Here is a 144,179-nt window from a genome sequence, read left to right on the forward strand (position 1 = left end):
TATAAAGGTATTTAAGGTGGTCAATTACAAGTTGTGCTTCCCTTTGACTCTCCTCTGAAGAGTGACAGCATGGGATCCTCAAAGCAACTCTCCAAAGATCTGAAAACAAAGATTGTTGAGTCTCCTGGTTTAGGGGAAGGCTACACAAAGCTATCTCAGAGGTTTAAACCGTCAGTTTCAAGTGTAAGGAATGAAATCAAAAAATGGAAGGCCACAGGCACAGTTGCTGTTAAACCCAGCAGGTCTGGCAGGCAAAGAAAAATACAGGAGCGGCATATGAGCAGGATTGTGAGAATGGTGACAGACAACCCACAGATCACCTCCAAAGACCTGCAAGAACATCTCGCTGCAGATGGTGTATCTATACATTCTTCTACAATTCAGCGCAATTTGCACAAAGAACATCTGTATGGCAGGGTGATGAGAAAGAAGCCCTTTCTGCACTCACGCCACAAACAGAGTCACTTGTTGTATGCCAATGCTCATTTAGACAAGCCAGATTCATTTTGGAACAAAGTGCTTTGGACTGATGAGACACAAATTGAGTTATTTGGTCAAAACAAAAAGCGCTTTACATGGCGGAAGAACACCGCATTCCAAGAAAAACACCTGCTACCTACTGTCAAATTTGGTGGAGGTTCCATCATGCTGTGGGGCTGTGTGGCTAGTTCAGAGACTGGGGCCCTTGTTAAAGTCGAGGGTCAGATGAATTCAACCCAATATCAACAAATTCTTCAGGATAATGTTCAAGCATCAGTCCCAAAGTTGAAGTTACGCAGGGGTTGGATATTCCAACAAGACAATGACCCAAAACACAGTTGGAAATCTACAAAGGCATTCATGCAGAGGGAGAAGTACAATGTTCTGGAATGGCCGTCACAGTCCCCTGACTTGAATATCATCGAAAATTTGAAGCAGGCTGTCCATGTTCGGCAGCCATCAAATTGAACTGAACTGGAGAGATTTTGTATGAAGAATGGTCAACAATACCTCCATCCAGAATGCAGACACTCATCAAAGGCTATAGGAGGACAGCGTCTAGAGGCTCAACTAAGTATTGATGTCATATCTCTGTTGCGGTGCCCACATTTATGCACCTGTCTAATTTTGTTATGATGCATATTTTCTGTTAATCCAATAAACTTAATGTCACTGCTGAAATCCTACTGTTTCCATAAGGCATGTCAGATATTAAAAGGAAGTTGCTACTTTGAAAGCTCAGCCACTGATAAACAATAATCCAAAGAATTAAGAGGGGGTCCCAGACTTTTTCATATGACTGTATATCTAAATCATCAGAAAACTGAAAACAAAATGATGAACCTGCAAACCTAAAGCTTTAGTGTCTTCCTTTTTTTTTTTTACTTTAATCTCAGAGTTTCCTAACAATATTACCATCTAGTGGAGCATTAGTGAACTACACCAAGTCACAAGCACAAGCAGGATTACAATAAAAATGTTCTTGCTGTTAAGCACTAGAGCAACATTGAATAAATCCTTCATTTCTTTTGAATTATTTGTTTTTTCCCCTTTGCAAGGGCAGAAAGTAAAACATCCACTACAGCCCTGAACAGTTTAATAATCAGAAAGAACCTGACAGGGATTTTGAAGCCATCAGTAGTAAAGTAGAGTTGATTCCATGTTACTCCATTACTGTTTTTGCTATTGGCTATAATTTGTCTACTATAAAAGCCCTTAACAGTTCTTCCAGATTAACTGATATTTTGAAAATATCTAACATTTAGCAGGGCAGGCAGTTTACCAGATTAAAAACATCTACAGCAGCAGATTATCTTTAGATGACTTCACCCGAGTCGACATGCCAGATAATTTATATAATAATATATAAAATATATGTATATTTTATATATACTAAAATCGGTCAAACATTTTAGAACTTCCCCACTTCTGCAGTTTTTACTGAAATTTAAGTGTTCTCAATGTGTTATGAAATTAAAGCACAGAAACTGAGACTTCCTTACTTGGACTCCCGTGAAACTGTCCTTGAAGCTGCTGTCCTTTGAGGCACCAGGGTTGAATGGACACCGGTGGTGGACATCGCTCCAGAGATGTTCGATTGGATTCAAGTTCAGGCTCTGGCTGGGCCACTCAAGGACATTCCAAGAACTGTCCTTACGCCACTGCTGTGTTGTCTTTGCTTTGTGTCCTGTTGGACGGTGAACTTTCAGCCCAGTCTGAGGTACCAAGAGCTCAGTTTTTATTAAGAAGATCTCTGCAGTTTACACCATTCAGCGATCCCATTGACATAAGTTCTCACACTCTTTACTCAGTACTTTTTTGAAGCCCCTTTGACAATGATCCCAGCACTGGAGTCTTCTTGGGTCTGACACGACAAGCTCTGTAATGTTGGGTGGAGACCATCAGTGAACAGCTCCTTTCACGTTTGTCCAGAGGTGTGGCTGGTACCACTCAAGGACATTCCCAGAATCTTCCTTTAGCCACTTTTGTGTTATCTTTGCTTTGTGTTGTGTTGGACGGTGAACTTTTAGCCCAGTTTGAGGTACCATGAGCTCTTTAGTAGTTTTTATTAAGGTGATTTCTGTGGTTTATTGCATTCAGTGATCCCATTGACATAAATTTTTTTTTAGTATTTTGTTGAAGCCCCTTTGACAACGATTCCAGCACTGTAGTCTTCTTGGGTCATGAGCTTCACCCTCCCTGGATTTGGGGTTTTTCTGCTGTTCTTCTCTGCAGATCTTTTCATGCTTTGTCATGTTGGATGGAGACCATCAGTGGGCTGCTATTTCAGTTCTTTCCAGAGATGTTTGATTGGGTTCAATTTCAGCCTCTGGCTAGGCCACTCAAGGACATTCCCAGAGTTGTCCTTAAGCCACTGCTGTGTTGTCTTTGCTTTGTGTCCTGTTGGACGGTGAACTTTCAGCCCAGTCTGAGGTACCAAGAGCTCAGTTTTTATTAAGAAGATCTCTGCAGTTTACACCATTCAGCGATCCCATTGACATAAGTTCTCACACTCTTTACTCAGTACTTTTTTGAAGCCCCTTTGACAATGATCCCAGCACTGGAGTCTTCTTGGGTCTGACACGACAAGCTCTGTAATGTTGGGTGGAGACCATCAGTGAACAGCTCCTTTCACGTTTGTCCAGAGGTGTGGCTGGTACCACTCAAGGACATTCCCAGAATCTTCCTTTAGCCACTTTTGTGTTATCTTTGCTTTGTGTTGTGTTGGACGGTGAACTTTTAGCCCAGTTTGAGGTACCATGAGCTCTTTAGTAGTTTTTATTAAGGTGATTTCTGTGGTTTATTGCATTCAGTGATCCCATTGACATAAATTTTTTTTTAGTATTTTGTTGAAGCCCCTTTGACAACGATTCCAGCACTGTAGTCTTCTTGGGTCATGAGCTTCACCCTCCCTGGATTTGGGGTTTTTCTGCTGTTCTTCTCTGCAGATCTTTTCATGCTTTGTCATGTTGGATGGAGACCATCAGTGGGCTGCTATTTCAGTTCTTTCCAGAGATGTTTGATTGGGTTCAATTTCAGCCTCTGGCTAGGCCACTCAAGGACATTCCCAGAGTTGTCCTTAAGCCACTGCTGTGTTGTCTTTGCTTTGTGTCCTGTTGGACGGTGAACTTTCAGCCCAGTCTGAAGTACTAAGAGCTCTTTAGCAGTTTTTATGAAGGAGATCTCTGTAGTTTACTCCATTCAGTGATCCCATTGACATAAACCTTCAGACTCTTTACTCAGTACTTTGTTGAAGCCCCTTTGGCAGCAATTCTTGGGTTTGACACAACAAGCTGCACAGAACCACCCCAATTTGGGATTTTCTGCTTTTCTTCTCTACAGATCCTTTTATGCTTTGTCATGTTGGATGGAGACCATCTGTGGACTTCTATTTTCAGGTCTCTACAGAGATGTTCGATTGGGTTCAAGTTAAGGCTCTGGTTGAGCCACTGAAGGACATTCCCAGAGTTTTCCCTAAGCTACTGCTGTGGTGTCTTTTGCTTTCTGCTTAGGGTCATGGTCCTGTTGGAAATTGAAAGTTTGGCCAGGACTGAGGTCCTGAGTGCTCTAGTGCAGGTTTTTATTAAGGATATCTCAGTACTTTCTTCAATTGATCTTCACCACCCAACCCCAGGGCATGGTGCTGGCATTGCCCAGCTGATGAGTGCTGCTTAGTTTCCTATTACCAGAGGATCTTGTAACCTCACAGTCTTAAAAGAGTCCTTTAGATGTTTATTTTTTTTTTGCAAAATCCAAGTGGGCTTCCAAGTGTATTTTACTGAGGAGAGGCTTCTGTGTGTCCATTTTGCTATAAAGCCCAGATTGGTGGAATGTTGCGGTGATTGTGAGAAGATGGGAGAAACCTCCAGAAAGAGTGGCATCAGACTTGTATACCGATACCTAACATCAGATCGTTCTCCTCAATAACAACAACAGTATTTATTTCTATAACAAATTTTCATACAAACAATGGAGCTCAAAGTGCTTTACATGATGAAGAAAGAGAAAAAAGACTAAAAAATTAAAATTAGGGAACACTAATTAACATAAAATAAAAGTAAGGTCCGATGGCCAGGGAGGACAGAAAAAACAAAACAGACAGCTGGAGAAAAAAAAATCAAATGGGCAGGAGGTCTGAGGCCACAAGACCACCCAGCCCCCTCTAGGCATTCTACCTAACATCAATGATCTCAATCAGTCCTCATTGTATTCAAGGATCTCATGGAAGAACTTGATGATGATGGTCATGTGGACTTCTGGCCTTCAATCCATCAATGTAAGGACATCACGGTGCCCTGATCAGGTGGTGGGGGTGCAGATTGCAACCACAGAAAATCAGAAAAAGAACAGCAGAGAAAGTAGGGGTTAGTACGGGTTTTGGAGCCACCCTAAATAATAATGATAATTAATTGAATATACAGAGCATCAGGATTAAACTAAGATGAAGCTACGAGAAAGCCAAGTAATGTGTTTTCAGCAATTTTTTAATGTGCTCCACTGTATTAGCCTGTGAATTCCTATCGGTCAGCTATTGTAGATTTTAGATGCATAACAACAGTAGGCCACCTCACCACTTCTTTGAAGTTTAGCTCTTGGAATTCTAAGCAGACCCACATTTGAAGATCTAAGGTTACCATTTGAAGTGTAAGGTGTCAGACATTCTGAGATATAAGATGGAGAAGACTATTTAAGGCTTTATAAACCATAAGCAGGATTTTAAAGTCAACTCTAAATGGCACAGGTAACCAGTGTAACGACGCTAGGACTGGGGTGATGTGCTCGGATTTTCTTTTCCTAGTTGAGATTCTAGCAGCTTCCTGCACTCATTGTAACAGGATATGTTGTCTTTTTTGTGGTGGTGCGGAGAGGAGTGCGTTACAGTAATCTAGCCGACTGAAAACAAAAGCGTGAACTAATTTTTCAGCATCTTGCAATGTTATAAGAAGTCTAACTTTTGCTATATTTCTTAAAGGAGAAAACAGGGCCTTGAAATACCGGCTGTGAATGACTGCAGACTGGAAGACAAAGTCTTATGGAGCGATGAATCCACATTTGAAATCTTCAGGTTCATCAAGCAGGGTGTCGGTATGCCGTTGAGTTGGTGAAAGGTTAGTCCCTCAGTGTGCGACACCAACTGTCAAATATGGTGGAGGAAGTGTGATGGTCTGGGGTTCTTTTGCTGGTGGCACAGATGGTGACTGGAATTGCGAATCAAAAGTGTTACCAGTTTGGCTGTTATATCAGCAAATGGTGGCAACGTTAACAAATCAAATATTTGAATAAAGTTTGTTCATTGTCACACGTGCGCTTAGGAGGCAGTCAGTAAGCTCAAAGGTGAGCAAAATATTGTGAGACGAAGCGTTGATATTCAGTAACGGTGGCTCTCTCTCTCCCCGTCAGACATAAAGAAGAAAAATAAATATGCACTGACGGATTCCAAACATGGCTGCCGAAAGCGTCACATCTGTCAAACCCAGATGACGTCTCTTCCGGCCTCTTCACATGACATCAATTTCCGGCTCCTCCCGATGACGTCGCATCCGTCCCACAGCTTTCATGTCATCTCCTGCCAACTCACTTCCCGTCTCCATTTTGTTTTCTGTCTGTATAAAAACTCCATGTTTACATGTAACAATCGTCAAATACTATTATTGTTTTGATCAAATACCAACATGTACGTCTGTTTCTTTGTCCTACGGACATTAAACGGCGATGGTCTCCAAACCTTTATGCTTTGCAATAAGACTCTTATTTAAGAAGATTTACCACAACACTTAATGATTCCTTGACTTTTATTTGCCGTTGTTTATTTGTTCTATGCTTTGATTTCACGAAACATTAAGACATTAAACTGTGTGCACTTCCATAAAAACTGAAAAACATTGAGATGTTCTAAAACCTTTGACCAGCAATGTAGCAGTAGGTTGTTGTAACCTGATAGCCATTATGAATGCAATGAGAAGTCAAGAAAAATGACACCTTTTATTGACTGTATATATAGTAAGTGGGGAGCTATTTCAACCATAACTAACGTGTAGCATCCACCTTGTGCCACACACGAGCTGTAGGGTAGTGAAGGGGTGAGAGAGACATAGCCAAGTAGAGACAGGGGATGATTAGGGGACCAGAATGACCAGGCCATGGTGGACAATTTAGCCAGGACACTGAGATAACTAAGGAACAGACTGGTACCACAATGTAAGGAGCCATATACGTCTTTGAATACCTGCCAATATGTACGTACCCGCAACAACATGGCTTACAAACAGAGCCAGTGATACAATTGATAAAATTCATATTAACTCACAATGTGTTTTCTTTTGGTCAGGACATTTACTTACAACTAATGGGGAAATGCAATGGAATGTCGTTTTTCGCACCCCACTACGCAAACTTATTCATGGCAAGATTAGAACAGGACTTCTTGTCAACATGTGTGATAAAACCAATGCTTTACCTTCGCTACATAGATGACATTCTTATAATCGTAAGTGAAAAAGACCTTCTTTGCTTCCATGGGAATTACAATTCATTCCACCCCAACATAAATCTTAAATTATTCGCAAACAGAAATTAGCTTTCTTGGACACTACCATTCGCATAATGGACGGTACCCTTATGACTTCTAATTTTTCACAAACCAACAGACAGACGGACATATCTAAGAAATGACAGCTACCACCCAAAGCATTGCGGCGGACGGCCGGGACCCATGACCCTTTGTCACTAGATCCGGGGGAGCAGCCATGGGAGTCACGCTACGTCCCTCGGAACCTTTGTTGGCAGCCCCCCTGGGTTGCGTTGGGGCCACTTTCATGGAACACCGGAGCTCATCTTGGTTGGGCTCCATGGCCTCCGAGCTGCATTAACGAGCCCGTCTGGGTGGGAGTGCAGCTACACCTGGAAGTGCAGCCAGAAGTAGGTCAAAGAGCACCTGCAGCACTTCCGGGTGGGCTATAAGAGGAGCCTGCAGACACTACTCAGTTCACCAGAGTTGGGAGGAGGAGGAAGATGAAGCTGCCCAGGGAGGAGTGGAGGAGAAAGAGTGTGTTTTGGGGTGTTGGGTGATTTTCCTTTGTATTTTGGGACTGTGTTGTGCCTGTGGGGTTCACGGGGAAGACGTGCCCCACAGGTGAAGAAAAAAATACATCTTTTTGTTTGTTTTACACGTGCCTCTGTTGTCAGTCTGTGTCGGGTCGGCACCAACATCACAGCATATACGGAACTCCGTCATCTACAGCCAGGAAATACATTACAATCGTATTTGCTCAGACCCAATGGATCGGGACACACAACTGCAGAAACTCCGGATAGACTTCATCACACAAGGATACACTCCCAAATCAACAGACCTACAAATCAGGAGAGCTACGGCTATACCCAGAGAAAACCTTCTGGAATACAAAGGTGCAGAAACCAAGAACCGGGTCCCACTAATTGTAACTTATCATCCACATCTGGAAACACTTCACAAAATTATGAAAGAGCTTCAAGCCATGGTACAGAAAGACAAAGTGAAGGATATATTCCCAGAACCTCCCCTCCTTGCATACAGACAACCACCAAATCTCAAACAACTGATTGTCCGAAACTCTGTGTGTGGCTCAGCAGCGAGTGGCACATCTCCCTGCCTACAGAACAGGTGTGGCACCCAGGCACATATCTACATGACAGATCACATAGTTATTGTTACCACCTACTCTAGACTTTTGCTCTGTAACTCTAATTTGGTGTTTACCTTAACCCATTTATGCCTCGTGTTCCATTATTGGAACGACAGTCACGTTGGAGTAACATATGTTATGTATAATGTAACAAGTGGATTTGCCTAGTGTTCCAATTTTGGAACGCCACATAACTCAACAATGGAATGTAATAATTTTTTTTTTCTTCAAATTCTTGTTCCTTATACAGTCGACCCTTTATATACGACCGGCCTTTACGACCAAAATTTTTGTTTTGATTTACGACCAACATCTTGCGTTACGACCCGAATGCGGTCACGTGTACAGTGGTGTGAAAAACTATTTGCCCCCTTCCTGATTTCTTATTCTTTTGCATGTTTGTCACACAAAATGTTTCTGATCATCAAACACATTTAACCATTAGTCAAATATAACACAAGTAAACACAAAATGCAGTTTGTAAATGGTGGTTTTTATTATTTAGGGAGAAAAAAAAATCCAAACCTACATGGCCCTGTGTGAAAATGTAATTGCCCCCTGAACCTAATAACTGGTTGGGCCACCCTTAGCAGCAATAACTGCAATCAAGCGTTTGCGATAACTTGCAATGAGTCTTGTACAGCGCTCTGGAGGAATTTTGGCCCACTCATCTTTTGTTGTAATTCAGCTTTATTTGAGGGTTTTCTAGCATGAACCGCCTTTTTAAGGTCATGCCATAGCATCTCAATTGGATTCAGGTCAGGACTTTGACTAGGCCACTCCAAAGTCTTCATTGTGTTTTTCTTCAGCCATTCAGAGGTGGATTTGCTGGTGTGTTTTGGGTCATTGTCCTGTTGCAGCACCCAAGATCGCTTCAGCTTGAGTTGACGAACAGATGGCCGGACATTCTCCTTCAGGATTTTTTGGTAGACAGTAGAATTCATGGTTCCATCTATCACAGCAAGCCTTCCAGATCCTGAAGCAGCAAAACAACCCCAGACCATCACACTACCACCACATTTTACTGTTGGTATGATGTTCTTTTTCTGAAATGCTGTGTTCCTTTTACGCCAGATGTAACGGGACATTTGCCTTCCAAAAAGTTCAACTTTTGTCTCATCAGTCCACAAGGTATTTTCCCAAAAGTCTTGGCAATCATTGAGATGTTTCTTAGCAAAATTGAGACGAGCCCTAATGTTCTTTTTGCTTAACAGTGGTTTGCGTCTTGGAAATCTGCCATGCAGGCCGTTTTTGCCCAGTCTCTTTCTTATGGTGGAGTCGTGAACACTGACCTTAATTGAGGCAAGTGAGGCCGGCAGTTCTTTAGACGTTGTCCTGGGGTCTTTTGTGACCTCTCGGATGAGTCGTCTCTGCGCTCTTGGGGTAATTTTGGTCGGCCGGCCACTCCTGGGAAGGTTCACCACTGTTCCATGTTTTTGCCATTTGTGGATAATGGCTCTCACTGTGGTTCGCTGGAGTCCCAAAGCTTTAGAAATGGCTTTATAACCTTTACCAGACTGATAGATCTCAATTACTTCTGTTCTCATTTGTTCCTGAATTTCTTTGGATCTTGGCATGATGTCTAGCTTTTGAGGTGCTTTTGGTCTACTTCTCTGTGTCAGGCAGCTCCTATTTAAGTGATTTCTTGATTGAAACAGGTGTGGCAGTAATCAGGCCTGGGGGTGGCTACGGAAATTGAACTCAGGTGTGATACACCACAGTTAGGTTATTTTTTAACAAGGGGGCAATTACTTTTTCACACAGGGCCATGTAGGTTTGGATTTTTTTTCTGCCTAAATAATAAAAACCATCATTTAAAAACTGCATTTTGTGTTTACTTGTGTTATATTTGACTAATGGTTAAATGTGTTTGATGATCAGAAACATTTTGTGTGACAAACATGCAAAAGAATAAGAAATCAGGAAGGGGGCAAATAGTTTTTCACACCACTGTATCTGCTTGTGCGATTGTAATCAAACAGCCAAGAGCGTTTGTAAGCGTCAGTCGGAGCCCAGATACATGTGTTTGTGGACGTAATTTCGGTCAGTGCAGTGATTTATATAATTTATTTCGATAATTGCTAAGGAAGGAAGCAAAGGTAATGAAGGTAAAGAAAGCGATCACAATCGAAAGGAAGAAGGAAATTGTGTGGAAATATGAGAGTGGTGTTCGTGTGACCGATCTCGCTAATATGTACAGCATGTCGAAATCCACCATCTCGACAATTTTACAAAGAAAAGATTAGTATAAGGAAACTCCTTCCAAACAATAACCAACCTCCATTTCATTCTCCTCCTTCCTTCCTACAGGGTGCTAACAAAGTCCGTTTACCCCTATCTTTAGGAGCATTTACAGGAATAACCATGACAATTTGGTTCCTGTGGACATCAGCCCAAGTCTTCCTGGTATTTCGAGGTGCGTTTCCGACATCCCGTCTGGTGCGGCCAACTCCTGCCGCTCAAGAAATCACAACAATGTGGCGGTTGTTCCAAGACGAAGTGATGGGTGACACAAGTCAGGAAGCTTGTGATCTGATGTTGCACCAATTTCCAACAAATGCTGAGAAGGAAAAGATTATGTTCTCTGACGAGTGCATGATTTATTGCAGCTCCCGCAATTGAAACGTATTTTTTCTGGGGAAAAGAAAGTCCACATTTCTTTGAAGAAATTGAGCATAACCCACCACACGTGATGATCTGGGCCGAAAAGACAGCACAGCATTTGTTTGGCCCTTATTTTTTTGATGGTTCTGTTAACCAAATCAGTTATCTGAAAATACTGAATGGCTGGCTCATCCTGCAACTGAGAAACCAGGGCGTCCTTGACAGTGTTTGGTTTCAACAAGACGGGACACATGCCCATTTCGCAATCACCGTGCGTGATTGCCTCAACAATGTTTTTGGGAATCGTTAGATTGGACGAGGATCAAACAACAATCCTGCTCCTCTTCCGTGGCCTCCGAGAAGCCCTGATCTCACAACTCCAGATAATGCGCTCTGGGGGTTTATCAAAGAAGACGTGCGGAAGTGCCGTTATTCATCGAATGATGAACTGAAACATGTGGTTCGCGCAGTGTTCCAGAAAGTCACCCCGCAAATGTTGCAGAACATGAGCAGGAGAACCTGGCAGCGCATTCGGCTATGCAGAGATCATGGAGGGACCCATACAGATGTTTTGGATTCCTAAGAGGTAACCTTTAGCTTTCAAAATCCTCCCAAAGATAGGGGTATACGGACTTTGTGTGCACCCTGTACAAGCCAAAGATGTCAACTTAAATGGTGAGTACAGTATGAAATTGTTGTTTCTGGTAGGCTAGGCACTTTTTATAACTTTTTGGTTAGTACATTAGAAAAAGTATTGGCTTTTTGGTAAATTATGCACATTATACAACCCTTTTCTATTAAAAAAAGTTAAGTAAGTGTTGCCGTGGGTGGTTCGGAACACATTAAGGGCATTTCCATTATTTCTTATGGGAAAAGTAGTCTTGACTTACAACCAACTTGAGTTACAACCAGTCCTCGTGAACAAATTGAGTTCGTAAGTCAAGGGTCCACTGTATTTTTCTATGCAACATATGTGAATTTCATGCACAAACTCAAAAATTTCAACCTTCGGCATAAATGGGTTAATCGAGTCCTGCCCTAATTACCCATTTAAGTTGCTTATTAATTAATAATAATAATAATACATTTTATTTATTTGTAGGCGCCTTTCTAAACACTCAAGGACACCAAACAATGGACAAAACACAGATTATAAACAAAAGTAAAATAGAGAAGTTAAAATCAGAGAGAGCAATTGTAATCAAAGAGAAAAAGCAGTCTTAAACAAATGAGTTTTAAGTTTAGATTTGAAAAGTGAGAATGATTCAATGGTTGTGAGCTCCAAAGCTGTAAGACAGTGGTAAGTGGTAAGACGGACGAAGGGGACAGTCAAGTGGATGGAGGAAGAGGATCTAAGGGTACGGGAGGGAATGGCAACATGGAGGAGGTCAGACAGATATGGAGGGGCGAGGTTGTGGAGAGCCTTAAAAGTCAGTAGGAGAATTTTGAATTGAATTTCGGAACTGAACTGAAAGCCAATGAAGCTGCTGCTGCAAAACGGGAGTGATATGGTGAATAGAGGGGGTTCTAGTAATGATGTGGGCAGCTGAATTCTGGACCAGCTGAAGCTTATAACGAGATCTGCGAGAAAGACCAAAGAAAAGGGAATTGTAATAATCCAGACGAGAAGTGACAAGGCTATGAACAAGGGTAGCAGTGGTGTGGGCAGTGAGGGAGGAGCGAATATGATTAAAGTTCCGCAAGTGGAAATATGAAGTCCAGGAGATGTTATTGATGGGAGACTGAAAGGATAAAAAACTGTCAAGGATGACACCCATGGGAAAGGGGAGACAGAGGAATTATCAATTATCAATAACAAATGAAAAGTGATCAGTTTTGGATAATGTTGATTTTGTACCAATGAGGAGAACCTCAGTTTTGTTACTATTTAAGAAAATTTGAAGAAAACCAGGATTTGATTTCTGCTATGCAATAAATAAGTGAGGAGGGTGGAAAGGAAGCAGTAGGTTTGCTAGTGAGACAGAGCTGGGGGTCATCAGCATAACAGTGGAAGCTAACGTTATATTTACGAAAGAAATTACCAAAAGGGGAAGGAGGTAAATAATGAAAAGGAGGGTCCCCACGACAGAGCCCACCTGAAGTAAAAGCAGTGGGTTGGGTTGTGAAAGTTTTAAGCTGAACAAACTGAGTGCAGCCTGAGAGGTGGGATCTGAACCAATCTAGTGGAGTGTGGGTAATGCCAATCGAAGATCATTTATTGAGAAGAGTCGTGTGACAAATAGTGTCAAAGGCTGCACTCAGATCAAGGAGGATGAGAATGGCAACTAAACCAGAATCAGCTCTCATAAGGAGGTCATTAGTATTTTTAGAAGTGCCGTTTCTGTACTGTGGAGGGGACGAAAACCAGACTGGAACTGTTCATACAGATTATTTTGAGATGAGAATGAAGTTGAATAGCCACTATTTTTTTGAGAATTTTGGAAATGAAGGGTAGATTAGAAATAGGACGAAAATTACTGAAATTAGTCGGATCGGCAGTATTGGGGTTATTGCAGCAGTTTTAAAAGATGAAGGAACAGCACCAGTAGAGAGAGAAGAGTGCATTATAGCAGAAATAAGGGGGACCAGAGGAGGGGAGGAAGGCTTTGACCAGAACTATAGGGAGGGGGTCCAGCTGACAGACATACAGACAAGATCTGAGATTTCTGAGAAAGTAGGAAGCTGAAAAGAGGAAAATGAGTGAGTTGGTGGGTGAACTTCAAATGAAGTACTGGAGGAATCCGTACAGAGAGACTGGTGAATCTTCTGGATTTTCTCATTAAAAAAAGGACACAAGGGAATTGCAAAAATCTGTTGAGTAAAGGTGAGAAGGTAAAGAATCCGGGGGTCGTGTGATATTGTTAAGTAGTGAAAACAATGACTTGGTGTTTCTGTCATTGGAAGAAATAATGACAGTATAATAGTTAGATTTAGTTTGGGCAATACAGTCCTTGTAATAAAGTATAGTCGACCCTTGATATACGACCAGCCTGACATGCGAACAACTTGATTTACGACCAACATCTTGCGTTACGACCCAAATGCGGTCACGTGTATCCACTTGTGCGATTGTAAACAAACAGCCGAGAGTGTTTGTAAGCGTCAGTCGGAGCCCAGATACATGTGTTTATGGACGTAATTTTGGTCAGTGCAGTGATTTATATAATTTTTTTCGATAATTGCTAAGGAAGGAAGAGAAGGTAACGAAGGTAAAGAAAGCGATCACAATCAAAACGCAGAATTGTGCGGAAATAAGAGAGTGGTGTTCGTGTGACCGATCTCTCTAATATGTACAGCATGTCGAAATCCACCATCTCGACAATTTTACAAAGAAAAGATTTGTATAAGGAGGCTCCTTCCAAACAATAACCACCTTCCATTTCATTCTCCTCCTCCTCCCTTCCTGCAGCCCAAAGATGTCAAATTAAATGGGGAGTACAGTATGAAATTGTTGTTTCTGGTAGGCTAGGCACTTTTTATAACTTTTTGGTTAGTACATTAGAAAAATTATTGGTGTTTTGGTAAATTATGCACATTATACAACCCTTTTTTATTATGAAAAGGTTAAGTAAGTGTTGCAGTGGGAGGTTTGGAACGTATTATGGGTATTTCCATTATTTCATATGGGAAAAATAGTCTTGACTTACAACCAACTTGAGTTACAACCAGCCTTCGCGAACGAATTGAGTTTGTAAGTCAAGGGTCCACTTTATATGGTTTTTGTACATCTCTTTTTGAACAGAGTCTCCAGTTTTTTTATATAACCGTTCAAGTTGCCAGCCTTTGGCTTTCAAAAGCCGAAGTTCAGGCGTGAACCAGGGAGCAGAAAAAAACAGATCGAGTTTTTAATGGAACGACAGAGTTAAGAATACCATTAAGTCCAGTGTTATAGTGCGAGACCAGTTCTTCAGGACTGGAGAAATTATCAATGTCTATAAGGGAATCAATACTAGAGGAAAGAGAGTCTAAGTTAATATTCTTAATATTAATTAACTCACCTGGGCTATGGGTGGGGTGTAGGTTTATAAATGAAGCTTCTTTGGGTTTTAGATCAGAGAGAGAGTGTGAGAGGAGAAGGACAGAGCAAGGTATGGAGAGTTAGGGTTGGATGGTCTGACTTTTGTTGTTTATTAAAGAAATGTAATTGTAAGCGAGCCATCTAAGTGATAAATGCAGATAGTAACTTTGTGAAGTTAAGACAGCTACGTTAGTGTGGTTCTCCTGCCTTGTTTGTTTTGTGTAATTTTCTCCATATTTTGTGAGTTGTGTTTTTTTGTTTTTGACAATAAATGGAGCCTGTTTTTATTTAACTGGTTTAGTTTTTTTTTTTTTTTGTGTTGTGTCTCCCACTCTCTCATTTGTGTGCGGCCTATTTATTTATGCCTAGACTTTTTGGTAGGCCGTAACAGTTATACGACATTGTCAGCAGGAGCATAAAATAAAGGGTTTGTTCACATGCAAATCTGCTAATCATGTGCATAAGGTGCCCCAACACTGGACTGTATGTTGGGGAAACTGGTCAGACACTGCGCCAGCGAATGAACTCGCATTGATTTCATATCAATCTGAGCAGTGTTGGCAGCATACTTTAACAGTAATGGCCACAGCATAAAGGATCCGAGGGTCACTGTGCTTACAGGTAATTTAGATAGATACTTTATCAACCCCCAAGAGGAAATTCACATACTCCAACTGCAGCACACTGATAAAAAAAACTATTAATTAAAGAGTGATAAAAATGCAGTGCAAGTTAAAAAATACAAGGTGGCGAGTGCTAGGCAGGTATAACAGACAATAATCTGGTATTGTGTTAACATTTACTGGAATTGAAGAGTCGCATAGTGTGGGGGAGGAATGATCTCCTCAGTCTGTCAGTGGAGCAGGACGGTGACAGCAGTCTGTCGCTGAAGCTGCTCCTGTCTGGAGATGATCTGGTTTAGTGGATGCAGTGGATTCTCCATAATTGACAGCAGCCTGCTCAGCACCAGTTGCTCTGCCACAGATGTCAGACTGTCCAGCTCCATGCCTACAATAGAGCCTGCCTTCCTCACCAGTTTGTCCAGGTGTGAGGCGTCCTCCTTCTTTATGCTGCCTCCCCAGCACACCAGCACATAGAAGAGGGCGCTCGCCACAACCGTCTGATAGAACATCTGCAGCATCTTACTACAGATGTTGAAGGACGCCAGTCTTCTAAGGAAGTATAGTCGGTTCTGTCCTCTCTTGCACAGAGCATCAGTATTGGCAGTCCAGTCCAGTTTATCATCCAGCTGCACTCCCAGGTATTTATAGGTCTGCACCCTCTGCACACAGTCACCTCTGATGATCATGGGGTCCAGGAGGGGTCTGGGTCTCCTAAAATCCACCACCAGCTTTTTGGTTTTGCTGGTGTTCAGTTGTAGGTGGTTTGAGTGGCACCATTCAACAAAGTCCTTGATTAGGTTCCTATACTCCTCCTTCTGCCCACTCCTGATGCAGCCCACGATAGCAGTGTCGTCAGCGAACTTTTGCATGTGGCAGGACTCCGAGTTGTATTGGAAGTCCGATGTATATAGGCTGAACAGGACCGGAGGAAGTACAGTCCCCTGCGGCACTCCTGTGTTGCTGACCACTATGTCAGACCTGCAGTTCCTGAGACGCACATACTGAGGTCTGTCTGTAAGATAGTCCACGATCCATGCCACCAGGTATGAATCTACTCCCATCTCTGTCAGCTTGTCCCTAAGGAGCAGAGGTTGGATGGTGTTGAAGGCACTAGAGAAGTCCAGAAACATAATTCTTACAGCACCACTGCCTCTGTCCAAGTGGGAGAGGGATCGGTGTAGCATGTAGATGATGGCATCCTCCGCTCCCATCTTCTCCTGGTATACCAACTGCAGAGGGTCGAGGGCATGGCGGACCAGTGGCCTCAGGTGGTAAAGTAGACCCAACAGGAGCAGAGAGAATGGGAATACAAACTTATGCTTAAATTCAATACCCTACAAAATGATCTGAATAGAGACAAGAGTTTTAGGACCAGATATGTGGACTAACAGACTGATTGACCAGTTGACTTCATCAGAGGCCAATCTTACAGACAATGCACTTCAAAAAAAACATTACAGGACTTTCTCTAGTGATGGTTATCTTATCTCGACATTTTATTAGTTCATTGTTCTCTTAGTTCAGGGTTAATTCATCTAAGGCAGGGGTGTCGAACTCAGCAGTGGCTACAGGTTTTCATTCTAACCCCTTTTCCTAATCAGTGAGTAGTTTTTACTGCTAATTAACTCCTTTTCCCTTCATTTCAATAGCCCTGTTTTTAAGGATTCAGTCCTCTGAATTGATTTATTTCTTCATTAAATGGCAGCCAAACAGAAATGAGACGTGAAACGAGCCAACAGATGACCAGCCAAACTGGGATTTCAAACTCCAACCAGTCTCTTAATGAGAAGCTGATTCTTGCTGTTAATTAAGCCCGTTATTTAATTCCATGGCTTGTTGTTGCTCTCATTCTGCCACAGCAGACATTTCCAAATCTGTTGATTTTTCTGTTTTTTCTGTCTTGTTTGATGTCTCATTATTGTTTGGCTACTAATTAAGGAAAAAGAAACAATTAAGAGGCCCGAGTCAAGTTAATTAAAACTAAAGCAAAAGAGGTTAATTAGCAGTAAAAACGGCTCACTAATGAAGATGATTAGAATGAAAACATGCAGCCACTGCGGACCTCGAGGAGCGGAGTTCGACACCTGTGATTGATCTAAGGTTTATTAATTTTGCTAACATTTGAACAAAAAGGTTAAGATGAAAGAAAAAAATCACTTTGCTGTCCCAATATAAGCTCGAGTATGTTTCAGTTTCCTTGTTGCCTCGAAAGCTTGCATTTGTAATAGTATTCAGTTAGCCAATAAAAGGTGTCATTTCACCCTACTTTCTCCTGCCAATATGTAATGGGTGACTCCGTTTTTTCAAGTTAGAAGACAAGGACGATGTAACTGATGTGCACACCTCTTCTCCACGGCACTGTGTATGTTCTTTGAGGTTTTCTGTTTAAAGATAAGGAAATCATACAAAAGAATAAAAAGGTTATAGTAATAATAATAATAATAATTCTTTGTCTTTATATAGCGCTTTTCTCACTACTCAAAGTGCTCAGCAAATGCAGGTTAAGGGCCTTGCTCAAGGGCCCAACAGAGCAGAGTCTCTTTTGGCATTTACGGGATTCGAACCGGAAACCTTCCGATTGCCAGTGCAGATCCCTAGCCTCAGAGCCACCACTCCGTCCCAACAGATTCTGAATCGAGTCAGAAATGTTCTGTGACCACATTCATCAAAATCAAACTAAACTTGTTTTAAGAAGTTTATTAAAAATAAAATAGAAAAAACTTTACATAAAAATATGTTTGAAAATAATCCAAAACAGAAAAAAAAACCCAATGATACATGATACTTCTGTTTTACACCAGTTAAGATACAATCTCAGTGGTAGCTGAATGAGTGTGACGGGTTTGACATGACCCAAAAAAAAAAGTAGTTTTTAAAAATGGCCAACTGTAATGTGACCACCACATTTAAAGAGAGTGGCAGCAGCAGCAAGCGCCGGTGTGACATATTCTGCATAAAGAGTGTGATGTTGTTTTAACGAGAGTCCTGCTTGGTTAAATATTCCGGTGTTCATCTACATTTAAACAAATAAACTACGACTTACATGCATTCGGCACGTGATTTCAGTAAGAGAAATCAACTCTTCACAGAGTACAATGGACATACAGAAGAAGGAAAAGGAAAAGCAATAATGGACTCAAACGGAATCTGAAACGGGTCATGTGGCAGCTGATGTTGCTCGTTTTTGGTTTCAACCACTGTTGAAATATATTTTACCTGGTAGTGTTCACTGCAGCTCAGGCTCAAACAGTTATTTGACTTACACGTAATACAGGTATCATGTAATAATAACTTATCCCTTCAGACAAACCACCTTGTTAGGAATTCTAGGAAGTGTTATTATGACTCCTCTCTTTCTAACAGATGAAAACGTGGTTGTCAAGAGAAAGAAAAAACAAAAAAAAAACGTCTAAAATCAAAACAAACACTTGCATAGTATACCTGTATGCATCAGTAACTTTTAAGTGCTAGCAATGCAGTTAGTGAGTCGCACACTTGCAGCACCACGATGCAATACTGTAAAAAATACTTCGGGTGAGGAATACAGCAACCAAAGTACTTAGTAAGATTTATTTGTGTTGCTCTTAACAGAACGAATGCATACTGCTATACAGATTCCAGAACGGAATCAAAATAATTCCTTTCTCTACATTCGGTTAACTGGGTGCCAGTAAAGCAAAAGCTTATATTTGGCCCCTTTGCATAAATACAGGTTACTTGACATTTAATCACCATCGTCGTCGTCTTCTTCCTCGTCCACCGAACTTTCTCGTGACTCCCCCTCCCTCCCCAAACCTGTGCTGGTTTCATTCCAGACAATGCATTTTCTGGGAATTAAGCGTCAGTTGTTGTTGTCTCCGCCTAATTTAAGAGAAACAATATTTAATAATGAGGCTGACGATAACAGATTTTTAAGAAAGAAAAAACAAAAAACAAAAAAAAAAAAAAAAAAAAAAAAAAAAACACAAGATATTGTGGGAACAATAAAACTGCCCCGGCAGCTTCAGTGAGAAAGGCATGAAAGCAGCAACGTTTAGACCACAACATACCTGTATGCTCTGAAATATGCAACTTTGCATGTGTCCCCCCCAAAAAAAACAAGAAAAGTGAAAGCGGCTAACATGCGCATTTCATTTCTCATCTCCCACACTGATGAAAACTGGACATGTTCAAAATAGAAAAAAATGATTAAAAGAAATGGTAAAAATTATTTTTTTCCTATGTAAAAACAGTACAACATCGCCATCTAGTGAAATAAAACCATGCTAAATGTAACAACCTAACAGTTATATTCCCAGGAAAGCTCATTATGACTCTGCATAAAAATCATTAAAAGGGGAGTCCCTGTCGCACGGTTGACATCGTTTAACCCTCAACTTCAGTTAAAAAGGCAAACCTGCAAAGAATGCAACCCACGAAAGGATTTGTAAACTTGAAGGGAAAGAAAAACCCTACATCTCAATATAACTTAGACACGTGACATATCAAAACAACAAAATTAAATAAAACCTTTTTTCTTCTGAAAACAGTTATTGCACAAATGATAAACAATTTGTTTCATATGTACACAGTAAAAAGTTCACAATGAGTATGAAAAAGGAGGCAGCGTTTTTCCATGAAGATTTGTGTCCATGAGAGACAAAAAAAGAGCAGAAGTCTTTTCGTTAAACATGCCATGTCTTTGACACTAGTGTTTAAAATAAAACGGCAGTTAGCTTCTTCAAGCTCTGGCAGGTTGTCACCTTAGTGTGGTGTCCAGCACTGGATGTAGAATCATGGTAAAATCCACCCCGGCCCCACCCCTTCCCCCCCACACAGCAACCCCACACTCACCTCCCAACTTCCAACCAAAAAGAACAAAAAAAAAAAAAAAAAAAAAAAATATGAACCCCAGAAACGTTCACATCCAAATAACATCTCCATAGATATTCAGCGCCAAACAGTATTATCTGCAAGATGGGTTCTTGGCCACCGTACAGGAAGCATGCAGACAGAGAGAGGGGTGGAGACAGAATAACAGAGGAGAGGAAAAAAAAAAAAAAAGAAAAAAAAAAAAAGGATAAAATTGCAAATGCTGGTCTTGCTCCCATGTCTGACAAATTATTTAAAATGATGAATGAAAATCCACCTTCAGAGTAAGGAAACAGGTTTCTCATCGACTAAGGCTGACAGGCAAGTTCTCTCTCGGGTGCTTCCTTCTTCGCCATGTGCTCCGGTTATATTGATGGTGGCCCCTATTGTTAACAGGTTGCTTTATACTCCCCATCATATTGTTATGAACAGTTCCCGGGCTGTGAAAGGATTTTACTGAATATTTTGGCCCACTGTGCACCTGTATGGAAATAAAATAAAAATAAATCCTTACTTTTTGAACATTTATATTTTACTGTAAAGTTATTTAAAATCCAAATCATTGTTTTACATAATAATAATTTACCTGAATAATATACCGATATGCCTGAACAGAAATATGCCCCCCTCCTGAAATACGAGGGGCGTTTAATAATTTTGAAGTAGTAGAGTGTTGTACCATGTTAGCAATTATGGATGAAATGAGAAGGCTGGCTAGATAGATAGATAGATAGATAGATAGATAGATAGATAGATAGATAGATAGATAGATAGATATGAAAGGCACTATATGATAGATAGAGATAGATAGATATGAAAGGCACTATATGATAGAGATAGATAGATATGAAAGGCACTATATGATAGATAGAGATAGATAGATATGAAAGGCACTATATGATAGATAGATAGATAGATAGATAGATAGATAGATAGATAGATAGATAGATAGATAGATAGATAGATAGATAGATAATTAATCCCAAGGGGAAATTCACATACTCCAGCAGCAGCATACTGATAAAGAAAATATTAAAGAGTGATAACAATGCAGGTATACAGACAGACAATAACTTTGTATAATTGTAACGTTTACCCCCCCCGGGTGGAATTGAAGAGTCGCATAGTGTGGGGGAGGAATGATCTCCTCAGTCTGTCAGTGGAGCAGGACGGTGACAGCAGTCTGTCAGCTGCTGAAGCTGCTCCTCTGTCTGGAGATGATACTGTTTAGTGGATGCAGTGGATTCTCCATGATTGACAGGAGCCTGCTGAGTGCCCATCGCTCTGCCACAAATGTCAAACTGTCCAGCTCCATGCCTACAATAGAGCCTGCCTTTCTCACCAGTTTGTCCAGGCGTGAGGTGTCCCTAAAATTTATGCTGCCTCCCCAGCACACCACCGTGTAGATGAGGGCGCTCGCCACAACCGTCTGATAGAACATCTGCAGCATCTTATTGCAGATGTTGAAGGACGCCAGCCTTTCTCCATCTCTTCCTGTCCTTGTCATCTTGCTCTGTTACACCCATCACCTGCATATCCTGTCTCACCACATCCATAAACCTTCTCTTAGGCCTTCCTCTTCTCCTCTTCCCTGGCAGCTTTTTCCTTACCATCCTTCTCTCAATATACCCAGCATCTCTCCTCTTCCAATGTCCAAACCAACGCAATATCGCCTCTCTGACTTTGTCTCCCAATCGTCCAATTTGAGCTGACCCTCTCATGTACTCGTTTCTAATCCTATCCATCCTCGTCACACCCAATGCAAATCTTAAGATTCTTAATTAAAATGAAGGACAATAACATTGTGGCATTCTCTCTGTAGATTAACAAGATGAACAAAAAAGAAAACTTAAAACACTGAACAATACCTGAAAAATAAATTATATTTAATATGCCATTTGAAACTTGTTTTGCTCATTAGCATACCTTGTGATGAAGATGAGGACTTGGCAAAGGACTAGGTGAGGCAGGGGGAGCAGCAGGGGAAGTTATATGATGAACAGCATTCAAGGGGTGCGTCCCATCGATACAAACCTGCCTGCCAGGCAAAGACGTAATAGCAAGTGTGCCAGGAAGAGGTATTCGTGTCTAGAACAAATAATAGAAATATTAAAACAAGGATGCAAATACAGAATTACTTATACTGTTAATAGAGCCAGATTTTGTTCTTAACTTGTATTTTGGCATGCACTTACATACTCCAAAGTTAAACAATATTTCACCTCAGATACTTTTGTTTTACATCTCTGCAAATAAAAAGTTTGACTGTTTGCAATTTAAAACTTCAAGTAAACCATTTTAAAGTAAATAAATTTAAACATAAAATGTTACATAAATCAATGCCAGGTGATTTATAAACCAAAGGTTGTTATGCACTTAGCACTTCTCTACTGTCTTGCCTTCAGAAGTGCTTAATATTAGACTAGTCCGAGCCCCGACTGGAACAGAGTGCACAACTTTGAATTTTGCATTCTGAGCGGATGCTATGAGATGAAATTCAAAATAGGTCCATTAAAAAGAAAATTTTGACTGCTGCTTTTTCTTTCATTGTCACACATGTGAGAGAACTTTGCTGGAAATTCACACATGTTGCTTTTTTAAACTCTGAACATCCAGTTTTTAAGGAGATTATTTACACTTCCTAGGGTGACAGCTAATTCAAATTAAAACTTTTCTGAACTTTTGCTACAAGTCATGTAGACAAAGCTCAAATTTACTTTTTCTGCTCATCTTATATAACAACTTCGGTAGAATGAACAAGCAGCGGATGTATCACAAACTAATTTTATTTCAGACACTTCTATTTTAATCTCAAAACTTTCAAGGAAACAAAGGAATGCTCAGAGAAAAATTAACTTAAAAAATCATCTCCGAGATGATCACGTCTCGTTCGCTAAACCACAAGCACCTACACAACCTCCCCAAACCCCCCAACCTCCCCAGACGCACTATGCTACAGCCACTTTGCGTCTCTGCCGCTCGCGTTGTGATGGGGTGGGGAGCTAAACACACGCTAAGGAGAAGCGGACAGATCAGTTACTGACTTTATGCTGCTGCCAAGAGTGCGTGTTCTGCTTGTCGATCATTTAAAAGCCTGTACAGCAGCTGTCCTTTTGTCTCACTGCCTTGTCTCGCGGGACGTCAAAGTGTCTTCCAAGAAGATCATGTCTCGTCTCCTTCGTCTCCCGCCCTAGATTTTATTTTATAGTAGAGAGATATTAAAGGAAATACAGTAGTTTTTTTCCCTCCTGGTACAATGCAGTTACCTGAGAATTAGATGACACAATCAACGCCCCATTCAGGTTTGGCTTGCCATTTGGTATTTGCAGTGCAGGTGGTAGTGGCGTCAGCGTTAGTGCCTGTATTGAAAACTGATGAATACTTGTGGCTGGACAAGAAGTTGAATCAGAGTCCTGCAAAAAAAAACAAACAAAAACTACTTATTTAATATATACTGAATTGGATTATTGAAATTCTTAAGATTTTGAGACAAACTGAACTGACTGATAAGGATAAAACCATATAATTTCAGGCACAACCAAAACAAAATTATTACAATATATGCATCGGGAAAAGTACAGTTCATTTAACCATACTTAATAATTCCTCTCATCAATGAAAGCTGTGAAAACAATGCAGAAACTTTTCAAATCTTGAAAAATCATAACACACTCTTGGTGAGCACTGTTCAAAAATAATTTTAGAATATGCTGTGACATGATCATTTAAAATCAGTTTATTATATTAAAAACATAACATGGACCTTCTATAAAACTGGAGAGCTATAAATGAAATGCTACATGCTACTGCAGTTACACAAAATTTATTTGGGGGTGCACTGGACAGTCATTCATAAATTCACAATCATTCAATTTCAGTTACAAAAGGACAGAATAAGAAATGAGACAATCAGAGGTATAACAAAAAAGGGTGAGATATCTAAGAAAGTATAGGAAATTAGATTGAATATGGTGGACAAGTACAATGAGGAGAGATGATGAATATGTGGGCACAAGAGCAATGGCAATGGAAGTACAGTGGAAGAGAAAATGAGGGAGGCCAAAGTGGAGGTAGATAAAGTAAAAGAATATCTGAAGGAAAAGGGTCTGCCTGGCGAGGAGCTGCAGGATCGAGCTGTATGGAGAATGGTGTGTATGGTATGTATGGTTGATCAAACACATCGACACTACATAGAAGTGGAAAAAGACAAAGAGGAAGAAGAAGATTATTCAATTTCCTCATAGGTGGATGACTGCCTTTAGACTGTGTGAAACAAAAAAAGGCACAAGTCAAGCAATAGTTCCCAGTGTTGAGTCTTTTAAGACAGCGGAACATTCTGTGAAGCGAGGATTAATTATTTTTGGTTGCCTCGGCCAACCTGAAAAGGAATAACTTACTATATTCAATTCCCAATACAAAAAAAAAACCAAAACAAAACTACACAAGTTGTCCATTTTATTAGGCTTCTGTCATGGCTCGCACTAATTTCCAGTTAGCTCCCATGTTTATTAAAATAAAAAAATATTTCCAGTTAATAACACCAGAGTGTAGCTGAAACAGATTAATTGTGGACAAATGGATCTTCAGTCAAGTTTTATTTAACCAGTTTGCTGTGTGCGTAGAATAGTAACAGAGCAACTATCAACATTACTTGCTGATGAGAACTTCACAAAGGAGCCTACGTCCCAATAGAAAAGCGCTTAAGAATGTTATTATCCTGGAACATGCATGCAGCACAATGAAGAAGGCGGCATGACATGGCCGTAGGAGTGTGACATAAAGAGAAAAGCTAGAAAGCTATAATGAAATTCAGTAAAGTCAATCTATAGTCCTGTACAGAGTAAACTGATAAATTTAAATAAAAAAATAAATAAAAAGAGATGGTTGGATGTAGGGATTCAATCTATGAAGATAAAAGATTATCGCCACAAGTCAATTATTAATATTAGATTCCTGATAGCTTTTAACCATTGTTCACAATGTCAAAATTCATCATGCTTAAATTTTTCATGTTTCATTTTTGTCACTGAATATTCTGCAGTCAGCAATTATGCTTATTTTATATACAAGAATCATCCAAGAAACGCTAGATTGAAATAATTCTATACACAATAAACACTTTTAATATAATACTTATTCAAGTCACCCTTAAAAAAAAAAAAAAAACATACAGGACCCAATCTAGATATAGCATTCTCAGTCTTGCATTAATAAATTAATTCATTTTTTTCTACAATTATGCTATTATTCACTGAAAAATTGTCATTACTAACCTTAGTGACCTGCTTGACATTAACTTATACTGTAAATAATATAAACATCTTCAAAGAGACATGAAGCAGTGACACGATTTATTTCACTGATCAAGCCAAATGCACAATGGAAACTGCTAATACAGATGAACAGAATGGGACAACACATGAAACTATAAATTTGGAAACTTAGACTGTATGTTTGAGACTATGGCTAATCGGCCTACAGCTACCTGCTATACCACATTTGCCAGGTCCTCATTTTTCTGTTTTATTTTTTTAATTTCAAAAGTAGCTTTGTCAGCATAAATATAGTAGACCCCACGAAGTCGCAGTTCAGAGTTTGTGGCCTCAGTCGTTCACAGATTTTTCCTTAGAATTCATCTAATAATTGTTAGCAGAAACCGCAAATATCCTCCGCAATTTTTTGATGGCTTTTTTCAGGGCAATACTGTACTGTAGAGAGAACACAAAGCAACCGTAGAGGAAAAGGCGGCTTGGCTTGTGATGGTGAAAGTAGCCAATCCGAAAGCGCTATTCATTTCTCCTTGCTCCTGATTGGCTGCTGCTCTGTGACGCATCTCCAGCAGATGCAGCCCAGCATTCCTGTATCATAACAGTTTACTGTGTATAGCTATCTCGAGTGTTTCGCTGAGCGTTCTCGTGTTTTTCGTTTTGCTCTTCTTAAAGCCCTAAGATGCCGCCCAAACACCTTGCACCTTCTAAGGCTTCTGGCAATGAACCTAAGCGCCAGAAAAAGTTTAAGACAGTCCACAAGAAGGTTGAACTACTGGATTTGCTCCTAGAATTAAAACGTTATGCCGCAGTAGCCACCCGAGGAGCTGCAAATCCTTTGCTTTTCTGTGCAGTCATTATCTTCTTTACATACCTTCTTCGTACTGCACAGCTAATTCATCATCATCTTCAATCAATATCATTCATTATTGGTCAGTACCCGTACATTTTACTGTATTTTTATTAAATTATTACGTATTTACCCTACTTATACCAGTGAAAATGCGCTTGCATGAATTACAGTACATATAGGGGTAACATCTGTATTTTACATTCTAGCACTGCGGGAGACATAGCAGTATACGGGTTTACCTTTCCAATCTTTTTTTTAGGGTAACATATTAAGCTAAGTTTGAAATGAAATGAAAGTGTTTTGTGGGCATATTTAGGGTTTAAAACTATAAAAATAGGCATTTTTTTTTTTTTTTGAACACATCCAAAATTTGCAGATTTTCATAATTCGCGGGTTCTCTAGGAACATAACCCCCGCGAATTTCAGGGGTCGTCTGTACTCTGCAAAGCATTACCTTGATAACATTAAAAATGTACCCAAATGGGATAATACCTATTGGCTAAATTTTTGGATGAATTAAATGTCTACAATCATTTCCCCAACTTATGTCCTTGTGTACTGATTATCACCCACAAGTTTGACATTTCCTACTGTGTAAAAACCCACTTCATGTTTCCATGATATTTTTCACACTGGCTGCATTGTACAGTTTGATATCAACACACTAACCATATCTTACTAAGGCTTAGAACCAAATTTGTGTGGAAATTAAAAATAAATAAATAAAATAATATGTTGCAACTTACAATATCACTTCCAGAGAGAGAAGACACAGATGATGCAGAAGAGCCAGAGGAATGTTGCTGAGGACTGGAAAGAGACATGGGAGAATCTACACTTTGTGGTGATACTGTATCACGGCCCTGCAGCAGCTCGCCATTCAGTTTCAGGTTGCTGGTGTCTATTTGCCCATCCGTTTTAATAACTTGATCTACACAAACAATTAGAATCAGAATTAGAATAGCTCTGATCAAGCATATTACGGATTTACCTTTAATGCCACTGTTACATACTGTAATTAGTTGTTAAAGATAATGCACATTTCCCATTTAATACACTTTCATTATCCATAGAACCTCCAAAGTAGACACGACAAATTTATATTGCTTTCTTTTTAAGTTAGTGGACTGTTTCCTACCATAAAATTCAAAAATGGAGTACATCTCAGGTTCGTTTACTCTTCATGTTGATGTGAAATTGAAAAAGACACCATCAGAGCTGGTTACTGGGTATATCGACCTGCTTTCACTTTTTTGTTAATTAAGTGTTATTAATTTAAAAAGTTACTTCTTAACTGGTAACATTTAGGTACTTTTGGGGCCAATAAACACATCATTATTTTTTTCATTAGATGAAATGCAAACAGCTTGTCAGAAGTTCACCCATCATACGGTTTTACTTCAGACAGTATTCAGACCACTTTTACACATTTTGTTATGTTTCAGCCTTAAGCTAAAAATTAGTTAAATCCATTTTATCCCTCACAAAATAAAACTCAATACCTCAGGAAAGAGAAAACAGGATTTGATGATTGTTTTGCCAATGATCTGCTCCTCACAAACTGAGGGCACCGTGGCGGATGTTAGCAGATTGCTGGCCAACCACAAGCGTTACCTGGTAGGTAACCACCCATACAATCAGATTGTGACACAGACTACGAATGCCGTGAATGTAATTACCCCGATCTAAATGCTGTCAAATAAACGAACCACACGCCGTGGCGCAACGTTGGGGGCATCGCTTCTGACGCTGACGTCCGAGGTTTGATACCCGAGAGGGAGTGCAGTGGAGTGTGTACACCTGATGAGCCCAGAATGAGGGCGAAACACGTGTCGTGTACTCTTTGCATTTATTTGACAGTAAACTATTTCAACTATATATATATATATATATATATATATATATATATATATATATATAAACTGAAATATGACACTGACACAAGTATTCAGACTCTTGGTTCTGGTGCACTTCATTCTAATGGTCATCTTTGAGATGTTTCTAAACCATTGTTTGGGGTTCACCCGTGTTCAATTCAATGGACTGCACATGTTTATCAAAGGCCGCATGCCTGTTAATAGAAGGTTCAACATCTGAGCAAAAACTAAGCCATAAGGTGAGAGGAATTGCCTGCAGAACATAGAGAAAGGATTCTGTCCAAGCACAGTGGCCACAATAATTAAATGGAATAAACAACCATAAATCTTTCTGGAGCTGGCTGCTTGACCAAACAAATCAATCAAGGAAGAAGGGCCTTGGTGAGAGAGGTGACCAAGAACCTGGTGGTCACTCTGGCTGTACATCAGGAAGCCTAGGTGGATAAAAGAGAAACTTCCAGAAGGACTAATCTGGGATTTTATAGCAGACGGGCAAACCCACTCAAAGTTTGAAAAAAGGCACCTAAAGAACTTCTCAGACTATAAACAAAATAAGGATTCTCTGGTCTGATGAAAACAAGATGGAACTGTAAGGCTTCAATACTAAGCGTCATGTCTGGAGGAAACCAGGCACTATTCATCCATCCATTATCCAACCCGCTATATCCGAACTACAGGGTCACAGGGGTCTGCTGGAGTCAATCCCAGCCAACACAGGGCACAAGGCAGGAAACAAACCCCGTGCAGGGCGTCAACCCACTGCAGGGCGAGCGCACACACACACACACACACACACACACACACGGGACAATTTAGGATCGCCAGTGCATCTAACTGCATGGCTTTGGACTGTGGGAGGAAACCCACGCAGACACGGGGAGAACATGCACACTCCACGCAGGGAAACGAAGCCGGGTCTCCTAAATGCAAGGCAGCAGCGCTACCCACTGCGCCACCCGGCACTATTCATAACCTGTGTAATACTGTTGCAACAGGGAAGTATGGTGGTGGCATCATTATGCCATAGGGTTGTTTTTACCCAGCATGGATATGAAGAATTAGTCAGAGCTCAGGAAAAGCTGAACGGAGAAAAGTACAGAACCATCCTTAATGAAAACCTGCTGCACAGCACTCTGGATCTTAGACTGGGCCAAAGATTCACCTTCCAACAGGACAATGACACTAGGCACAAACCAAAGACAACAGGAGTGGCATAGGGACAACTCTAGGAACACCCTTGAAGCCAATCAAACGTCTCTGGAGAGTAAGGTCTCCAAACTGACAGAACATGAGAGGTTTTGTGGAGAAGAATGTCAGGAAAGGCGTAATCCAGGTATGAGAACCTTGTCAAATCAGACTCAAAAGGATTTCAGGCTGGAATGGCTGCCAAAGGGGCTTGAACCAAGCACTTTAATTATCTAAATACTTGTGTCAATGGGGTATATCAGTTTTTTAATTTAATACATTTATAAAGATTCCTAAAATCTTGCTTTTGCTTTTTCATTCTGTGTTACTGAGTGTTCCTTGACAAGGAAAAAATTAATGTACATTATTTTCAGACAAGGCTGCACAATAAAATGTTTAAATGGTAAAGAATACTTTCTGAAGGCACTGCATCTTGTCTACCAAGCAATGGAAAGAGCGCTTGTAAATATTTTTTTTTCCTTTATAAATATAACATACAGAATAGCATTTAAAGAAACACAGGCTAAAGATAAGTCATTGTCTTCTCAGGAAGTCCATGGAGGGGCTTACCACAAATATCTAATCTTGGACTGTTCCTGCCTCCCCATTTCTTTATAATCCACTCTCTGTAATTGATTACTTCTTGTGTAACTTTAATGATTCGACCTAAAGTGCTAAAGAAAAAAACAAAAAAATGTTAAGATTATTATTAACACTAATAAAATAGGTTTACATGCAAGTGCAACATTTTCACCTAAAATATACAATATTTTCAAATCAAGCTGGTCAGTAGTCTTTAATAACTAACCAACTTTTAAAACTGCCAAATTTTACAATCAATGTACTTAATCACATATTTGTACATGACCCATGTGGAACTCATGAACTACATTGACTGTAATTTTCATTGTGACTTCATTTACTATTTATGTATGCTTACATATTTACCTTTACTCTCTCTGTATTTGGAACTGTTAATAGTAACTGTGCTTCTCATAGTTTAATGTTTACTTAGATAAAAGTATATGAGTAGATAATAAACTAAGTGCATCTACAGGCTTGCTCCAAACAATATTTCATGTTACTGTACAATGACAATAAAGGTATCGTGCATCTCCTGCATCTAATGCTGCAAATAGCTTTAAAGTTCTCATTTTAACCATATTTTTGGTACTATTTAAATAGCACAAGAGATTATCTAGTAAGTAGACTTGTCAAAGGGTCCACTTAATGAAAACTGACTTGAATACTGATGCAAACAATCAAAGTATGCTAAAGAAAATTACAGGGTGAGCCGAAAAGAAGTACCACATTTCAAGCGTTTATTCTACAAAAATGCTACAAGATAAAATAAATTTCTTTACGACACAAGAAAGGGTATACAAAATAGATTTTTTTCACTATGTTTTAAAAATGAGGTCTTCAAGGTGGTGGCCATCATTAGTGATACACTATTCGAGACAATTTCTGAATGCCTGCATGACTCGTTCGGCCATTTCAAGGGGAACATCGGCAATTTTGTGGTGAACAGCCTCCTTGAGGGCTTCAAGGTTTTGAGGTTGGTGTGTGTATACCTTCGACTTGAGATAGCTCCACAAGAAGAAATAATATGGAGTAAGGTCAGGCGAACATAAAAGGCACCCCGATGTCACTGGGAAGGAAGAACGGCTTCCCTGGAAACATCTCCTGCAAAACTTGCTGGGATTTCCACGCCGTATGAGCTGTTGCTCCATCCTGTTGAAACCAGGCATCCTTCACATCCATTTCTTCCAGTCGGGGCCGCAAAAAGTTCTCTAGCCGTTGCTCCCCACTCCTCAAAAATGTAAAGGCCCACAGTGCCAAATTCTGCAATGGCACACCGAACTATAACACACTCACTGTGCAGGGGTCTCTGATGAAGTTCCCGAGGGTTGGTTTCAGCCCAATAGTGAAAACTTTGCTTATTTATGCAACCATTGAAATGATGATGGCATCTTGATGAACAGTTTGCAGAATGTTTGCTCACAAAACTCTACGGCTCTCCCAGTCTCCCTCTGTGAGTTCCTGCACTTACCATCATTTTGTGTGGATGGAACTTAAGGTCCTCATGCAAAATCCTCCTCAAAGGCATGTCTTCTCTAAGGGACCCATGAAAAAGGATGATTGTAAGGAATGGAAGTACTTCATAAGGCAGGAGCTCAGCGTTCTCCCTCACAGCCAGGTGGCATGTATGAAACCATGGGATAGATTTCATTATGCATTCCGGAAAGATGTGCATCCTATCCAGAATGCATGATGCCCTTGTGCTTGGTCGAGTGGCTATCCTGGAGGAGGCCAGGATGGGCGCTGCCTATTGCCTCAATGTGAGGAAGGTGGTAGGGCATTGGGTGGCAAAAATGTTGGATGGACAATGGAAGATGGCCTTCCAATGACAGATGCTCTTCCTAAATAATATGGTGGTATGCCTCTGGTGTGGCTGCAATTTGGATGCCTGTAGTGCTGCTTGGGACCTGTAGTTTTTCAGGGCAGTCTTGTTGGGTTCCTCATAAGGCGCAAGGAAATTGCCAGAAGAGGACTCCTGTGTTGTATCATAGATCTGTCTGCCTCCAAAATGCTTCCTAGATGCAATGGTCTTCCACCAGAAGTACTCCTGGGTCCAGCATAAAAGCAGCCACTGGCATGACTCGGGAGAGTCAGAGTCAGGAGAAGGGAAGGACAACACTCACCTTGGAAAAAGCAGATGGTTGAAGGAAGGATAGAAGAGAACTTGTGCTTGTGAGGAACTGAGATCTGTACTAAGGTATTTTATTGAAAATAAACAAGTCTTTTGAACCTGTGACTGTCTTTGGTCCAGTCTTGTCTGGGGTTTGGGGCTCTGCTATGCCCTCTACAGGCTACAATATGAAAAACCGGGCCTCACTAGTCATTGTGAACAAAGCAGCAAGCTGGTGTTTCTCCTTCAGAAAAGATAGTGGTAAAAATTTTTTCAATGAAATATTTACTTCCAAATGTGTTGTCATTTTGGGTAAGATAAAACTTGATTATATTTCCACTTTGGAGCAGTGTAACAATTTAATATCTGAACAGCTGTCCAATTAGCCTCAATTAGTTCTTTTCTCTTACAAAACTAGCAAATACAGCTTCATGCAATGAGGCAAGTGAAAGAAAATGACAGGATGTTATTACTACAAAAATAAAAACATATACATTTATCTCCTTCCAAAACACCATGCTAATCCTTCAAGTCATTGTACATTCAAAGTAAATGGAAAGCAGAGTGAAAAAACATTCTTAGAATTCATAGAAAATGGAAAAGAATCAAAACATCTCAGATCTGGTACGTAAAAAACTTACTAAAGATAAACATATTGTGGGAATATTTATCAATAAATGCAAAGTACTATTAACAAAACAAACAAAAAAAAATTATATATATTCAACATTAAGGCACATCATCAGCTACCTTTCAGAATCCTTATTCGGGTATGACCTTGCAAGTGGAGACACAGCGTGCCCAAGCACAATGTAGGCGTAGTCAAAGACTTGTTTAACTTGCATGGCACCATATGAACTTCGTCCTACATCGTTTCCTTAAAGCAGGGAGAAAAAAGAAAAAGGAACCACAATATTTTAACGAAAATAACAAAAAAAAAAAAAAATATATATATTTTAATACATTTAGTATGAAGACAAAAGGTACAAAGTCAGCTCCACAATTTCTGGTCACCAGTCGTACTAAGGTATTGTACCGTGGTGGCCATTATGAATGTAGAGAAAAGCCAAACAGTCGTAAGTTGTACAGAGATACCTCACTCCCATTTGCACTGAATAACTTGGATTTTTTTTTTTGAAAAACAAACATAATTTGAAAGTGTTATTAAATAAAAGACAGACCCCAAGAACGTGGCAAAAATGAATTGGTAATTATACACCACTGAGTAAATGTAGATTACTAGAACTAATAAAAAGCGTATTATTAACTCTATTAAATAGACATAACTGCAAAATGGTTACAAAGGGCTAGAATTCACTTAAATTTTCATTTTCTCTCTTTCAAAAACATACATTAAAATACAATGAAGACTTTTTTTTTTTTTTTACAGAATGTAAATATGCATTTTAAAATTTTGAAATGACACCAATCAGCCGCAACATTAAAACCACCTGCCTGATATTACATAGGTCCCCCTCATGCCGTCAATTTGGCTCTGACCCATCGAGGCATGGATGCCACAAGACCTCTGAAGTTGTCCTGTGGTATCTGGCACCAAGATGTTAGCAGAAGATCCTTAAAACTGCGAGGTGAAGAACTCCATTGATCAGACCTGTTTTTCCAGCACATCACATAGATGCTCGATCAGACTGAGGTCTTGGGAATCTGGAGGCCAAGTCAACACCTTGAACTCTTTAGTCATGTTTCTCAAATCATTCCCGAACAATTTCTTCTGAGACAGGCCACTGCCATCAGTCAATACAATTGCCAAGAAGGGGTTTATGTAGTTTTCAAAAATGTTTACGCAGGTGGGACATGTTAAAATAACATTCATATGAATGCCAGGACAAGGTTTCCCAGCAGAACATTGCAAAAAGCATCACACTGCCTTCGACTTCCCATTGTGCATCCTGATGTCATCTCTTACCCAGATAAATGATGCGCACACACACCCAGCTATCAACAAGATCTAAAAGAAAATGTTGGTTCTTCAGACCTTCTTCCATTGTTCAATGGCCCAGTTCTAACCCTCACGTGCCCATTACTGGTCCATTCGGCGATGGACAGCAGTCAATACGGACACTCTGACTGGCCTGAGGCTATGCACTTTATGGTCAGACAACTTTCTATCATGGCCATCATTAGGTTTTTGAGCAATGTTTCCTACTGTAGTTCTTCTGTGGGATCGGACCAGATGGTTAGCCTTTGCTCCAAACGAGCATCAGTGAGCCTCGGGAACCCACAACCCTGTCGCTGGTTCACTTACTGTCCTTCCTTGTTCCACTTTTGTTAAGTGTGTGGAAAAATATACAGTATGCTCAATTTGTATGTGTCTATTCAGGGTTTGTATTCTGCTCTGTGAACATTAAATCCTATCACTAGGAAAATATATATTGTTGCTTAACAATAAGTAATGAACTGGGTTTCATGAATATTAAATTGGTTCTTACTAGTTATCTTCTTTAATTGTAACCAAATCTGTACCTTTATAGGCACTAATTAAGTATATCAGATCTATAAAATATTTCCACAGGCAGTCAGAGTTATGTGAAGGTAATTATGTTCTGTTTTTTGAAGGAGTATTTTGCAGTTTCAAGGACAGGCAGTTACTGATAAGACAATTAATGATCTCTGTAAGCAATAAAGCTGATAAATGTTTGCTAACTAAGGGTCACCAGACATGACCTAACTTTTGTTGGTATGAACTAAGCAATATAAGATTTATGGCAAGAGGGGGCAGTGGGGAGAGATTTTTAAAACTGCAGGCTCTGTTAACGGAGTATTCAGGACTTTAATGTAAAGTTTTGGACCAGTATTAATGCTATTATAAACCACCTCTTTTTAAAATTAAAATATTGTGGCTTATTTTCTTTCACAAGTACTAACCACTGCATACCAGAGCTCGCCACATAACTTGCCATTTTGGAGATGCTCTGTCCCAGCCATCTGGCCATTATAATTTGGCCTTTGTCAAAGTCGATCACATCCTTATGCTTGCCTATTTTTCCTGCTTCCAACACATCACCTTCAAGACCTGACTGATGACTTGTGGCCTAATACAGTGGGTATAGAAAAGAATCACCCCCTTCAAAATATTGCCTTTTTTTTTTTGCTTTACAGCCTTAAATGAAAACACACACACAAAATATTTATTCCCAGCTTTACTTACTCAGTGCAACCTATAACATCCAAGTGAAAGATATCACAGCTACAGTTCAGAAAAATTATAAAAAAATCAAAAACAAGACATATTGAGATTACTAAAGGATCACCCCCCCAATGTCAATATTTTGTTGACCCACCTTTTGCTTTAATGACAGCCCTGAGTCTGTGGGGATACTTCTCTATCAGCTTTGCACATCTAGATTGAGCAATACTTGCCCACTCTTCTTTACAGAACTGTTCAAGTTGGATGGTGAGCGTTGGTGGACTGCTATCTTCAAATTTTTCCACAGATTTTCAATGGTATTTAGGTCTGGGCTCTGACTGGGCCTCACCAGGACATTCACTCTTTTCTCCTTCAGCCACTGTGTTGCCAATTTTGCTGTGTGCTTCGGGTCGTTGTCATGCTGAAAGGTGAACCATCTACCCATCTTCAACTTTCTGGCAGGGAGTAGCAGATTTTCCTCAAGAATTTGATGATATTTTGCCCCATTCATTTTTCCTTCTACCCTAACGAGAGCCCCAGGCCCTGCGGCAGAGAAACACCCCCCACAACTGGATGCTGCCTCATTTACTGTAGGTATGGTGTGCTGTGGATGGTGAGCTGCATTGGATTTCCGCCAGGTGTACCGTTTGGTATCGAGGCCAAATAGTTCGATTTTGGTCTCATCCGACCAGAAGACCTTTTTCCACTTGGCACTGGAATCTTCAAGGTGAATTCTGGCAAAGCTCAAACGAGCCTTAATGTGGCCTTTCTTGAGAAGGGGCTTTTTCCTTGCGACCCTCCTGAACAAGCCACAACTGTGAAGCGCTTGTGAAATTGTTGTCACATGCACACAATGACCACTCTTTGCCATAAAATCCTGTGACTCCTTCAAAGTGGCCATTGGCCTCTTGGTAGCCTCTCTTACCAGTTTCCTCCTTGCTCTTCCATCCAGTTTGGAGACACGGCCGGATCCAGGGAGGGTCCTAGTAGTACCAAACACTTGCCACTTCTTTATTAAGGACTTTACTGTGCTCATTGGGATTGATAAAGCCTTTGAGATTTTTTTGCATCAATCTTCTGCCTTATGTCTGTCAACAACTGTATCCATAAGATCTTTTGAAAGTGGCTTGCCACCCATAGTCAGTTGTTTGCTGTCAGTTGCAAGGGAATGAATGCTCCAGGAACAGCTTCACTAATCACATCGATTACAATTGATCACAGGTGGAAGGAAGCCAGTAACCGCAATGGAAATGGTGGGCACTTACACCTGGTGGAGTTTTTTTGGGGGGGGGGTCCCTTTATTAATCTCAGTATTTCTTGTTTTTTATTTTTTAAAAATCTTCTAAAATGTAGCTGTGATATGTTTCACTTGGATGTTATAGATTGCATTGAGTAAGTAAAGCTGGAAGAAATATTGGTTTGTGTGTTTTCATTTAAGGCTGTAAGGCAAAAAAAAAAAAAAAGGGAATTTTCTATACCCACTGTATATGCCACCCCTTGACAGATGCTACTGTAACGAGATAATCAATGTTATTCACTTCCCCTGTCAGTAGTCTGAATGTTGCGGCTGATCTGTGCAAATCACACATGTCAAAGTGGTTTCTTTTGAGGCGTACATTTATATTGTAGTTTTTTTTTTTTTTTTTTAAATAAACAAGGTTCCAAAAAAAAAAAAAAAAATAAATTAAAAAAAATAATTTTTGGTTAAGGATATCCTGTTAATTCATTTACTCAAAACACCAACTGTTTTATGATGGGGCAAACCAGAACCCTATAATTAATTTGCTAAATTCAATTTGTTACATGTTTATTTGTAGTACTAGGGTGTTGTACCGTGTTAGCCAATAAAAGGGGTCATTTTGCTTGGCTTTTCTCTACATTCATAATGGCTAACTAAAAAGATTACAATATGCAAGCTTTCGAGGCAACTCAGGCCCCTTCTTCAGGCAAGATGTAATACCAAGATGTATTACATCTTGCCTGAAGAAGGGGCCTGAGTTGCCTCGAAAGCTTGCATATTGTAATCTTTTTAGTTAGCCAATAAAAGGGGTCATTTTGCTTGGCTTTTCTTTACATGTTTATTAAATGAGGTATAATTTAGGTTTACCTGTTTATTTATATTGAAATGAATCACTGTTTGTAATAACAGACTATGATTTAGTGAATATTTTACTGAAAGTTAAACATTATTGTGAGCACATTAAACATTGTGAATTAGCTCCAGCATCCCGCAAGGCTGTTTCAGAAAAAATCAGGTTTAGAAAATGAATGAAAACACTGGAAGTAGTAAGTATTTAAAATGTACTTCAGTATAACTTGCTCAGATAGAGTATTAAACAGGTTAAATATCTCTAATCCGAAATTCTCCAAAAGCCAAAATGTTTTGAGCGCAGGCATGACGCTACAAGGGGTTCTAGACCAGGGGCTTGTTTTATAAAACTTTACTTGGATCAGACCTTGAAAATGTGCCGATACCAAAAAGTGGTTGTGAATAACATGTGCAGATTCAAAACAGGTTTATTTGGGATTGGGATTGGAATAATTGTGGTGGGGGAAGTCCCCTGTGAAGCTCATGATTGACGATATAGGGGGTAGGTAGGGGGAGCTCCTGTGAACCATCAAGAGGCAAAAGGAAACGATGCACGATCAACAATGTGGGGGTGGATGGGCTTTACATCATGAAGCACAGAGTCCCACTAAGCAACAAAACACAGCTGATGAGCTTTGTCTCCAGTGAAGCGACACAATATCATGTGTGTTCAAAAGTACTGTGAGGCACTGTTAAAATTGCAGATGACTTGTGCCTTAACACTAGAATTACCAGAGTCTACGAAAACACTCGTAGATCCGGCCCACCTTAAAACCGTTCTCAGTTCTCTTGTCTTCTAAATGTGCCGATTAACACGAGCAGCCGGCTATTCCATCCCCCACCGCCACAGAACGTTCACTAAGTTTTCCCAGCTCATGCCTTGTTTTATTATCTGGGAGTGACTGCACTGCTGGAGTTTTAGAATGGAAATAATAGGTCGCTATTTGGAACACATGCAGTTCATGTGTGTATCGTTTCTATAGTAATCTGTGTAAACACAGTTTTAAAACAGAAACGTTTTTCATATTTTACTAGTAAATGACAAAATGTAGGCATAAACTATATAATGTATGAAGCCTGAAGTCCAAAGATCAAATAAACACTTTCACAAAAGGTTCAAGGATGAAACAACATCTTCCGTGGCGTAGTGGTAAGATTTGCTGACTTGTAATCAAGGGTCCCCAGTTCGATTCCTACTCACTCCTATGTTAATATTATACAGTACACACATACATTTGGTTTGCGTCTGTAACACACGGTGTGCATTTATAGGACTTGTAAAAGTTACCTTTTTTTTTTTTTTTACTTTTATTCTCTCTAAATTACGACCACGATACATACTACCGCCCTCCCCCCCCACCCAGGGATCTGACGCTGTTATTTTTTAATTGAAACGGAATAACTGGAGATGTGAGTGGTGTTTTGAAACAATGGAACTGGACATTCTCTTATCTGGAGGATATAAAAGCTGACACACAAATGCTGGCGAATCTGCCTTCTTCGTATCTCACCGTCACTTGATTTTTTTTTATTCAGTTTTATTGACTGTTCCTGCTCATGCTGAATTAGTGTGCACTTTATGGTGTATGATGTCAAAAAAAAAAACAAACACAGACGTAGGTATATATGATATTTGGAATTATTCGTTTTATGGCCTGTATAGTACATTTCGGTGGCACGGATGCAACATTATTCATATTCATTCGCATAACATCTTGCGGTTTGTAATCAGTGACTGCATGTTTTTTTCCCGATCTTGCCAGTTCCCACATGTTGCTGTATGCTGTTTCTTTTGTACTCCAGGACATGCAGGGGACAGAATAGTACAGAGCAGTAACTTCAGCGCTATATGCAATCATCAGATTCAAATGTTAACAGTTCACACACATGTAAGGGATAGTCTTTCTTACATTTACAACGTGTGTACTTGTTACAATGTACACGCTTCTCTCTATACTGTGGTTCCTATTACACACCTGAAAGAAAGAGACAATATATGTGAAAACGTCATCGCACTAATGCAATATTATTTAAAAACGAACAGCGTCAGATCGGGTGTGGATTTATGTTGGCGCTATTACTGAAAGAAAAAAAAGATGAACATGTGTGTTGATACTGCAGCACTGAATAAGCTCACGCGCTGTAACATCAGCCCCCCACCTCCCCCTGATCTGACTCTAAGTAACAGCGCAAGTACAGACGCAAACCAAGTGCATGTGTGTACTGTATAATATTAACAAAAAGAGCAGCTTACTACTGAAAACGGCAAATATAGGAGTGAGTGGGGATCGAACCGGTGACTCTTGATCACACTTGGTTTGCGTCTGTACTTGCGCTGTTTTCAGATGGGGGGCGGGGTGCTGATGTTACAGTGCGTGAGCTTATTCAGTGCTGCATGATCAACGCACATGTTGATCTTTTTTTCTTTCAGTAATAGCGCCAACATAAATCCACACCCGATCTGACGCTGTTCGTTTTCAAATAATATTGCATTAGTGCGATGACGTTTTCACATATATTGTCTCTTTCTTTCAGGTGTGTAATAGGAACCACAGCATAGAGAGAAGCGTGTACATTGTAACAGGTACACACTTTGTAAATGTAGGAAAGACTATCCTTGCGTGTGTGTGAACTGTTAACATTTGAATCTGATGATTGCATATAGCGCTGAAGTTTCTGCTCTTTACTATGCTTTCCTCTGCATGTCCTGGAGTACAAAAGAAAGAGCATACAGCAACATGTGGGAACTGGCAAGATTGGGGAAAAAAAACACGCAGTCACTGATTACAAACCGCAAGATGTTATGCGAATGAATATGAATAATATAAATAATGTTACATCCGTGCCACAAAGTTTTCCGAAATGTACTATACAGGTCATAAAACGAATAATTCCAAATATCATATATACCTACGTCTGTGTTTTTTTTTTTGACATCATACACCATAAGGTGCACACTAATTCAGCATGAGCAGGAACACTCAATAAAACTGAATAAAAAAAAATCAAGTGACGGTGAGATACGAAGAAGGCAGATTCGCCAGCGTTTGTGTGTCAGCTTTTATATCCTCCAGATAAGAGAATGTCCAGTTCCATTGTTTCAAAACACCACTCACATCTCCAGTTATTCCGTTTCAAATAAAAAATAACAGCGTCAGATCCCTGGGTGGGGGGGAGGGCGGTAGTATGTATCGTGGTCGTGATTTAGACCAAATGTATGTGTGTACTGTATAATATTAACAAAAAGAGGCGCTCACTACTGAAAACGGCAAATATAGGAGTGAGTGGGGATCTAACCGGGGACCCTTGATTACAAGTCAGCAAATCATACCGCTACGACACGGAAGATGTTGTTTCATCCTTGAACCTTTTGTGAAAGTGTTTACTTGATCTTTAGACTTCAGGCTTCATACATTATATAGTTTATGCCTACATTTTGTCATTTACTAGTAAAATATGAAAAACGTTTCTGTTTTAAAACTGTGTTTACACAGATTACTATCGAAACGGAACACACATGAACTGCATGTGTTCCAAATAGCGACCTATTATTTCCATTCTAAAACTCCAGCAGTGCAGTCACTCCCAGATAATGAAACAAGGCATGAGCTGGGAAAACTTAGTGAACATTCTGTGGCGGTGGGGGATGGAATAGCCGGCTGCTAGCTGCTCGTGTTAATCGGCACATTTAGAAGACAAAAGAGAGTTGAGAACGGTTTTAAGGTGGGCCGGATCTACGAGTTTTTTCGTAGAGTCTGGTAATTCTAGTGTTAATGGAATTTCAATGCTTACGGTTAACAAAAGCAGCTTCATTCTCTGTAGGTGCTCTTAATGTAATATGAGTTAGTAAATTGCTCCAATTATTTTAGGAAAACTAGGCATTGCTGCAAATTGCCTTTTAATGTTGGCAAAAAACACGTTATGTTTTATGCATGCACATCCACCACACCATACAAAAACTGGAAATAGCGACTCATTAGTCAATGTACACAATGTTGTATAAAGTAGGTTGGCTGAGATTTCTTGAACTGTTACCCAGTTCCCTAAGAAGTGACAACAGGTTGTTAATATAAACTGATGAAAAACCAAAGAAGTCCTTCAGTGCAAATACGCAGCATTACAGGTGCATCTCAATAAATTAGAATATCATCGAAAAGTTAATTTATTTCAGTAATTCAATTCAAAAAGTGAAACTTCTATAGATTCATTACACACAGAGTGATATATTTCAGACGTTTATTTCATTTCATTTTGCTGCTTATGGCTTATAGGTAATTTAAACTCAAAATTCAGTATCTTGGAAAATTAGAATATTAGACCAATAAAAAAATTATTTTTAAATACAGAAATGTTGGGCTACTGAAAGGTATGCCCATGTATGCACTCAATACTTTTGCATGGATTACTGTATCAATGTGGCATGGCATGGAGGCGATAAGCCTGTTGAGGTGTTATGGAAGACCAGGATGCTTTGATAACGGCTTTCAGCTCATCTGCAATTGTTGGCTCTGGTGTCTCTCATCTTCCTCTTGTTAGATTCTCTATGTGGTTTAGGTCAAGCAAGTTAGCTGGCCAATCAAGCACAGTGATACCATGGGCATTAAACCAGGTATTAGTATTTTTGGCAGTGTGGGCAGGTACCAAGTCCTGCTGGAAAATGAAATCAGTATCACCATAAAGCTCGTCAACAGAGGGAAGCATGAAGTGCTCTAAAGTTTCCTGGTATGACTGGTAAGACAAATCATCACTGACTGGAAACTTCACACTGGACCTCAAGAAACTTGGTTTCTGTGCCTGTCCACTCTTCCTCCAGACTCTGGGACCTTCATTATCATAATGAAATGCAAAATTTACTTTTATCTGAAAAGAAGACTTTGGACCACTGAGCAACAGTCCAGCCCGTTTCCTCCTTATCCCAGGTAAGACGCTTCTGACGTTGTCTCTGGTTCAGGAGTGGATACGTCTGTGTGTGGTTGATCTTGAAGCACGGACTCCAGCCGTAGTCCACTTCTTGTGAATATCCCTCCAAATTCTTGAATGGGCTGTGCTTCATAATCCTCTCAAGGCTGCAGTTATCCCTGTTGCTTGTGACAGCAGAAAAAGGTGCACATTTTTTTCTTCCACTCAACTTTTCATTAATATGCTTAGATACAGCACTCTGAACAAGCAGCATCTTTAGCAATGACCTTTTGTGGCTTACCCTCCATGTAGAGAGAGGGTCTTCTGGACAACTGTTAAGTCAGCAGTCTTCCCCATGATTGTATGGCCTACTGAACCAGACTGAGTGACCATTTAAAGGCTCAGGACACCTTTGCAGGTTTTTTGGGCTATTAGCATTGAGTGGGACACCATCAGTGTACAATATTGACCTTTTTCATAATATTCTAATTTTCTAAGATATTGAATTTTGGGTTTTCATTAGCTATAAGCCATAATCAGCAAAATGAAAAGAAATAAACGTCTGAAATATAGATTCATTACACATAGAATGATATCTAATATATGAGTTTCACTTTTTGAATTGCATTACTGAAATAAATGAACTTTTCGATGATATTCTAATTTATTGAGCTGCACCTGTAGTCTTCTTAGAAGAGAACTAACACTCTATACATTATATTCATCACTTTTAAGGTTTAATTTTTTTGTCACATCAACACACATTAAAATGATGCCTCGGCGATATGAAGTATTATATGTGCAAGTTGTCATTTAGCTGGTTTGTCTGCATTTCACTACTTGATAAAGGGTGTCCCTTTATATCATACTAGCAAAATACCCGCGCTTCGCAGCGGAGAAGTAGTGTGTTAAAGAGGTTATGAAAAAGTAAAGGAAACATTTAAAAAATAACGTAACATGATTGTCAATGTAATTGTGTTGTCATTGTTATGAGTGTTGCTGTCATATATATATACATATACACATATACACACACATATACACACATATACAGATATATTATATATACATATACACATATATTTTTTATATATATATATATATATATATATATATATATATATATATATATATATACATATACACATACATACATACATACATATACACACATAGATGCACTTACAATAACATAGAAATCAATATAAACAACATTAACATCATTATCATATGAGAATATGAGGTAATATATAAGAAGCACATTTCATATAAATATAAATTATTAAACAGTAAAATCTTCTTCTATAATTTGCTACCGTGGCTTTTCGTTGGTCTGTCCAGGATTTTAAATGACATGTAGCTTGCAAACCGTTTCACGTATTGACTTGAAATCTGGTACACATATAATACGTCACGTCTGCTATCCGCTTTATGGGTGATGAATGTATTACTCTTTTTATGTTTATTTTAGAATCAACTCCTATCTGCGCACACCAGGGCGGCCGTGGGCAGATGCGTATGGTGTATTCACTCCATGTTATCGTGCATTGCGCTGTCACTGGTATTTTGATAAAAGAATTTGAACAATATATAAGAAGTGTATAAATTATTAAACAGTAAAACATTAACATTTAAGAAGTAAAGTTACATTGAGTACTACTGCAGTGCCTTCGGGTATACCTCATTTTTTCTTTGCCCATTACATGCTTAAATGTATACATTTTTTGGTGTACCTACCCGAGAACACGCGACATATAACCGACCGTGGGAGAAGCATGGATTTTAAACACGCGTTGAGTTCATCTGCTGGTCTCCCTCGTGGAATAACTGGTAATGTTTGACTAAAATGTACAGCGAGTAAAACGACATTACCTCCTTTTTTTTTTTTTACGATCTCTGAGATCTTGCTTTTTTCGGTTCAAGGCTTCATAAGCTCTTTTATGTTCCATGGTGTACTTAATAAGTACTAATTATCCCAAACCATCATCTTTGAATGTTGCAAGACTTTCGCCTTGTATGTAGATTGGGGTAATTACATTCATTGCATTCCTAGTCTGAATCACAATCTGATTGTATGGGTGGTTACCTGGCACTGTAGGGTTGCCACCCGTCCTTTAAAATACGGAATCGTGCCGCGTTTGAGAATGAAATTGCGCGTCCCGTTTTGAATCAATACTGGACGGGATTTATCCCGTATTTTATAAAAAATTTTTTTTCAAGCAGCGTCTCATGCAAATCATCCCACACGCATTTTATGAAGATGCCTCCTTTCCTAGTTTTGATTGGGTAATACTTGATGTCATCGTTAGTTTGATTGGTGTTTTTAACTGTCCAGTGAGGAGGGCGTGTCTTTTAAGTACAGTCTGCAAAGTGTTGGCACTGAGATGTGGCGTCAGCGCCATAGTTGAAGCCCCTAACGTTGCGGTCAGCAAGTCGGCTAACATCCGCCATGTGCCGTCTTTCAGTTGCGAGAAGCAGATCATAGAATGGTTGAAACTGTTGCCCCTAACGTTGCGCCACGGAGTGTGGTTCGTTTATACCTCGTGTCTTCTCATTAAACTTTTATCTCGCGAATATGTTATTGCAATCCGCAGCGGGAGCGTTTCTATAAACTTAATTTAAAGTTACGTTTTACACCGTGCTTTGTTTCCCTTATGAACATGCTTGTATGCTTAACTCGCTCCGTTCTCAATTGTTTAATTAATTTTTTGCTCTTCACTGTTTGCGGCTGTTCCTCCATTTCCCCCTACTTCGTTCTTTTATCTCGCGAATATGTTATTGCAATCCTTAACGGGAGCGTTTCAATAAACTGATTGAAAATAGTTTTGCATTTACCTTTTTAGTAAAAGGCGAGCTTTTAAGCCTGAGAAATCACCCTGTAAATGCACACGTTTAATTGGACATGTGTTAATATGTATGGTTACACAGTATTAAAAGACAGTGAACAACGTCACTTACCTTTGTTCCCGCGTTTGATAAAAGGTGAGCTTTTAAGCCTGAGAAATCACCCCGTAAATGCACACGTTTAATTGCACATGTGTTAATATGTATGCTTACACAGTATTAAAAGACAGTCAAAAATTAACGTCATTTACCTTCGTTCCCGCGTGTGACTCGTGCTGTAAATGTCTTCCTTGTTTTTAGTTCACGTGATTACGTAGGAGGCGTGATGACGCGATACGTGACTCCGCCTCCTCCATTACAGTGTATGGACAAAAAATATGTTCCAGTTATGACCATTACCCTTTGAATTTCGAAATGAAACCTGCCTAACTTTTGTAAGTAAGCTGTAAGGAATGAGCCTGCCAAATTTCAGCCTTCCACCTACACGGGAAGTTGGAGAATTAGTGATGAGTGAGTCAGTCAGTCAGTGAGTCAGTGAGTCAGTCAGTCAGTCAGTCAGTCAGTGAGGGCTTTGCCTTTTATTATTATAGATATAGATGATAACATCCAAAAATTCAAAGCTCTACAAAATCTGAACCCAGATATTTTTGGATTAGAGATACTGAATCTGCATTGAAAAGTCATAAAAAAATGTAATACTCCTGAAAGTATTAAGGAGTCACTAATGCAGTTTAAAATGGAAAATGGGACTAAAATTAGATAAGCTGTTATAAGAATTATGCAAAACTACAGCTTACTTGCAGCAAATTTAATTTTAGCTTATAACTAGTGTAGCTAAAAAAAAGATGTACAATATCCCAATATGTTTAAAAATAATAATGAAGTTAAAATTTGCCAAAACAATTTAAAGAGTATAATAACAGTTTGATATAATTAGAGTTACCTGGTAAGAGGGGGTCTTCAATACATAACATAGATGGTCTGTACCCATTCGTCATGGCTTTCATAATTTCCTCTTTGGCAACATATGCACCTCCATTTTTAATACGAATGCCAGTTTTTAAATAGTTAAAATGCCTCCCGTACAGCTCAAAAAATTCAATCAAGAGAATGCCAAGATTTACATTGGGATTTTTGGCATCTATTCTTGGATGTAACTGCAAGAAAAAAAAAAAAAGATTATAAAAAAATAAATAAAAAACACCCTTTTACAAATATCAGACAAAGTTTGAACACCTTTGTAAGAATAAAGAAGTAGCCACACATGTTTCATTAAAATATTAATATGGTACAGTGCTACAATCAGCTAATCATCCAAATGCACATTAACAGGCGAGAGTGGCCTTCAATAAATGATTGTGAATTCGAATGCAAGGTGTGATGGACTTGCAGTCTTTCCATGTTTCATTTTTGAACTTTAGAACAACTGTGATGAGAACAGACCAACAAGCCCATCTATCCTATTCATTTAAATTGTCCAAAAAACAAGTAAAGTCCTCCTCTCCACTATACTACTTGGTAATTTATTCCATGTGTCTATGCTCTTGATGATACCTAGAAAAGTTTTACCCCATCTGACCCTTAAGCAAGAATTGAAAATGAGTAAATGCATGGATGAATAAGTACTGTGCTAGTACATTTTACATAATGACCCTCAAACGGCAGACAGTGAAATAACCTTGCACAGCTGGTGAATGGAAGTGTTGACATAGAATATTAGAAATCTATACCACCACCCCGTGAGCTCTAATGTTTTCTACAACTGTGCACTTTGTTAAAAAACGGTATTAATCTTGCTGTGGAAAGCACCCCTCCTTATTGAATGGAACCTGAATTTATCACAAAACTGTAGCAATCGTAAATTACTATGCCTTTTGTGCCTGTATTCATCACTCAACTTACACAAAACACAATTAAAATACCTAAAAGTAAGCCGCACAAGCAGCACTATGGAAAGCAACTCTTTGATGACTGCTATGTCATAGTATGTTTTTTCTTCTGTGAAGGGTGACCAAACAGGGAATGAAACAATGTGAGGAAAAGGATCCAATCAAGGAATGGCCATATCATAAGCATGAATAAACCAGAGTATGATGGGGTTAGAGTTTACAAAACCCTTCATTTTGCTCATCCACACTGAAATGCTGCATCACTTTCAGACGTGTATGGCTCGGAAGAGTGTTTTTAAAAGTGTTTGATTTCAAGGGTTAAAAGCTTTGGGGTAGTGTGGACAAAAGCCAAAGAACTTAGACAAACGTTCGAGTTTTTAAACGAAAATTACGTAATGTAGACGGAGCCTTAGAGTCTTCAGTTAACCTAAAATGCATGAGTGCGGGTAATGTGATGGTAGAGGGAGAAGGTGAAAACTCCACAAAACCGGTGGCTGGGCTGGGTATTGAATCCAGCTTTCTGTGGCTGTCCATTTATAGCACCATATACAGCAAATATAAGTAATTGTTCAATATCAACAATACACTTTGAAAATAAGACTCCTATTTGGGGTAAGTAGATTTTTAAAATGCAAAAACAAGGACAGTACCTGAAGGAAGCTAATAACCATTAAAATGAGGCTGTATGAGCTAATTCCTCCTGTAAAAACTTCATTCAGATCCCTTTGAAGGAGAAACTGCTTCAACACAAATATCAGATAAGGCAGCACAGTATACTTCTGTTGAGAACAAAAGCATAAAAGAAGTAAAACATATTTAAAATCCTTTCAAAAAAGAAAAAAGTGTAAATAAGTGGTCACTTAAACATACAATAATTGAATTACAGCAGAAAAATGTCAACTTTATGAAGAACTTTAGGAAAAATACTTTCTGGGCAACTTTACATACTCTAAAACTTAAGAGTGTGCAAATTTGTGTTTCGTGTTTATGCTCTTATTTTCTGAACGTGTTTATTTAACAATATTTTAGCAAAAAATGCATACATTTTGCATATTGTGAGCATGCAACCGGATAACAGGCATGGGGATTAAGCAAAACAAGCAGCATAAGATTATTTCCCAACCCATGCACGTTTTTTGATATTGTTTGCCATTGTACTGTGTTGCTCACCAAAGATGCCTATTCTAGCAAACATTATCTCTGCTTTCAATGAAAACAGAAGATTAAAAATATTTCTTGCTCATCGCTACAAAACACATATATATGTACAAAAAAATAAAATGCATGTAATTTTTGAGTGGAGTATTCCTTCAACGTCAATACTTGAATACGGACTACATCTAGAAGTCATAAGTCATAAGAGTTTATTTGTAAGAATGCATACACCGAGATTGTTTTTTGAAAGATTTCTATTTATTAATGGATACCAAATTTCAAATGTAGTATTATAACATTCTGTAGAAAATCAAAAGGAAAAAGAATGAGAAATGTACCTTCATAAAATCTTTTATAAACCGAGCTGCTTTCACACCAGTTTCTACATTGAAGCTGATGTCCACTTTTACTTCTGTCTCTTGGTCAGTGAGTTTAATTATTGGTACCTTAAAAAAAAAAAAAGGGAAACAAATTAACTAAAATGTTATTGCTAGTATACTGAATTACAATTGTTTTTTTAATATATTCATTTGTTCAGCACAATAAGATAAAAAAAATAGTTAATGCTGAAATACTCTAAATGCACTTAAGAGTATAGTTTGACTATGGTTAAAATTCCGGTGACACCAAGCACTAAAACAACACGATGTATGCAACTTTTCCCACTTCTAAGGGAAACACAGCATTTTGATCGTCTTTAAATGATAATTCTCAAACTTTAAACATTTCCTCAATACTGCGTGACCCTTACTAATAGTTTTATCCCCTCAAACCCCCCTTAACAACTCCCTTTCACCTGTCCAGGCTTTGTTATCCCTTTTCCTACCAGTATATCTTATATTTCTGTATCAGTATCTGTGTCTTCTACCCAGTCTTATTTTTATTTTTCAGTATAATATCCATCTACTACTTTATATTAATACATTTATGGTCTTTATAATAACAATTTTTCCTATACAAAACCTAACTTGTATCCAGACAAAATCTCAGACATGGGTGAAATGTATTTCAAGGAACCCTTGGTTTGACCTACTAAAAGTAATTTTAAAACATTGCTTGTTAGGTTAAATTAGTAATTATTTTTCCTTAACACATATTAACAGGTAATGTTTGTCTGATTCCAATATTGACATGTACATATATCAGCCAATCAGGCATTTTCATTACAAGGCTTGACTATACAGTCATGTTTATAGTAAGTACTGTATTTGTGGTTGAAACCCTGATGATTAGCCCTTCTTTAAATAATTAGGGAGGGTCCAAGCTCCTCAAGTCTATGCATTATATTAGGTCTGTCAGAAAACTTATATTTTCATACAACCATTCAAGTTTCGTACCTTTTAACTCATATTTACTACTTCCAGTGTACAGAATTATCAAGAATGAGCAGTACTAAACCGAACGCTAATGTCTAGTGTAATCCACTAAAAGAGTAAAACACAGAGTATGAAGTATCTTATATTCTTATCATGCAAATATTTCATGCCCTGTAACATTACTAAAGGATAAATGAACATTTGTTTAAATATAGAGACAAAAGAAATATTAAAAGTAATAACAGTGCTGTGCAAAAGTATTCCGCCCACTTGAAAATCATTATCATTCTCTAGATTTCATATACACATTTTCCTCCAATAAATATTGTTATTGACAGCCTAAGGCCCTGTCCACACGGACATCTGAACTGAGTGTTTTTCTGTCATCTGTAGCATCAGATTGAACGGCGAGTGTTTTTCTGCTCACTGCAGCGAATCAGACCATCCACAAAGGATTTCCCCACTTGCGTTCGGTTGGGTGGCATCCAAAAAAACCAAAAAAAAAACTGCATGCAGCTTTTTTTTTTTTGACGTCTATTTCTGACAAAATCTCAAGGATCTTGAAGAAAACATCAGTATTGTGTCGTTCATTTAAGGGTTCTTGGGGACCGGATATGTCCATTGATTATGTGTGTGAGTACACGGGTGTGCGCATGTACGCGCACACACATTATTAACAAAATAATAATATAATAATAATGGAGAATTTGAAACAGTTAATAGGTTTGTGCTCATGACGTAACTTTAGCTACTATAGATTATGTGGATGAGTGCATACGTGAGTACTGTTTGTGTGTTGCTTACTTCAAGGTGACAAGTAGCATCTCTTCAGGGCTACCGCTGACTCACACATTGGTTGACTGGTGTGTAATATGGTGTTGTACCAGCTGCAGCAGGCAATCAAAACTCGAAACTGACATCTGACACTATTTGAAGAACTTATGTGGAAATCATTGCATTTCTTCATAGACTACACAAAAGCTTCCTTTCTCCACACGCTGCGCCTTCAGAGGATGAACCCATTTGCAGTTCTGACATTTTCTAAAAATCAGGAAGATTTTTAACACAAGCAGGTCAATGTTCAAGACTAATAAATCCAACTGCTCCATATTTCACGAATCCAATAATGGATGAACCTCAAACCTCACAGGTTAAAAACACTTTGGACTGCCTAATAACTCCCGCCACAGGTAAACACATAAAACTACAATCTGGGCTGCTGGCTGGTGTTTACCAGAGGCAAACGAACGCAAATGCAATGTCACATTAAAGTCGATTAAGCCACTACAAAATGCAACTTAAATGTCTATGTCGCTCAGAGCGCGTTCATTTAACTAAGATTTGAATGCCTGTGTCGACAGAGCCTAAGTGTTCTAACATTTTAATGCCACAGCAAATAATTTGTGAAAAGTATATTTCTAAAAATACTGGTAAAAACCTTCATGTGTAAATATTGAAGCCCTTTAAGCTCCAAAAGTGTTCCCAAACAAGACACATTGGCTTCTCATTCAGACCTCATTGAACATTATACCAGTGAGCAATGTGAGTCTTACATTTTCTGGGTATAAAACTTTATCATTAGCCAGGCTGTGAGCTGACTGAAAAAATGAAGACTAAAGAGCAGACTGTAGGAGAAAGAGACAAAGTAATAGGAAGGAAAACACCAAAGTGCTTGCATGTCCCAGTGTGAACTGTTGGATCCATCAAGTGGAATGGGCATCACAACACCCGGCCACTGTGTAAAGAAAGAGGTTTGTTTAATTCTGAAAATTAACATTGGTAGGCTTTCACTTTTGGTCTTTTGCTGTTAAGATACCCATCCAGCTTTGACTTTAAACTTTAATTCTTCGTTTTTCCACAGCTTAAACCTAGGTTTTAATTAGTGTAATTGGGGCATGTAATTTTGGGTTATAAAATAAACATTAGCATACATCTCCAATTATAACAAACCTGACTGAGCTGAACCAATACAAATAAGTATTAAAACACAGTTTAACAAATCTTCTGAAATTCTAATGTTTGCATTACTTAAATAATATACAACCATCGTTACTTTTTATTAACTGCACATACATTACACACAAAAAAAAAAAGAATACTACAATACATATAACCAAACAAAAAAAGAGAAACTTTAATTACCAAGACCTACCGTAGCTTTGTCAAGTACTTTTATACTATAAGGCTCAGCAACATTGTGTTTCCGTAGTGCTTGCTCCAGTAGCTGCAGAGGAGGTCTCTCCCATTTACCAAAGACCACCAGATCTATATCACTAAAAGAAAGAATGTAAAATGCTTAAAAGGTGGGATTGTATAATCCTTCAGATTTAGTCTGATCAATGTCTACTGTATTTTTTGTAATCATTTACAACATATACAGGTGCATCTCAATAAATTAGAATATCATCCATCCATTTTCCAACCAGCTGAATTCAAACGCAGGGTCACGGGGGTCTGCTGGAGCCAATCCCAGGCAACACAGGGCGCAAGCCAGGAACCAATCCTGGGAAGGGCACCAACCCACCGCAGGACACACACACATCACACCAGGGCCAATTTAGAATCGCCAATCCACCTAACCTATATGTCTTCGGACTGTGGGAGGAAACTGGAGCACCCGGAGAAAACCCATGCAGACACAGAAAGAACATGCAAACTCCACGCAGGGAGGACCCAGGAACCGAAAAAGTGAAACTAATATTATATAAATTCAACACACAAAGTGATATATTTCAAGCGTTTAATTCTTTTGATTTTGCTGATTATGGCTTATAGCTAATGAAAACCCAAAATTTACTATCCCAGAAAATTAGAATATTGTGAAAAAGTTCCAATATTATAGACTCCTGGTATCCCACTCCACTCAGCTAATCGACCCAAAACACCTACAAAGGTGTCCTGAGCCTTTAAATGGTCTCTCAGTAGTCTGGTTCAGTATGCCACACAATAAGACTGCTGACTTGACAGTTGTCCAGAAAACAGGCACTGACACCCTCCATCCACAAGGAGGGGAAGTCACAAAAGGTCATCGCTAAAGAAGCTGGCTGTTCACAGAGTGCTGTACCCAAGTATATAAATGGAATAGATGCCAAAAATCCTAATGTCAATCTTGGCATTCCCTTGATTGAATTTTTGAGCTGTACGGAAGGCATTTTAACTATTTAAAAACTGGCATTCGTATTAAAAATGGAGGTGCATATGTTGCCAAAGAGGAAATTATGAAAACCATGACGAATGGGTACAGACAATCTATGTTATGTATTGAAGACCCCCTCTTATCAGGTAACTAATTATATCAAACTGTTATTATACTCTTTAAATTGTTTTGGCAAATTTTAACTTCATTATTATTTTTAAATGTATTGGGATATTGTGTGTCTTTTTCTAGCTACACTAGTTATAATCTAAAACGAAATTTGCTGCAAGCAAACTGTACAAATTAAAGTAGTTTTGCATGATTCTTATAAACATCTTATCTAATTTTAGTCCCATTTTCCATTATAAACTGCATTAATGACTCCTTAATACTTTCAGGAGTATTATATGTTTTTATGCCTTTTCAATACAGATTCAGTATCTCTAATCCAAAAATATCTGGGTTCAGAAGTATTTCAGATTTTGTAGAGTTTTGAATTTTTGGATGTTAACATCTATATTTGATATAAAGGGGCACCCCTTTATCAAGTAGTGAAATGCAGAAAACCAGCTAAATGACAACTTGCACATATAATACTTCATATCGCCGAGGCATCACTTTAATGCGTTGATGTGACAAAAAAAAAATCAAACCTTAAAAGTGATGAATATTATGTATACACTGTTAGTACTCTTCTAAGAAGACTACAGGTGCATCTCAATAAATTAGAATATCATCGCAAAGTTAATTTATTTCAGTAATGCAATTCAAAAAGTGAAACTCATATAGATTCATTACACACAGAATGATATATTTCAGACGTTTATTTCTTTTCATTTTGCTGATTATGGTTTATAGCTAATGAAAACCCCAAATTCAATATCTCAGAAAATTTGAATATTATGAAAAAGTTCAATATTGTACATTCATGGTGTCCCACTCAATGCTAATTAACCCAAAAAACCTGCAAAGGTGTCCTGAGCCTTTAAATGGTCACTCAGTCTGGTTCAGTAGGCCACACAACCATGGGGAAGACTGCTGACTTGACAGCTGTCCAGAAGACCCTCTCTCTACATGGAGAGTAAGCCACAAAAGATCATTGCTAAAGATGCTGGCTGCTCACAGAGTGCTGTATCCAAGCATATAAATGGAAAATTGAGTGGAAGGAAAAAATGTGGCAGAAAAAGGTGCACAAGCAACAGGGATAACTGTAGAGGACTGTGAAGCACAGCCCAGTCAAGAATTTGGGGGATATTCAATGGGCTACAACTGTTACCTTCCTTGTGTCAAGCCACTCCTGAACCAGAGACCACGTCAGAAGTGTCTTTCCTGGGCTAAGGAGAAAACAGACTGGATTGTTGGTCAGTGGTCCAAAGTCCTCTTTTCAGATGGAACTAAATTTTGCATTTCATTTGGAAATCAAGGTCCCAGAGTCTGGAGGAAGAGTGGAGAGGCACAGAAACCAAGTTACTGGAGGTCCAGTGTGAATTTTCCACACTCATTGATGATTTGGGGAGCTATGTCATCTGCTGGTGTTGCTCCACTATGTTTTATCAAATCCAAAGTCAGCGCAGCCGTCTACCAGGAAATGTTAGAGCACTTCATGCTTCCCTCTGCTGACAAGCTTTATGGAGATGCTGATTTCATTTTCCAACAGGACTTGGCACCTGCCCACATTTCCAAAAGTACCAATACCTGGTTAAATGACCATGGTATCACTGTGCTTGATTGGCCAGCAAACCCGCTTGACCTAAACCCCATAGAGAATCTATGGGGTATTGTCAAGAGGAAGATGAGAGACACCAGACCCAACAATGCAGATGAGCTGAAGGCCGCTATCAAAGCATCCTGGGCTTCCATAACACCTCAGCAGTGCCACAGGCTGATCGCCTCCATGCACTGATACAGTAATTCATGCAAAAGGAGCCCTGACTAAGTATTGAGTGCGTACATAGACATACGTTTCAGTAGGCCAACATTTCTGTATTAAAATTTATTGGCCTTATGTAATATTCTAATTTTCTGAGATACTGAATTTTGAGTTTTCATCACCTGTAAGCTGTAATCGGCAAAATGAAAAGAAATAAATGCTTGAAATATATCACTCTATGTGTAATGAATCTACATAATATAGGAGTTTCACTTTTTGAATTGAATTACTGAAATAAATTAACTTTTTGAATGATATTCTAATTTATTGAGATGCATCTGTACATCCATCAAACCCTTTATATGAAGCTTCTTATCTTAATTTCAGGCAACAGGAAGTCATTGAAGCATCATCAGTGCAAGTTCACAAAAGTGTCTCTTCCTCCATTAAAATGGCAAAAAACACAAATGATGCAACCACTGACCCACTCTGGGCATGTGCAGATCAGCAATAACAGAAAGAGGAATTGTCCTCCTTAATGGAATGAGTATGTCATCAGCCAAGGGATTTATCATAAAACTGTAGCATTCACTTCAGTTCATTTTACACGTGTATGCAGTAATCAAACTGTACACAACGCAATTCCGATGCATACAGGTAAGCAAGCCGCATAGAACGTAACTCCTCTACGATCAGCTTGTTGACATATGGTTTTCGTTCTTGAAGGGTTAGGGGGAAAGAAACATTATAATAAGCAGGGATCCAATCAGGGAAGACTCCCGAAATAAGCACAAACCAATCAGAGCACAACTGAAGTCTGTGTTTTCAAAACTTCATTTTCATCCACCCACACAGCAAGGCTGAGCCTGTGTTTTTAGAAATATATGGCCCAGGAGAACATTTTCAAAAGTCTCTGTTTAATGGGGTTAATAATGCTGGAGTAGTGTTGACAAAAGGCAAAAACAGAGACTAACGTCTGCTTTATTAAAACAAAAATGTAGTAGCGTGGATATAGCCTTAGTTCCAAACAACGAAACAGCTCGGAAATGTTAACCGACCTAACGTGCGTCTTTGAGATGTTGCAGAATTCCAGAGTACCTGAAGATAACTGACATATATAAGAACTAAACATACCAACTACATGCAGATTGTTAATGGCTAGGCATATGAACCTAGTCTAAAAGTTACGAGGCAGCAGTGATTAACCACTGTGCTATCCTGTCTAATACATGTAAATTCAACAAAATGTTTGCAAAGAAAAACACTAATCTACAGCGAGAATATAACATTCAAAATACTAAAAAATATTCAAAGAATGAATTTCTAACATGATCGATAACCCTAGATGCTATTATAAAATGTTGCTAATGATATTAAATATTTTGCACAGAGCACTGAAAAATTAGACATGATAGGTCTGTTTTAAAAAATAATGAAATGAAGCATCGGAATTACAATTAGAAAAATTCAAAAACTGCAAATAATGGTAGTGTGTTAACGGAATACACTGTTAAAACTGGGGGGGGGGGGGGTACTTTTTTCAATAATTGCGTTCAGGTTTATGTTTGAATAAAAATAATTAAATTACTCTTGTGGTTTTCCCTACATTGACTTTGACATGCATTCTTTACTGCACAGCATAATAAATAATTCCTTCATCCCACTGAACACTTTATTGAGAAAGCCAAGAAGATGGTTATGGAAATAATTACATTCATTGTTGTACCTGCTGTAACATGACAAGTTACTTAATACCACTATGATTTGCTATTTAGTACTTATAAAAATAAATAAATAAACTGACAGTAAATTAAAAACAGACAAAACTGTATTCTCTAAGCATGTATTACCCAGGACAGAACAGTTCCTCAGATCATCACCAATATACCAAGATTTCCTCTCCTATGCAACACATTAATTTAAAGGGGTATACAAAATCTACCTGTTCGACATTTGCAGCCATGTTTCCATGTTTCTAGTATTTCTTAAGGTTTTCTGAACTGTTACTGCAGTTTGTTTTGCGTTGAAAAGTTTGAAACAATGGAGGAGTGGTGGCTCTGAGGCTAGGGATCTGCACTGGTAGTCGGAAGATTGCCGGATCAAATCCTGCAAACGTCATAAGTGAATCTACTCTATCGGGCCCTTAAACAAGGCCCTTAGCCTGCAATTACTCCGTTCTGGGTATGACGTTAACCTGCATCCAGCCCTGTAAGCAGACCCTCCAGCCTGCAGGGAAATCTTAGAGGTGGGTGGCAGAATTGGCACTCCAGCCACCATAAAAAACCTCACACTGTTCCATTCCAACTGAACTAGTGTTATGCCTCATGAGGTTTCACCGGTTGCATGGCCGCACTCGGGTCCTAATCTGAGATCTTGAGGTGGTTTGTCATGTTGTGGTACATGTACCTAACCCCTCTCTCTTTCATTAATGTAACATTGTCAAATCTAGCAGAACCGAGCGCAAGGGTGCAAACAACAACATTTCAATTTATTGCATTCTATTCAAATACCAATTTATTTTTGCATCTATTCATAGCATAGTATAGTTCCTTACATGTCTTGTATTGTGTTAATGTAATGTACATGCCACACTGCAGTCCTGGGGAACTTTATTTCACGAAACCGTATGCTGTAACAATGTGTATGGATGGTATCACAATAACGCCAGTTCACTTAATTTAACTATATACTTTAAACCTGTTTAGTTTATCACATTAATAATATGAAATATTAGCAAAGGAAACATTTTATTTTACCCTAAAACATCATTTCACGAATAGACGTGCCTCAAACAGCATGTGTTTCCCAACCATTTTAATTTTATGTCTCCACTATTCAACTTTCAGTTTCCATTGCTTGTAACGCACTCCAAACTTTGCCTGCTCTGCTGGCATCAGTGTCTTTCAGTCAGTAGACAGTGCTTGATCTCTCTCGGTTTAACTGTTTTATACAAGGAAAAACAAAGCTCTTAATTCATTACCTTGCAAATCTCAGATCGTAATACATGTACATGTGCGCAATGTACAACCTCAAATCAGAAAAAGTTGGGACCGTATGGAAAATACAAATTAAAAAAAAACCCCACCATGATTCTTAGATTTACTTTGACTTTTATTTCATTGCAAACAGTATGAACCCAAGATATTTCATGTTTTGTCTGGTCAACTTCATTTCATAGACATCCATTCCTGCATTTCAGGCCTGCAACACATTCCAAAAATAACTGGTCAAATAATTCAAAAATGATGTGATGCCAGCAGGGGATTGTAATAATACTTTGGTATTCATGAAAGGCAGAGTCTCTGAGCAGCAAGGATGGGCAGAGGATCTCCAGTTTGTCAACAAATCTGTGAGAAAATGATTGAAATGTTTAAAAACAATGATCCTCAAAGAAAGATTAGAAGGGATTTGCATTATTTCACCCTCTACAGTGCATAATACCATTAAACGATTCAAGGAATCTGCAGGAATTTCAGTGCGTAAAGGGCAAAGGTACAAGCCTAAGCTGAACAGCCGTAATCTCCGATCCCTCAGCTGGCAGGCACTACATCAAGAAACATCACTCACCAACAGATGATATCACTGCACAGGAAAGGGATTACTTTGGCAAACCTTTGTCAAGCCATGCAATTGGACGTTCCATTCACAAATGCCACTTCAAACTTTTGTGCAATAAAGAAGCACTATACTTCCTTAGAAGGCTGGCGTCCTTCAACATCTGCAATAAGATGCTGCAGATGTTCTATCAAACGGTTGTGGTGAGCCCCTCTTCTACGCGGTGGTGTGCTGGGGAAGCAGCATAAAGAAGAGGGGCACCTCACGCCTGGACAAACTGGTGAGGAAGGCATGCTCTATTGAAGGCACGGAGCTGGACAGTTTGACATCCGTGGCAGAGTGACGGGCGCTGAGCAGACTCCTGTCAATTATGGAGAATCCACTGCATCCACTGAACAGGATCATCTCAAGACAGAGGAGCAGCTTCAGAGACAGACTGCTGTCACCGTCCTGCTCCACTGACAGACTGAGGAGATCATTCCTCCCCCACACTATGCGACTCTTGAATTCCACCCGGGGGGTAAACGTTAACATTATACAAAGTTATTGTCTGTCGGTATACCTGCATTGTTATCACTCTTTAATTTAATATTGTTCTTTATCAGTATGCTGCTGCTGGAGTATGTGAATCTCCCCTTGACATTAATAAAGTATCTATCTATCTAAGTCTTGTGTTAATCATGTCCAGAAGCAGAGTCGACTTCTCTGGGCTTGGAGGTATCTGGGATGGTCCATCACACAGCAGAAACAAATGTGTATTGTGGTCAGACGAATCAGTATTCCAGATCTTTTTTGGAAGAAATGTTGCTGTGTGCTCCGGACCAAACACGAAAAGGACCATCCAGACAGTTATCAGCAACAAGTCCAAAAGCCTGCAGGGTCTCTCATGGTTTGGGGTTGTGGCGGTGCCCTTGGCAAAGGTACTTCTGAGATGGCAGAATTTATTACAGAAAAGTACATTGAGATTTAAGAGCAAGAGCTGCCTTCAAGACAACATCTTTTCCAGGGGTGTCTATACATTTTTCAACAAGACAATGCAAAACCCTGTTCTGCACACATTACAAAAGGCAAGGCTGTAGAAGAAGAGGGTACGGATACTCGACTTGCCTGACTACAGTCCTGATCTGCCCCACCTGAGAATGAGTGGAAAATTTTGAAATGAAAAATGTCACAATTATGACCCCATACTGTTGCACACCTTAAAATGTTTGCAGGGAGAATGGGACAAATTTAACACCCGAAACGCTTCACTGCCTGGTATTCCCGGTGCCAAAACATCTTTTAAGTGTTGTGAGAAGGATTGGTGACATTACAATGTGCTGAATACTTTACCGTCCCTACCATTTTTTGGAATGAGTTGCAGGCCTGAAATGTAGGAATGGACAGATATTAACAAATGTAATGAAACTGAACAGTGCAAACATGAAATATCTTAGGGTCACTTTGACTGCAATGAAATAAAAGTCAAAGTAAATTTAAGAATCACTGCATTTGTTTTTTTTTTTGCATTTTCCACACTGTCCCAACTTTTTCTGCTTTGGGGTACATACTTTTATGATTTACATCATTTATAATGGCTCTTAATTCATTACCTTGCACAGAAGGGTATCATTTTCCAAAAATGTTCTACAAATGAGGGTTTCTGGGTCTAGAGGGCCTAAAATAAGGGGGAACCCTAAAAAGCTTGATGCCTTGCATAACTAAGAAGAACTGAACAGTGTATCATATGTGGGGAGTTTTCTCATATTGGTGAGTCAGAAGATGCCAAAAAAAAAAAAAAAAGAACTGAAGTGATTTCAAAGCATTCATAATGCTTATGAACATTAATAAATTATTTTGGTTGAATTTTACCAGAATAAGAGAGGTACCTAATGCCTGATAAAGAATTAAAAATATACTAGCAAATCGTGCTTGTGAAAATTTTGCAAGAATAAAAGCATTAATGAAATGATAATGATGGGGAGAAGGACATCACATGTTACAGTAAGAAAGCAGATTATTTTAATAAGTAGTGACTTGTGAGAGGACTCAATATTAGAAGAGTCACATGATTAGTATGTGATGTTATAGTTACTTACAGTATAACAGCATGAATATTTACAATACAAATTGTAACATGAACATATTGGATTAGAAGTGGAATGCTGGGTACATGTAATTCAGTATGTGTGAAGTGTGGCCGTCAGGTAATTTAGTATATTGTCGTCTAGAATAATTGTCGGAAAATTCAATTTGTTGCATAAACATTCCCTTGTGTGTAACACACAAGTACCTGTACATTTAACCTGGGTTTCGATGTAACTCTGGAAAATGTAGTGCACAACTGGCCATGGATAAAAACACGGCCTGGCAAATAAACTCCGACGTTATTAAATGTTTGTCCTTGTGACTTGGTGATAGTCAAACAATATGCTAAACACATGGGGAATTGCCTATGTTGTAATATAAAGGGAATTTCTTGCTTGAAGTTGTCAGTATTATGGAATCCCTGTAGTCTTTCCCCATCATATTATTTCTTGTTATCTGGCATTTTGTGGCTGCTCTTCAGAAAGGATGTGTGTGTAATTCATTTTTTGTTCACTTTCTAGGCGCAAGACTTGCTGCCTCTGATCTTCGGATAATGTGGTTTGTCATATGTGGTCTTTGTTGTTCTAAGCCCTGTGCTGGTTGGTCTGGCGTGATGTAGATGTTTCTGCTTCTGTGCATTGGTGTGAGTATGTAGGATGGCAAGACTGTTTCTGTTGGTCGCAGCTACACTGTATGTGCCTTTTCATTTTATCGGGAGGCTTACGTTGAAGTGAAGGAAAAAGGAGGTGTAAAATGGTAGGGTCATAATGCAGTTTGGTGAGTAACAAAGTATGCACCAAATAAACAGTCAAATACCACAGTCGATAATTGGTCACATTGAAGAACTGAAGACTTGAAGAGAAGCCTAAGACCAAAACTCTGCCAGGAATATGGATTCCTCGCTATTGTTGTAGAGGGATATAGTAGTTGTGGCAACCATTGTTTATATCGAGCACAGACAGACACAAGCGAAATAATATAAAGATTAAGACAGACTCAGTCTAACGCATACTCTCTCCTGCCCACAGACCACACATATTCACTATACTTACCACCAGAGTGGCAGCAAGAATGAGCTTACAATTTTTTGTATACACCTTATAAATTACACGAAAACTAACAGACAAGCTTGATAAACTAAATTATACTTCACTGTTCCTTATAGATAAGTTTCAGGTTGACAATCATCTAATTTGTTGAAAATAAATACATTTAGTTGTAATATAATTAATATATATTACCTTGTTGGGAGATAAAGTCCTGTGCTAAAGCTGCCAAAGATTTGAACCTGTAAAAACAATAACACTAATGTTAGAAGAATAGTTTTCATAGGAAAAATAATTCACATTACAAATAGAAAAATCACTGAATTAATTATAAGAATAAACTAAGTTTATTCTCATGTCCACTTCAATTTATGCCTAAGAACACTTCCAAGCCCAGGTGTGCTTAACAATAATTACAAATAAAACATGGGAGACAAAAAACGTGCAATATAAACACAAAACAATGTTGAAACCTAAACAAATAAATACCATGCACTATAGAAAAGGAGATAGATATCTATCTATTTACGAGGTGAGACACAAAAATAACTGGACGGCTTGGGGCTTTCCTGGAACACTGTCTGGAGGTATATCTGGAGGTATATCCTGTGATTAGCCCAGTCAGTATTTTCACAACAATCGCTACACGAGTTGCTGCTATAATGTCGGGTGGGGAGAAAAAAAAAAAAACGAACATCAATCAACATCAAATTTTTTGCGAAATTGAACAAAACAGCCACAGAAACTTTTGAAATGATAAAAAAAAAAAATGTACGGTGATAACAGTTCGTCTCGCACACAAGTTTTTGAGTGGCACAAACGTTTCAAGGAAGGACAAGAAAATCTGGAAGGCGTTCAATGCCCAGGTTGAGGGGGGGTTGCTTCACCAAGACAATGCTCCCGCGCACAATGCTTTTTCCATAAAGCAGTTTTTGACTGACAAAAACATTCCTGTCCTCGATCATCCTCCCTATTCGCCCGATTTAGCTCCCTGTGATTTTTACTTGTTCCCAAAAATCAAAAGTGACCTGATGGGAACACATTTTTCTTCAATAGATGAAGTGAAGACAAAAACAGCAAGCCTGTTGAAGAGCCTCAAGCAATGGAAGAGTGGTGTAGAGATCGGGAGGGGGAGTATATAGAAGGTGACAATGTTTAGAATGCTGTAATTCATCAATATTTTTTTTTCACCAATCCGGTTATTTTTGCGTCTCACCACGTCTCTCTCTCTCTCTCTCTCTGCCTATATATACTGTATATAAATAAATAGAATAAATAATTAATTAAAAGTGTATAAATCCGTGCTAAAATTGTGATGAGGCATACATTATTTCAAGATTAGATTAGTACATATATCTATATATAGATAATTGGTTGAAAATAGTTTTACTGTCAAATAATGCCAAGAGTACGTGACACGTGTTTCGTCCTAATTCTGGGCTCATCAGGAACCAAACCTCTGACGTCAGCGCTAGAGGCGAAGCCCCTAACGTTGCGCCACGGCATGTGGTTTCTTCATTTGACAGCATGTAGATCGGGGTAATTACATTCATGGCATTCATAGTCTGAATCACAATCCGATTGTATGGGTGGTTACCTACCAGGTTAGCCAACTTGCTGACCAACCACAAGCGTTACCTGGTAGGTAACTACCCATACAATCAGATTGTGATTCAGACACACACAGTACTGTGCAAAAGTTTTAGGCAGGTGTGAAAAAATGCTGTAAACAAAGAATGCTTTCAAAAATGGAAGTGTTAATCATTTATTTTCATCAATCAACAAAATGCAGTGAATGAACAAAAGAGAAATCTAAATCAAATCAATATTTGGTGTGACCACCCTTTGCCTTCAAAACAGCATCAATTCTTCTAAGTACACATGTACACCGTTTTTGAAGGAACTCGGCTGGTAGGTTGTTCCAAACATCTTGGAGAACTAACCACAGATCATCTGTGGATGTAGGCTTCCTCACATCCTTCTGTCTCTTCATGTAATCCCAGACACACTCGATGATGTTGAGATCAGGGCTCTGTGGGGGCCATACCATCACTTCCAGGACTTCTTGTTCTTCTTTACGCTGAAGATAGTTCTTAATGACTTTGGCTGTAAGATTGGGGTTGTTGTCCTGCTGCAGAATAAATTTGGGGCCAATCATACGCCTCCCTGATGGTATTGCATGATGGATAAGTATTTGCCTGTATTTCTCAGCATCGAGAACACCATTAATCCTGACCAAATCTCCAACTCCATTTGCAGAAATGCAGCCCCAAATATTCAAGGAACCTCCACCATGCTTCACTGTTGCCTGCAGACACTCATTATTGTACCGCTCTCCAGCCCTTCGACAAACAAAATGCCTTCTGCTACAGCCAAATTTTGACTCATCAGTCCAGAGCACCTGCTGCCATTTTTCTGCACCCCAGTTCCTATGTTTTCGTGCATACTTGAGTCACTTGGCCTTGTTTCCACGTCGGAGGTATGGCTTTTTGGCTGCAACTCTTCCATGAAGACCACTTCTGGCCAGACTTCTCCAGACAGTAGATGGGTGTACATGGGTCCCATTGGTTTTTGCCAGTTCTGAGCTGATGGCACTGCTGGACATCTTCCGATTTCGAAGGGTAATAAGCTTGATGTGTCTTTCATCTGCTCCACTAAGTTTCCTTGGCTGGCCACTGCGTCTACGATCCAAAACATTGCCTGTTTCTTTGTGCTTCTTCAAAAGAGCTTGAACAGCACATCTTGAAACCCCAGTCTGCTTTGAAATCTTTGTCTGGGAGAGACCTTGCTGATGCAGTAGAACTACCTTGTGTCTTGTTGCTGTGCTTAATCTTGCCATGACATGAAACTGTCTTCCACAACCTCACCTTGGTAGCAGAGTTTGGCTGTTCCTCACCCAGTTTTAAGCCTCCTACACAGCTGTTTCTGTTTCAGTTAAAGACTGTATTTCAACCTACATGTGACATTGATGATCATTAGCGCCTGTTTGGTAGAATTGGTTGATCAGACACCTGACTAGAATCCTACAAAATCCCTGACTTTGTGCAAGTGGACCTATAAGAATTGATGCTGGTTTGAAGGCAAAAGGTAGTAACACCAAATATTGATTTGATTTAGATTTTTCTTTTGTTCGCTCACTTTGCATTTTGTAAATTGATAACAATACACAATCATTATTTATATTTCTGAAAGCATTCTTTGTTTACAGCATTTTTTCACACCTGCCTAAAACGTTTGCACAGTACTGTATATATATATATATATATATATATATATATATATATATATATATATATATATATATATATATATATATATATATATGTAGATATAGATAATATCTAAATATATCTTTATACAGTATCTATCTATCTATATGTCCTAATCTATGCCTCATCACAGAGGTATACAGAGAGTATACAGTGTGAGCTGTGGGACCTTACACACACAGGTACATGTGTGCCTTGCTAAACGACACCCAATCAATAGAGTTTGTCACAGGTGGACGCTAATAAATTTCTGGACACATTTCCAAGAAAATTAAAGTAAAAAGGATGCACCTGAGCACAATTTGGGTGCCAGAGAAAAAGGTCTGAATATTTATATGAATGTGATATTTCAGATTTTGATTTTTAATAAATTTACAAACCTGTCTTTTCACTTTGCTATTATTGGTTACGGACTGTAGACTGATGGGCAAAAAAAATGAAAAATGTATCTGTTTAAAAATAAATCTGCAACACAATAAAGTGTGCAGGGCCTGAATACTTTCTGAATCCACTTATAAAAGAGTGCTGTGGTAGCGGCTGCGTACTGTATGATGTGCAATTAGGAATGCAGCTGATCACTAGGAGTTTAAGTGAATGCTTTAAAACCAACTATGTTACACGAAGGTAAAATGGTTCAAAAAACTATCTTGACATAGTGCAGTCGGGGAAGAAATGGAAACTCTGAAATGGCAGTACTTTATATGAACTATTGTGCTTGATCACTGCACACTGAGTAAGTTTATTTACCTAATATTTACTAAACAAGCTAACACTAAAACTTAAATTACATTTAGTAATTTACATAAACACTTAAGAGGTTATGAAATGTGTGTGAAGTGCAGTCTTCAATACTTACATCTGCTGTTGGCCACAGATCTTTTATAACCGTTTCTATCCTTTTCACGACTTCTTTACGCATAGCTGCTTCTTCAGGGCGAGGTGACATAAATTTATAGAACTCTATAATCTCTTCATGGAGTCTGATAAAATAAGAGAGTTTGTTAATGAAAAAGAAATCTACAAAGAAAGCACTGAAGAATGAAAATTAAAAAGTTACAGGATTACCAGCTTCCTTCTCTTCTATATTATATTTTAATCATTCACTGCCATCCAATCATCATTACATCCACAATCATAAACCTAAGCTTGTGTACAAGATTCAATCCCTGTGGGATTAAGCACAAAGCAGAAACAAACTCCAGGCAGAATGTCAGTTAAATGTGACCAGGCACCAGTTAAGCTCTTAAAATGTCAAGTTTTACATTAAAAAAAAAGAAAGAAATTAAAAATTAACAAAATTCTATATATTTCTATAATGAAAGTAATTTCTCTAAAAATAAACAGGAACTCCAAGGCATTTGGAAACAGATAGTTGTATAAAATGTTTAAGAAATAATCACTGCAAACTTTCAAAGAAAGAAACACACTATTTTAAACTAAAACAAAATATTGTGCTATAGCAGTGCTTACAGGAAATGACAAATGGCTTTCTTAAGTATGAGGACATCTTTTACCAACCTGTTACTGCAGAGGCAAAACAAAATAAGAAAAGGACTCGCTTCGAAAAGCAGCATGCGGATGGAAATAAAGGCATAGTTAATAGATATGCGTGTTTGTGTAACAGTGAAAGGCACCTCCATGTTTAGCTTAGAGCAATCCGATCATGGAGGGCAGAGTAGGCTGCAGACTTTCGTTCTAACCATTTTCTTAATTAGTGACCAGTTTCTGTTGCTATTTAACTTCTTTGGCCTTATTTGTAATTGATTTGATATTTAAGCCACAGATCCCTTAATGGCTTCTTTTTTCCTTAACTAGCAGTCAAACAATAATGGGAAACAAAGTGAGCCAACACATCACCAGCTAACCTGTGTCCATCATACAATATCTGAAAACAAAAAAAAAAGAAAGGTGAAGGTCTCAGTAATGATGAACTGCCCAGGTCCATAAAACTTTTTGACATTTCTCTTAGGAGAAAAAAAAAAAAATCAACTGTTTTGGAAATGTCTGCTGCGGCAGAATGAGAGCACCAGCAAGCCATGGCAGTAAATGATGAGTTTAATTAACAACAAAAAACATCTTCTAATCAAGAAACTGGTTGGACAGAAGTAAGTTAGAGTTAGCTGGTCATCTGTTGACTCGCTTGACATCTTATTTTATTTTGGCTGCCATTTAAGGAAAAAAATTAACAGGGCAAAGTCTTAAAAAAAACCACATCAATAATAATGAAGGGAATACAAGTCAGTTAGCACCTGAGGTTGGGGGTTCAAATCCTGCTACTGACACTGTCTGACAATGACAAAGTCACTTGACCTGCCTGTGCTTCAACTGGAAAACCCAAAAGAAATTTAACCAATTGTATCATAAATGTTGTAAGTTGCCTTGAATAAAGGAGTCAAATAAGTGTAAATTAAATTCACCTCAGGTGTGTACAAGTATGTCTGTCATTTAAATATACTCGAGAGAGTCATATTCCATGTATGTATGCATACTAGGCCAATAAATGTGATGCTGAGTATTAACAAGTGAGTAGTTTGCCTATTTACTTTTTTTTTCCAGTAGCCCACTCTTCTACTCAAGGGATTCCGTGTATATAATATATATATATATATAAAATTCTTTTTGCGTTTGAAACGGAAATTATGTATGACCACAAAGGAACAGGAAAAACATTCTTAACAAACCTGATTCTTGCCGAGAGAGCGAATGGTGACATAGATCTGGCTGTAGCATCATGGGGAATTGCTTCTACATTATTAGATGGAGGCTGTACAGCAAATTTGGCATTGCAATTACCATTAAACCTCGCTCAAGACGAAAATCCAATTTGCAACATACGCAAGGGCTCTGGAAAGGCAAAAGTCTTGCAACATTAAAAGATAATAGTTTGGGATGAGTGCACCATGGCACATAAAAGAGCTTATGAAGCCTTGAACCGAACAATGCAAGATCTCAGAGATCCTACCAAAATAAAATTTTCACGTTAAAACCGATAGTTTTTGTGTTGCAATTACTTAGTACGTTTTCTTTAACCTTTCACTTAATCTGGCACTTATGTTTTCAATCTGCCTCAAGAATGATTAGAGAAGGTGGTAGGGAATGAGAACGGCACCCGTATGCATGCGCCACATGGCAGCCCTGCTGCGCTCTGCCAAGAGTTGATTCTACAATAAAATAAAACAAAGATAAAAAGTGTAATAAAATCATCACCCCGAAAGCGGATAGTAGACGTCACGTAGTATATGTGTACCAAATTTCAAGTCAATATGTGAAACGGTTTGCGAGCTACAGATGATTTAAAATCCTGGACAAACAGCCAGCCACGGTAGCGTATTATAGAAGATTTTACTCTTTAATAATTTATATTTCTATGCAATGTGCTTCTTATATATTACTTAATATTCTCATATGATAATGATGTTAATAATGTTGTTTATATTGAGTTCTATGTTATTGTAAGTGCTCTTTATTTGTTGAAAAATAAAATTGGCAATTAAACTTATTTTATAAATACTACATTTTATTTTTTTCCCTTGCACTCAGTGAGCGAAGCCACTGGGTAATCAGCTAGTATTAAATATTTTTCTGCCCAAGTGTGTGTTTAATCTCACTGAGTGTGCTGTAAAAGTTAGTTTCTGGCTCACTGATCCCTTGTGCTATCCAAGAACTTTGTCCCTGGTAATGCCTTCTCCAGGGTGCACAGAGCGATACAATACAGAATGGCTAACAGTTTGATATGTTTGACGCCCTATTTGACAATTCTAGTGTTTCAGCTAAAACAAGTGAAGCAAATAGAGGGAAAACTTATCTTTACCACAAGGAATGACAGCAGGATTCTGTGATGTACACTACCAGTCAAAAGTCTCAACAAACCAGGAAATTTTCATGTTTGTGATAAAAACTGATAATATTATATACATATACCATATATACTCACGTATAAGTCGGGTCTTCAAACCCCCCCAAAAAATCGATCATAAAATCAGACCCCAACTTATATGGCCGTTCAAAAATATGACAATTTTTTTTTTTTTTTACATCTTCTTGCCTCCTCCAATCTTGCACCAGTTTCTCGGGCACATCGAATTTTGTTGCAGCAGCGTAGTTACCAATTTCTTTCGGCACTTCATATTTACTTCTGATTGAACAATATCGAAGATAAGGGATGCTCTTACGATAAAGGTGTATAAGGGCATGAGATACAAAAACACAAATCAGTGCAAACATTGCTTTGGAATAGTTTGGGTATTATTGTGTGGTCACGTAGGCACAACAGAGGCAGAGAGAGAGAGGTTAGAAGCACACACTGATACAGCACATTGCCCAGCCCACATAGGGAAAAAAGGCAGTGCGCTCCATGGTTACTCTCTGAGGTGGACGTTAACATATCATAATCTCTTGGACAAATACCGTGAGTTTTCCACATTCGACTTATACGACCGACATTATAAAATACCAGTAACGGCGTACTGCACGATAACGTATAGTGAATACACTTGACTTGATCATTCCTAGTTTTCATCCTCTTTCTCTGTTCAGCATTCGTTTGCTCAGAGGTTGATGCACTTGCCGCTTCCTGAGCAGCTCTTCTTTTCTCCACCCTAGCGGCCGCTGCTTCTCTTCTTTCGTCGGTACCTTTTCGCGTTAAAACTAATTAAGTTAGTTTTTATGTTACAATTACTTAGTACGTTTTCTTTCATTTTTCACTTAAAGGCACTTAAGTCTTCAATCTGCCTCAAGAATGATTAGCGAAGGTGGTGGGGAATGAGAACGGCGACGATACGCATGCGCCGCACGGCTGCCAAGCTGCGCGGTGCCGAGAGTTGATTCAACAGTAAAATAAAATAAAAAGAGTAATACAAATCATCACCCCGAAAGCGGATAGTAGACATCACGTAGTATATGTGTACCAAATTTCAAGCTAATAGGTGAAACGGTTTGCGAGCTACAGGTGATTTAAAATCCTGGACAGACAAACGAACAGCCACGGTAGCGTATTATAATAATAATAATAAATTACATTTATATAGCGCTTTTCTCAGTACTCAAAGCGCTATCCACACAGGGAGGAACAGGGAAGCGAACCCACACTCTTCCATAATCTTCTTACTGCAAAGCAGCAGCACTACCACTGTGTCACCTGTATTATATAAGAAGACTAGAAATTATACGATAAATTCAAGTCACGACTTATCCGCGAGTATATACAGTATATACACAGATATACAGACAGACACACAGATTTTTTTTATTCAAGATACCATTACATTTATTTAAAAATAAGCCAAGATACTACTGGTGTTGCTAATGGCTATTCCTTCTTGAATTGACCGATTTTTAATTTACTATTTACATATGACCTGAAAGCCCCACTTTCAGCAGAAATTCCTTCAGGGTCCTAATTTTCAACTCCCTTAACTTATCCTAAATTAGTCATGTTTACGTTCTAATTGGTTATTTGAGAAACATTTTCAATTGCATTAGCATTGCTGAAATCTGTTATTCTTGGGTTGCAAAGTACTGGTATTGCTGAAGTTCTGGATTCAAAAATGGCCAAAATGAAAGAGCTTTCTCAAGAAGCGTATCAGTCTGTTGTTTTCATTTGCAGAATGAAGGCTATTCCATGAAACAGACTCAAGATTTCATACGAAGGAGACTATTACAATACTGAGAGGAAAAAAAGGGTTGGGGGACTGTAACTAATTAGGATAGAAAAAGAGGAGGAAGGCCCACATGGATAGCTGAGTAAAAGGATATGGACACCAAGGGCCTGTAGTTTGAGAAAAAAATGCCTTACAGGTGCTCAGCTGTCTTCTTCACTAAATACACACCAAATACCAACGTCATCTGCAGCAGAGAAAAGATCACTTCCAGATGAGCATAACACACTTTTGCAGTCATCATCCGTCCAATGTTTGTGTTCTTTTGTGTCCATATAAACCTTATTTTTTAACCTCTAGTTTCAGATCTTTTAGGCCAGCATCCTAGAGTGGAGCCTCTATTCTGCTTGAGAGGTTCAAAACACCTTTATTCCTCATACCCTGTAGCTACATGTTATAACTGTGCTATGTTATTATTTTAACCATGTGACGCTGGACAAAACATTAACCTGGATTCTCCCAGTAAGTGGACTGTAACACCAGGGGAAATAAGACTATTGATTTACTGTATGCAAACGTTAAAGACGCATACAGCGCCACCCCGCTGCCTGCGCTTGGGAAAGCAGATCATAACCTGGTTCTGCTTCAGCCTCACTATAAACCAAAAGTGAGAGTCCTACCTGTAACCACACGATCATTCAGGAAGTGGACCCCGGAGGCTGAGAATACCCTGAGAGAATGTTTTGGAATTACAGACTGGGATATCCTGCAGGGATCTCATAGTGAGAACATTGATGAAGTTGTTGACTGCACTACTGACTACATCAACTTCTGTATGGACATTGTAGTTCCAGTAAGACCAGTACGCTGCTATGCTAACAACAAGCCATGGATTACAAGTGACATCAAGGGCCTTTTGAACCAGAAGAAAAGGTCTTTTAAAGACGGTGATCAGCATGAGCTCAAGCGCGTGCAGAAGGAACTCCGAGTCCAGCTCAGGGCAGCGAAGGAGCAGTACAGGAGAAAGCTGGAGCAGAAGTTGTAGAATAACAGCATGAAGGAAGTGTGGGATGGGATGAAGATCATCACTGGCTGCAGCTCGAAGCGGAGTACCACCATCAAGAGAGACGTGAAGAGAGCAAACCAAATGAACAACTTATTTAACAGGTTTGACCACCCTAACCCACTCTCACTCTCACCTCGGAGTACTGCACCCTCCACACATCCTTCTGCTGATACCAGCATAGGAGAGACATCCCCACCCACAATTACAACAGCGCAGGTGAGCAGAGAGCTGAGGAGACTTCATGCCAGCAAAGCAGCGGGTCCAGATGGAGTATCGCCACGACTGCTGAAGGTCTGTGCATCGGAGCTGGGGGGTCCTCTACAGCGCATCTTCAACCTGAGCCTGGAACAGGGGAGAGTCCCGAGACTTTGGAAAACATCTTGTATCACCCCAGTCCCAAAGGTATCACGTCCTAGTGAGCTGAATGACTTCCGGCCTGTTGCTCTGACATCACATGTGATGAAGACCATGGAGCGGCTTGCTGCTTCACCACCTGAGGCCACAGGTCCAACACGCCCTCGACCCTCTGCAGTTCGCATACCAGGAGAAGGTGGGAGCGGAGGATGCCATCATCTATATGCTACACCGATCCCTCTCCCACTTAGACAGAGGCAGTGGTGCTGTAAGAATTATGTTTCTAGACTTCTCTAGCGCCTTCAACACAATCCAACCTCTGCTCCTTAGGGACAAGCTGACAGAGATGGGATTAGATTCATACCTAGTGGCATGGATCGTGGACTATCTTAAAGACAGACCTCAGTATGTGCGTCTCGGAAACTGCACGTCTGACATTGTGGTCAGCAACACAGGAGCGCCACAGGGGACTGTACTTTCTCCGGTCCTGTTCAGCCTATATACATCAGACTTCCAATACAACTTGGAGTCCTGCCACGTGCAAAAGTTCGCTGACGACACTGCTATCGTGGGCTGTACCAGGAATGGGCAGAAGGAGGAGTATAGGGACCTAATCAAGGACTTTGTTAAGTGGTGCGACTCAAACCACCTACACCTGAACACCAGCAAAACCAAGGAGCTGGTGGTGGATTTTAGGAGGCCCAGACCCCTCATGGACCCCGTGATCATCAGAGGTGACTGTGTGCAGAGGGTGCAGACCTATAAATATCTGGGAGTGCAGGTGGATGATAAATTAGACTGGACTGCCAATACTGATGCTCTGTGTAAGAAAGGACAGAGCCGACTATACTTCCTTAGAAGGCTGGCGTCCTTCAACATCTGTAATAAGATGCTGCAGATGTTCTATCAGACGGTCGTGGCGAGCACCCTCTTCTACGCAGTGGTGTGCTGGGGAGGCGACATTAAGAAGAAGGATGCCTCACACCTTGACAAACTGGTGAGGAAGGCAGGCTCTATTGTTGGCATGGAGCTGGACAGTCTGACGGGGGTAAACGTTAACATTATATAAAGTTATTGTCTGTTTTTTCCTGCATTGTTATCAATCTTTAATTCAATATTGCTTTTTGTATCAGTATGCTGCTGCTGGAGTTTGTGAATTTCCCTTTGGGATTAATAAAGTATCTATCTATCTATCTCTCTCTCTCTACAAGTTGCAGACAGGTTGGACGGAGTTGCAGGGGGCTACATGGCCCCTGACTTGCCAAGATTATGCAAATGAAATCCGTGACTGAGAATCACTGGAAAAAAGCAAATAATATGATGAGCATTTACTGATGCGCCAACAATTTGCTGTTCTCATATTGGAGCTCCAAATTTATACTGGTATAGCATGCTTAACTGGTGACTGAAAAAGCAGATATTAAATTTAAAAAGGCAGTGTACCCCTATATTAGAGAATACGATTGATTCAAACCTCATCCAGACATTGAGAATAAGCTGCTTGCTTGCAATGGAATAGCTTAATCAATTAAGTTCAACTATCAGGATTTTTATTCTAATAGAAGAAAAAAAGAAACAAGGTTATGTAGATCAATATATAAACATCTCTCTTAATTAACCTTGGGTTGGCAGTTTTAAAAATATCTTTATGTAACAGACAAACAATTCTGTAAAGGCCAGCAAGGAATTATTTCTGCAAATCACGCCTGCTCCTGTCAGAAAACAACAAGACAGATATCTTATGTATGTCATGTTCAGTCATTTGTAGTTATGCTGCCAAGTTACAGGCAGTGGTGTAGAATAACAAATAAGGGCAAAATGGGCACTCTCATTTGTAAACAGAATGAATTCTACATATGTGCTGCTCCACAAGGCGATTCCTAGGCACTAACATTCCAGATGTTAGTCATAATTAAATATGGGAGAAATGCAAAGCTATTTTTGCACATTATAACATAAAAGCACAACTTCTGAGATTAATTACTTGTAATTAGCCAAATTAAATCATGTAACTTTTCTAAATATACAAACAGTTTTAGAAGTACCATAATTAGTTCAGCGATGATACGCTGTCTGGGGCCAACTTGTGTTGAGTCAATAAGGTGTACTCACCTACACAATGGAGACTAAATAAACACCCCAGGCAACTCCATGAAAAACACAAGTCAGGGGATGGAGATAAGGAAATATACAAGTGACTGAACATCTGGGGCGGCATGGTGGCACAGTAGCAGAGAGGATGCCTCGAAGTAAGTAGACCAGAATTCATGTCCTGTGTCCTCCCTGCGTGGAGTTTGCATGTTCTCCACGTGTCTGTGTGGGTTTCCTCCTGTGCGGCAGTTTCCTCCCACTGTCCAAAAACGTGAAGTTTAGGTGAACTGGCTACGCTAAACTAGCCCGAGTGTGTGACGGTGTATAAGTTCACCCTGCAATGCACTGGCACCCTGTCCCGGGTTTGTTCCTGCCTTGCACCCTCTGCGACCCTGTTATGGGTTAATGGAGTTAGAAAATGACATGGCATGACAAATAATTAACGTTCTGCACTTTGGGCAAACGTGTTCACGAGCCCAGGCACAAAACAGTTCTGATCCCATATTTGAAACAAGTCTACATTTTACTGAGACTCAATACTCCTTCTGAGTGCTACTGAGCTGTGCTGCTAGAAGAGTGGGCACAATACAATACAATACACCAGGCATGTCAAACTCACTACCATTGGTGGGCCGCTTCGACTGCCATACGTGCGTCAGCAGGCCGCACTGTAACAAATACTATTATACAAAGTTACTGTAGCTTTCTTTCCAATACTGAAAACTTTAAAAAATGTAACATTTAAAGTTTAAAGAAAAGCAATTTATTTCCATACAATCTTCGTACAACAGCATACAATTAAGAGTCTTAGCCTCTTAGCTAGGTCCTTATCTAGGAGTCTTATAGTCTGAGATCTATTTCTTTTGTCCCGACACTTGGCATCTCTTGTTAGTAACCAGTTCGTCAATATCAGGCTTGAAATCTTGTGTAGCTGCAACTATTATGAGGGATGAAAGGTGCTCGACAGTAAGTCTTGAGCGATGTGAGGTTTTGGTAGCTTTCATTAACGAAAACAATTGCTCACAAAGATAAGTGCTTCCGAACACAGACAGTACTCTCGATGCCAACTTACGGATCTGCATATACAAGGGTGGCAGGTAAGCATACAAGCCTGGCACACCAACTTTGTTGCATTTTGCCTTCAGAACAGAATCTGACTGCATTTCAATCAATTCCGTTTGGATATTCTCAGGCGCATTCTCAACATTGTAAGAGCATGGCGACGTAAACAGCGCAAAGTCCTGTTCGTGTGAACTGAAATCACGGAAATGCTCACTGAATTCATTGCTTAGTAATTCAAGTTGGAAAACAAATCCTCCAAAAAAATCAAAACTTTACAAAGTTTATATTGTAAAATAAGCCGATATGCAAAAAGCCCCCCGACCTATACCAATTATACAAACTCAAAATCACAAAAATTTGTTAATCATCGAGCCAACTGCGCTTGAACTAGCTGCACGCAAGCACACAGAGAGAGATAAACGCTGATGCCAGCAGACTAGTCTAGTGCAGCGGCTGAATTCCAGGGACAGTGATGCCGATTCGTTAGGGGGTGCCAGTGGTCACAAACTGGCTGCTCAACGAATATACTGCATGGACTGATCAGCTCTTGCGTGCTGGCAAACTGCACTGGGAAGCGACTATAGCTGGTTGTGGCGTTCAATGAATGTACATCACCGAATATACTCAGCTCCAGCATGCTTGCAGCTTGCACTGGGAACCGACTTTAGCTGGTTGCCGCGTTCAACGAATGTAAGTTGCCGAATATACTTGGCTCCGGCGAGCTGGCGGACTGCTTTGGGAGCAGACTACGGTTCTGGCGGTTTAAGGGTTAGTATCTATTGCCCGATGTATACCTTTAGCACCTTTCCTCGGTTTTCTTGTGTGTCTGAACCTATCTTGCTTGGTGCTCCCTCTCTCAAGTGCTTTCCCATAAAACCTACACCTCATATTCTGTCATATTAAGGTGCTTTGCTTGCAAACTGTCCAGTATTATACTTTCAGTCTTTGAAGGTGACACCCAGGGTGTCTCCTACACCTTTTGATCCTCCTTATGAGTCTCAAACTCTTTTGCCCCGGCACTTTCTCCTTTTTAACTGCATCACCAAAGTCAAACTGACCAATTGAATCAAAGCCAAGCTAACTAATCAGACTGCTCTGAGGAACCAGATACACACACAGACCCTAGTGTTTTATTATATGAATAAATACTTTTTTTACATCTTTAAGTGTGTAAACAAGTGTAATGATGTAGGTGTAGGTGTGTGCTATGACCTGATGTGTGTTCAGGGGTTCTTGTCTTTTGTTTAAACTGGCCAATACGGTAGAGTGTCAACTTCCTAGCCGGTAGTTCTGTGGTTAAATGATGTGTATGTTGCCTTCCTTCAATCAACATGGAAAATACATTAGCATATTAAATACAGACGAGTCGGAAGTAACGGAAACTAAGGAGTCAGAGTTGAAGGATTTACAGTGCATCCGGAAAGTAATCACAGCGCATCACTTTTTCCACATTTTGTTATGTTACAGCCTTATTCCAAAATGGATTAAATTCATTTCTTTCCTCAGAATTCTACACACAACACCCCATAATGACAACGTGAAAAAAGTTTACTTGAGATTTTTGCAAATTTATTAAAAATAAAAAAATTGAGAAAGCACATGTACATAAGTATTCACAGCCTTTGCCATGAAGCTCAAAATTGAGCTTCGGTGCATCCTGTTTCCCCTGATCATCCTTGAGATGTTTCTGCAGCTTCATTGGAGTCCACCTGTGGTAAATTCAGTTGACTGGACATGATTTGGAAAGGCACACACCTGTCTATAGAAGGTCCCACAGTTGACAGTTCATGTCAGAGCACAAACCAAGCACGAAGTCAAAGGAATTGTCAGTAGACCTCCGAGACAGGATTGTCTCGAGGCACAAATCTGGGGAAGGTTAGAGAAAAATTTCTGTTGCTTTGAAGGTCCCAATGAACACAGTGGCCTCCATCATCCGTAAGTGGAAGAAGTTCGAAACCACCAGGACTCTTCCTAGAGCTGGCCGGCCATCTAAACTGAGCGATCGGGGGAGAAGGGCCTTAGTCAGGGAGGTGACCAAGAACCCGATGGTCACTCTGTCAGAGCTCCAGAGGTTCTCTGTGGAGAGAGGAGAACCTTCCAGAAGGACAACCATCTCTACAGCAATCCACCAATCAGGCCTGTATGGTAGAGTGGCCAGACGGAAGCCACTCTATAGTAAAAGGCACATGGCAGCCCGCCTGGAGTTTGCCAAAAGACACCTGAAGGACTCTCAGACCATGAGAAAGGAAATTCTCTGGTCTGATGAGACAAAGATTGAACTCTTTGGTGTGAATGCCGGGCATCATGTTTGGAGGAAACCAGGCACCGCTCATCACCAGGCCAATACCATCCCTACAGTGAAGCATGGTGGTGGCAGCATCATGCTGTGGGGATGTTTTTCAGCGGCAGGGACTGGGAGACTAGTCAGGATAAAGGGAAAGATGACTGCAGCAATGTACAGACACATCCTGGATGAAAACCTGCTCCAGGGCGCTCTTGACCTCAGACTGGGGCGACGGTTCATCTTTCAGCAGGACAACGACCCTAAGCACACAGCCAAGATATCAAAGGAGTGGCTCCAGGACAACTCTGTGAATGTCCTTGAGTGGCCCAGCCAGAGCCCAGACTTGAATCCGATTGAACATCTCTGGAGAGATCTTAAAATGGCTGTGCACCGACGCTTCCCATCCAACCTGATGGAGCTTGAGAGGTGCTGCAAAGAGGAATGGGTGAAACTGGCCAAGGATAGGTGTGCCAAGCTTGTGGCATCATATTCAACAAGACTTGAGGCTGGAATTGCTGCCAAAGGTGCATCGACAAAGTATTGAGCAAAGGCTGTGAATACTTATGTACATGGGATTTCTTAGTTTTTTTATTTTTAATAAATTTGCAAAAACCTCAAGTAAACTTTTTTCACGTTGTCATTATGGGGTGTTGTGTGCAGAATTCTGAGGAAAAAAATGAATTTAATCCATTTTGGAATAAGGCTGTAACATAAAATGTGGAAAAAGTGATGCGCTGGAAATACTTTCAGAATGGATTGAATCTACCGACTCCACAGCCCTGGTTATAGTATACAGAAAAAGAAGAGGGGCTGACATCTTCTGAGCGTGAAGCAACTTGTATAAGCTAGTGAAATGACAGGAAGAAGAAGAAGCAACAGCAGCAGCACAGTTCCACCATCCACTAAGTGTGAAGTCCATGCAGCAAAAAACCTGTGCTGGTCCACGGAAATTACTGTGGCTGGAATCTTGACCTGAGGAGGACATCCTCATGTTTAGAATATTTATTTATTAAGCTTTCCGTAAAAGCTAAATATCCACCTGAAGAAAAATCAAATTTGTTCCATCTCTCTCTCTCTCTCTCTCTCTCTCCCTAAGGTCCAAGATTCCTTGTCAGAATGGTAACTTAGGCAGTACTATGTACTGTAGGTGGATTGACTACACATCTTTTTCCTGACTTTTTTCCATTGTTATTTAGTGTGAGAGAATTCACAACTGTAACAAACTTAAGTAACAAATGTGTGGCAGTTTATTAAGCATTAAAAAAAAAAAGGAGCCTGCCCAAGTAATAAAATGTCAGGTTATAAAACTCAATATTCACAATAAAATTATGGTGAATAACAAATGAGGTTTGACTGTGGAGACATAACTCAGACTAACAATTTACTCATATTGACCAAGGAAAAATTGTAAATCAGATATTTGTTGCAGTGAGACAGAATTAAACTGTTCAGCAAAGGCTTTACAAGAAATAGCTAAATTTACACAGAATATAAATTTAAAACTATGCTGGGTCTGAGACGTGATCCAGAAGACAAACTCTAACAACAGGGAATGAAGCTCATCTTAAATCGATTGATCTGTCCTCTTGGCCGTTGCCCTGTACTGAATATTTCTCCCAAGGCAGTGGTTTATACTTTACAATCTATATTTGACAAGTCAGTGTCCATCAAACCCTGACTTTTTACTGCCATTAATAATGTATGAACTTGAATGGGTTTGTATTGTTTAAAGACATTTAAAACATTGAATCATAAATCCAGTTACAGAAATTGCTTTCATTTCTCAGGTGGTGCTTAAAAGTCCGTTTTAATCACTCCCTAGCGCAGCGTTTCTCAACCTTCAAGTATTTGCGACCCGAGTTTTCATAACAGTTTTAATTGCGCCCCCCCTAACGTTTTTTGAAAGGAGCCCACTAATACCAATTTGTTCTTTTTTAATTAATGATATATCATAGATGCATATTTTATTATACCTACTTAACTTTTATCGACATTTATTTAACTCTATTTATTTTTCTAGTATCAGAATGTAGTTTACGTTAATTTGTTTTCGTTTCAATAGATGTATTTTTCATATTTTCGATTCTTGTTTTCTTTTTGTCACATCTTCGCGCTCCCCCCCTTTTTGTTACTTCGCACCCCCCTAGGGGGGCCAGCCCCACTGTTTGAGAACCACTGCCCTAGGTGCTTCTCGTTTTATAATACTAGTATGTTTTTGTGTGTTGATAATAATAACTAACTATTGGGTATGCTCTTGCTTAATGTTTGCTTTTCCAAATCTAGCAGCAGAGCTTTTATTTTCAAAGGGTTAGAATTGTTTCAAAAGTAATAAGAAACTACTGATGGTATTTGCTCTGCTTTTAAGACCTAGCAAGATAGAGATCTTCTGAAGTTGATAAGACTTTTCATCTGTGACTTGTTAAATGTTAACTTTGGAGGTGCAAAGATAGTAAGCAGAAGGCCAACCTGCTTAAAAATTGATATATAAGACACCCTCACATACAGTGAATATAGAATAGAATCCCCTCCCCACCCAAAATATTCCCCCGCTTTACTTACTCAATGAAACTTATAACTTCCAAGTGAAAGATAGCACAGCTACAGTTCAGAAAAATTATAAAAGAAAAATCAAAAACAAGATCTACTGACATTAATAAAGGATCACCCACCAATGTCGATGTCATTTTGTTGACCACCTTTTGCGTTAAAGACAGCCTTGAGTCTGTTGGGATACTTCTCTATCAGCTTTACACATCTACAGTACATTGAGAACTGTTCAAGTTTGGTCAAATTGGATGGTGAGCGTTGGTGGACTGCTATCTTCAAATCTTTCCACAGATTTTCACTGTGATTTAGGTCTGGGCTCTGACTGGGCCACACGATGACATTCACTTTTTTCTCCTTCAGCCACTGTGTTGTCAATTTTGCTGTGTGCTTCGGGTCGTTGTCGTGTTGAAATGTGAACATTCTGCCCATCTTCAACTTTCTGGCAGAGGGTAGCAGGTTTTCCTCAAGAATTTGATGGTATTTTGCCCCATTCATTTTTCCTTCTACACTAATGAGAGCCCCGGGCCCTGCGGCACAGAAACACCCCCACAACAGGATGCCACCTACTCCATGCTTTACTGTAGGTATGGTGTGTTGTGGATGGTGAGCTGCATTGGTGTACTGTTTGGTATCGAGGCCAAATAGTTCAATTTTGGTCTCATCTGACCAGAAGACCTTTTTCCTCTTGGCATCAGAATCTTCAAGGTGCATTCTGGCAAAGCTCAAAACGAGCCTTAATGTGGCCTTTCTTGAGAAGTGTGACCCTCCCGAACAAGACACAATGGTGGAGTGCTTGTGAAATTGTTGTCACATGCACACAATGACCACTCTTTGCCATAAAATCCTGTAACTCCTTCAAAGTGGCCATTGGCCTCTTGGTGGCCTCTCTTACCAGTTTCCTCCTTGCTCTTCCATCCAGTTTGGAGGGACGGCCGGATCCAGGGAGGGTCCTGGTAGTACCAAACACTTCTTTATTATGGACTTCACTGTGCTCCTTGGGATTGATAAAGCCTTTGAGATTGTTTTGTACCCATCTCCTGCCTTATGTCTGTCCACAACTCTGTCCCGGAGATCTTTTGAAAGTGGTTTACCACCCATAGTCAGTTGTTTGCTGTCAGCTGCACTACCAAGCAAGGGAATGAATGCTCCAGGAACAGCTTCACTAATCACACTCATTATAATTCATCACAGATGGAAGGAAGCCAGTAACCGCAATGGAAATGGTGGGCACTTACACCTGATGGGAGTTTAGGAGGGGGGGTGATCCTTTATTCATCTCAGTAGTTGTTTTTTATTTTTTAAAATTCTTCTGAACTGTAGCTGTGATATCTTTCACTTGGATGTTATAGATTGCATTGAGTAAGTAAAGCTGGAAAAAATATTGGTTTGTGTGTTTTAATGTAAGGCTAAAAATGGGAATATTTGGAAGGGGGGGGATTCTTTTCTATACCCACTATAAATCGCTATTTGTGGGGAAAACCAATCTAGTGATAGAACTTGGGAAAGAAGAAAAAAAAAAAAAGACGCATCTTTACCTCTGGCTGACACCTTAAAGCAAATGAGAAACGCCACTGTCTGCGTGAAGTCCCCAATTTACAGGTCTTAAGATTATGGATTCGGAATTTAAATTCAGTAGGGGATGACAATCATGACAGATTCATCCCGTACCCTCACTTCAAGTGTGTTATATTGTGCTCCCAAGCCAAAGTTTTATAGATGGATTCCTTTGCTGCTTCAGCTCTCACCCAATCAAACAGAGCCAAGTTTATAAAATCAAAACTCTCATTTCAACTTACAACATCATAAGCAATGAAAAAGCGAGATATAAGAAAACAAAGTCACATATTATGCAAGCTATTATGCAAAAACAGTGTCAAGTACAGTTAGTAATGCATAAGAATTTAGACAGTGACACAGTTTTCATCATTTTGGCTCTTTACACCACTGCAGTGGATTTGAAATGAAGAAATAATTATATAACTGAAATGTAGGCTTTCAGCATTAATTTAAAGGGTTTAACAGAAATATTACATGGGCTATTTAGGAATAGCAGCCATTTTTAATCCATTTTGCCAGCTGTGTTGGAAGTCCTTAACTGACTAATAAGTTGATACATTCATTATTCATATGGTGTGGGTGTACATACATAAAACAAATTACAAACATACATAAGGCAAATTTCATGTTTTCCTGTGTAAACATGACTAAATAAAGAAACCTAAACCTAAACCTAACCTAAACCTAAAACAGAATGTGTTTCTGACAATATACCGTAAATTAACTGTCAGCATTTAAAAAGAAAAAAAAAATTCCAGCAGTGTCACCCTTTCCCAACATAATCGGGGCACTTTACTGCCCTAATATTGTAGCTTCATTCTCGCTAGGTGCCCTTGTTTCTTTTCTAAACCGTAAACAGTGACATTCCACTAATGCACAAGTTAACAGTGCCGCATGGCACTTTGGAACGTGTTACTTCACTGGGGACAAAGCTTGTCAACTGTGTTCATTGCTTATCAGCGTTCAATGCTTCACAGGGTACCCCACTGAAGGATCGTCTAACGTGCATCATTTCATCGTGGACCTCGATGCTTCAGAGGTGCTCCCCACCCCAAGCCCTTGTTCAATCAATCATGTGTGGGTGCTTTGCAATGCTCTAAGCTTCATGGAGACCCTAATCTGCCATCCCATTACGAAAGAAAAACTCCATTTTGAATCTGCACATTATTCATGTACACTTTTTGGCATTTTTTGCATGCACAACTTTTCCACCCGACTCCTATACTCTGTCTCATCCCCCTTTGTCTTGTCATACTTAAACTCCTGTTGTAGCTGGACTCAAGGCAGGGCTCATGCTCTTCAAAAGAACCAATTAAAAAAATACTGCAGCACAACATCAAAACAGAATGCAGCTTTTCTATCATCAGCTTCAAAGCCTCACTTTCAAATATCTATCCATCCATTTTCCAACCCGCTGAATCGGAACACAGGGTCACGGGGGTCTGCTGGAGCCAATCACAGCCAACACAGGGCGTGAGGAAGGAACCAATCCCGGGCAGGGCGCCAACCCACCGCAGCACTTTCGAATATGTACCTGCTAATCCAGAGTTACCCGCAAAGCACTCTGGAAGTAGATCTTAAAGGAGTAGAAAATTTTATTAAAAAAAAACCTGCACATCTATTTATAAAAAAAGTGATCTTCTAAGTTTTTGTTCTCGACCCAACAAAATGCTCATCACACAAAACAGTTACAAATCCTTAGTAGTAATCACACCACAACAATAAATTCTATAAGAAGCGAATGGTTTTCCCAAAATAACACCTCCACTACTCCACATCCCTTGTCCAGGGTAATTATTTGGAATTAGCTGATGCCTCTGCAATTTATGACTCTAGAATCAGGACGCTTTATGCATGCTAGGGGCTTGATTAGTAGGTTGTCACTTACTGATGTGCTAATTATATCCTTGGCATTGCTGTTTTTTGTCTGCTGCCTCTACATCCCAATTACACAGAGTGTTTGATTAAACTGCAACTGTCACAGCTTGCCCTCTGCAATTGGCCACTCTTACATTTATGCTGGATCTCTCCAACCCTCCTTGCAAATGCCAGGGTCACTAGAGAGAGGTCATCCTGAGATCACACCCAAACCATTTCCGGTAAATGAGATTTAAAATGAAGCAGAATTGTTTCGCCTCTCCCATCTGCAACAAACGTAAACACAGGAGATCAGCACATCTGGTAGGTGATCTGCCATCGATGTTTCAACCTTCACCCTACTTCCTCCACCTTATTTATGTCACCTTCTATTCAATGCCTTATGCATGTCCCCTACGCCAAGAAGATTAAACAAGAAACATTGAAAACCAAACACAGCCAAAAACCATACTCAACAACAAGTGACTGAAATGCAGAAGTGGGGCTTGGCAATGGAAAAATGAAAAAGTGGTTATTAATTTTGGAAATGTGTAAGGCTGTACGAGTATGAAGAAAAAAGTCTCACTGCCAACTTGCCAAATAATGATGCCTTACCGCTACTTGTCAACAACAGATAACAACCAATGCCGGCTAAAGATGGCACTCTTTGCAGCCCCTGTATGCAGAATCAGTCTGACAAATAATGTTTAAAGTATACAGCGAAGATGGTAATTGCAGGTACTTCTACTTTCCTCCCACATCCCAAACATCTCCATGTTAGGAAAAACAGCAACTCTATATTGTTCCAATACGCCTGTACCCTGTGATGGGCTGGTGTCTTGTCTAAGATCATTTCACACTTTGCACCCTCTTATACCTGGGCAGACAGCAGATACCCAGAAGCATGAACCCAATAAGTATATGAGAAAATGGAGGGATAGATTATTAGGTATGCCACATGATTTACCCAAAATAAAATGTAATATCACATATCTGCCTCCCCCAATCGGCAATCAAGTCTATGCTTCTCCCAACTTTCCACAAAAGGAAAAATTAATTTGCATTAAGTCAAGTTGGCTGCTGCCGGCAATAACTCAAACCTGGCACTATAATCCAGGGGGAGCCCAGACTCACATAGCCTCAATTACAATGGATGACAACTATTTTAATTTTATATAAATCAGGGTCGGAAACCCAAGTTTAAGCTTTCCATTCATCCTGTAATAAGAAAATTACCCCAGCCTCACCAGTTATTGCATAGATCAGAAAAATTTATTAAAACAAGAAACAAAATAGTAAGGGTCTATTCATACTAAGTGTAATGCTAGATCAGAATGATCTTAAACAGCTAGAAAAGTTATGTGTCACTAATCTCAATGGCAATATTCACACCTAGGCATTTCAGAAGAGAGTGGTTTAGAATGCTCTTACATGCAATGGTATGGTACAGTTTTCAGACAAACACTTGTTCCACCGAAATCAATGGTAACATCTCTAAAATCGCTGTTAAAAGAAAACAAAAGAGCATTCCAGAAGTGTTTTTAAAGGAAGTCCATGCCTCTTGGTGGAAGGAGCAGCTCAGTGAATAATTCATTACATTTATATAGTACTTTTCTCAGTACTCAAAGCGCTATCCACACAGGGAGGAACCGGGAAGCAAACCCACAATCTTCCACAGTCTCCTTACTGCAAAGCAGTGAAAGTAGTAGGTATGCTCCAATCAATCGTCTGCTGATCTAAATTGGCCAATTTTCACTAAAAAAAAAAAGGGCTGATCATGAAAAAACAATATTTTAGCCTGTTTTCCTAATTTTTCCTAAGCTTTACGGTAATTTAGTTGCAGTGCTCCCTTATGCCAGGTACTATAGTAGTTGAGTTGAGTATTTTATTTTCCCCTTTTGCAGTAAACGTTCTGCAGTGTAAACAAAGAGCAGCAAGTGGAAGCTGGTTTTATCTGTAAATGAAAGGGGATTGGTATATTATTCTTTACGTTAAAGAAACTGGAATGATAAACTGAAAAAAAAGAGAAGTTGTCCTGTGCAACTAGACAAATGGCAAGAAAAGCTACTTTAAGGAACTTGAACCTTTTAATTTTGTCCTGTGAATTCAAACAGTCATTTGGACAGCAAGCTTGTTTAAAATGCAGCAGCTTGCACTTTTAACTGGAGGTAGAATCGATAAATATGAATTTCAAACTGCTTAGTTTGGTCTTTTCTTTGGTAACATACAGATGCGAAACCTGGACAATAAAGAAACAAAATAGAAGAAGAATCGACGCCTTCGAAATGTGGTGCTGGAGAAGGATATTATCAATACCATGGATGGCTAGAAGAACGAACAAATACAACAACAACATTAATCAAGCCAGACATGTCACTCGTATCAAGGATCACCAAGCTATGACTTGCCTACTTTGGAAATATTATATGAAGAAAGCGATCACTGGAGAAGGATATCATGGTCGGAAGAACAGAAGAAACAAGGCGAAGAGGAACACCAGCATCTCAGTGGCTCGACACAATCACAATAACAGCGGAGAAGACCCTGGTGGACCTATCTAGACTTACACATGATCAATTTTCCTACAGATCGTTCATCCATCAAGTTGCCATGGCTTGGGATCGAGCTGAAGGCCACTAATAATAATAAAACTGCTGCTTGGTAAACTTTTTGTTTTTAAAGATTTGTGCTAATTTTATTATTATTTGTTGCTGTGTGTCATACAACATAAGTTTTAGTAAGAAACAAGTACTGCATAATTAAAATGGTAATGCATATTTTGTAATTATACCTAATTACAACTAATTAGTTTCTGTAATCTAGGGACCTCACTAGAATGGATATTTGGGTACTAAGGAGATACCATAATTCTGAACATGGTAAAAGCTTTTTAACAGGATTGGTATTACCAAAAGAAAGTCAGTATTACACTTAAGCATGTCTGCAACTATGCAAATTACTTCGGAACCTCCAATAATACAGTACGCAAGAAAAAAAAACTACTCATGAAAATGGCTCACAGTGGTGAAGCTATAGGGCTGCTTTAGCGCAAGTTAAAAGCAACAGCAGCTTAAGTCATGCCAGGAATAAGGATGTTAGAAGAACCAATACTTTGGTTTCAAGTCGATATTAAAATGCTGAAAATATAACGGTATTAGACTTTACTACATCGGTTGTAAGAGCCAATCTTAGAAAGTTAAGGTTCGAAGTTAAAGCAAACACTATCCTTATACTATTTTGCTTCTGTCTGTCCATGCTCGATATAAAAAATGGTTGCCACAACTATTATATCCCTCCACAATAATAGCAAGCCGTTTTCCTGGAAGAGTTTTGGTCTTAGGCTTATCTTCAAGTCTTCATTTCTACAATGTGACCAATTATCGACTGTGCTATTTGACTGTTTATTCCGTGCGTACTTTGTTGCTGACCAAAACTGCATTACGACACTAACCATTTTACACCTCCCTTTTCCTTCACTTCAACGTAAGCCTCCCGATAAAATGAAAAGGCACATAGAGCCTAGCGGCAACCAACAGAAACGATCTCACCGGCCTACATACTCACACCAACACACAGAAGCAGAAACACCTACATCACGCCACACCAACCAGTACAGGCCTTAGAACAACAAAGACAACGTATGATAAACCACAGAGCAACAATATCAGAAGATCAGCGGCAGCAAGACTTGTAGCTAGACAGTGAACGAAAAATGAATTACACACACACAAACCTTTCTGAAGAGCAGAGCCAAACTGCCATATAACAAGAAACATTACGATGGAAAAACTACAGGGATTCCATAACACTGACAATTCAAAACAAGATATCCCCTTTATATTATGGCGTAGGCAATTCCCTGTTCGTTTAGCATATTGTATGACTATGACCAAGTCACAACGACAAACGATTAATAATGTCAGAGTTTATTTGCCAGGCACTGTTTTTACCCATGGCCAGTTGTACACTACATTTTCCAGAGTTACATTGAAACCTGGGTTAAACATACAGGTACTTGATTCACATAGAGTAATATTTTCGCTGACAATAACGTTTATGTAACAAATTGCATTTTCTGACAATTATTCTGGACATCAGTAGACTACATTACCGGATGGCCACACTTCACACATACTGACTTCCATGTGCCCTGTATGTCCCTTCTTATCCAATATGTTCTATTAACCTGTTCATGTCACACTTTGTATTGTAAATATTCATGCTGATGTAAGAGACTATAACAACATCCCACACTAATCATGTGACTATTCTAATATTGAGTCCTCTCACAAGTCACTACCTATTTTCACCAATGCCAGATCTCTTGTCAACAAAATCGATGAACTGAGGCTACAGGTGGCAACAAATAACATCATAAAGAACAGTTGCGTTCTGTTGATCACGGAATGCTGGCTTCACTCATTGATCCCGGACTCTGCTATCCAGCGAACAGGCTACACTGCACGACACCATGAAGGACCAGTGAGTCCAGTAAGAGCATAGGAGAGGGGCTGTGTGTGTACGTAAATAACAACTGGTGTACAAATACAGTGACTGTGTCACTGCTCCCCAAACCTGAAGTATGTGACTATTAGATGCAGACCCATATATCTCCCTAGAGAGTTTACTGTGGTCATGATTACTGCTGTTTACATAGCACCTGACGCTAATGCAAACTCCACTATCGAACTTTTACACCGCAGTATAAGCGGTCAGCTGACCAAGCACCCTGATGCTGTGTCTATTGTTGCTGGGGACTTTAAACATGTGGATTTAAAACCTGTGCTCCCTAAATTCCATCAGCACGTCAAGTGTGCCACCAGAGGAGCTAACACTTTGGATAAAGTCTACACAAACATTAAACAGGGCTACACACCACTACCTCACATGGTCCACTCTGACCACACGTCACCGCTTTTAATTACATCCCACTCAGGAAAACTGCCCCTAACAGCACAAGGACAGTTAAAACTTGGCCAGATGGAGCCTCTAAGCAGCTGCAGGACTGTTTCAGTAGGACCAACTGGGACATCTTTGAACACCCAGACCTTGAAGTGTTTAGTGACAGCGTACTGTGTTATATTAAGAACTGCACAGACATTGTCACAGTGGATAAACTTATCCGGGTCTATCCCAATCAGAAGCCCTGGATGACCAGGGAAGCTCGGAGGCTGCTGAAAGAGAGGAACACTGCCTTCAAGTCTGGTGACAAGGTCCTCTACAGTACACAGCCTGTGTCAGCCTAAAGAGGGGCATCTGAGAGGCCAAGTTAGATTATAAAAGGAAGATCGAGGAACACCTGGACAGCAACAACGGAAGGCAAGTGTGGATGGGTGTCCAGCATATGACCAACTACAGGACCAGTCCCGGAGCTGTGGGAGGGGATTTATCGGTGGCTGAGGAACTGAACCACTACTTTGCCCGGTTTGAAGTGGATCCACCAGAGACAGCCACACCCCACACAGAAACCAACAACAGCCCCATCTTCACAGTGGGGGGAGCACAAGGTGAGATACATGCTGCGAGCAGTCAACCCACGGAAGGCAGCAGGACCTGATGGCACCTCAGGACGAGTGCTGAAGGACTGTGCAGACCAACTGGCTGGGGTCTTCACCAGGATATTCATCCAGTCTCTGTCTCAGTCCACTGTGCCATCCTGCCTGAAATCCTCTGTCAAAGTGCCTCTGGCTAAGAAACAGACCATCACCAGTCTTAATGACTACAGGCCAGCTGCACTGACCCCTGTGGTTATGAAGTGCTTCAAGAAGTTGTTCTGTCCCATCTGGAGCAGCAGGGGAGCTACGCATGGCTGCTCTTCATAGACTTCGGCTCTGCCTTTAATACCATCTTACCCCAAAGACTGGTGACCAAACTGTCAGACATAGGACTTCCACACTCCACCTGCCTTTGGATCAAGGACTTCTTGAGTGATCACACTCAGAGGGTTAGAGTGGGCTCCTACTTCTCCACACCCATCAGCCTAAGCACTGGCTCCCCACAAGGCTGTGTGCTGAGCCCCCTGCTCTATACCCTCTACACCCACGATTGCATTCCTGCCCACCACAGTAACACAATTGTTAAGTTCGCTGACGATACCACAGTAGTAGGGCTCATCTCTGAGGTGAATGAGTCTGCCTATAGGGATGAGTTGGAGTGGCTGACAACGTGGTGTAGGAATAACAATTTGCTCCTAAATACAGCCAAGACCAAGGAGCTCATCGTGGACGTCAGGAAGAAGGCAGACAACATCCAGCCACTCATCAACAGGGACTGTGTGGAGAGGGTCTCAGACTTCTGCTTCTTTCCATGGTGATGGTTTTTCTCTTCTTTACTGTATCACCAGCACTTGCATTAGATTTGTGTTTCAGAGACATTGTTGAACGGTGAAGACAAAAGGTTAAGATGAGCTCTTCTGCACAGCACTGTACACGCTATCACCGTAGGAAGGCACTCCTCATCAGCACATTTGGTGTACTGACGAGAGACGACTTCCTGTTATGTATGTAACAGTACAAGCAAGCTTGCTATTGAGAATGAATGGGGGCGGCGAGGGGCAGTTCACCACCCGCCCACCACACAGTCACCTCCACTTGCATACAGCATGCTGCCTACAGCATCCGCCCACCGAGAACAAAAAGGGTGCAGCCAAAGGCGGGTAGTGACTCACCCACCACCGCCCCCATTCAACAGGCAGCCACCCGAGGCACACTACAATGCTGCCCCCCACCGCCCCATTCACCCTCAATGGACAGTAAACTATTTCAACCATTCTATGATCTGCTCCTCACAACTGAGGGCACCGTGGCGGATGTTAGCAGGCTTGCTGGCCAACCACAAACGTTACCTGGTAGGTAACCACCCATATAATCAGATTGTGACACAGACTACGAATGCCGTGAATATAAATTATATATATATATATATATATATATATATATATATATATATACACACACACACACATATACATACACACACACACACACACACACACACACACACACACACATCCATATCTATATATATAAAATCCCTATGTGCGTCCTGGTGTCCGTGTGTGGGTGTCTTCTGGTGAAGTGCGCATGCGCGGGGCACGGTGCGATGCGCGATATTACTGTCAGAGAAAGTTAGAGGCGTTTTACGGAAATACAAACCAGTATTACTGCGAGAGGAAATTAAAGGTACACAATACAGTGATGCATATTACAGCCACATACAAGCCAGTATTACTGTCAGAGGAGATTAAAGGCATATTACCGACGCGCACGCCTGTATTACCGGCAGAAAAAATTAAAGGTATATTACGGACGTACAAGCCAGCGGACGTACAAGACGGTATCCTTCAATAAGGGCGCGCACAGGCATCCTTCAATAAGGGTGCGCACAAAAAGGCAAGCCTCAAAAGGGCGACCTCAATTGGGCGCAGCAATAAAGGCGCGCGTAAATAAAGATCTGCACCTTTGTTGCTCTTCACATATTCCAGAGCCATTTGAACTAAATTATCTACGAACGCCTTTATTCGCCGCGCTCAATTGAGGTCGCCCTTTTGAAGCTTGCCTTTTTGTGCGCGCCCTTATTGAATAGAGCCGTACAAGACAGTATTATTGTCACAGAAAATTAAAGACACACAATACACGGCGGCAGCCCACGAAGAATGGTCAGCTCAGCAAGTAAACATCAACAAAAGAAAGGCTGAAAGAAAGAAAAATACGACCAACAAAAAGAATGAGGTCAAAGTCCCTTGCCATTTAATATAGACTGTTCCTACTAATGTTTATGCACTACTGTTCTAGCGCCCATTATTGTAACGGGCTAAATGACTAGTATATATATATAAAATCCAACGTCTGTCTGCTTTTCATGAGAGAACTATTTAACGGATTTAGATCGGGTTTTTTACTATAATTTGCTTGAACATTCCAGTTGATTTTGCGACTTCTCTCATCGCGCTAAGTATCATAGTTTGCTTGCAGTACCGATTTATTTGCGGGAATCCGAGAGAGACGCAGCGGGGCCCTCCTCACTGACACACCAGCCTTGGTGCGTATTTTACATCTGCTTAGTTAGCGAATGAGAGAACTACTTAATGGATTTTGATCAGGTTTTTTTCAAGAATTTGCTTGAACATTCCGGTTGATTTTGCAACGTCTCTCATCGGGCTAAGAATCATAGTTTGCTTGCAGGATCGATATATTCACTCTAATCTGAGACAGAGGCTGCTGGCCGAGGGGAGGGGGAGTCAGTCTACCTCTGCATTTTGGAGCGTAACTTTTCTTTAGCTTAGCTAGCTAAACCTTTTTGTTTATTGATTTTTAAAGTTTGTCCTGTTTCACTACTACGCGATAGCATGCAAAGGGGAATGGCTAGCTTGTTATATAGTAATCTTTAGTAAGTATTTTAACCAGATAATGAGCAATTCTCTTCCAAACCAGATTTGAAAAGCACGTTGTTACAAAAACAGCTTGTTTTGTTTGTTTAACAGCTTGTTAAAATTTGTTTAAATGAAAATAATAATTCGTTACATTTATATAGCACTTTTCTCACTACTGAAAGTGTTTCACTGAGTGGGGATTCACTTCAACCAACAATAATGTTCAGCATCCACCTGGATGATGTGATGGCAGCCATTTTTGTGCCAGTACACTCGCCACAAATAAGCTATTAGTTGGTGAAGTTGTGAGAGAGACACAATTATAGAAAGGGGATGATTAGCGGGCCAGAATGACTAGGCTGTGGGGGCAATTTAGGCTGGACATTATGATACACCCTACTCCTTACAAAGGATACCCAGGAATCTTTTATGACCATAGAGAGTCTGTGCCTCTGTGTTACGTCTCATCTAAAGGACAGCACCATTTTTACAGCAGAGTGTCCCAATCATTGTACCTGGGCATTGGGATCCACAGGGTATGCACCCCCATTGGGTGCTCATCCAACACCTCTTCCAGCAAAAACCCAAGCTTTTCCTAGATGGTCTCCCATCCAAATGCTAGCCAAACCTGAATGTGGTTAGCTTCAATTGGATGATGTCTTCTGAAGTGCATTTACTGATTCAATATCACTGATATAATATTTCAATTTTTATTTTCAGTATTGATTTTAAGTAATACCAACCAAGGTTATTATAGTTTTGCCTTTTTATATTAGTTTTTATTTCTATATTTTTTCTGACTTTACTTGGAAATTCAGTTTAGTTTTAGTTTTCCTTCATTATGTATTTTTAGTTTTAGTTTAGTTTTTATTTCACAAAGACATTTCTATTTTATTTTTATATATATTAGTTTCAGTTTTAGTTTTAGTAATTATGGCATGGAGTGCCTGCGGAGTTAGTTTTGTGTCACAGTCAGACAGAACTGTACACTTAACAGATTTGGATACAAGTTTAATGTTAGTGGAAGCTTACTACGCTGCCTGGTTTACTATCTGGTTTTGTTTTTGTCTGATAAAAACAAGCATAATCAAAACTAGACACTGAATATGAACAATTTCATAATTTTATAATTTTAAAAATATTTTCTCATGAAAATCACAGGGGCTTAGAAAGAACAGGGCTCTTAGACTTGAATGAGTGTGCAGACCCCACCTTGCTGTATTGAAGGAAACAAAGAACAACAAGCATGTAGTGTCAAGGTTAGGGGCAGTGAGTCTTGAACAGACCATCATAAAGGACGGCAAACCTATAATGAGCAGAGCAAGAGCAGGTAATAGGAGTACGGACAGGCATAAAACAACAGAGACAGCGTCTGAGATTAAGAACAACATATACATTATCTAAACCTGTTTATCCAGAGTAGGACTGCAGGAAATCTGGAGCCTACAGCAGCAGGTTTGGATGCAAGGCAGGAAAAATCCCTGGTATGCAACACTGTATGTATGATAAGGCTGATAAGAACAAAAAGAATATGATATTTCAACTATCTATTTTGAGAGAGAGAGAAAAACATTGAAAAAAAGGGAGACAAATATTTTAAAATATAATTCTGCTAATGGATTACTTTCACAATATCAGGTATTTTGAGTTGTGCATATGAACTAAACAAGATAAATTAATAAATATGGAATAAATACAAAAACCCATTAGTATGTTTAGTTTTTCATCACTTGTCAGACTCTCTACCTTTGCTTGTATCACTTCGTTGTTAAACAATGTTTTTAAAGCAAAAGTGATTGGTCAGCAACAATATGCTGATCTTATATGATGACCTTGTCAGTCTCTCGATCAGTGCAGTTTTATTTTCAAAAACCGGGAGTGCTCTCCCCTCGACTTTCTTGTATACTCAGATATAGGGATGGATATTTGAGGAGTAAACCGCAAGACAATGATTATATTTTTATATTATGTACATTAAGAAACCAGCAACAAAATCAAATTAATAATACATTGAACAATTATTATAAAAGTAAAGTTGAATAAATTGGACTCTGCGGCTGTATAAATAAAAAAAAAATCGAGTATGTGTTCAGGTAAAGTACTACTTCCGGGTGATGGATTTGGCCCAAAAGTTAATACAGATCTACAATTGTGGTGTAACAACCACATGCCAGATTTCATCCATCTATCTAGTTGCGTTTTTGAGTTATTGTGTTTACACACACACACACAATTCCAAAAAACAGTATTGTTGGACATTGGTTAGTCTATAACATCAAGATTCATCAAAATATCGAGGTCGAATTTTTTCATGATTACTATACTTTCTCTATACTTCATATATGAGAAAGTAAAAATGATTTCTCCTGTGTGAAGTGACAGGTGAATTGCTGTCAACAAAAAGCAGACACCCGAGAAATAAACTGAAACGTTACTCACTCGTGATTTTACTGTCCATATGGTAAACGTTTTGTTGACCAGCACATTCTGACTTCAGCTGTTTGAATAACATCTTGATATACAACAAGCACAAAGAAAGGCGACACGCAAATTGCTTTCTATTTCTCACGCTTTATGCACCCACACTCGGCTTGCTCTGTCACCACAAATGCTATGTAAACAGCCACCCTCCATCACCAGCGTCACTGGATGAATATATGCAGGCGGCTCGTGGTGGATGACTTTCTGTTTTAGAGTTAAAACTTACAAGGGTTAAAGACTAACGGCAAGAATATTCATTCAAAAACTAAAAATATTTTAGTAAATTATTATTTTATTTCAGTTAGTCTTTCCAGCTAGTTTAATAGTTTCATTTAGTTTTAGTTTTTCATTCCGGTTTTGTTAATTATTTTATTTCAGTTTCCAAAAATGTTTTTTTAATAATAGTTTCAGTTTTGATTTTAGTTTTCGTTAACTATAATAACCTTGATACCAACACACAATATTGTTCACTTGAATAATGAAGGTAGTTTTAATAAACTGAATGGGAATTCTCTTCTTGAAGTGGTATCGAACAGGTGTCAAGCATTGTGAAATATTGCTGACCTTAACAACAAAAACCCTTTATAGTGACATCCTAAATGACGATGTACATTTTTGTTATGTCCCTTCCTGATTATATAGGCACAAAATAACTGGAAATGCCCAGTAAATACAAGATACAAGTCTCTCCCTTTGGTAAAGTAACTGCCATTGCTACCAAGAGAAAAAGTGAGGTCCACAGATTGGCCCTGCTCTTGACCAGGAAGGATTGCCCTAACTACTGTAGATGATGCCTCCTATGTCAGTGAGACATGACTGAAAATTCCTTAGACTGCAATTGTTAGATGTGACAATGTCCAATCCAAGCTGCGTAGACTGAAACACATATTTCCAACATGACTAATACATCACACTGCCAACATTTTTAAAGATAGGCTGTATATGGTAGAGATGCGATAAGGCTTAGCAAATGTTAAACGAGTGACACACAGCCAAAACAATTCACTGGAGAGTTAAAGCCATACAACAGTGTTAGAGACATTCATTGGCATGGGCATGGTGGAGCACAGCAAATATAAATAAGTGCCAAATTTTCAAACAGTCTGGTCGCAAGGCAATTTAATCCATAAGAAAGGATATAATTGGTCAGAAGTACAAATGGGTATAACAAATGTTAAAATTTTATCTTGCCAATAACTGCCAGAGAGTGATTTAACCTAAACAGTAGGGACATTATCTCATAGAGGGTTATAAATGGGAAAGGCAGATGTCAAAATGTGTCACATCAGTAATGAAGATCAAAAGGCGATTTTCACCAGTGCTGTATAGTGCTGTCAAAATATAAAACGATCTTTACAAAGCCTCACTAGGACCACTCTTCTAGCTAAGTCACAAGTTTTGTTTTTTTTTTGTAAATAGTGTGTGATTGATGAAGGTTATTTATGATTTATATAATATTTCTTGAGTTTCTGTAAAAGGCTATATATTTCTTTCTTAGGACAAATAAAGTACTAGGTGTCAACCTGTTGGACATTCCCTTATGCCAGATCTTGGTACCAGATTCACTACAGAAAAACAGTATATACCTAAGTGAGTCTAAATATGTTCAATTACTATACTTGCTCAAGCTTTATAATGCACAGGATAGACCTTACGTGGAGTACAGTGTGCAGTCTTAGTCTACAGGCTACCAAATAGACATAGCAGCGCAAGAAAAAGTCCTGAGAAGAGCGACTTCAGGGAATAAATTCTGAGGAAAGATTAAAAGAGCTGAGCCTGCTCAGTTTGAGAAAAAGGAGATTAAGAGGAGACCTGAGTGAAGTGTTTCAAATTACAAAGGGAATTAGTCCAGTGGATCAACACTGTGACTTTAAAATCGGTTCAAGAAGAACACAGGGACACAGTCCAAGAAGAACAACACCGGGACACAGTCCAAGAAGAAGAACACAGGGACACAGTCCAAGAAGAAGAACACAGGGACACAGTCCAAGAAGAAGAACACAGGGACACAGTTGGACACTTGTTAAGAGTAAATTTCACACAAACATTAGGAAGTTTTTCTTCACACTGAGAACAATAGAGACTTGGAATAAGTGACCAAGTAATGTGGTAGACGGGAAGACTTTAGGGACTTTCAAAACTCGACTTGATGTTATTTTGGAATAATTAAGTAGATTAGGACTGGCAAGCTTTGCATGGCTGAATGGCCTGATCGCGTCTAAATTGTTCTACTGATGACAAATGATATTAAAGGATATGTTCAATATTTTTACAGTCCCAAGTTATTTCTTCACAAATCTGGTATATACAGTGCATCCAGAAAGTATTCACAGCGCATCACTTTTTCCACATTTTGTTATGTTACAGCCTTATTCCAAAATGGATTAAATTCATTTTTTTCCTCAGAATTCTACACACAACACCCCATAATGACAACGTGAAAAAAGTTTACTTGAGGTTTTTGCAAATTTATTAAAAATAAAAAAACTGAGGAATCACAAGTATTAACAGCCTTTGCTCAATACTTTGTCGATGCACCTTTGGCAGCAATTACAGCCTCAAGTCTTTTTGAATATGATGCCACAAGCTTGGCACACGTATCCTTGGCCAGTTTCGCCCATTCCTCTTTGCAGCACCTCTCAAGCTCCATCAGGTTGGATGGGAAGCGTCAGTGCACAGCCATTTTAAGATCTCTCAAGAGATGTTCAATCAGATTCAAGTCTGGGCTCTGGCTGGGCCACTCAAGGACATTCACAGAGTTGTCCTGAAGCCACTCCTTTGATATACTGGCTGTGTGCTTAGGGTCATTGTCCTGCTGAAAGATGAACCGTCGCCCCAGTCTGAGGTCAAGAGCGCTCTGGAGCAGGTTTTCATCCAGTATGTCTCTGTACATTGCTGCAGTCATCTTTCCCTTTATCCTGACTAGTCTCCCAGTCCCAACTGCTGAAAAACATCCCCACAGCATGATGCTGCCACCACCATGCTTCACTGTAGGGATGGTGCCAGGTTTCCTCCAAACGTGATGCCTGGCATTCACACCAAAGAGTTCAATCTTTGTCTCATCAGACCAGAGAAGTTTCTTTCTCATGGTCTGAGAGTCCTTCAGGCACCTTTTGGCAAACTCCAGGCGGGCTGCCATGTGCCTTTTACTAAGGAGTGGCTTCCGTCTGACCACTCTACCATACAGGCCTGATTTGTGGATTGCTACAGAGATGGTTGTCCTTCTGAGAGGTTCTCCTCTCTCCACAGAGGACCTCTGGAGCTCTGACAGAGTGACCATCGGGTTCTTGGTCACCTCCCTGACTAAGGCCCTTCTCCCCCGATCGCTCAGTTTAGATGGCCGGCCAGCTCTAGCAAGAGTCCTGGTGGTTTCAAACTTCTTCCATTTACGGATGATGGAGGCCACTGTGCTCATTGGGACCTTCAAAGCAGCAAAAATTTTTCTGTAACCTTCCCCAGATTTGTGCCTTGAGACAATCCTGTCTCGGAGGTCTACAGACAATTTCTTTGACTTCATGCTTGGTTTGTGTTCTGACATGATCTGTCAACTCTGGGACCTTCTATAGACAGGTGTGTGCCTTTCCAAATCATGTCCAGTCAACTGAATTTACCACAGGTGGACTCCAATGAAGCTGCAGAAACATCTAAAGGATGGTCAGGGGAAACAGGATGCACCTGAGCTCAATTTGGAGCTTCATGGCAAAGGCTGTGAATACTTATGTACATGTGCTTTCTCAATTTTTTTATTTTTAATAAATTTGCAAAAATCTCAAGTAAACTTTTTTCACGTTGTCATTATGGGGTGTTGTGTGTAGAATTCTGAGGAAAAAAATGAATTTAATCCATTTTGGAATAAGGCTGTAACATAAGAAAATGTGGAAAAAGTGATGCGCTGTGAATACTTTCCGGATGCACTGTATGTATTTGCTATGTGAAACTGTGCTCTGAGGTTAAGCACTTTCTTTAAACTTTGAAAAAAAATAGTTTCCCTTCACTGGTGCTATACAATGGAGGCTAATGGGGTACGGGGCATCACCGGAAAATAAAAGCTTAAAAACTTATCAAATACGTCCAAGCCGTTTCACTGCCCGCCCCCCCGCTGCAAGTGGTGATCCTGTTGTGGCTGAACGGAGGCCATTGAGGGTGAGCGGGGAGGCGGGGGGTAGCATTGTAGTGTGCCTCGGATGGCTGCGTGTTGAATGGGGGCGGTGGTGCGGCGGGACACTGCAGGCAGCATACTGTAGTGGAGGTGACTGAAATGTGGGCTGGTGATGAACCGCCCCTCGCTGCAACTATTCATTCTCAATAGCAAGCCTGCTTGTACTGTTACGCACATAGCAGGAAGTTGTCTCATCAGTACAGGGTGATCCACATCTAATTCAGCAGATCCAGATCATCTGGACGACTTTGATTTATGTGGGGACGATTCCAGTTCGCTGCGAAGATGATTCTTTGTGTCGTCAGTTCGCACACTTCTCGATGTCCGGGATTTTTCGGGTGATTTTCTATGTAATAAACTGAATAAGTTATAGTGTAATGAAAATTGCATAATTAGATCTGGACCACCCTATACATCAGACATGTTGACGACTGGTGCCTAATCTGCTGTGATAGCGTGTACAGTGCTGTACAGAAGAGCTCATCTTAACCTTTTGTCTTCACCCTTCAACAATGTCTCTGAAACACAAATCTGATGTGCATGCTGGTGATACAGTAAAGAAGAGAAAAACCATCACCATTGAAAATAAAGTAGAAATAATAAAAAGGTGAAACTCCATCATTCATTGGCAGAGCACTTGGTTACATTCGGTCCACAATAACATTTATTAAAGTAATTCACCTGTTCCGACTTACATGCAAATTCAACTTAAGTACAAACCTACAGTCCCTATCTCGTACGTAACCCGGGGACTGCCTGTACAGACAGACAGAGAGAGATACTTTATTAATGCCAAGGGGAAATTCACATACTCCGAGAGAGATACTTTATTAATGCCAAGGGGAAATTCACATACTCCAGCAGAGACATACTGATAAAGAACAATATTAAATTAAAGAGAGATTCAAGTAAACAAATAATTTCTTCTTACTCCGACACCACGATCCTTATCACAAAAAAAAAAAAAAAAAGTGCCAGGAATGAGATTAAATGATCAGGTATCACTTTAGATTAGGTGTCCCTAACTACGCTGTACTTGTAATTACCTGTACAAGTACAGATTAACTAGACATTATTACCCTGTACTTACTGTGTAATACAGTGCAATGCTATAATTAAGTACTCACTAGTAATTGTTATTCCACAATTTTTATAAGTACGTATGCATATAAATCATGGAATAACAATTACAACTGAGTATTTAATTAAAGCGTTACACTTCATTACAGTAAGTACAAGGTAATAATGCCTAGTTACTCTGTAATTATACATGGCAGGTGCACCGTATTTGGGACAACCATTCCAGAGTGACACCAATGATCATTTCCAGAGTCTTTAATTGTCACAAACTTGAGCCAGAAACACGCAAGGAATGTTTTCTTATATCGAAACTTTTCCGGCTTCATCTGTACATTTTTAAACTTTCATTTTCCAGTGATGCCCCATGTACCATTAGCCTCCATTGTAAAGCACCAGCGAGTGTTTTAATTTACAAAAAAAGCTTAGCTTCACAACACAATTCTATGTGGCAAATGCATATATACCATGGTTGTACAACAACCGTAAATACATATTTATTATTTACAAGTTGTGATCAAAAAATACGGTGAATGTTTTAAAAAAAAGAAACGTTTATTGCAATAAAAGATTTACAACTACTAGTCCCCCTCAAAATACTCTCCTCCACTTCGAATGCACTTATCCCAACACTCCTGCCACTTTGCGAAGCAGTTCTGGAAGTTTCCTTTCGAGAGTGTCTTTAGTTGGGCTATCGTGGCTGCCTGGATGTCCTCAATGGATTGAAATCGTTTGCCTTTCACGGTCATTTTCAATTTAGGGAACAGCCAGAAGTCGCACAGCGCCAGATCGGGCGAATAAGGTGGATGCGGACACGGTGTTAATGTTTTTATTCGACAGAAATTGTCGTACTAGAAGGGATGTGTGACAAGGAGCATTGTCATGATGAAGAACGAAACTGTTTCAACATTTTCCTCGGTTATTGATGTTGAAGGACGTTCTGAGCTTTTCCTGTCTTCAACTGAGTCAGATCCATTACGAAATCAATCAAACCACTTGTAAACAGTCTTAATTGTCGGTGCAGTGTCACCATAAACCGATTTTATCATCTGATGGGTTTCCTGAGCTTTTTGCAATTTGAAACAAAATGTCATATTAATGTGTTGCTCGATATCCATACTATTAACGACAAACTTGAAAAACTCTCTTGAACTTAACAGTGGCTCACAAACGACTGACAGTATCAAACGAGTTGAAACTTCGTCCATTCTAGAGCCGAGTTTGCGAGTTGTCAGAACCAGCATTGAATTGTTTTGCGTTGCTCTGGGATGGTGCTCTGCATCAACATTCACCGTACGTTTTGATCACATCTCGTCACTACAGTGTACATAACAGATAAAATACACAAGGTAGTCATCCTAAATTAACTCAACACACAAGTGTTTAATAGCGAATCAAATTTAGTGTCCATTTGTCTGTTTAATGCGTATCCTGGGCCGATTTTCAGAGATTTGTCGAAAGCAGGGGTCAGTGAAGCGAGTGCAGGGAGGAATACGTTTTAGTCTGCAGGGGGACGACTCTTCTAGCTTTCTGGTACCTGTATCTATTGCACAAGGCAGGATGAGCTGTTCTGCAATTGTGTGTGCTTTCTTATAATTTGGCAGTTCAATTTGTAACAAGAGGATGTCCTGACTGCCTGCTGGCTTGTTGTACAAATGACGCTAGAATTATTTTTTTCTTTTGTGAAGCATCAAGGTTTTAATTTTTTTTCCTATTTAAAAAAACAATTTACTTCTGTAGGTTTGTTTTGAAATGTCTATAGCTGGAGGCTCTATGCTTTTGTTTGGTACACCACAGATAATGCACAACGACTGCTGCATGCTACACTTCACGTTTATAGTAATTCTATACCTCAGAAAATCAGGGTTGTACATGAATAATAATTCTGTACATTTATATATTGCTTTTCTCACTACTCCGAGCGCTTTTACATAGAAACTGGTGAGCCACTTCAACCACCACCAATGTGTAACACTCACCTGGATGATAGAATGGCAGCCATTTTACATTGGTACACTTACTATATATTAACTATTAGGTGGTGAAGAGGTGAGAGAGATTACCAATTAAGGACAGTTGGAAGGTTTGGGGTAGAATGGCCAAGTAATGCTGGGCAATTAAATCAAAAATGTGAATTTCCCCTTGGGATTAATAAAGTATCTATCTAATTCAGCCCAAAAATCGGGGTACTCCTTAATCTTTACAATCTTTCATGACCACAGAGAGTCCAGAACTCAGTTTTGACGTCTCATCCGAAGGACGGTGACATTTTTACAGCACGGCGTCCCTGGGGCACTGGCATCCACACACAGACCACAGGGTAGGTGTCCCCTGTTGGTCTCTCCAACACCTCTGCCAGCAGCAAGCTAAGTTTTTTCCAGATGGTCTCCCATCCGAGTACTGAATGGGCCCAAAACATACAAAGCTTCAGGTGGATCACCAGTTCTAAAGTGTGCGTGGTATGGCTACTGTTATTTTAACTTTTCTATTTAGTTTAATTTTTTGGGATGAATGTTGCCAGTTTGAAACAGATTTGAAGGGAGTTTAGAGTAGGTGATACTATGGGGCATTTGACAAACCTGACCATATTTCTGGGTTTTCTTAATGGGAGTATGTTGTGTTTAACAAGTTGTCATCTGCTTGTAACTGAACCTACGATGGTTGTTTTAATTTCCCAGCATGCAGGAGCAAAATGTCCCTTTGATTGGGTGCAGAACTGAAATCTGTAATCAAACACTCCCCAAACTTTTTTTTACAGCAGTGTTCCTGGGGCACCAGGATCCACACACAGACCACAGGGTAGGTGCCCCCTGTTGATCTCTCCAACACCTCTGCCAGCAGCAAGCTAAGCTTTTCCTAGATGGTCTCCCATCTGAGTACTGAACGAGCCCACACATACAAAGCTTCAGGTGGATCACCTGTTCTAAAGTGCACGTGATATGGCTGCTGTTATCTTAACTTTTCTATTTAGTTATTTTGGGATGAATGTTGCCAGTTTGAAACAGATTTGAATGAGTTTAGAGTAGGTGATACTATGGGGCATTTGACAAACTTGTCCGTATTTCTGGCTTTTCTTAATGGAGTAGGTGGTGTTTAACAAGTTGTCATCTGCTGGTTGTAACTGAACCTATGATAGCTGTTTTAATTTCCCAGCATGCAGGAGCAAAATGTTCCTTTGACTGGGTGCAGAACTGAAACTTGCAATCAAACGCTCCCCAAATCACTAAAGCGATTGCTGATTTCATTTTCTTTTAAAACTGGTAATCAATCTAGGGAATCCAGCGGCCAACATTTGGGTCATGACTCACAGGATGAAAAAATTCACAGCTGCAAAGCACCTTGTGATGGGACAGGCTGTTAATGAATGACACTATATAAAACGACCATGGAAGGGTAATTTCAAACTGTGAAACACATCCCACCTGTAACACAATAAATACGGCGTGCTTTATACACTACACTGTGTCAAATGAGGCAGGAGTTAAAGGTGTCCTATGTTGCTATTCAAAGTTGACTTCAAAGTGAACTTCCTTTGTACAATCTTAAAAGTTATTAATTGTCAGCGAGGTACATTAAATAACAAAATGTGTATTTTTGACAGCTTTATCGGATGACCCACACTCACAATGTAACTAACTGGTTTCACTAATCTATATAAAGAATGTCCGTCTGTCTGAATGTCCAGGCATCACTCGAAAATGCTCAATCGATTTTCGTGAAAATATGTACGCATATTCATCTTGGTCCCTGTCACAGCATAGGCTACTTTTTTCTGGTGCCAGTCGAGTGAACGGGAAGAGGGGCTTGTTGGCAGCTCCTTTGAGAAATCTTGCCATGTGATGCATTATTTTCTTACATTTTCAGTCCCAAATCAAGGATGCATACAAACAGAATGTCATAAAAGTATAGGGATAAATGAAAGGTACGCCTACTTAAAAATCAGTGTATGCATTACCTTGGTATTGCCCCTGGGGTCAAACTCACAGACTGTTGATAGTTAAAACGTTTTTGTTAAGGGTACACCAAGTCGGATCTACTCACATTCTGTGGACTAAAATCAGTACGTTTTGTTACTTTTATTTCCTTTCCTCTTTTATTTATTTCCAAATAATATGTCTTCTAGAAAGATAACCACTTTGAAATCCAAGATCTGCCAATGTCAGAAGAAAGTGTCTGATGAAGGATTCTGAAGGCCAATTAACAGCGAAACACCCGCTTGAAACCATATGTTTGAAGTCATAGCTCCTCACGGGTCTTGCGAATAATTTTCTATTCCCTTTTAAACGTCGATTTCTTATTCGTGTCTGCTTGGCTATGATCAGAAACAAATCACAAGGTCAGGCGCTGAAAATTGCAGGCATTGATTTGGGCGCAGATTGTTGCCAGCTTTGTGTTGCCTACTCACAAGTAATGACTACCGGGTCTTTGCTTTTATACTTTTGATTTGATATACTTTATTAATACCCCGGTTGGGGTGGGGGTTTTGGATTTTCTTTCTCCATGACCTTTAGGGAGGAATCAGAAAGTGAAGTCCAAGAAAAAGAAAAGGATGTTTGTTTATAAAGAAGCAACCACTTGACATCTGATGTTTATTCACCTCTGATAACTTTTATATAAATATAAATAACAGTATATTTAGTATTTGAATTTAACCTTTCTGTAAATTTAATCTTGAGATGCATTTTAAAGGCTTCTTAAACTGGACATGCCACCACACATTTGTTCAACTTTTCATTATAACATAAACTGAACTCTCGACCTTACTGTACTTCAGCCACTACAATGTCATTTAAATCTATTAACAATCAGGATACTAGCACACAGCACTTTTCAGTACATAGATTTTCTATTCTATTACATTTGCTTGCTTAGAATTGTAATGCTTATTTGGAATATACTTTTTCTTTTTTTATTTATTGCATCACCTTAATTCTACCCTTTTTAAATGTAATGTTTTTTATTGCCCAGTCTCACTGCCAATTCAGAGCATATTTCACTACATGTACTTGTATAACTGTGTAAGTGACAAATAAGGAATCAATCAATCAAAAAGAATTCAAATGCGGTTTATTCTTCTACAGTTTTGAAGTATTAATCTACCCATCACAAATAGGAAACTCAGCTAGTTAGAAAAGAAATTTGTCAAGTCGGCTGGTCTGCGCAGACTCACTGGCATGCGCACAAATAAGACCCTTTTTGCTTTTTTTGGGGTCCGTGACTCCTTGGGGGAACACCGGGTCTGACGTCGGTGTTAGTGGAACAGCATGAATGAGGATTTTTTTTTTTTTTTATTGCTAAAATGATCCACGTGCACAAATGATTTCGAGCAGCTCTTTTATAGTTTTGAGGCGCACAAAATTAACAGTTGCCGTGATTGATGGTGCTTTTCATAAAGTTTACGATAATCACAAAGAGAGAGAGAGAGAGAGAGAGACGCTCTCCTATTAGCGTTTAGACATTCGTGTCACAGCTCCTAGCGGTGTAAACTTTAAACGGTGCTCGTCAGATGCCCACTTTAACGGCGATCGGCACGTGAAGTCTGAACCAAACTGAGGATCGGACTCAAATCTGCAGGCCTGACACATGAGTACACACCCACCTGGCTTAAGAGCGGCCTCGACCACACCCCCTTTAGTTTATGACTCATAAAAATTTGAGTAACATAGTTAATAAAGATTTACATATTTGAATGTTAAGAGAAGGGGATGGGCCCGTCAGGCATTTCGATGGCTGCTGTGCCGTAAGATTTGGCTTTTTCAATTTCGCGTGAGGCTGAGTTATGCGTGTACTCTCATCTCTAAGCAAAAAAAATAAATTAGGAAGCCGCCCCCTCTTAAAGAAAACAAAAATCTTAAACAGTTAGGCTGATGAAGCTCGGCTGTCCTCATCGCTTGCAAAATGTCTCATCAGTAAAGTTTTAAAAAACTGATTTGTCAGTGGTCTTTAGACCCCCCCCCCCCCCCTCCAGATTTTCAACATATGGATATATAACCCTCTAAAATACACATTTTTAAAAAGCAAACAAAACTTACCTGCGCACGCCACACATTTGACATCCTTATACCCTCACCCTTAAACCAGCCTCAATATGCACGACCCCCCCCCCCAAGCCACCTCCTCACCCCCCAAAAAAAGGCTGCCCATGCTTACCCGTTCACGCCCGGACTGTACTTTTTGGTTTTCCATGGTGTCCCGGAACAGATCTCATAGTTCCCATTGCTGCAGCTGGACAGCAAGTAATTGATGCCGTAGGTGCTCGCCTTATTATCACTTTTCCTGCGGCCTGGATGATGGCCGTGATTGCTCGGCGTAACGCCGTGAAAACCGTGGCGACCGTGGTTCAGCTCGTGCGGATGGTGATGCTGATGGGCGCCGTGGTTGTTCGCGTTGTGCAAGTTTTCGCTGAAGCCGAAAAACAGACTGCCGTCCACGGTCTTGTTAGTCCTTCCCGATGAGGACGAGTTCACTGGGCTTTCCGTGCCGGACTCGACCGAGGACGACGACGACACGGAGGGTGTCTTTTGCAGCCTCTTCCCTTCTCCCCCGCCTACCTTCGCCCCGTTACAGGAGGGGTACGCAGAATTAATCTGTCCGTTGCTGCTGCTATTCGTTAGACTTGAAGGTACAGGAATATTCTTGCTGCTGTTATTTGCATTGGCAACATGTCCGAGATTGCTGCTGCTGTTGCTGCGCGTGTTCTTGGAAGCCACAGCGGCTACATGTTTCAAAAGATTACAGTCCACAGCCGGCGCGTTGACACATAAATGATGGTAGTGATGATGGTGGTGGTGGTGGTGGCCGGAGTTGTTCCTAACTCCCTGAGAGGTCTCCCAGATCTGCATCCACAATGCATTCGCTGGTCCTTTCTGCTCTGGCTGAATCCAAGCTACCCTCGGATCCATTCAACTTCAGTGATCTTAACAAACCTTTTCCACTGAATCCCCGTTTTCCCGTTAAAATCCACACGTTTAATTTCCCTGCCGTCCTTATAACACTCCGCCAGAGAACTTCTTATTTTTTATTTTAATTTTTTTTTTTTTTTAGAAAAAGTTACCTATAAATCGTATCATTGCAACATAAGCGCTAAAACGACCAACCCGAAAAAAAAGAATCTCTAATTCTATATACTAGAAACTGTTAATACTCTACACTATTCCAATATGGCGTATTCTCTGAATCCGAACTCGAAGTGCGCATGCCCTAAGATTTTAAACTATCTTCAACAACAGCCATAGTGGAAAGTACGCATGCGCGCTTCCTCCCGTCCGTCACTCTATCCACCAATCCTCACTCAACTCGCTTATTCAAATTGACTCCGCCCATTTAGCAAGGAGCATTCACGGAGCTGCTAACCGCTACGCGATTGTCTGTCATCGCGGTCGGCGTGCACTTTAGTTTAAAGTACTTTTGTTATTTTTTTTATACAGTATGTTAACGTTTAGCCGTCATTCGTTAGAGAGGTGAGTTTGCTTTGCCAAAGGCGTTCGTAGTTAATACAAGAATTCCTGGGATTTTTTTATTAAACAATTTAGTTTTATTCTCGTAGTTAATACAAGAATTCCTGGGATTTTTTTATTAAACAATTTAGTTTTATTCTCGTACAGCACACCTCCACTTTAATTGCAAATACAAAGAACTAGGTTGCCAGGTCATGGAACATCCCACCATTCAATGGAGGAACATTCGTGGTGTGGGGGGCATAGAGTTTCATGAGGGGGTAGCAAAATATAATTTTTTCTTTTTCATGTAAATTGTCTATGATAATATAATTTCATACCTTCCACGTTTTCCCGTCCCCAAATGATCGATGTAATTTAGTTATACATGGTATGATGACAACAAAAGTTTCTAATTTAATCTAATCTAAATGAAAGCAAAATCGGCATTAACCAACATACTGAACCATGCAACCTTCTATCGCCTCATCTGAATGCTCGTGCATGACAGGTTAAGGGGGTTACAGTGGTTTGAGATTGACGGCCATTTGACAGGCTGAAGCGGGATAAGCATGTGCTCATCCTATTCATTTTTCAAATTTTACTAACAGCAACATTTATTTATATAGCACATTTTCATACAAAAAGTAGCTCAAAGTGCTTTACATAATGAAGAAAAGAAAAATAAAAGACAAAGTAAGAAATTAAAATAAGACAACATTAATTAACATAGAAAGGAGTAAGGTCCGATGGCCAGGGTGGACAGAAAAAACAAAAAAAAACTCCAGAAGGCTGGAGAAAAAAATAAAATCTGTAGGGGTTCCAGGCCACGAGACCGCCCAGTCCCCTTTGGGCATTCTACCTAACATAAATGAAATAGTCCTCTTTGTAGTTAGGGTTCTCACGGAGTCACTTGATGCTGATGGTCATACAGACTTCTGGCTTTTAATCCATCCATCATTGTTGGAACATCATGGTGCTTTGGGTAGATTGTGGTGGCGCACGCCACCACCAACAGGACACCGGAAAAGGAAACAGAAGAGAGAGTAGGGGTTAGTACAGATTTTGAATGAATAGTTATTATAATGAATTAGATATACAGAGTATCAGGATTAAATTACAGTGAAGTTATGAGAAGGCCATGTTAAAGTAATGTGTTTTCAGTAGTTTTTTAAAGTGCTCCACTGTATTAGCCTGGCAAATTCCTACTGGCAGGCTATTCCAGATTTTAGGTGCATAACAACAGAAGGCCGCCTCACCACTTCTTTTAAGTTTTGCTCTTGGAATTCTAAGGAGACACTCAGTTGAGGATCTGAGGTTACGATTTGGAATATAAGACGTCAGACATTCCGATATATAAGCCGGGGCGAGATTATTTAAAGCTTTATAAACCATAAGCAGAATTTTAAAGTCAATTCTGAATGACACAGGTAACCAGTGTAGTGACATCAAAACTGGAGAAATGTGTTCGGATTTTCTTTTCCTGGTTAGGATTCTAGCATCTGTATTCTGCACTAGTTGCAAACGATTGATGTCTTTTTTGGGTAGTCCTGAGAGGAGTGCGTTACAGTAATCTAGCCGACTGAAAACAAACGCATGAACTAATTTCTCTGCATCTTTCGATGATATAAGAGGTCTAACTTTTGCTATGTTTCTTAGGTGAAAAAATGCTGTCCTAGTGATCTGATTAATATGCGATTTAAAATTCAGATTACAATCAACGGTTACCCCTAAGCTTTTTACCTCTGTTTTGACTTTTAATCCTAATGCATCCAATTTATTTCTAATAGCCTCATTGTATCCATTATTGCCAATCACTAAGATTTCGGTTTTCTCTTTATTTAATTTGAGAAAGTTACTATTCATCCATTCTGAGATACAGGTTAGACATTGTGTTAGCGAATCAAGAGATTCCTGCTATTCAAGAAAGCAAATCTACAGGCTGGTATTATCCTAAGTGAGTTCTGTCAAGTCGTCCTCTTGTAACTTCACAAGATTAGAATCAAATCATTTGAGTATATTTCAGTCTAATAATTAACACTTGAATCAAGAACTGTCAAAGCATTATGGTACAGGCAGAGATTCAGTGGAAAATGGAGTACAGAACAAGAGTTGTTTTGTAGCGTGTATGTGTATTATTTACTTTATCTTTTCTAAACATTTTTTTGGCTTGTAAATGAAACTGATTGCATATATTTTGAGATTAACACTATCTTGAATTATTAATTTTAAAATAAAACTGGTTATATAAGATAACAGAGCACTGCCTGTACATTATTCAAGTGGTGTTTCCATCCATTCATTTATTTCCCTAACCCACTTATCCAGAGCAGGGTCATGGGGCAGCTGGAGTGTATCCCAGCAATCATAGGGCACAAGGTAGGAAGAATCTCTGGATGGGATTCCAGTCCAATGTTGGGTGAACACACACATTTGCATGCACACACATAGCAGGAGCCAATTTAGTAATGCCAACCCACTTAACCAACATGTCTTTGGACTGTGCCCTATGAGAGATTTACATGCAGTAAGTTAATTAAACATTAATATAATTTAAGAATACATTCATTGAGTTTTTTTTTTTTTTTCACCGGGGTGATTGTTTATTTTAACGTGACTTGGAGAGCAAAAAATTTTTGTCACATACAAATAATACGGTACATACAGTACAATTTGTAGTGAAATGCTTAATTACTACACTCCAGTGACTATGCATTTAAGAATATAGAAGAATAATAACTGTACATGACTTAATAAATATCAAAAAAGATCATTGTGAAATGAATGCAACAGTATTATATAAAAAAAATCCAAGGACGAGACTAGATTTCTTATCCTGGGACGATACAAGACTTTTTATCCTGGGATGAGACAAGACTTTTTCAGACAGATAATTTCATGTCCCACAAGACGAGACTTTGTGCCAAGAGATATAACTACGCCCGGGGCCGGAAAATAAAAGTCAAAGAGTAGAAGACAAAGTAGAACGTCGTAAAGATGTTCAAAAATGTTGGTGCGATACACATGCACAGCAGGTTAGAGAGTGGAGCGGAGTGGTGGTTCTGAGGATAGGGATATGCACTGGCAATCGGAAGGTTGCCGGTTCAAATCCCGTCAATGCCAAAAGGGACTCTGCTCTGTTGGGCCCTTGAGCAAGGCCCTTAACCTGCAATTGCTGAGCGCTTTGAGTAGTGAGAAAAGCGCTATATAAATGCAAAAAATTATTATTAAAAAATTATTAATGAAAGTACTAAAATTCGAAAGGCTCAAAAAACTGATAGTAAAGATCGCATTAGCGATAACAAACAAATTTTTACTCGGTGAAATAACGGAACAGCAAAAAGAGATCGAATATATGGACATAGGTGATATGATAGAAGAATATAGATATTGTTCGGCTTTAAAGTTTAAGTCAGAGACTTGTAGATCGTCTAATTAGTGTTGCCATCAGGGAAAAGTAGTGTTTCTTCCCAGTGAAGAGGCATATCTGCAAGAAATAAAAGATTTGTTGTTTGGTGAAAGTGAAATCCACAAACACTACAGGGAAAATATCGGAATCTACTATAATCTGTTCACGTTCGTATCATTCAGTGCTCAAAACGTAGATTTACACGATTCAGGACCATACACTGTGAGAATCTGTGGTCCCGTAACAATTAAACCTACTACAAGTTTAATTTCAAAGAAACCACAATTCGGTCAGGTTTATGTTTATGATCATGGAGAAGCGATGCAACATAGAATCGAAAGAGTTAAACGATCGGGCATATTAGAAATTCTACAGCCAAAAATGGATACAAATCCAACGTCCCAAAGTATTGCACTTTACACGAAATTTATCTGAAAAACACGGACAAAGAAGTTTTCTTGGATTTCTATATGAATTCAAAAGATTATGTTCACATATATAATAAACCAACATGTGACGAATTGTCAATGATAATAGTTTTGAAAGATGGAGATATCAAAGACAGAGTTTGTGTTTATCCAAAAGCACAGCACGAATCGTCACATGCGGCAGATCCGGGAAATGACGAGCGCGTAGGGCCTGCACGGGGGTTGGCGAGCGAAGCGAGCAGGGGGCAGATCCCCCTAGTGTTAACTAAATAATGTACTTATTAACATATTGTAAGAGAGTTAACAATGGGGATCATGTATTTCTAGACACTTTCCTCATTCAAGATTAAAATTCTCTCTTAGAAAATATTGCATTAAGGGGACCTAATGAGAATAACGCTGCTTTTGTTAACCATAATGTAGTTGCATCTCACCTGTAATACCAAGATGTGGCTGCAAAACATTGTGTCTCTGTGGCCAGGGTCAGCTCCTGATTCATTTATCTTGAGTCGCTTTGACAGAACTGACTGGACCCACCACAGTGTTTCATAAGGCACCTACTATTAATTTTAACAGCAATCACCTTAGATGTGCAGGGTAATAGGGGCTACCTGTTTAGACGCTGGTACCTTATGCCTTTCCCTGACCCTCAGAATGCAGTGGGAGAGGAGCTATATGATCTCATGTTCTCCACTGTGCAGAAGTTTGACAAAATCAGTTTATCCATTTTTGCATGATTGGTGGACAAACAAACAGACAAGATAAGATCTTAGAGTTGAAATGAAGTGCTTAGTGTGCAAAATGGATAAATAACATCAAATGAAGTCGACAAATTCTAAAGACAGACACAGTATTACACTTTCATTTATATAGATTATCCACCTTAATAAAAGGATAAGTGTCTGTGTGTCTGTCTGTGTACATTAACACTGCTTTTACAAATCTCATACAAAATGGCATATAAAAGAGACATATGCACTGCATGGTTCACTGCAAACATTAACACTGAGGTCTGCGTTTATTACATAGATTTCAACACATCTTAGATGGGCAGCACAACTAGTAAAAGGATAAGTGTCTGTGTGTTTACCCGACCGTCATTCCAACAGATTGTGAATCACAAACATCAACATTGTGTTTAAGAATCCCATACCAAATTGCATATAACAAAGACAAATGCATTGCATTTGTCATTCCAACAGACGGCACATCACTGACACCGCATTGCATGTGTCATTCCAACAGATTGCACATCACAAACATTAACACTGCTTTTACAAATCCCATACTAAATGGTGTACAACAGAGACAAATGCATTGCATAGTACACTATAAACAATAATGCTGAGGTCGACATTGGTCTACATCAGTGTTTCCCAACCTCGGTCCCGTGGCCCCACTCTGACTGCAAGTTTTTGTTCCAATCAGATTCCTAATGAGTGACAACACGTGATAGCACTGATCTCATTTAAAGTATCTATCTATCTATCTATCTATCTATCTATCTATCTATCTATCTATCTATCTATCTATCTATCTATCTATCTATCTATCTATCTATCTAATTAGCTGGTATTATGTTTCTTTTATTCTACATTCAGAAAAGCACAGCAGCATGATTTTTACATTTATAAGACATTTTGAAATATTTCCGCTTTTGCTATACATTTAAATGCTTAACTCTCTTTTTTTGATTTCATTATATTTTGCCCTTTCTCTGTGCAGTTTTTCCCCTTCGTTGCATCTTATTAATGACAATTAAAAATGAGCAGAGCAGACAACACAGAATAATCAAAGGCTGCAAGTACTTTAGCATCAGATCACTAATTATTAAATAATGGATTAATTAAACAATTAGAACACCTAGAAAAGTAGAATGAAAATCAAGATGAAAATATTGTTAAACAGAAAAAAGTACATTTCTCCCATATAACTCCTTGGTACATTTTAATATTATATATATATATATATATAGTCATATGAAAAAGTTTGGGAATCCATCTTAATTCTTTGGATTTTTGTTTCTCATTGGCTGAGCTTTCAAAGTAGCAACTTCCTTTTAGTATCTGACGTGCCTTATGGAAAGTGTAGTATTTCAGCAGTGACATTAAGTTTATTGGATTAATAGAAAATATACAATATGCATCATAACAAAATTAGACAGGTGCATAAATTTGGGCACCGCAACAGAGATATGATATCAATACTTAGTTGAGCCTCCTTTTTCAAATCTAACGGCCTCTAGACACTGTCCTCCTATAGCCTTTGATGAGTGTCTGGATTCTGGATGGAGGTATTTGTGACCATTCTTCATACAAAATCTCTCCAGTTCAGTTCAATTTGATTGCTGCCGAGCATGGACAGCCTGCTTCAAATCATCCCATAAATTTTTGATGATATTCAAGTCAGGGGACTGTGACGGCCATTCCAGAACATTGTACTTCTCCCTCTGCATGAATGCCTTTGTAGATTTCCAACTGTGTTTTGGTTCATTGTCTTGTTTGAATATCCAACTCCTGCGTAACTTCAATTTCGTGACTGATGCTTGAACATTATCCTGAAGAATTTGTTGACATTGGGTTGAATTCATCTGGCCCTCAACTTCAACAAGGGCTCCAGTCCCTGAACTAGCCACACAACCCCACAGCATGATGGAACCTCCACCAAATATGACAGTAGGTAGCAGGTGTTTTTCTTGGAATGCGGTGTTCTTCTTCCGCCATGCAATCTGGCTCATCTAAATGAGCATTTGCATACAACAAGCGACTCTGTTTGTGGCGTGAGTGCAGAAAGGGCTTCTTTCTCATCACCCTGCCATATAGATGTTCTTTGTGCAAATTGCGCTGAATTGTAGAACGATGTACAGATACACCATCTGCAGTAAGATGTTCTTGCAGGTCTTTGGAGGTGATCTGTGGGTTGTCTGTAACCATTCTCACAATCCTGCTCATATGCCGCTCCTGTATTTTTCTTTGCCTGCCAGACCTGCTGGGTTTAACAGCAACTGTGCCTGTGGCCTTCCATTTCCTGATTCCATTCCTGACAGTTACAGAAACTGACAGTTTAAACCTCTCAGATAGCTTTTTGTAGCCTTCCCCTAAACCAGGAGACTGAAGAATCTTTGTTTTCAGATCTTTGGAGAGTTGCTTTGAGGATCCCATGCTGTCACTCTTCAGAGGAGAGTCAAAGGGAAGGAAGCACAACTTGTAATTGACCACCTTAAATACCTTTATATCTCATGACTGGACACACCTGTCTATGAAGTTCAAGACTTAATGAGCTCATCCAACCAATTAGGTGTTGTAAGTAATTATCATTGAGCAGTGACAGGCATTCAAATCAGCAAAATGACAAGGGGACACACATTTTTGCACAGCCAGATTTTCACATTTGATTTAATTTCATACAACTAAATACTGCTTCACTAAAAATCTTTGTTCGGAAAACACCGCAGTACTCCGATGTTCCTAGGAAATGAAAGACATACCAATGTTATCTTTTTTGTTGAAAGTAAATTATTATACAGGCTGAGAGGGGTTCCCAAACTTTTTCATATGACTGTATACTGTATATATATTTTTTTTTTTTACCAAACTTAGTTTTCTAATTTCTATATTGTTCCCAAAACACAGAACTTGGGAAATAACACATCACGTAATTAGCCCAGGAGTCCAATAAAAAAACAGAAGCTGGTTGGAACAAAAACCTGCAGGGACAAGGGGGCCACAGGACCGAGGCTGGGAAACACTGGTCTACACAGATTTCAACCCATCATAGACTAGTTAAATGATAAGAATCTGTGTGTCCATCCAGTTGCTAGATGCCCTTCCAACAGAATGTGCATCATAAACCATTTTTTGTAATAAAATGCATTTAATTTTCCATTCCAACAGATGGCACATCACAACATTAACACTCCTTTTATTAATCCCATGCCAAATAACAGAGACATGCATCGCATGGTGCACTGTAAATGTTAATGCTGAGGTCTATGTTGATTGCTTAGATTTCAAGCTATCTTAGTAGTAAAGCTAGTTTTTATATATTAGTACTTATTTACTGTTATCCTTTTATTAGTAGATTTCATCATGGCTAATGCTACCCACAGTTTCCTTGAATTGTTGTCCTGGAAAATCTATATAACTTTATACGTCCTGGGTATGACGTTAAACTGCATCCGGCAGTTTATCATGGGGTTGGGTGGCAGGAATGGTACTCCAGCCACCATAAAAAAAACACTTCACACAGCTCCGAGAAGACAGAAAAGACTCCTTTTTGCTCTCTGCAGGAGTAGCTCTGCAATGGGTGGCTGCTCGCATAATGAAGGGGATGGGGGGAAAGCCCTTAGGAGTCCCATCCCTGGAAGAGTCAAAACCGTTGGAGAGCCAATGGGGTCAGGTCTGTTGGTGATCGGAACTGGTGTGGTGCTGAGGTGTCGCCCGCTGCACAGCAGCACTTGGGTCCCAATTTGAGGCGGCCCATACGGGTAGGCGCATGGAACGTCTTGTCTCTCCCACAAGATGATCATCTTCCTCTGCTGTCGGAGGAACTGTGTAAGCTCCACATTTCAGCGGCGGCACTCTCAGAGGTGCGCAGACCGGGGACTGGCCAGATCTCTGTAGGTGGATTCACCTCTTATTGGTCTGGTCATTCTGATGGCTGTCATAGTTGGTGAATAGCTGTTGCTGTAGCGGATTGGCTTCTTCCGATGGTGTCCGATGTCACTCCTTTCAATGAGCGTATTATGAGACTCAGATTATGGCCTTGTCTGTTGTCTCAGTGTATGATCTGACCGTGGCGAGTGATGTCTCGGCGAGGGAGACATTTTATTCGCAGCTTCGCTCGGTGGTTGATGGGTGCCCACGAGGTGACACTCCTCTGGTCATGGGTGACTTCAATGCAGTCACTGGCATTGACAGGGCTGGCTATGAGGATTGTCTCGATCCCCATAGGTCTGGTGACCGTGGTGAAAGTGGCTCCATGTTCCTTGACTTTGCAAAAGGTCAGGGGCTGCGAATCACTGGATCCTGGTTCCAGCACCCAGAACCGCATCGTTAAGACTTGGTACTCCAATACTGGTGGTGCGGTGAAGGAGATCAATCACATCCTCGTGGGCAGACGCTGGAGGATCTTGCAAAACTCCAGGGTCTACAGAAGTGCCCAGTTTGTGAATTCTGACCACAGACTTGTTTGTTGCTACTCTTAGGATCCATCTTAGGTCCATTGGGTCACCACCTACTAGGAAAATGAGCCTGGACTTGGCCAGACTCCAAGACCAGGCTGTTTCTAATGAGTTTGTATGCAGTTTGTGTGAGGAACTTGCAGATTTGGGTTTGTCTGCTTATCCTAATGTGATGTGGGAGAGCCTCCGTGACAAGACCCTGAAGGTTGCTGAGGGTTGTGTTGGTGTTACCGGTGCTCCCAGAAGGAGGTGTTTCATCTCACAGGGCACACTGGATATCATTGAGAGGAGTCACAGCGCACAGCTCAATGGCAACTCTGGTCTGCAACGGGAACTGAGAAGGACGGCTGTGAGGGCTCTGAGGGCAGATAAAGAGGCGTTTGTTAGAGGAATCTATGAGCAAGTGACACACCATCTGTGGTCTAGCGACCCACGTCCTACTTACAGAGGAATCGAAGCAGTACGTACATCTGAACCTGTTCCTCTGAGAGTCACAGTCAGGGCAGCTGATGGAACGGTCCTTACAGATGACACTGCAGTTGTGACCTGCTGGGCTGGCTACTTTGAGCAGTTGTTTAAAGCTGATCCTCCATTTAGGACATTATGAATCCGGTTGGAACAAAAACCTGTAGCCACAGAGGTTCACCAGTACCGAGTTTGGGAAACACTGATGTAAACTAAGTCTAAAATACCTACACGGTAACTATAATCGTAATAAATTAACAATAAAACAGTGGAGAAGCAGTGGATTAAATAAAAAGGCTGCAGTTATCAGCAGGGAGACGTGAATACCGTGGCGAAGCAAGGAAGGGAATGAAGAGACCGGAGCGATGGACAGCCTTATATAGGCAGGCAGCCAACTACGTGGGAGGTGTGGGGATGGGGGACCCAACGCCGCCTCACACGGCGACCGAGCTGCAGGCTATGGACGTATATATGTACGTAAGTAGGATTCAGTTATGACCGTTACGCATAGAAATTCGAAATGAAACCTGCTTAACTTTTGTAAGTAAGCTGTAAGGAATGAGCCTGCCAAATTTCAGCCTTCTACCTACACGGGAAGTTGGAGAATTAGTGATGAGTGAGTCAGTGAGGGCTTTGCCTTTTTTTAGTATAGCTATATATATTTTTTTTAACAATTTCTTAGTGATTTCTTTGTCAGGCCTTCAACTCTCCTTTCCCTCTTTTGTTTCCATGTTCTTTGTTTAGACCAAATTAGTGACATTATGGGCTTCCTCCACGTGAGTAGGAGTTCACTTTTTGAATAGGTAATAATAAGAATAAGGTATATGTTACAGTCTGCGGTGGGCTGGCACCCTGCCCGGGGTTTGTTTCCTGCCTTGCACCCTGTGTTGGTTGGGATTGGCTCCAGCAGACCCCCGTAACCCTGTGTTAGGATATAGCGGGTTGGAGAATGACTGACTGACATTGACTTTGATTTAAAAGCAGGGGTGTCAAACTCAGTGGCTGTAGCTTTTCATTCTAACCATCTTCTTAATTAGTGATCAGGTTTCACTGCTAATTAACTTCTTTTGCCTTAGTTTTAATTAACTTGACTCAGGCCCCTTAGTTGTTTCTTTTTCTTTAATTAGCAGCCAAAAAATAATGAGACACAAAACAAGCTGCCACATGACAAGCTCACCTGTGCCCATCACACAATATCTGAAAATAAAGAAAGGTGAAGGTCTCAGTAAGGTTGGTCTCTCAGGTCACCAAAACATTTTGACGCTGTTCTTAGAAAATAACAGAAAATCAACAGTTTTGGAAATGTCTGCTGTGGCAGAATGAGAGCAGCAACGAGCCATGGAATTAAATAACGGCTTTAATTAACAGCAAGAACCAGTTTCTCATTGAGAGATTGGTTGGAGTGAAACTAGTTGAAGTTTGAAGCCCCAATTAGGATGTGTTAGGATATAGTGGGTTGGGACGATGACTGACTGAATATACAGTGCATCCGGAAAGTATTCACAGCGCATCACTTTTTCCACATTTTGTTATGTTACAGCCTTATTCCAAAATGGATTAAATTCATTTTTTTCCTCAGAATTCTACACACAACACCCCATAATGACAATGTGAAAAAAGTTTACTTGAGGTTTTTGCAAATTTATTAAAAATAAAAAAAATTGAGAAAGCACATGTACTGTACATAAGTATTCACAGCCTTTGCCATGAAGCTCAAAATTGAGCTCAGGTGCATCGTGTTTCCCCTGATCATCCTTGAGATGTTTCTGCAGCTTCATTGGAGTCCACCTGTGGTAAATTCAGTTGATTGGACATGATTTGGAAAGGCACACACCTGTCTATAGAAGGTCCCACAGTTGACAGTTCATGTCAGAGCACAAACCAAGCATGAAGTCAAAGGAATTGTCTGTAGACCTCCGAGACAGGATTGTCTCAAGGCACAAATCTGGGGAAGGTTACAGAAAAATTTCTGCTGCTTTGAAGGTCCCAATGAGCACAGTGGCCTCCATCATCCGTAAGTGGAAGAAGTTCGAAACCACCAGGACTCTTCTTAGAGCTGGCCGGCCATCTAAACTGAGCGATCGGGGGAGAAGGGCCTTAGTCAGGGAGGTGACCAAGAACCCGATGGTCACTCTGTCGGAGCTCCAGAGGTCCTCTGTGGAGAGAGGAGAACCTTCCAGAAGGACAACCATCTCTGCAGCAATCCACCAATCAGGGCCTGTATGGTAGAGTGGCCAGACAGAAGCCACTCCTTAGTAAAAGGCACATGGCAGCCCACCTGGAGTTTGCCAAAAGGCCCCTTGAAGGACTCTCAGACCATGAGAAACAAAATTCTCTGGTCTGATGTGACAAAGATTAAACTCTTTGGTGTGAATGCCAGGCGTCATGTTTGGAGGAAACCAGGCACCGCTCATCACCAGGCCAATACCATCCCTACAGTGAAGTATGGTGGTGGCAGCATCATGCTGTGGGGATGTTTTTCAGCGGCAGGGGACTGGGAGACTAGTCAGGATAAAGGGAAAGATGACTGCAGCAATGTACAGAGACATCCTGGATGAAAACCTGCTCCAGAGCGCTCTTGACCTCAGACTGGGGCGACGGTTCATCTTTCAGCAGGACAACGACCCTAAGCACAGAGCCAAGATATCAAAGGAGTGGCTTCAGGACAACTCTGTGAATGTCCTTGAGTGGCCCAGCCAGAGCCCAGACTTGAATCCGATTGAACATCTGGAGAGATCTTAAAATGGCTGTGCACCGACTCTTCCCATCCAACCTGATGGAGCTTGAGAGGTGCTGCAAAGAGGAATGGGCCAAACTGGCCAAGGATAGGTGTGCCAAGCTTGTGGCATCATATTCAACAAGACTTGAGGCTGGAATTGCTGTCAAAGGTGCATCGACAAAGTATTGAGCAAAGGCTGTGAATACTTATATACATGGGATTTCTCCGTTTTTTTATTTTTAAGAAATTTGCAAAAAACCTCAAGTAAACTTTTTTCATGTTGTCACTGTGAATACTTTCTGGATGCACTGTATGTTACAGTGGGGGACATCATGATTTTAAAGAGGCCTAAGTGGGGCATGGCCAAAAAAATGGTTGGGAACCACTGGGTTAGAATGAAAACTTACAACCACTGCGGCCCTCCAGGCCCGGAGTTCAACATCCGTGATTTAAAGTAAGGCACAAACAACGCAGTAATAGTCAGAGGACTTCACATAAACGGGGTACTCGGACATTTATTGTGCTGCTTGCACCCCTCAAGGTCCCAATGTGGCCGGATTACCTGCATACAACCCCAAATCTGACAAAGTTGGGTGACGGTTGGGAAAAATGCAAATATATTCTTCAATGTACTTTGACTTTTATTTCATTGCTGACAATTTGAACCCAAGATATTTCATGTTTTGCCTGGTCAACTTCATTTCATTTCATAATATACATTGTGACCAGTAGGGGGCACTGCAGACTTCCCACTCTCAGACACCACCACACATAATACAGTCCCAGGTTCAAATATGTGTTTTATTTCTCCACTAATTCCCTCACGATGTGGAACAGTCCTGGGGTGGGCAAGATCGGTCCTTTGGGGGGGGGGGGCTTTAGTGACTTCAGGTTTTCATTCCAACCCAATTGCTTAGTCAGAAACCAATCCTTGCCAACCTCAGACCTTATTTAATTTGATGGCTTGTTAGTCTGCAACGTTAGGTTCTTATATCATAGATTTTTTTCCTTTCCGAGGATATCATCCAAATAATTTGAAGCCTAATTTATTAAATCAGTGCATGATGAACATGCACAGTTGTAAATAGAAACAAGATACCGTATATACTCACGATTAGGTTCTCCCGTGGTAAGTCAGGAGTTGATTTTATTGTATAAATTCCAGTATTGGGCAGCATGGTGGCACAGTGGTAGCGCTGCTGCCTCACAGTAAGGAGACCCGGGTTCGCTTCCCAGGTCCTCCCTGCGTGGAGTTTGCATGTTCTTCCCGTGTCTGTGTGGGTTTCCTCCCACAGTCCAAAGACATGCAGGTTAGGTGCATTGGCGATCCTAAATTGTCCCTAGTATGTGCTTGGTGTGTGTGCCCTGTGGTGGGCTGGCACCCTGCCCGGCGTTTGTTCCTGCCTTGCACCCTGTGCTGGCTGGGATTGGCTCAAGCAGACCCCCGTGACCCTGTGTTAGGATATAGCGGGTTGGATAATGACTGACTGACTGAATTTCCAGTATTTCTTAATGTCGGTCATATAAATCGAATGCGGAAAACTCCCACTAATTGGTCCAAGAGATTACGATGTGCAAACGCCCACCTGAGAGAGTAACCACCGAGCACACGGCCTTTTTTTTCTATGTATTGTGCCTACGTGCCCCCACGGTAATACCCGAACTATTCCAAAGTGACGTCTGCACTGTTGTGTGTTTTTTGTATCTCACACCCTCACTCATACACCTTTATCGTAAGAGTATCCCTTATCTACAATGGAGCGTTCGATCAGAAGAGAATATGAAGCTGATTTTAAATGAAAAGTCGTTGAAGTAGCAAAAGAAATTGGTAACTGAGCTGCTGCAGCAAAATTCAATGTGTCTGAGAAACTGGTGTGAGATTAGAGGAGGCAAGAAGATGTGAAAAAAATTGAAGTGTCGTATTTTTAAACGGGTGTATAAGTGGGGGTCTGATTTTATGATCGATTTTTCAGGTTTCAAAACCCGACTACTACGCGAGTATATACGGTAGATGGACAACTGCTGACTGCTTTTGTCATTTACATCTTATTGCTAATAAGGAGCCATTAAAACACTGAATGCAGTTGTTTAAGATTGAAATAATTAAATAAGGGAGGGGAAAAATGACAAGCGAGACCACTAAAACAAAGCATCGAAATGTCACTTGAGTAATAAGTTCTTCATCAGCAATAATTGACTTCTCATTAAGAAACAAAAACCTGCAGCCACTGCGGTCCTCCAGAACTGACACTGCCCACCCCTGTGGTACACAAAGCACAGTACCTGCTCCCACCCTCACCGGGTTCCTGCACTACTCCACTCACTGTAAAGGGGCACGATGTCAGACGGGTGCTCCTGGCCGTGAACCCCAAGAAGGCTGCCGGCCCAGATGGAGTGCCTGGCAGGGTGCTCACAGCGTGTGCCCACCGGCTCACCTTTATCTTCACCAAAATCTTCAACCTCTCCCTAGCCCAGGCAGTCATTCCGTCCTACCTAAAATCAGCCACAATCATTCCAGTGCCGAAGAAGTCTCCCATCACCAGCCCTGTGGCCCTCACTCTGGTAAACATGAAGTGCTTCGAGAGACTGGTTCTCCAGCACATCAAGGACTATCTCCCCCAAGACTTCGATCCCTACCAATTCGCATATCGCACGAACAGATCCACAGAAGACATCATCGCCGTAGCTCTCCACTCTGTGCTGAGCCATCTAGAGCAACAGCAGAGCTACGTCCGGATGCTCTGTGTGGATTACAGCTCAGCTTTTAATAAAATCATTCCTGACATTCTCATCACCAAACTGGTTACTCTTGGCCTCCCCCCTCTCACATGTGTCTGGATAAAAGACTTTCTTACCAACCGGCTCCAGACTGTGAGACTCGGACCCCACCACTCCTCCATTCGCACACTGAACACCGGTACCCCACAAGGCTGTGTGCTGAGACCCCTCCTGTACTGTCTCTACACCCACGACTGCAGTCCGGCCCACAACAATAACCTCATCGTCAAGTTTGCTGACGACACCACAGTGGTCGGACTCATCTCAAAGGGAGACGAGGCAGCTTACAGAGAGGAGGTCCTGAAGTTGGCAGCCTGGTGTTCAAAGAACAATCTGGCTCTGAACACCAGGAAAACCAAGGAGATCACTGTCGACTTCAGGAGGCACAGCACCAACTTAGCACCCCCTTTACATCAACGGCGAGTGTGTGGAGAGGATCCATACCTTCCGGTTTCTTGGCGTCCTTATCTCCACTGACATCTCCTGGACAGACAACATCACAGCAGTCATCAAGAAGGCTCAGCAGCGGTTACCCTTCCTGAGGGTCCTCAGAAAGCACAACCTGGACTCCAGCCTGCTACTGACCTTCTACCGCTCGTCCATCGAGAGCCTGTTGACATACTGTATCACAGTATGGTATGGCAGCTGCACCATGGCAGACAGGGAGAGGCTTCAGAGAGTAGTAAAGGCAGCACAGAAGATCATCGGCTGCCCTCTTCCCTCCCTGATGAACATTTACACCTCCCGCTGCCTCAGCAGAGCAAAAAACATCATCAAGGACAGCTGCCACCCTGGCTCTGATCTGTTTGACCTGCTGGCCTCAGGGAGGTGCTACAGGTGCATCACAACAAGGACAAACAAACTCAAGAACAGTTTTTCCCAAAAGCCATATCCATTCATCCATTCTCTTCCGCTTATCCGAGGTCAGGTCGCGGGGGCAGCAGCTTGAGCAGAGATGCTCAGACTTCCCTCTCCCCGGCCACTTCTTCTAGCTCTTCCGGGGGAATCCCAAGGCGTTCCCAGGCCAGCCGAGAGACATAGTCCCTCCAGCGTGTCCTGGGTCTTCCCCTGGGCCTCCTCCTGGTTGGACTTGCCCAGAACACCTCACCAGGGAGGCGTCCAGGAGGCATCCTGATTAGATGCCCGAGCCACCTCATCTGACTCCTCTCAATGCGGAGGAGCAGCGGCTCTACTCTGAGCCCCTCCCGGATGACTGAGCTTCTCACCCTATCTTTAAGGGAAATCCCAGACACCCTGCGGAGAAAACTCATTTCAGCCGCTTGTATTCGCGATCTCGTTCTTTCGGTCACTACCCATAGCTCATGACCATAGGTGAGTGTAGGAACATAGATCGACTGGAAAAAAAAAAAAGCCATAACCATTCTAAACTCACACATGCACTGACTACACAGTCTAACCCCACCAACCCCTGGACTTCCTTCTATCCATCAACTGTGCAATATCCAGTATCTAAATGGTACTGATAATAACTGTGTAATATCTGTATACTGTACAATATCATTACTCTCAGGGTCCAACATCCACTACTCACTAAACATGATCATCATTATTGAGCAATATTTAAGTTATGTTCAATAACCCAATAGTGCAATAGTTATTATTCTTTCCATATGTATATAGTGTCGCAGAACGTTTTTGAAACTTTTTGCACCATTTGTTTATTTACTTGTTGTGTTCTACACATATGTCTGCACTGAAGGAGCTGCTTTTAATCTCATTGTACATGTGTATAGTGACAATAAAAGGCATTCTATTCTATTCTACACCTCTGGATGAGCTTTGTCTCCCTCCCTCCCGACTCTGACTCCTTGGTAAGGGCTGGACGGCTCGCTTTGATGTCAGACTCGGGAGTATAGCCTGAAGGGAAGCACTTCCAGGTCAGACAGGTTGCCACCGGAAACAGGGAGTCCCTCTCCTTGCAGCAGCCCTCTGACAGCACCCAAGGACCCCGACAGGATTGTCCCTCAGGACTACAACTCCCATATAATCCCTGTAGGCGTCCACGTCCAGCGGAGTGCTGCCATCTATTAGACTGGAGGAGGAACTGCACCGACCTCCCCATATTATCCATTTGCTTCAGTCCCATCCCAGCCTGATTATTATGCCTCCTTCCATGTTGTCCTTCCGTTATGGCATCCCGGCCCAGGAACGGGTCTAGCGCAGCACTCACAAGATCCATTCCTGCATTTCAGGCCCGCAACACATTCCAAAAAAAAAGTTGGGATGGGAACACGAGGGCGAGTAATGAGGTCAGATAATGAAATAACAATAAGATTGTAATCATGATTTGGTATCCATGAAAGGCAAAGATGGGCAGAGGATGTGCAGTTTGTCAACCAATTTGTGAGAAAATAATCGATTCAGATGTTTAAAAACAATGATCCCTACAGAAAGATTGGAAGGGATTTGCATATTTCTCCCAGCATAAAACCATAAAACAATTCAAGGAATCTGCAGGAATTTCAGTGCGTAAAAGGTCAATGGCGCAATCCTAAGCCGAACATCCGTGACCTCTGATCCCTCAGACGGTAGGCGCAGCATCAGGAACCGTCACTCGTCATGAAGTCTGCATCTCCTGTGGCTCTTCATTATCCGCTCCTTTAGATGGAGGGTGACATGCCATTTATTTCAAATGCATTGTGACAAGAATGACACTTGGACATAATAAAGGTTTGGGGCAGCCACCCGTATAATGTCCTTTAGCTGCAAAAAGGTATTTTAAAGGTTAGAGAGTTGTTCACTCGACTGAGTCCAAAAGAGAACTGTCGAAGAAAGACAAAATGGCGGCTTTAAAGGCCAGTGCAGGAAGTGATGTAGACAGAGGCGGAACTGGAAGTGACATCATTAGAGGCGCTGGAACCCTGTGGGATTTCCCAAGAATGGTCTGCAAGGGATCAAGAGAGACAGTTAGTGCACCGCACTGCCCCCTGATCGGATGTGGAATTGCCATTATTCAGGCCCTTTAGTTGACTCCTATTTGCACGTGTTGTTACAGCATGTTACACTGCTCATAATTTCATAAAACATCACAAAAAATATTTAGTTCACCTGCAAGTGCATTTTGTATGTCTGTATGCATTTTCTAGTGTATCTCACACTATTGAATTAAAACATGAATGCTGTCAAAACACAACAATGCAATTACAAACAGAGAGATATGACTTATTCATTTGTCATTTTGTTCCATGTCACTGTTTCACTTTATTCACATGTCCAGTCGCATGACTGATGACTGGCATTGAGGTGTATGGTGGAGTGGAGCCACTCAGGTTCACTCTTCTGGAGTCATTTAAATGTTCTGAACTTTGATTTCATGACATTGTCATCATTTAACTCAGTTGGAATCCCCATTAATTATACTGAATCAGCCCGCAATCTAGGAGTTATCTTTGACTCTAGCATGTCATTTAAAGTGCATATTACAAAGTTGTCCAAATCATGTTTCTTCCATCTTAAAAATGTTAGGAAATTAAGGAGCTTTCTAAATAAACAAGATTCTGAGAAATTAATTCATGCATTTATCTCTAGTAGGATTGACTACTGGTGTTCACTGGATGTTCAAACTGTTCTCTATACAGCCTCCAGTTAATCCAAAATGCGGCTGTAAGAATTATTACAAGAACAATAAAATACGAACACATCACTCCAGTTCTTAAATCCCTACACTGGCTCCCGGTTAAGTTTAGGGAAGATTTCAAAATCCTCCTTTTAACATATAAAGCCTTAAATGGCCAAGGTCTGGCTTACTTGTCTGAACTTATCACAACTTACAAACCAGAGCGCACATTAAGATCTCAAGATGCTGGTCTGCTTATGATTCCAAGGATTAATAAAATAACAGTGGGAGGTCGAGCTTTTAGTTACAGGGCCCCTAAACTGTGGAATGGTCTGCCTGCTACTAGAAGAGATGCCCCTTCGGTCTCAGCTTTCAAATCCTGACTGAAGACTCACTACTTCAGTTTAGCACACCCTGACTAGAGCTGCTGATTAACTGTACAGACTGCATCTCTGTTGTTAGTCATTAGCGCTAAGACATAAGTAACATGATAGTTAGAATTGGATACTAACCCTCACCTATTCTTTTTCTCTTCTCGGTACTCAAATGTGGCACTTGGTGTAACGGCCCACCAGTCAAGCTGTTTTGCCTGTCTAAGGTAAAGTCATCCTTGATGGAGGATCACAGGAATCATGGGAAGGAGGAGTCCTTTCATCGGATTGGCTGGCCCAGCGCTGTTTCAGCCGTGGAATGGCCAAATGGGGGAGGCAGCTTGATGGATGAGGTCTCCAGGACTCTTAAATATATCCAGATCTTCTTATGTGATATCATTTACTGTTAAATTCTGCTCCATACTTCTAAAATTTTTATTTGTATACTGTATTGAGGATTTGTTCTGTTCTGTGTATTGTATTATATTGCATTGACCCCCCTGCTTTTGACACCCACTTAACGCCCAACCTACCTGGAAAGGGGTCTCTTTTTGAACTGCCATTCCCAAGGTTTCTTCCATTTTTCCCTGCAAGGGTTTTTTTGGGAGTTTTTCCTCGTCTTCTTAGATAGTCAAGGCTGGGGGGCTGTCAAGAGGCAGGGCCTGTTAAAGTCCATTGCGGCACTTCCTGTGTGATTTTGGGCTAAACAAAAATAAATTGTATTGTATTGTATTGTATGTCAGACTCACAGAGGTATGGAGACCCAAACAAAGCAGTCATTTGCAGAGCTGCTTGGTGAAGATTCTTCTAGTTAGCTGGATTTACTAAGCTCCACAAATGCTGTTGAGCCTTTAACTGCACATTAGTTTGAAGGTTTACTAATATATAATACATTCAAAGTAAAAAGTATGTGAACCCTTTGGAATGATCTGGTTTACTGCATGAATTGATCATAAAAAGTGATCTGATCTTGTTCTAAGTCACAGGTACTGATATACACAATGAGCTTAAGCCAATGACACACAACAAATTCTACTCTTTCATGACCTCAGCCAGGCGCTTCCTGTAACGGCAGATCAGACCAGCACATCGTTTGAGCCCAATCTTCCCTGCAGAACTGCCTTAACTCTTCCATATTCTTTGCTTGTCTTCTGTGTTTGGCTCTCTCTCTTCAAGTCATTCCACAGCATCTCAATAGGATTGAGATCTGAGCTCTAACTGGGCCACTCCAAAAGGCCGAGTTTGTTCTTCTGAAGCCATTGTGCTGTGGATTTGCTGCGATGTTTGGGGTTGTTGTCCTGTTGCATCACCCAGCCTCTTCTGAGCTTAAGTTGATGGACAGACACCCTCACATTACCCTGGAGAATTTGTCGATAAACTTGTGAATTCATTTTCCCCTCAATGATGGCAAGCTGTCCAGGCCCTAAAGCAGCAAAGCAGGCCCAAATCATGATGTTCCTTCCACCATACTTTACTATAGGGATGATGTTTTGATGTTGATATGCTGTGCCCTTTTTACGCCAAATGAAGTTCTGCTTGTTCCTTCCAAATAGTTCAATTTTGGTTTCATCACTCCACAAAACATTTTCTTAGTACTGTTGTGGAGTGTTCAAGTGTTGTTTCGCAAACTTCAGGCATTCAGCAATGTTCTTTTTTGATAGCAGTGGCTTCCTTCTTGGTGTCCTGCCATGGACTCCTTTCTTGTTCAGTATTTTGTGTATAGTTGACTCATGAACAGAGATGTTAGCCAGTTCTAATAACTTCTTCAAGTCCTTTGCTGTCACTCTAGGGTTCTTCTTTACCTCATTGCTGACTCTGTGTTGTGCTCTTGGGGTCATCTTGGCAGGGCGCCCACTTCTAGGCAGAGAAGCCACAATACCAAATTGTCTCCATTTATAGACAACTTGCCTAACAGTAGACTGATGAATATCTCAAATCTTAGAGATGACTTTGTAACCCTTTCAGCCGTATGTAGATTAACAATTCTTGATCGTAGCTCTTCAGACAGCTCTTTAGTGTGAGATGTGATTCCCATCTGGATATACTTCTTGTCCAAAGCTCAAACTCAAACTTTATAGTGTTTGTGATCAATCAAAGTCAATTTGGGCCACTACACCTCTGAACTCGTTTCATTAAATGGACTCCAGGTGTGCGAAATTTGGACTGCAATGAGCTTTTTTAAAAAGTCATTAGCTTAGGGTTCACTTACTTTTTCCAGATTTCAGTTTCACAGTTTGAACAATTTATTCAATATGGTCAAAAATTCTCTGAAAATCTTTAGTTATAGGAGACGTTGTTTGTTCATTATTGTGACTGACATGAAGATACGACCATGTTTGATATGGGATTTAGACATACAGTTGTATAGAAAGTTTGTGAGCCCTTTAGAATTTTCTATATTTCTATATAAATATGACCTAAAACATCAACAGATTTTCACTCAAGTCCTAAAAGTAGATAAAGAGAAACCAGTTAAACAAATGAGACAAAAATATTATACTTGGTCATTTATTTATTAAGGAAAATGATCGAATATTACATATTTGTGAGTGGCAAAAGTATGTGAACCTTTGCTTTTAGTATCTGGTGTGACCCCCCTTTGCAGTAATAACTGCAACTAAACATTTTCGGTGACTGTTGATCAGTCCTGCACACTGGCTTGGAGGAATTTGAGCCCATTCCTCCGTACAGAACAGCTTCAACTCTGGGATGTTGGTGGGTTTCCTCACATTAACTGCTCGCTTCAGGTCCTTCCACAACATTTCGATTGGATTAAGGTCAGGACTTTGACTTGGCCATTCCAAAACATTCACTTTATTCTTCTTTAACCATTCTTTGGTAGAACGACTTGTGTGCTTAGCGTCGTTGTCTTGCTACATGACCCACCTTCTCTTGAGATTCAGTTCATGGACAGATGTCCTGACATTTTCCTTTGGAATTCTGATATAATTCAGAATTCATTGTTCCAATCAATGAAGACAAGCTGTCCTGGCCCAGATGCAGCAAAACAGGCCCAAACCATGATACTACCACCACCATGTTTCACAGATGGGATAAGGTTCTTATGCTGGAATGCAGTGTTTTCCTTTCTCCAAACATAACGTTTTTCATTTAAATGAAAAAGTTCTATTTTGGTCTCATCCGTCCACAAAACATTCTTCCAATAGCCTTCTGGTTTGTCCATGTGATCTTTAGCAAACTGCAGACGAGCAGCAATGTTTTTTTTTTGGAGAGCAGTGGCTTTCTCCTTGCAACCCTGCCATGCACACCACTGTTGGTGAGTGTTCTCCTGATGGTGGACTCATGAACATGAACATTAGCCAATGTGAGAGAGGCCTTCAGTTGCTTAGAAGTAACCCTGGGGTTCTTTGTGACCTGGCCGACTATTACACGCCTCACTCTTGGAGTGATCTTTGTTGGTCGACCACTCCTGGGGAGGGTAACAATGGTCTTGAATTTCCTCCATTTGTACACAATCTGACTGTGGATTGGTGGAGTCTAAACTCTTTAGAGATGGTTTTGTAACCTTTTCCAGCCTGATGAGCATCAACAACTCTTTTTGTGAGGTCCTCAGAAATCTCCTTTGTTCATGCCATGATACACTTCCACAAACATGTGTTGTGAAGAGCAGACTTTGATAGATCCTGTTCTTTAAATAACACTGGGTGCCCACTCACACCTGATTGTCATCTCATTGATTGAAAACACCGGACTCGAATTTCACCTTCAAACTAACTGCTAATCCTAGAGCTTCACATACTTTTGCCACCCACAAATACAGTGGTGTGAAAAACTATTTGCCCCCTTCCTGATTTCTTATTCTTTTGCATGTTTGTCACACAAAATGTTTCTGATCATCAAACACATTTAACCATTAGTCAAATATAACACAAGTAAACACAAAATGCAGTTTGTAAATGGTGGTTTTTATTATTTAGGGAGAAAAAAAAATCCAAACCTACATGGCCCTGTGTGAAAAAGTAATTGCCCCCTGAACCTAATAACTGGTTGGGCCACCCTTAGCAGCAATAACTGCAATCAAGCGTTTGCGATAACTTGCAATGAGTCTTTTACAGCGCTCTGGAGGAATTTTGGCCCACTCATCTTTGCAAAATTGTTGTAATTCAGCTTTATTTGAGGGTTTTCTAGCAGGAACCGCCTTTTTAAGGTCATGCCATAGCATCTCAATTGGATTCAGGTCAGGACTTTGACTAGGCCACTCCAAAGTCTTCATTTTGTTTTTCTTCAGCCATTCAGAGGTGGATTTGCTGGTGTGTTTTGGGTCATTGTCCTGTTGCAGCACCCAAGATCGCTTCAGCTTGAGTTGACGAACAGATGGCCGGACATTCTCCTTCAGGATTTTTTTGGTAGACAGTAGAATTCATGGTTCCATCTATCACAGCAAGCCTTCCAGGTCCTGAAGCAGCAAAACAACCCCAGACCATCACACTACCACCACCATATTTTACTGTTAGTATGATGTTCTTTTTCTGAAATGCTGTGTTCCTTTTAAGCCAGATGTAACGGGACATTTGCCTTCCAAAAAGTTCAACTTTTGACTCATCAGTCCACAAGGTATTTTCCCAAAAGTCTTGGCAATCATTGAGATGTTTCTTAGCAAAATTGAGACGAGCCCTAATGTTCTTTTTGCTTAACAGTGGTTTGCGTCTTGGAAATCTGCCATGCAGGCCGTTTTTGCCCAGTCTCTTTCTTATGGTGGAGTCGTGAACACTGACCTTAATTGAGGCAAGTGAGGCCTGCAGTTCTTTAGACGTTGTCCTGGGGTCTTTTGTGACCTCTCGGATGAGTCGTCTCTGCGCTCTTGGGGTAATTTTGGTCAGCCGGCCACTCCTGGGAAGGTTCACCACTGTTCCATGTTTTTGCCATTTGTGGATAATGGCTCTCACTGTGGTTCGCTGGAGTCCCAAAGCTTTAGAAATGGCTTTATAACCTTTACCAGACTGATAGATCTCAATTACTTCAGTTCTCATTTGTTCCTGAATTTCTTTGGATCTTGGCATGATGTCTAGCTTTTGAGGTGCTTTTGGTCTACTTCTCTGTGTCAGGCAGCTCCCATTTAAGTGATTTCTTGATTGAAACAGGTGTGATCAGGCCTGGGGGTGGCTACGGAAATTGAACTCAGGTGTGATACACCACAGTTAGGTTATTTTTTAACAAGGGGGCAATTACTTTTTCACACAGGGCCATGTAGGTTTGGATTTTTTTTCTCCCTAAATAATAAACACCATCATTTAAAAACTGCATTTTGTGTTTACTTGTGTTATATTTGACTAATGGTTAAATGTGTTTGATGATCAGAAACATTTTGTGTGACAAACATGCAAAAGAATAAGAAATCAGGAAGGGGGCAAATAGTTTTTCACACCACTGTATGTAATATTCGATCATTTTCCTTAATAAATAAATGACCAAGTATAATATTTTTGTCTCATTTATTTAACTGGTTTCTCTTTATCTACTTTTAGGACTTGAGTGAAAATCTGATGATGTTTTAGGTCATATTTATGCAGAAATATAGAAAATTCTAAAGGGTTCACAAACTTTCAAGCACAACCGTAAATATAGAGAATTAATAGGGCTTCACATACTTTTTACTTTGACTGTATATAAAATCCAATGTCTGTCTGTCCACTTTCCACGAGAGAACTACTTGACGGATTTCGATCGGATTTTTTTCTATAATTGCTTCAACATTCCAGTTGATTTTGCGACTTGTCTCATTTTGCTTGCGGTACCGATTTATTTGCGCCAATCCGAGATCCACGCAACGGGCAGAGGGAAGGGGCCTTCTTCACTCACTCACCAGCTTTCTGCCGCGTTCCTTAACTCTGCTTAGCTAGAGAATGAGAGAGCAATTGAATTCAACTTTGTTTGATATTTAAAATAAAGAGTGACTTAGGTCTTGATGAGTCTGTGTCCGGATATTCGCTTAAGTGTGTGCCACATTGAAAAGAGAGATTGCAATTCAGATTATGGATTGTGATTTTGTGTTAAGAGGATCGTGATATGATTGTTTGGAAAGATCACCCACCCCTAATGTGACTAATACAGTTTTCAAATTTATTTAGGATTAATTAACCCTTTGGCGAGCTACTTGGAAAGGGGTCGCGAGCGACATGTTGGAGACCCCTGTCATAGGGTAACCACACTCAAAAGGCCACACAGAGCCTGGTCAGAATTGCAAACTGTGGACCTCCAAGGGGGTGTACCGCTCCCCCAAACCCTGACACAGACAGGCTGAGACACAAGTTCAACACGGCACACGGTTTCATTTTTCAGTGGGGAAGTGTTTTCTTTTGCTCCCCACTTCCCAGCACAGTACCCAAGCACCAAACAATAACACACCGTCCTTTTCCACCTCCACTCCACTTGCTTCTCCTCACAAGCTTTGTCCTCCACCTCCCGACTCTGGCTCCTCGCTCGGAGGTCGGTCCAGTCCTTTTATATTGACCAACCCGGAAGTGCTTCTGCTTCTTCCACCATCTGGGTTAGGCGGAGACATCACGCCACATGTCTCCGCCACAGCAACCCCTTGGCGGCACCCTACAAGATTAAGATATTGAACTCCAAGTCCCATGGTGTCCTCCCTGTGGAAATCCAGGGCACCGCTGTGAACCGGGAGAGCTGCCATCTAGCCTTTTGGGGGAGGCAGTGACCTAAAGTAGCTGCCTTCCCCCATCCTTCCATCTTTTGGACGTCCCGGCCATCCGTTACACAATTAACCTGACGCGCACATCTTTAGGACATAGGCCTGAAATCTGAACTTTTTCTTACGGAAAATTCAAGCAAACATGAGGAGATAGTGACTGGATCAGAGCGTGGATTTGGGACCTAGTCATGGGATTAGTAGTTGGTAGCACCAAACACCGAGCATTTAAACCACTCGAGGAGGAAAAAAGAAATAAAAAGCCAAAGAGTGCTTATGAATCCTAAATATTTTCGCCACATGATATTTCAGGGAAGCAAGAAAGATGCCGATGCTTTGGGCCGTTCTAATGTATGTTAATCCAATTCAGTACAAATATACAATGCATATTACATGGCTGAGAGCCTCGGCACAAAAGCGAACCCATATTCATGAGAAGCTGAAAACTGCAAACGCTCAGAAAATGAGCTCGCTTCAGGAACCAAATGACTCCGCTTTATTATTAGAGGTAATAAAAGCTGCAAACTGCTGGCTGTACATGACAAGTTTCCAGCGTCAGCTAATGGCAGTTCTTAATAACAGGAAATTGTATTTTAGACAAGCGGAGGGAGGTGGAACATGGCTACCCTGTAAAACCTACTGAATAGTGTAGAAGGGCTATACGCTCACCGGCCACTTTATTAGGTATACCTCGCTATTTCCGGGTTGGACCCCCTTTGGCCTTCAGACCTGCCGTAATTCTTCACGGCATTAATTCAACAAGGTGTTGGAAACCTTCCTCAGGGATTGTGGTCCATATTGACATGATAGCATCACGCAGTTGGTGCAGATTTGTTGGCCTGCACATCCATGATGTGAATCTCCTGTTCCAGGACATCCCAAAGGTGCTCTACTGGATTGAGATCTGGTGACTGTGGAGGCCACTGGAGTTCAGTGAACCCCTTGTCATGTCTGAGATGATCTGAGCTTTGTGACATGGAGCGTTAGATATCCTGCTGGAAGGAGCCGTCAGAAGATAATGGGCATAAATGGATGAACATGGTCAGCAACCTTATTCAGCTAGGCTGTGGCATTTAAATGATGCTCAGTTGGTACTAAGGGGCCCAGAGTGTGCCAAGAAAATATCACAGACACCACTAGCAGCAGACTAAAATAAGTAGTCTTAATGCCGGAAACAGCCCTTTTTATTGTTTTTCTTTTCTCATCAGATTTTTTAAATGTGGACTGATGTTTAGATTGAGAATGTCTTTGTACACTTGACGTACAGCACACGACACTTTCGCAGCATAACGCACACACACAGCAGGATCCTTTTGTTGTACAAATCCACATTCATTCGTCCAAGAGTCTTGAAAAGAACAAACATCAAATTTGGTCTTTTATGAGTCATTTTAGGGCAGTATATCTCTCTGTTATATAACAAAAATCCAGGGACGAGACAAGGCTTTTTCAGAGTGATAATTTCAAGTCTTGTGTGATGAGACTTTGTGCCAAGAAATGAGATTTAACCAGGCCCACGGTCCACTCACCTCTCATTCGTGTGAATGCTATTGTCAGACACAGTTCCTGTGCTCTCAGCTCTTATAAATTTTTACGTTTTCCTCATTTTAAAACAATCTATTCATTTCCTTCGATGTAGCCCTTCTCTGGACAATGATTTTACACGTTCTAGATGAAACGTCAACGACTAAGCAAAGAAGAAAGGGCAGCGCGTTGAAAAGAGGCTCAAAAGCTTTGGAGAGAAAAGAATTAATAAAAGAACAATAATAATCTATGTGCAAATTCAGAAAATAAGGAAAGTTATAATCAGCCGCGGACCAAGTGGAATTGAAAACCTAGCAGGTCCAAGCGGGGGCGGAAATAAAAGACAAAGAGTAGAAGACAAAGTAGAACGTCGTGAAGAGTTCAAAAACGTTGGCGTGATACACATGCACAGCAGGTCAGAGATTTTGAAAGTACTAAAATTCAAAAGTCTCAAAAAACTGATAGTTAAGATCGCATTAGCGCAAACAAACGGAAATTATTACCTCGGTGAAATAACGGAACACCGAAAAGAGATTGAATATATAGACGTAGGTGATATGACAGAAGTATGTAGATATTGTTCGGCTTTAAAGTTTAAGTCGGAGACTTGTAGATCGTCTAATTAGTGTTGCCATCAGGAAAAAGTAGTGTTGCCTCCCAATGAAGAGGTGTATTGTCGTGGCGAAAAATTGTCACCAGAAGGCTTTTTACCTGAAATGAAGGCTATTAGGAGACTCAGGATAGGCAAACAGAGTTTATAGTTTTATTGCAATAAAATAGCAATAATAATAACACAGACCCAACCCAATACGGCCAAATTGAGCTGAGGCCCAAATATTTCAGAACCCAAAACGTATATATCATTTCTTATCACTCTGACCTTGTTCAATTAGCTAATTCTGCACCTGTTTTTACTGTCCATTGTTCATCTCTAGTTTCTGTTTTGCTTATTTTTGATTGGTCTAAGGCTGGGCAGATGTTTTCCTTTTTCCATATTTGGGCACTCTTGTGTCATTTCCTTTCCTAGGCCTTTCAAACTAATTTTATAATGGTGGCTTAAAGCTAAGCTTTAATTAAAAAGAAATATGGCATGTGCTTTTATTTAATCATTTACTTGGCAGTCCTGACTTGCATTAGTATCTACACTAAGGTTAATCTCTATATATAATCTTCATTTGGATCTTGATCTTTGTTTGTCCGCGAATTAATTAGAAGAAGAAGCACTAGATGGCAGTAGAGAGACAGCTAAAACATAGGCATTGCATTAAGAATCTCCTCCAGGCTTATACTACTGAAGACTGTAGTACTCCAGTCACACCTCAAAACACAGACATTCAAACTAAACAAATTATTGTGCTTTAAATTAACTAATCTTTATATATAATCTTCATTTTGATCTTGATTTTTGTTTGTCCGCGAATTCCACGCATGTGTAGACCACCTTCCAGTTTAGTACGTTGTTGTTACTCACGGATGTCAACAATGTGCTGGAATAACGAAAGGGGTGGTGGACAGTGTTACGCTGGTTAGCTCCTGAGGCCTGGTTAGAGAATGAGATTGCCGAACATAAAAGGTACGTGCCTACGTAACATATGAATGAAAGAAAGACAGTGGGTAAAATGAATGACAACGTAACAGCACGTTCCAGAAATTATTATTGTTACATTGTAGCCGGCGAGTGCTGCGCGTCTCACAGTTGTTCCGTGGCTTGCTCACATGTCAGTGAAGTGATCCCTATTTATGCTTTAAAGAGCCTGGATACCTATGTGCCCCCCTTTTATAACCATTGCTCTGTGTATATTGCCTTACTCTTTGGATTGCCAGAAAGCAACCTGCGAGATTGGAGAAAGGTTGAGAAGAGATCGTGAGAGGAAACGACAGCGTCGTGAAAACGAGACGGACTGTGAACTGAGAGAAGCAGAAATGCTCCTACACCGCCACATAATTACTATTCGGACAGTGATTCCGAGTAGGCCGTTCCTATCGAATCAATGTCCAAGGGTTTTCTTTTGTAATTTTGTTTCCCTTATAAAAAATCATAATGCTGTGCGACGAAGGGCCCAGTTCACGACTGGCAGCCGCGTTTAAACAGGGAGCCCTTCACAGACAACTTTAACACGCGCAACGTAGTTGGGCGCACATGGCTAGTGCTTATATATTTGTCTATATTTATTTATGCTAATACATGAATACACTCATTTTACTTTCCATACATTACATCATCTTACTTTTGCTGTTTCTGCTGACTCACTGTTCCAGCTGGCTTTTTCGTGCCTACCAGAACCATTTTTTCTATATTAAGTCAGTGGTATCGTTCCTCAGCTTCCTAGCCTTGAACACAGGTGTTCTCATTCCTCCTTATCCCATCCGCGGGTAGTTTCTGCACGTCATTCTTTTCCTGTTCTATCCTACCTTTCTTAATACTGGTAATTTTCCTTTTTTACTAGAAAATACAATATGACTGATTTTTTAGTTAACCATTTGCTTGACCAATCTTATTTGCTTGACATTCTAATTTATGTTAAATCTAATGCTTCAGAAGCTATTAATTACTTTTATGGCTATTTATGCCAATATGCTATTTATACGAATATATACATTTTTATCTTCCATAGTATCCACAAGAATTAAAAGATTTGTTATTTGGTGAAAGTGAAATTCACAACCACTACAGGCAAAATATCTAAATCTATACTAATAAAAGGCAAAGCCCTCACTGACTGACTGACTGACTGACTCATCACTAATTCTCCAACTTCCCGTGTAGGTGGAAGGCTGAAATTTGGCAGGCTCATTCCTTACAGCTTACTTACAAAAGTTAGGCAGGTTTCATTTTGAAATTCAAAGCGTAATGGTCATAACTGGAACCTATTTTTTGTCCATATACTGTAATGGACGGGGGCAGAGTCGCGTATCGCGTCATCACGCCTCCTACGTAATCACGTGAAACGCCTATCGCTGAAGTTAGTTCTAGACCCATCAGTGACAGGTCAAAATCCGCGATATAGAAAGACCATATAAATAAACATTTTTATAGTTTAAGCCTTAAAATACCCATCCCACACGCTTTAAACACATGTAAACTTATAAAACACACATTGTTAACACATATGATATGTGGATGTTGGACTAAGGATATAAGTAACACCTCTCTATTATAAAACATTTTAAGTTCATGCAAGACAAGGCAGTGAGACAGGAAAACAGCTGCTGTACAGGCTTATTGACACGCAGAGCGACAAGCAGCACAAAGTCCAATTCTCCTTTGCGTGCATTCAGCAAGCCCGCTTCCCCCCCCATCACCTTTACAACGCGAAGTGGCAGGAGCGTACTGCGCCTCGGAGAGGGAGGTTTGAGCGAACGTGCGTTCAGCCCTCACACACCCACACACACACACTCCTCCTCCTCCTTCAGAACGCGCAAAGCGACAAGCAGGCATTTTGGCAGAAGCAGCACAAAGTCCACCTCTACTTAATGTGCGTTCACCTGCCCCCCTCTTCACAAAGCGAGTGGCAGACACATCAACATCTGATCGCTGCGTGTAGTGTTGCTCTGCGTTGTTAAGAGTGTAGAAAGTGTTTAAGAGCATAGGAAGTGTTTATAAGAGTGTGGGAAAGGTTAAAAAGAGAGACAGAAAGGTTTATAAGAGTGTGGGAAGGGTTTATAAAGCCTTAAAATATATATAAATAATAAAATAAATATAGGTAGGTACTTCACGGATTTTCACTTATCGCGGGGGGCTCTGGAACGTAACCCCCGCGATAGGTGAGGGATGACTGTATTTCTGTTTTATTTAAACCTTTTAAGTTTGTATGCATAGCCCCATTTGGCTGTTTTAGTTTTTTTTTTTCTTTCTTCAGTAATATTTAATCTCCTTAAAGAAAAACAACATATGCATTTTACTTTTTTTGTATCTCTTTAGTAATATTTTAGTGTAAAAGGATAACCAGTATTTAAACCTTTTATGTTACTTTATAAAGTTATTTTACACAATGTTGAAAAATTAATAAGAAAGCTACATGTTTTGGCAGCTGCTGCTTTAATTTTCAATGAAATGAAAAAAGCTCTCCAAGAGAAAACCTCAATGAAGAAGAAACAGTTTGCACTATCTAAAAAGGAGAAACCCTCATTTATAAAGGTTTGCTGCAGATGACTTAACTGAAAATAAATGAATAGTTCCTATGTGTATAATACATATTTATCTATTTGACTTATGCCTTTATTCCAGCAACTTGCAACATCTGAGGTACAATTTGTTACATTACTTTTGTTTTTTGCAGCGCAGGCAGGTGAAGTGACTTCCTCAGGGTCACAAAGTGGTGTCAGTACCAGGATTTGAACTGACAAGCTCCGGGTTTGCTGAAATATTACTGAAGAAAGAAAAAAAACGAAAATGGGCAAATGGGGCTATGCATACAAATGTCCATCCATCCATTATCCAACCCGCTATATCCTAAATACAGGAGCCAATCCCTTGCAACACAGGGCACAAGGCAGGAAACAAACCCCGGGCAAGGTGCCAGCCCACCGCAGGGCGCACACACCCACACACACCCACACACCAGGGACAATTTAGAATCGCCAATGCACCTAACCTGCATGTCTTTGGACTGTGGGAGGAAACCGGAGTACCCGAAGGAAACCCAGACAGACACGGGGAGAACATTCAAACTCCACGCAGGGAAGCGAACCCGGGTCTCCTAACTGGCACCTTTCACTGCGCCACCATGCCGCCCACATACAAACTTAAAAGGTTTAAATAAAACAGAAATATATACCTTTATTTTTACTTCCTTAACTTGTGGAGGGTATATCCTGTAGCAAAGCCCTAACTTTTTCATGAAAGCCCCTTTCAGTCAATAAGCCTTAAAAACAGGTGTAAAGCTAAACTTGCAGCACCGCTATTCAATTACACTCGCCTAACGCCTCTCCTAAGGGGACATACAGTGGGATCTGGGCATCCGTCAAAGCACCAATCACAGGCCCGATTAGAAAGCGGGAAGCTGTGATTTGTCGTCTCCCTCCCATGTAACAATCACAGCCCGTGTTACAACGCACTATGTATGTATGTGTATACTGTATGTATATATGTATATGTGTGTGTTTATGTATGTGTGTATATATGTTCATATATATATATATATATATATATATATATATATATGTATATATATGTATATGTAGATATGTGCATATGTTGATATGTATATGTACAGTGGTTTTTTTTTTGGATTTTTTTTCTCCCTAAATAATAAAAACCACCATTTACAAACTGCATTTTGTGTTTACTTGTGTTATATTTGACTAATGGTTAAATGTTTTTGATGATCAGAAACATTTTGTGTGACAAACATGCAAAAGAATAAGAAATCAGGAAGGGGGCAAATAGTTTTTCACACCATATATGTTTACATAACCTCTTTAACACACTACTTCTCCGCTGCGAAGCACGGGTATTTTGCTAGTCTACAATAATCTGTTCGCGTTCGCATCATTTAATGCTGAAAATGTAGATTTCGACGATTCAGGACCATACGCTATGAGAATCTGTGGTCCCACAACAATTAAAGCTACACATTCACGCAATTTCAAAGAAACCACAATTCGGTCAGGTTTATATTTATGATCACGGCGAAGCGATGCAACATAGAATCAAAAGAGTTAAAACGATCAGACATATTACAAATCCTACAGCCAATAATGGATACAAAGCCATACGTCCAAAAGTATCGCACTTTACACTAAATTTATCTGCAAAACATGGACAAAGAAGTTTTCTTGGATTTCTATATGAATCTGAAAGATCACACTAGCATCTTAATACATAATTCACCAGTCTCCTCACTCACTCACGTCCGTCTGAAGCCGAATGCGCAGTCACCTTCTGCGTAGCTGCCCGAAAAACCTTAAGAGACCGACATCGCGGCAGGCAGTGGATTTATGGCCGCGAAAATTCAAAGAGAAAGGCGACTTCAATTAAAGCTCTAGAGTCCTGAAAGGCGATTTCAACTACAGCTCGAGGCCTAATTACGCATTCATTCAATACACCTATATCAGGTTTGTGGTGCTTATACTTATTACTATTCCACTCGTGCCCGTTTCATCTTACGTTGTCAAAATGGGCTCTTTGTCTAGTATATAATAAAGCAATATGTGACGAACTGTCGGTGATAATAGTTTCAAAAGACGTAGATATCAAAGGCAGAGTTGATATTCGTGTTTATCCAAATGCACAGCACGATTCCTCGCAAGCGGCAGATCTGGGAAATGACAAGTATGTAGGGCCTGCACGGGGGGTTGGCAACCGAAGCGAGCAAGGGGCAGAGCCCCCTAGTTACTTAATAATAACGAGAGGTTTGTTTTAACGTAACACAGCCTGCACTGAACACATGGTTTCCCTTTACTGCGAGTCACATGTTCAAAACGTAGGTGGGGACACGGAGTGCGAACACATGCGCTGTGATTAAAATATAACGAGGTCTGTTTTAACGTAACACAGCCTGCACTGAATACATGGATTCAATTTACATGTGAGTTGCATACGCAAAATGTAGGTGAGGGCATGAACATGTGTGCTGTAATTAAAATATAATTTTTTACCATACTTCAATTCAATCAGAGTGTCATTGAAAATCGTTCCACGTGCCTGCTGTAGGTTGCCATCCCCTGCTCTATGGTATTCCAATGATTTCTTACTTAGCTGGTGAGATTCACTTGGATGGGCCCTGGCGTGATTTAGTCATACAACTCTTGTCCTCCTTTGCTTCCTTATGTCGTGATTAGGAGTTCTACACACAATAAAATGGGTGTGAGGCCTCCTAAAAGGAACGTCAACTCAGGGCCTTAACTTAACTAGCTTACCCAAGGAGACATACCCCAAAATCCAGCAATCCTCAAAACTGCTAGCTGCAGGCTTTCCGGCCTAGCAGGCTCCAAAAATGAGAAGTTGGCAAAATAATTAGAGATTTCACGTTTATTTATAAAGCACTTTAAAACAACAGGAGCCGAGTCCAAAGTGCTATAAAAACCAGGTAACACAAAAAAGTATGAATTGAAACAACAATAATACAAAACAAATTACAAACCATTGTAAAATCAGGATAAAAGGATAAACAAACAGCTCTCAGACTGAGTTAAAAGCCTGGGAATAAAAGTAACTTTTAAAACATGAGTTAAAAACAGGCAGTGAGGGGGCCATCTGAACATTCCACAGTTTTGGAGGCAGGACAGAGAAGGCCCAGTCTCCTGTCTGTTTTGGCTTAGCCTTTCAAGCAGTCAACAAAAACAGATCAGCACACCTGAGAGACCTTGCTGGGGTGTACGGAATAATCAGGAGGTTAAGGTAGACACACTCAGATAAAAACTAATGACCTCCTGGGCACAGCCATCAGCAGTGTGTCTGTCTGCGGAGAGAGTGTCGACCTCGTCGAGAGGTTTACTTACCTCGGCAGTGACATTCACGACTCTGGTGACTCCTCCTATGAAGTCTGTAGATGGATTGGGAGGGCATGGGGGGTCATGAGGTCACTGGACAGGGGTATGTGGCACTCCTGATATCTAGGATGAAGGTCCAAGTCTTTTAGAGTCCTGGGGCTTATCGTTTTGTGAGAAATGGACGCTATGCATTGACCTGAGATGAAGACTGGGCTCCTTTGTCTCTCTTCGGAGAATCCTTGGGTACCGCTGTTTTGAATTTGTGTTGCTCAATGGAGTTACCTACATTGTGAGGGAGCATCAGTTACAGCACTACAGCCATGTGGCACGATTCCCTGAGGGTGATCCAGCTCATTGTTGAGAACCAGAGTCGCTGGACCAGGCCAAGGGGATGCCCACGTAACACCTGGCTGCGGCAGATAGAGGGTCACTTTTTGACCGGACCACATGTCTGCCTTGGGGGTTGCCAACCAGTATCCCAAGCTGTTTCGTCATATGGTGGGTGCGGCAACACACTGTACCAGTGCAGGAATCCCAAAGTTGACCAGACCTAAGGTAGATGGGGGCCATTCCTTTTATAGCTTTAAAAGTAAGGATGAGAACCTTGACTTTTATCCTAAACGGTATTGGAGGCCAATGGAGGGATGCGAGTTTTGGGGTGACATGGTCACGCTTCTTAGTGCATGTTAACAGAAGTACTGCCACGTGCTGTATCAGGCTGAAGGCGGGACAGGGAAGTCTGGCTGACCCCTGAATACAGGGCGTTACACTAATTGAGATGTCATGAGATAAAAGCATGTATAACTTTCTCAAAATCATCAAATGATAAAAAGGGCTTTACTTTGGATAAAAGTCTTATTTGGAGAAAGCTTGACTTTATCACCGAACTAATTTGTCCATTGTAAAATCGACATCCATAATCACACCCAAATTCCTTACGCAATATGTCCCAAAATATAGCAAACGCTCCACCAGAAGGAGGATAACTGGAAGGCACACTATTAAGAATCACAAACACTATTTGTAAAAGGTAAATTTATTTTATCCTTTTCCAAAACTTTATATACTCTTATAATGTAACAGAACTAGCAATACACTGTGAAAGATTTTGCATTTCACCGATAATGGACATTTTTATACATATTTGTTATGAACAATGTGTTGTATCTTATTAAAGCAACGACATCAGCCTCAGTATTCTGTAATTGCATTAGTCACAGATTTCAAAATGAACGCCGCTCAGTCAGTCAGAGTTCACGCTCCTCTGCAGAGACCACATGAACATCTCAGAATATGAGAACTGTGACGTTTGCTCCATGTTCAACTGTCAGTGTTTGTGTCAGTGCCAGGAAGAACTTTATGGAAGCAAAGGTCAATGTTACGCACCCTTCAATTAAGAAGTCCTATGGGATTGATGACAACATGGCCTATTAAATTTAAAACGAGATGGTAAGTGTAAAATATGGCAATTAAACACCCAGTTATATAATACAACAGTGGGTTGGGGTTGATTTGATTTTAATTTTGTTAATTTTGACTTGATTGTATGGAATGTTATATGCTTTTAATAAATTCCATAAAAATAAAAATAATACAACGCACTAGACAGTTTACCAGATTCGTCTGTTTGAAAGTCAGCAGAGATTCATTCACTTACAGAGAAGCTCCTATTCCCACAAATTAATAGGCCAACCGCAGATGCGCATGTGGGGCTCCATGGATGGCAAGGAAGAACAACTGAAACTCCTTAAATCAGAACACAAAAGGCAACAGGGCTTTTCTTGTTTTGGGATAATCCTCAAACTTTTCCTTGTACCATCTGAAAAAAAAGATAAAAAGCAGGATGTTAACTGTAATACGAACAATAACAGGCTTGAAGCGGTGGAGTAAAGAAGAAGGGAGCAGTGAGCACGACGAACAGCTGAGGAAAGTAAAGAAGCGAGTGAGGAGGCACATGAGCGCGGGATGTCGTTAATGTATATAGGCAGGGAGCCAACCACGTGGTAGGTGTGCAGACAGCGGAAAAAGAAAGGGGGAACGGGAGTGACCCTTGTGCGTCTCTGCCGTGAAATAAATCGTCTGTTAACGGAAATAAGAAATAAAACCGCCAAAAGGAGAGGTCAGTTCCGAAAGTTCCTTACGACATAATGTTGAGAACCGCCAAAAAGAAGACGTTATTTTCAAAAGTTCGTTACGGGGCACAGTGCGAAATGAAACATACTTGACGTTTTTAAGTGCAGTGTAAACGATGAGCATGAGAAATTTGGGCTTCCTACGTATATTGGAAGGGGCAGAAATAGTGAGGAGGGGTTTCCCCTATCTATATATACAGTTTAGGGGGTACACCCGTTTCCCCCCCTTGGCTGTTGCAATAGGACATGAAACATACCTAACTTTTGTAAGTACACTGCAAGGAATGAGCATGCGAAATTTCAGCTTCCCACCTATATGGAAAGTGGGAGAATTAGTGAGGAGTCCGTGACGGCTTTGCCTTTTATATGTAGAGATAGAGAAAAGCCAAGCAAAATGACACCTTTTATTGGCTAACTAAAAAGATTACAATATGCAAGCTTTCGAGGAAACTCAGGCCCCTTCTTCAGGCAAGATGTAATGAATTGTAATGAATTGCATCCGGCGCCGCCGTGAGTGGCAGCCTTTTCAGCAGCTCCGTGTATGACTGTATATGTATGTGTACTTTTCTACTTTTATTTTTCTATTTTTATTTATTGATCACTCCTACCACTTTATTTTATGTTGATTCGTTCCCTGGACACACTTACTTTTACAACGTGGGCATGGATTTTAACACGCCGAGACTCGCCTATTCAAGTACTCAACTTCGGGCGCTGAGAACAAATGCCAGTGCTGGTGTGGTTCCATATTTACCTGACGAGGTAAGAAGGCGGTATCGTGGCAGCAGAGCCGGCACTAAGCTAAAAATGAAGCGGCTTGCGAGAAAGTGGCGTTTCAAGCCTTCGGTGCCTTCTGTGATTCTGGGGAATGTAAACTCAATCTCAAATAAGATCGACGAACTGGCTGCGCTGGTGAAAAATGTAAGGACCTACAGAGAATGCAGTTTGTTGTGTTTCTGCGAAACGTGGCTAAATAACACCATTCCAGATGTCAACGTGGAGCTATCCGGGTTTAGCACAGTTAGAGCGGACAGAGATGCAAGTGCCTGTGGTAAGCACAAAGGAGGAGGACTCGCTCTCTATGTTAATACACGGTGGTGTCACTCTGGACATGTTAACATCAAAATCTCCACTTGCTGCAGGGATATCGAACTGTT

The 144,179-nt window shown here is 40.3% G+C and overlaps 2 protein-coding genes across 2 annotated transcripts in view; both read right to left on the reverse strand.

The window, feature by feature from the left end:
- Positions 1–18,071: 18,071 nt before the first annotated feature.
- On the reverse strand, positions 18,072–106,130 carry tent4a (terminal nucleotidyltransferase 4A). Its single transcript, XM_028817968.2, has 13 exons — positions 105,051–106,130; positions 65,254–65,377; positions 61,324–61,370; positions 51,607–51,727; positions 48,477–48,584; positions 47,634–47,762; positions 46,038–46,251; positions 32,865–32,991; positions 29,993–30,096; positions 27,107–27,291; positions 23,507–23,653; positions 22,167–22,328; positions 18,072–20,721 (listed from the first exon to the last, which is right to left on the reverse strand). The coding sequence occupies exons 1-13, from the start codon at positions 105,800–105,802 to the stop codon at positions 20,542–20,544; spliced, it is 2,400 nt and encodes a 799-aa protein (XP_028673801.1). The 5' UTR covers positions 105,803–106,130; the 3' UTR covers positions 18,072–20,541.
- A 35,780-nt stretch (positions 106,131–141,910) lies between these two features.
- The window catches only part of srd5a1 (steroid-5-alpha-reductase, alpha polypeptide 1 (3-oxo-5 alpha-steroid delta 4-dehydrogenase alpha 1)), a 78,067-nt gene continuing 75,798 nt past the window's right edge, over positions 141,911–144,179 (reverse strand). The window contains exon 5 of the mRNA XM_028817969.2: positions 141,911–142,709. Coding sequence (XP_028673802.1) covers positions 142,643–142,709 — 67 coding nt within the window. The 3' untranslated portion in view covers positions 141,911–142,642. The remainder of the gene's footprint in view (positions 142,710–144,179) is intronic.

The sequence above is a fragment of the Erpetoichthys calabaricus genome, chromosome 13, assembly GCF_900747795.2.
Source record: "Erpetoichthys calabaricus chromosome 13, fErpCal1.3, whole genome shotgun sequence".
NCBI lineage: Eukaryota > Metazoa > Chordata > Cladistia > Polypteriformes > Polypteridae > Erpetoichthys > Erpetoichthys calabaricus.

Coding starts and splice junctions, on each gene's coding strand:
- tent4a (XM_028817968.2), bottom strand. CDS start 105,802: ATGGATCCGAGGGTAGCTTGGATTCAGCCAGAGCAGAAAGGACCAGCG. Junction 48,585..51,606: donor AAGTACTTGACAAAGCTACG/GTAGGTCTTGGT, acceptor TTTTTTTTTAAG/GTACCAATAATTAAACTCAC. Junction 23,654..27,106: donor CTCTCTCTGGAAGTGATATT/GTAAGTTGCAAC, acceptor TTTTTTTTGCAG/GACTCTGATTCAACTTCTTG.